The sequence below is a fragment of the Peromyscus californicus genome, unplaced genomic scaffold (assembly GCF_007827085.1).
Source record: "Peromyscus californicus insignis strain IS unplaced genomic scaffold, ASM782708v3 Scaffold_15__1_contigs__length_86483966, whole genome shotgun sequence".
NCBI lineage: Eukaryota > Metazoa > Chordata > Mammalia > Rodentia > Cricetidae > Peromyscus > Peromyscus californicus.
In genome coordinates this window covers 75,224,555-75,350,614 of record NW_026294447.1, presented here as the reverse complement: position 1 = coordinate 75,350,614, position 126,060 = coordinate 75,224,555, and the positions used below count along the sequence as shown (strand labels likewise).

The window sequence follows — 126,060 nt, the reverse complement described above, 5'->3', positions numbered from 1 at the left end:
GATAATACTGATAAGTGTAAAGATAAAGTGAGTGTAAAATGCTTAAGTCTTAGGCCAACATGAAGTAAGCACTTCACAGATGTTAGTCACTTGTCTCCTGCTAATGTGCCTAGCTGCTTCTGCGTTCACTCTGTGGTATGGCTATAACTAGTCACTCACAATTCTCACAAAGCTGAGTTACAGTTGTCGGAAGGAGGTAGAATGGCTGGGCTTGCTGTAATTTTATATTATGCCACTAGAGGACAGCATCTACCTATCTCTTATTTATTTGCTAGCTTATTTATTTCTTTGTATTTTTAGACAGGGTTTCGCTATGTAGTCCTGGCTGACCCGGAATTCACTAGGTAGTTCAGGCTGGCCTTGAACTTAAAAGAGATCCACCTCCCTCTGTCTTCCCAGTGCTAGAATTAAAGCGGTGCACCACCACGCCCAGTTCTCTTTCTCTTTTCCAAAAACACTTCTAAAACAGCATCCTTTCCCAGTTGTGCGGAAGGTGAAGGGAAGCTGGCTGGAACACACCAGACATGGGTTTCTTGCTTTCACTTACATGCACGCTCCCCTAAGAAATCTTCTGTGAGTAGCTGTAACTTCAGATAAATTATAGTCAGTACAATTTTATACACAGCTTACTAAAATGCAGTCTACATAACATCCTATACATACTTTGCTTAAAAACCCAGTTTCCCCACTGTCTTGAATTATAAAGTAACACTTTTGTTCCTAAGCCTAGGGTCTCCCACAAGTATCTGGTGACAGTTTTCTGGTCCCTGCAATGCCACATAACTTCACACCAAGACACACACACACACACACACACACACACACACACACACACACACACACACACACATCCCTGCTTACTCCCTTGGCACACTGCCATTTTCCACCCTTCCAGCTGGGATATACATGGAGAAACATAGAGGCACCTGAGGGGAGATGGTAGCTCCTTCTAGACTGTACGTGTCCCAACTCAATGTGGCTCTTTCCCGGCCCGTGGAACTAACTGTTCTAGCACTTGGAAGGACTGGATTCCCTCTCCTGGGCTAGATAGCGGTTCCCAATGATAGTCACTCTCCAAGTAGGACCCTGAGAACATTCAGTGTATTCATCTGGGCTACCCACATGGCATCCACCACATCACATCTATGTGGCAGACGTGGAAAGAGACAGAAGAATGGAAAAGGAGCCAGCAAGAGGGAGCCATGAACTTTCCCACCACAGTAGACAGCTGGACTGGACTGTGAATGGGGACAAGGTGTGAAACCAATTGGTCTCCTATGTAGGAACACTGAGGCATTCATAGCTCCATCCCTGAAGGAGCCTGCTGGTCCTCCGACTGGTCTTCTGTGGTCCAGGGAGAAGCCCCTGGGGCAGAGTTTGTGTATGGCAGGTGGAATTTTGCTGGAGCAAACCAATGTGAAAGGTAGAGGCCAGGTGGTAACAGTGGCAGCTGGAGACTACCTAGCTAACTGTCCACCCGGTTCCAGCTCCCCTTTATCTCCAGCAACAACCTCTGACCCAGGGCAGGAGTCCCTTCATCCCCCATCCTCGTGGGTGTCTGTGGTGCTTATTGGCCAGCATCCATATCTGGAGAAGCCCAGTGCTTAGGTGAGCATCAGGGAGACAGATGGTTTCAGTTGCTTGCAGAGTACTGAATCCACGTGGCTGGGGTGGGGCTTCCACTGTAGGATAAGCACAGGGCCGAGTCTACAAGAAGCCTTTGCTCTGTTTGAGGGTGCCATATTACATACCCACAGTGGACGCCACTCTTTCTCAAATGCGTCTTTTTGTTAGCCACGGAAAGTTGGGGAAGCTGGTAGGCCGCCATCTTGCCACCTTAGAGGGAGAGGCATTTGAGAATGGGGTCACACCAGAGAGACTCTAGATCCTGCTGTGTTGCTTGACTCCTTCCTGAGCATTATGGGAAACTGGCATTACCCCTGAGCACGTCAGTTATTTGAGCCAGTGAATGATCCTGGCTTTGCCAGCTTTGGCTGCATCTTATGTCTCCTACACTAAGATGGGTCCTAACCAATAGTTACAGAGACACAACTGACCCTGGGTTGGGCCATTAATGATCTATTTTATCATCTCATACGGATCATATAAGCATCCAAAGACTCTTGCTGGCACCCTTCTACCCTCTCATCCGCTTTGGCTTCAAACTTTGCCATTGTCTAGCACACTCCAGGTTCTCACTCATCAACAGGAAGACCCAGGCTATGCTCTCAGGCCTTCCCACACAGTGACATCCTTCCCCTTTATGTTCGTATTTGGCCAGTCACCAAGGCCTAAGGAAGCCTCTAACCCTGAGATTCTCAACATGTGGGTCCTGTCACATGACCCTTTTACAGGGAATCATCTAAGACCATCGGAAAACACTGAGATTTATATTATGATTCGTAACAGAAGCAAAATTACAGTTATGAAGTAGCAATGAAAATAATTTTATGGGGAACTGTATTAAAGGGATGCAGCCTGAGGAAGGTTGAGAACCACTGTTCTAACCCCTCCTCCTGTATTCCTACCACATTCTTTCTGTAGCCATGGCTGCCCCAGCTCCTCTCCCTTGACCAAGTGTAAACTTGGCTTCAGTAGCACCTGGCAGGTGTTCTAGACCACCTAGAATATTCTGGATGGGCAATGTGAGACCTCCATTCTAATTCCCAAAAGAGGTTCCAAACTAACCACAAGCCCTGGTTTTTGTGTGGTTGGATGTGTCCCACTTCTTTCTCCCAGCTCCTGTGGCATCGGGTGGGCCTTTGGGGTAGGAGTATTTGAAATCACATAAGCTAGCTTGAGTTAGGAGGGAGCTTGTGCAGACATGGTGGGGTGCAGAAATGGTGACACCAGGAACTTCTAAGTTCCAGGCCAGGCCCATTGAAGCTGCTTCAACACACTGTGGACTCATCAAATTTAGAAACGTGTTGGACAGTTCTCCACGTGGTCCTTCCACATCTCACTTTGAAGGGCTGATTTTGGCTTTCCCATTGTTTTACCAAGTTCCAGGGCTTAACATTTATCCCTCTGAAATATGATATTTCTGCCATCACTACTGCCCAAGAGCTTTTTAGACTCTAATTCTCTCATTTGCCATACTGGCTTTATCACGACTGTGTGTTTCATGAGTCCAAATCACCAGGGAGTGTGCTGACCAAGACAGGACCACCCAGATACGTTGTGATCAGCTGAGCACGCTCACTTAGTCACTTAGGTCTCTAGAGGGATGAGCCATTGACTGCTCTGTCCCCCTGTTCCCTCTGGGATTTGAGATGCAGATTGAATTTTGGCAAGAGCTGAGACATCTTTGCACTGTTCCTTCCATAGAAGTTGGTATCCAGGGGTTGGAGAGATGGCTCGGAGGTTAAGAGCACTGACTGCTCTTCCAGAGGACCAGGGTTCAATCCCCAGCAACCACATGGCAGCTCACAACTGTCTCTAAGTCCGGGATCCAACACCCTCACACAGACGTACATACAAGTAAAACACCAATAAAAATAAAAATGAATAAATAAGAGGTTGGCGTCCAACCCTTTCCTCTCAGGTAAAAACCAGTGATGCAGCAGCCTTTTCACAGAGCTAAGCTGAGCCTGGGGGCTCCTTTATGCCACCTGTTTCCTGAGTTGGGGCTCTGCCAGTGTCTTTTGTCGTGTCTTGAACTCATGACCCTCCCATCTCAGCCTGAGTAACGGGGACTACTGGTATGTGCAACCTTATTGGCTTCCTACATAAGTCATATATATTCCATAATATATTCCTATGTATATGTATATGTATATTCCTACATAAGTCATATCCATTCCATTTATAAGTCTTCCAAGCCTTTGGGGAGTGGGTTAGGAATTGGACTTTTGAAATGATCTCTTGCTATATAGCCCAGGCTGGCCTCGAACTGGCAATCCTCCTGCTTCTGCCTCCTGAGTAGTGGAACTACAAGTGTGTACTACCACATCTATCACAAATCATCTTTTAAAATTACTTTCAGAAGTCAGCCCCCCCACTTATTAGCTTGAAAACCTCTCATGTTGTTGGGAAAGTAGAACTCAAGGGGACTTCTAATCAGGACGGCATGATTGGACATGAAAGTTGCCAGAAAGGGATGAGAAAATGTATATTAAGGCTGGTGTGGTAGCATATGCTGTAACCCTGGTGGTAGGAATCTTAGAGGGTTTTATTAATAAAATCAAACCTGTGGCCAGTTATTGGGGTGAATGCTGGAAGGTCAGAGAAGCAGAACAAGCCACAGCTACCTCACCTTGCCAGTTCCTCAGTTGACCCTGTTTCCTCAGACTGGAAGCCTCTCTGAGTCCTCATCCAGAATGAATCTCAGCTGAACGGCTGCTAGAAGCCTGAAACCTTAACCAGCTAAAAGCTTCTAGTTTCTGGTCCTCACGCCTTATATACCTTTCTGCTTTCTACCACCACTCCCTGGGATTAAAGGCTTCCTTTCTGGTGAGTCACCATGCTTGGCTGTATCCTTGAACAGATGGATTTCTGCCTCTGGAATGCTAGGATTAAAGGCGTGTGCTACCACTGCCTATCCTCTGTGTTTAATATTGTGGCTGTTCTGTCTCTGACTCCAGATAAATTTATTAGGGTGCACAATATTTCGGGGAACGCAATACCACCACAAACCTTAGCATTTGGGAAACAGAGGCAGGAGGATCAGGAGATCAAGGCCATCCTCAGAGCAAATTTGAGGATAGCCTGTGCTGGAGACTCTCTCAAAAAAAGCAAAGTGTTTAATAAATTGTTGAAAGTAATTTGTGGTTAAAAAAAAAATGCTCTAGGGGCTGGAGAAATGCCTCAGCAGTTAAGGACATTTGCTGCTCTTGCAGAAGAGCTGGGGCACTTCTTGGCACCCACATGGTAGCTCCTGAGTACCTGCAACTCCAGGTCCAGGGAGTTACAACACCCTCTTCTGACTTACACACACACACACACACACACACACACACACACACACACACACACACACACAAAACACTCACACATAAAAGGAAATAAATTTCTTAAAAAAGAATGTTCTATGACGGTGGTTCTCAACCCATAGGTCACAACTCCTTTGGGGCTGAATGACCCTTTCACAGGGGTCGCATATATCAGATACTTATATTACAATTCATAACAGTAGCAAAATTACAGCACTGGGAAGGTTGAGACCCACTGTTCTATACCGCCATTGTGGATATCTTGTTAATTTGTTGTTGTTTTTAAATACAGGATCTCAGTATGCAGCTCTGGCTGGCCTGGAACTAGCTGTGTAGACCAGGCTGGTCTTGAAGACCAGGCTGCCTCTGCCTCCTAAGTGCTGGAATTATAGATCTTTCTTAAAATTAGTATTAGTTTTTTTATTCTTTTTTTAAATTTCATTTTTTATTTATGAGGGAAATCTCCTGTAGAGGTCAGGAGCAACTCCCCCAAGCTGTTAGCAAATTCAAGGCCAGGTAGTCTGGGTCATATGAGACCCTGTCTCAGGAGACAAAAAAATAAAGTGTAGTCAGCTAAACTGCAACACAATACTTTCATATTTAGTTTTATTCATGTATTCACCTATGTATACATGATGCTCATCAGCAGGCCTCATTTTGACCTTCGTCAGTATTTTTATAAGCTAAATGTATTACCCTCTCATCAAGCTCAGAGCCCAACCTCGTCAGTCTTGAAGCGCTTGTGGCTCACACACCTTCTTCTCAAGAGCGGCTGTGTGTGACTGTCACCAGGCTCTCTGGGACCCTATTCTTTCTGGAGGGCCCCTGCTGCAAGCTTTGGCTGTGCTGCATGGACTTACCGAAGGCATTTGGTGAGACTCCATTTCAGGGCTGCCAATTGGGAAACTGATGAACTGAAATAGCTCTGACAAGGTCCCCTTAGAGGGTGGCCGAGAGGTTGACACTCCACCTCACCCATGAGCAACAGTCCCCAGCTTCCTTACTGATGGGCATTTCGCATCAACTAGAACAGGCCAAGCATGTTCTGGGAATCTGGGATTGGCCACCAGCTGCTGTGTACACCCTGGACACTGTGGAGTGGGCCTCTGCCCCCCCAGTCACAAACACAGAAACTGGGGCCACAAGGAGAGGAGGGACACCCACAAGATGGGATGGGCCAAGATATGCCAGAGAAACCAGGACCTCAGTTGCCATGGGCTTTCCAGATCCTGTGACTGGTCCCCCCTGGAGTCTACCTTCTAGCTCCTGCATTCTCTGACATCCTGAAACCTACCATGTATCTTTGAGCTGGCTAGCTATAGCGTCCATGTTATGGACAAAGGGTCCCCGTGTGTTGACACAGTTGTGTTGATATGAGTCTTTTTAGACAGCAGCCTTCTCACCTGTGGGTGCAACAAAAGGCGGAACTGGCCACACCCCCAATGCCTTTTGACCTCCGAAGTGCTGCCACTCTCCATCCTAGTGCTGTGGTTTAGACCAGAAATGTCCCCCAAAGGCCGTGGATTACTGACAGCCCTGTTATAGCCTGGGGCACTGTGAGGAATTATGGGACTCTTAGGAGGAGGGGTTTTGTAGAAGGAAGTCTCTGTTGCCTGGCTGCAGCAAGCAGACATCCTTCAGCATGTGCTCCCCACCATCATGTGGTGCTTAGCTACAGGCCCAGAGGCAACAGGACCGAGTACGGAATGAAAGCCAATGAGAGTCAAATCTCTCTCTTCTAAAGCGGTTACTCTGTGTGTGTCTCACCCCAATGACAGAAAGCTGGCTAACACACTTGGTACTTACTAGCCAAGTGACTGCATTCTTCGGGCGCCGAGTTGGTGTGCACAGGAAAGCTTAGAGACAGTCTAGCGACAGACACAGCACTGAGTCGGGCTGGGTGCTCAGAACGGTCATCAGGGTTTGCTAAGATGTGGGGAGTCAGAGAGGTGCTATTTTCACAGACTGGCCTCATGGGGGGCTGTCAACGGTCTCCAGAGAGGTGGGGTCTAAGATGGCTAAAGATGTAAAGTTAAAATGTGCCATCCACAGAGGCAGGAAAGAGATGCTAAAGAGAACTAGCTGTCAGCCGGGTGACGGTAGGGAATTCCGTCCACCTGGCATTTAGAGTAAGCTGGCATAGTGACCCCAAATGGGCAAGGATAAAATCCAAAAGATGCCCATGGGCAAATGATACAGGTCAGGTGAAAGGCCAGGGCTGGACTACCTGGTGCCAGAGCAGACAGCATCTATTAAGAGACGGAGTTCACCTTGAATGACCTTGAGTGTCAGCTTACAAAGCCCAAAGTCATGTGACATAGAACAAACTCAAAATCAGAAACAAGTGTCCAGGACTTTGAATCTTAAAAAAAAGGGGGTGGGGGAGTGGGTGGGTAAGCAGGTGCAGCAGCTGAAGCTTCGGTGGTGTTTCATTTGTCCCAACCACAACAAACTGCGTTCAAGTTCATGAACAAGTCAAAGGGGCTGCCATGCATGCATCATGTGGTTTTCTGTCTGAAATATGGAACCAAGTGAGGCATGTGACTTTAATTTTGGAAGTATAAGGGATTCAGTTAGTAAAACAACACTAGACTGCTCCCGGGACTTGATTCATTACATTTATAACAATTTCAGTTGTTTTGTGCGGAGCCAGGGTGCCACCGCTTAATGTGAATACACCAGAGTCTGAAGTTTAGGATCTCAGGGAGGGAGAACCAATGAGACATTTAAGTATGGTTTAAAACGTTCAAAGAAGTTTAATGAAGTTCGCCAATGGGGTTGTTACAGGAGAGGGAAGAAATCTGCTAAAACGAACAAATGGTTTAAATAGCACAAGATGTCTATAAGGGACCCTAAAAACCTGTTTTAAGGGCTGGAGAAATTAACTCAGTGGTGGAGTGCTAACCTGACCCACATAAGGACCTGGGACACATGCTCAGCATTGAAAGAAAACCTAGGTTTAAAATTTGTATCCTCAACAGACTCAAAATTAATTTATGGTGTAATCTGGAGGGCACACTTTTGTTCAAACGACTTACATGACTATTAACACTAAGCACTTATGAGGGGCTTGCCACCAAGCTTGGTAATCTGAGTTTGATCCCTGGAACCCACACGATGGAAGGAAAGAAGTCAACTCTGTCATCCTGTGACCTTCTCATACTCACTGTGGTACATGTAAGACAAATGCTCAAAAGGTCTGCTAAGGACACAGATTAAGCACACCTTTGGAAACTGAGCATCAAAATTTTGTTTCCTGGGTCTGAAAAACTTTCAGTTGGAATGATTTCTTCCTCTGAACACCTCAATTTATCTTTAGCTAATTTGCATATAAATAGCTAAGAACCAGTAAGTCTGTCCTCTCAAGATCTCAAAACCAGGACCAGCTACTTCTATGGCTTTCTCTACATAGATACACTCATTGAGTATACCATTCAATGGCAAACCCAGGCTGAGTGCACAAGAATGCCTCTGAATCACTCCCTACAATAGACTTCTCTAGCTCAGCCCAGGAAATTTTGATTTGGCTTTAGTCCCCTTAACTGAGGGGACACACCATGTTAAGGATTGTCTGGTTTAAAACAAAACAAAGTTTACATTTATTTACTTAGCACATGCAAGTACATGTACCCACATCCATGTGTCAGAGGACAACTATGAGAGTTGATTTTCTCCATCATGTGGGTCCAGGGATCCAACTCAGGCTTGGCAGCAGGGGCCTTTACTCACTGTGCCCACTGGCTTATTTTTAAGTGATTCTTCCAACTCAATGGACTCCTTAAAGCGAAAATTAGATCGACCACAGCCAACATGCATACATACTAGTTTTCTCCACTCTCTATCTACCACATTTATAACAGCACCACTTAATAGATGAGGGATGGCAGATCGCCGGTTCACTATTTTTAGGAGGCACAGCAATGCATTTTAAAACTGACTCCAGGCCCAACTCCTAAACACATCTACATAGCTTTACTTACTAAATTATCTTTTTTTTTAAGATTTACTTATTTATTATATATATAGAAGAAGGTGCCAGATCTCATTACAGATGGTTGTGAGCCACCACGTGGGTGCTGGGAATTGAACTCAGGACCTCCGGAAGAGCAGTCGGTGCTCTTAACCTCTGAGCCATCTCTCCAGCCCCTTACTAAATTATCTTAAACATGATCATTTTTTCACCACTCTGTACTTTGAGTAGAAGCCTCAAAGACATGGGTAAGGAGAAAGAGGGTAGGGCTTCTGGCAACTATATAGATTTCCCCCATCTAAACTTAGATGATAAGTTGGAGCTTATCATATCGTCTTAGATACGTGTGTGTGTGTGTGTGTGTGTGTGTGTGTGTGTGTGTGTGTGTAAATGAGCTCCCTGTGAGGCTCAACAGTTGTTATCTGTGGTACATTTTGGGGTTCTAGGGACTAGCATATGCTCATCACATACCGTGCCACCAAGTTACAGCCCCAGTCCTCTATGTGACATTTGGAGTATGAAACGGGGAATACAACCCTGTCACAATTCAAACTGTCCTCTGTAGCAAAAACAAAATGGCTGGGGGACATGCAGAAGCTACAGATGCTACAGAGAACCAAGAACAGTGGAGCTTGCCATCAGGGGGATCCCCTTATGCATTCATGACCTTTCAACTTCCAGTACACTGAGGAAACCATCTTTCCCTTTCCAAAGTAAATAAGATTCACATACCAGATTCACGATCTAGAGGTGGGTGGGTACAGGTATCCCACACCGTTCTTGACACACCCCCACCCTCACTTCTGGAAGTCGGTAAAAGGAGCAAAACGAAGTGGTGTCACGGGAGTGTTGTTTTAATACAGTCTGTGCCAAGCAACATCATAATCTCCAAGTCTGGCCTATCTTGAATAGGCAACATTCAAAATTTTTTTTTTTAAGTCTGCATTCATAAAACAGGCCAGCCACACTTTTGAGGAGACTTAAAAATGAGAAGCCAATGAATTATCTTCTTTGAAAAGCAGCCATTTCAAAAGATTTTCTTTAATATCATAAAATATTCTCATGGACAAGTGAGCTAGCAAACACACATGCACCGCTGTGCCTTTGACAAGAGTACCCACCTACCCCCACTCCCCAGGCGGACATGAGATTAGAGAAATGAATACAGCAGACAGAACAGTAGAAGGGAAAAAAAGTCAGTAAAAAGAATGGCATGTAGCTTTGTGCTTGGTTATTTTCCTATGTCACAACAAAAACATTTCGGTGCAAATAGTTAATTTTTCCTCTTTTCCATTTAAGACTGGTGGAGAAAAAAATACTTTTTTTTTTCTATAATAAAATATGTAGTTTTTTGGTTTTTTTAACTTTTTTTTTTAATGTAACCTTTTTTTTTTTTTTTCCTTTTTTGCAGAAAATAATTTTGTAAACTGTCACTTCGCGGGCAGGGAGGCTTGGTGCCGCCCCGGGTTGCAGCTAGTCCCCTGGTGGCTGAGCTGAAAGCAAACCCGGACAGCCGGACTGGGCGGAGGAGGAGGAGGAGCCGGACTGGGCGGAGGAGGAGGAGCGGGCGGGGCGCACGCGCAGAGGGCCGAGGGGGGCGGGGGGGGCGGGGGCCGGTTAGAGGTCACTCTCGCCGTACAGCGCGGTGGAGAAGGACATGTAGTCTAGAGCACCGGGCACAGAGTCGGGGCCCGCGTAGGGGGCCATTCTCGCGATGCAGTACTCGGCCTGGTCAGGTGGCAGCTCGCGGCGCAGCTCGTCCACCGTGATGTAATTCTGCGGAGAAAGCATGGTCAGGGTCGCAAAGCTTGGCAGCGGCCGGAAAGCAACGCGGCAGTGCCGCAATTCCTACGTCGCAAACTTGCCAACAATGTTAGGTACCTGTTTTCTCCCTCCTAGGTCTCCTTGATCCGTACAATACATGCATGCGTACATATAACACTGACATCTGTGTGTATGTACATATATATTTAAGTGCATATGATGTATTTATATATTACATATCATATGTATATATAATTTTTTAAAACTTCATGTTTTCCATTTTAGTATCCACTTCAACTTCTTTTTTTTTTAAAAAAAGATTTTTTATTATGTAGACAGCATGTATGACTGCAGGCCAGAAGAGGGCACCAGATCTCATTACAGATGGTTGTGAACTACCATGTGGTTGCTGGGAATTGAACTCAGGACCTCTGGAAGAGCAGCCAGTGCTCTTAACCTCTGAGCCGTCTCTCCAGCCCCCCACTTCAAATTCTTTCCAAACTAATTCCGCCCAGATTCTTCTCATTCATCCTACTGGTTTATAGTAACCATGTGCTGGCTCGGTTTCAAAGGTTCTCCGGCAGAACATAACTTCCTAGGAGCCCTCCACAGCCACTCAACTGGCTCTTTAAAGACCTCCGCCAGTATCAAAACTTAAGGAGTGTCCCACAGAGTAGAATGAATATCCAGTTTAGGAATCACAGCTACAGACAGCTCTCTTCACCAGTCTGCAAGTGTGGGCCTTGCCACACACCTCAGCCAGCTCCCAGCCTGGGCCTCTGAATTTCCTTTCCTTCCCCACCCAATAAATCAACTTGGACACTGCTGTTTATAGGAGTTGAAGGGGGGACTGGAGAGATGGCTTAGTGGTTAGGAGCACTGGCTGTTCTTCCGGAGGACACGAGTTCACTTCCCAGCACCCACATGGCAGCTCACAGCTGTCTGTAACTCCAGTTCCACTGGATCTGATACCTTCATGCATACATAGGAGTTAAAGGGTCTAGGATGGCAGCTCTCAACCAGTGTGATCTCAACCCATGTGTTGTGAACCCTGTGGGGCTGAATGACCCTTTCACAGAGGTCGCATACTAGATATCCTGCATATCAGGTATTTACATTGCAATATATTAACAGTAGCAAAATTTCAGTTATGAAGTAGCAACGAAAATAATTTTATGGTTGGGGGGTCATCACAACATGGAGAACTGTATTAAAGGGCTGCAGCAGCATTAGGAAGGTTGAGAACCACTGCCCTAGGACTTACCAAAGACTTTTCAGCTTCAAGTGCTACAACTGTGAGCCCCTTGGGCCCCAGTGTGAGGAAGCGTGGGGCTGCCCTCTGTTCACTCCAAAAGTCAGGAGACCACTTCCCCTTTCTGGACTGTTTTCTTCCTCTACAAAATTAGTCATTTCGACTAGACAGCTTCTGGGTCCTACAAGGTGGTTTGACTCCTCCAACTACACACTCCGAAGCACCTGCCTCCTCCATTCAACACAGTGGTTTTTGGTGACTTGCAGGGTTCCTTGTGATGGCCCTCCTAAACCAATACCATGTCCCAACAACTTAGCTGAGCCCAAGGCATTACAGATTGGGTGGAGAGGCATTGCAATGAGGCCCCATGGGACCCTAGGAGGAATGACCGAGGTGCTCATATCCTAGCCATGTGTCCAACAGACCAGAGTGGATACAGTGACCTGAGCCACGAGAGACCCACCTTATCTCCAGCCAGGATCTTGAAGGAAGCCATGACCTGATCTGCTGTGTCTGTATCAGCTGTCTCTCGGGACATGAAGTCGATGAAGGCCTGGAACGTCACTACCCCCAAGCGGTTGGGGTCTACAATGCTCATGATGCGGGCAAATTCTGCCTCTCCCTGGAGGAAACAGCCAACCCACACCTGTCAGCTAATGGCCTACTGGAGTGTCTCAGGTAGACCTCGAGCCCTGAGTAGCTTATGGAGGGCAGGACAGCCCTCTGATCTGGCTTGGGTTGCCCCAAGGGTGTGACAGTGACTTAATAGTTGGAGACTCAGGACTTCCCACCCACTACAGATCCCTGAGTTCCCGTTACAGAAAATAATGGTGGTATTGATTATAATGACAATAACATTAGCAAGGATAACACCTATATAGCATGTACTACATGCCAGTTACTATTCGTTCTAAATGTTTTATATGTTATAATTCATTTTATCATCACCGCAACTAAATAAAATCATATTATTTCCACTGTATGGAAGTCCGAGGCCAAGACAGGCCTTGCCGAAGGTCACACAACTAATAAGTAGGAAGCTAATTAAAACTCAGGCAGACTGGCTCAAGAATTTGCTGTTTCCTGCCAGGTGGTGGTGGCGCATGCCTTTAATCCCAGCACTCCAGAGGCAGAGGTGAGTTCGAGGCCAGCCTGGTCTACAAATCGAGTTCCAGGAAAGGCGCAAAACTACACAGAGAAACCCTGTCTCAAAAAAACAAAAACAAACAAACAAACAAAAAGAATTTGCTGTTTCCCTATCCCTCCATATTTCCTAAGCGCCAGTCAAGTGCACAGTACTCATGATCACTTTATTTAACTCTTACAACTACTATGTGGGACTTCCTTCACTTCAGATGAGACCACAAGCTGTTGATGGCCAAGTGGGACTTACTGAGCACACATCTGGCCAAGCCCTTAACCTTGCTGGACATCACATGGGTTTCGTATTTGGCTCAATAGGCAGGAACCACCTGTCTATCCAGCTAAGTGTCCTGTCCTGCTCAGAAAGCTGGATGAAGTGGGGACACACTAGAGAGAGGCCTGGGCCAACCGCTGAGTGGTGGCTGGCCTGGATGGGGGCTGTTATCAGGGCAGAAATATATACCTCCCTGTCTCACGTAAGACAAAGCAGAGCTGTCATTCCTATATGCCTTGGGGTTGGCCGCCCACAGTTGGTGTCCACCATGGGAATGAAAAGCCCTTTCTCCACAGTAAGTACCATAAGACGAGCTAGTGCAGAGACCAAGATAAGAAGGCCAAGCCTCTCAGCCACACCCTGGCCCCATGCGTCGTCTGGTTTTCAGGTGCCATCTTCCCCAAGGATGGGGGCCAAGGGGCTCCCCAGGAGAGGGCAGTGCTAACCTAAGGGCCTCAGGTCCACCATTACTAAGACTTAGCTTCTCCGGTTAGGTGGCTGCCTCCCGGCCAGGGCAACAGAAAGCCTGGCAGGTAGAGGATGGGGTTTACGTTACCATGTTGTAACCCATGGAGATAAGGCAGGCGCGGAAATCATCTGTGTCCATCATGCCCGTCTTCTTCTGTGGGGCAGTGGCACCAAGACACAGGACGGGACAGACAGGTGGGAGGAGGAAGGGCCAGCCAGAGGCCAGGAAGACAGCAGAAAGGAAGGGCGGAGTTTATGGTGAAGATTCGGAAGAGCCGAAGAATGGAGGAGGGACATGTCGAAGGAGGTCAGGGCAAAGAAATGCAGCAGTCCAGTCCACAGATGAGACGTGATGAGGGAGGAGAGGCGGATACCCAGGCAGGTTCCCAGGAAAGGTAACCGCGGGCAGAGGACAGAAGTCAGAGGAACCCGACAGGGGACAGGCAGGGATAGCCGAAGAGGACGAGCCCCATGGCCCACAGGAAGGGGGACAGGGAGAGTCAGACAGAGAGAGAAGAGAAAAAAGGAGAAATGCGTTATTTCTCGCCCCAGAGGCCACCCTTGAGCGTGCTCCATGCAGGAGGCAAGTACCTGGGGGTCGTTGCCAATATCATAACCCAAGCTGATGAGGCAGGCTTTGAACTCTTCAGGACCCAGCGTGCCGGAGTGATCCTGGGGCCGTGGTGCGCCAGGCAGCGAGCCATGCGGTGCCAGGGAAGAGGAGGAGGCCGTGAGGGGGTACGGGTGGGGGGTGGGGGTGGGCCATGCCCCAGGGTGGGAGGTGGTGTGTGTGGGGAGACACAGGGACAAAGGCATGCGGGTGGAGAGGGTGGAGGGTAAGGGGTGGGGGAGAGGGGAAATAAAAGTGCACACAGTTAGACACACGGACAAGGTTCCAGAGGGGGCCCTGTCCCTGGCACACATAGTCCTGCTTGGGAAAGCAGGGCCGGAGGGGGAACATGATGAGCCACAAGGGTGAGAAGCTCCCAGGAGTGCCCCGGGTTACCTGATGTCTCCCGGAACCCTACCCCGCCCCCCACCTCGCCAGGTACCTGGAGGGCAGTGAAGCAGGCAGGGTGGTGGACCGACAGCACCTGACCTCAGGCCCCGCCTCCCTTGTGGCTGTCCCCAGGCTCAGGGCACCAGGAACGTGCAGCCCACTGACATTGCAGCCTGTCCTGAAGCTGGCGTGAGGAGCCATGACGGTGGACTCTAATGTCCCCAGTAGCAGGTCCCAAAGGCAGCCTCAGTATGGGCAGTCCCTTTTTGCTCCTTTGTCCCAAGGCAGAGGTAAGGACAGTCCCCACAGCCAATAGGCACAGGGCTTTACTTGTGGCTCTGACAGCCTCATTCCCAAAGACTGGTTTCTCACAGGAGAGGAACAAGGATGAAAGATTCTCTCTCACCCACAGTAGCATTGTCTTTCGGAATGCCGTGAAAGCTTACAGGGCAGGGCAGGCTTTCCAAGGCCAGCTCAGAAAGCCTGGCTCTATGGGGTATACTGAGTCAGGGCAGGCTGTTATCAGTTCCTCCCTCTCTCTCCTCCTCACCTACCCAAGGACCAGGCTCATGCCCTGGGCAGTGCCCTCCAGGGCTCTGGGTGGTCGGGGGTTGGGGGCCACTCTAGGGGAGCAAGGAGTAGGGTTCTCACCCGGTCGAAGTGATTGAAGGAGGCCCGGAACTCATTCATCTGCTCCTGGCTGATGCCTTTGGCATCCCGGGTCAAGATCTGGTTCTCCACTTCATTGATGGTCCTGGCAATGGTGGTGAGCAGCTGCTCCCAGCCCACACGGATGTGCTAGGAGCAAGTGACGAGCTTGTCAGAAAGGGACACCAGGCCCGGGCTCCAGGCTGTCTTACTGTTCCTCCTTCCAACTCAAAAATGGCCCAAAGTAGGGGTTAGAGAGATGGCTCAGTGGTTAAGAACAATTTGTTGTTCTTCTCGAGGACCCAGGTTTGATTGCCAGCCCCCATACGGTGGCTCACAACCATCTATAACTCTAGTTCCAGAGAATATATCATCTCTGGCCTCCTTGGGCACCAGGCACACACATGGTACACAGACACACACTCAGGCAAAATGCCCATATCCATAAGATAAAATAAATATATATTATTTTTAAAGGCCAAAACAGTTAGCTTGGTCATCTATCTGGAGTCACAGTATGACCAGCTGGAGGGTAATACAGAACACACGCTACCAGGACAGAGGGCCTAAAAGGGGCAGGAAGAGCAACAAGAACCAGATTTGCCAATGAACTTTGTCAGTGAAGGAAGGTAGATTTTTGTGGCGGGAAAAACTGAAGAACAAAAAACAGAGCGATCCCCTCCCAGCAGGTCCTACCCCACAAAAACCAAGATGGCTGGCACCACATAATGGCCTTCTGGTCAAAGACAAGCCAAAAATACATCATGGTGGTCTCAGTGATCACACAGTAAGTAACACTCCAGCCAGTGGAAGCACACTCTATGATATCTGAACAACGAGGAAACAGCTTAACAAGGCAAACCTCAGGACACATCCTACCATGAGGGGATGAACAGCTAACATCATTGAGAGAGCAGGTACCTAAGCCAGTCTTGAGCCCACCAGCAGCAAAATCACTGGGAAGGGCTTGCTAAAAATTGAGATTCAAAGTTCCACCCTAGAACAAATGAATTGAATTCTGGAACTAGGGACCAGATATGTACACCTGCAACAAGTTCTCTGGGGCATCCAGAAGGTGCTGTGCATTGAAGGTAAAGAGTCTGGGGGTAGAGAGAGTGAGCATTCCTCCTCCTACAACCAGATTCCTTGGGAGATGATACTCCACGTGGAGGACATGAAGGGCCCTCAGCTTCCTCTCAGAGAAGCAGGACCCAGCCTATTTACCTCCATGGTGTAGTTGGTGTGCTTATTGTCGAAGATAAGCGCCTCCTGGATGAGCTGATGGTCACACTCCAGCAGGTCAATCTTTGGCTTATAGTTGACAATGCTCTTTTCATACTGCCGCAGGTGACTGAGCTGGTCCTCCAGGGTGCCGTGCATCTCAATGGAGATCCTCCCAATCTCCTGCGCATCAGGAAGGAGATAACGTCAGACCAGCCCACTCTGCACTTAGGTGGCAGGGACCAGTCCCCCATGGTCACCTCTGCTAGCATCCCAGCCCTAGCGAAGCTAGAACTGGCAACACTGAACATAAAAAGTTATTTAGCATGGGCATTCCTTGGTAAGGAAGCTGCATCCTGTAGTTCGATATTAAGCCTTGGCACTGGGTGATATATCGTCCACCTTCGCCTGAGGAAGGGGTTGGAAGGCAGGGTCAACGGCTGACCCGAATGCTCATTCCTTTGTTTGCTGTTTAAACGCCTTCCAGAGCCTTGCTCGCAGCCGTCTCCCAACTATGTCACGTTGAGCAGAACCCCCTCATATCTCTCAGTTCACCTGGCGTGCCTCTTCTACAGCTGTTTTTGTTCCTGCTCTCTCGCCTCTAGGATGGCTGGCCAAGCCCTGCGGAGCCACCCCAACTCCATGAGCCAGGCCTGGTATACACTTGCGCCAGACGCTGACTCATGTAAGTGGTTCTCAGTAAAAGCAGCTTGTGCTCATTCAGTTCGGTCCTGTTAATATTTACCGAGTATTTACAAGTAGAGTCTTGGGGGTGCGTGTACATAAGTGCGCGCGCGCGCGTGTGCACATAAACTTGACATGGACTCTCCACTCAAGATGCTCAGTGATCACTCATCACACACATCCCACAAAATTATTCTGTACTTGTTATAAGAGGCTCGGCTCTCTTTCTAAAAAGATCAGGCCCACTGCCTGGGGGAGCGGCAATGGAGACAAGGCAACCCAGAGGGACTGAGCTGACCCAGGCCTTCAGTTGCTCTTCCTGTGGAACTTCCGTAGGTAATTCTTCAGTAGTGTCCTACTTTGCCCCAGTGAGACATAGGGAACAAACCATTGGCATACCCTGCCACTGAACAATCATGAGCTCAGACCTCAGTCCTCTCCACGGTTCTTCCTAGTAACCAGGTGACTTGGCTGGCTGGAACGGTGCCGGGAAGAGGTAAGACATTGCCAGCCTGCTTCCCATGACAAGACTCACCTCCATCTTGGTCTGGATCCAGGGCCCAATGACATTGGCTTGGGCCCCAAACTGCTTGCGTAGCCTCTCGTTGTGCTGCTGGCGGGCATGCTCCTCCGTGAGTGCCTGGTCCCTCCGGGGCACCAGTTGCCGTACCTGGGGTGAGAATAACCATGGGACTCTGTAGGCAGGCCAGCCACACATCTCCATACTCCCAGGTGAGGAAATGGGGGCCCCCCGTGAGGGGAAGGGCAAGTCAGAATGCAGTAAGAGTGAAGGTGTCAGCTTGGACCAGAAATTCACTCACTAATAAATGAAAACCAGTGAGATACAGATAAAAATCCTGCCCTTAAGAAATGTATAATAGCTGGGCGGCGGTGGCACTCGCCTTTAATCCCAGCACTCGGGAGGCAGTCAGGCAGATCTCTGTGAGTTCGAGGCCAGCCTGGTCTACAGAGCGAGATCCAGGACAGGCACCAAAAACTACACGGAGAAACCTTGTCTTGAAAAACCAAAAAAAAAAAAAAAAAAAGTATAATGGCTCGGCCTATGCCCATTAGCCCTTCAACTCACATGGTCCCATTTGCCATTGATCTCCTGAGGCGTGATGGTTGTATAGGGGTTGGTGCCTGCCATGTTGACATGATAGGTCTGGACAATCTTGGACACTTCATTGTGGATGCCCAGGATGGCCAGGCGCTCCTTGTCGGCATCCGGGAGGGTGGCCTTGAACTGCTCATGGGCTGTGGTCAGTCCCTGGATAGACAATGGCAGGATTAGTCAGTGCTCTCCTCAGACAAGATAAGCAAAGGGAGCCCCAGAGGTCCCAAATAAAAGGTGGAAGGGCCCTGAAGGCCAAGTCCTACACCTATTGAAGACGTGGAGACACCAAACCAAGTTCTGATGGCAGAGAACCGGCGAGGCAGGGTGGCCAGAGGAAGGCAAAGCGACAGCTGTGTCCTGAGGGCTGGTACAGTCAGCAGCCACCATTCTGGGGTGTTCAACGCCCTACCACCAGATCAGGGATCTGGGTGGGGCCATCCCCGCTCCCCAAGTATTCTCTTTCAATACTAGCTCCTTCAGCTTCCTGCAAAACCCTTTTTTTCTTCCTCTACCTTGGGAGTGCTGTGGTTAAAGACATGCATCCAACATACTCATTTTATGCAGAGGTGGGAACTGAACTGAGGGCTTCAAGGGTGCTAGACAAGCACACTATCACCTGGGCTGTATGCCTAGCCCCTGCAAACTCTCTAAGATGGGAGCCAATGGGAGCCCCACGATTAATGTTAAAGTCAAGATTTGGGATCTGGTATATAATAAAGTCCACATTTTTGTGTGTACAAAGAACACATAAATAAATACAGGTCTGCCGCGTAGTGGTAGCACACGCCTTTAATCCCAGCACTCGGGAGACAGAGGCAGGCGGATCTCTGAGTTCAAGGCCAGTGTGGTCTACAGAGCAAGTTTTAGGACAGCCAGGGCTACACAGAGAAACCCTGTCTTGAAAACACACACACACACACACACACACAACACCAACCACCCCACACACATTTGTTTACATATACAAAGATCATACTGATGATACTACTTACCTCTAAAAAAGGGAGCAGGGGGCTAGAAAGGGCTATGGGAGGGAACCTTGTCACAGCACCCCTTTATCTTTAGAATGTTATTCTATGTACATATATTATCTTGTTACGATAATTCAAGTGTTAGGCTGGGAGTGGTGGCTCACTCCTTTAATCCCAGCACTTAGGAGGCAGAGGCAGGCGGCTCTCTGGGAGTTTGAGGACAGCCTAGTCTACAGAGTGAGTTCCAGACTAGCCAGAAGTACATAGTGAGATCCTATCTTTAAAAGGGGGTAGGAGGCTAGGGAGATGACTTCGAAGTTAAAAGCACTTGCTGCTCTTGCAGAGGACTGGGGTTCCATTCCCAGCATACATAGGACTACCAACAACCATCTGTCACTCCAGTTCCAGGGGCATCTGGGCACTGTATCTAAGTGGTACATATACATACATGCAGAAAAAACACCCATATAAACAACATAAATAATCTTTAACACACACACACACACACACACACACACACACACACACACACACACACACACACAACCTTATATGCTAACACTTTCAATCTATGGAACCCTTGGGATATTGGTCTTCAGTTTATCCTAAAGAGGACCAGCCTCTCTGGGATGCCCACCTGGATCTCCTCAATGGTATGTACAATGAAGGTGTCTTGAAGGTCCTCCATGGCTCCCTCCATCCAGTTGTTGAAGGGTGCAGCCCGCTTAGCATACTCCAAGTAGAGCTGGTCAATGGTCTCCAGCAGCTTCTCTGTTCTCTGGGAGTATCAAGAGGGGTGGAATGTTTAGCAGAGTCACCCTCAAAGGCCAGCCCCCACCCCCAGGCATCTTGGTCTAGAATCATTGGACCAGATGAGGCAGGAAGAACCAGTTCCTGAGTGGTTCTGGGTCTTGGTTGTCAACTGACAGATCACCTCACACTGGAATCACTTGCCCTGGTCCCAAGAGGGTCTGGTTTACAGAACAGGACAACCTTCCAAAGGCGCTGGACTAACAAGTTCACTGGGACAGGAGCAGGATCTCCATCAAGGCCAAGTTCACACATTCTCGGCCAAAGGGAGTCTTCCCATTAGGCCAGAGATGGGGACTGTAGTGGGTAGCCATTCCAGCTTGGATCTGGAAGTTCCAACCCCCATTGAGGCTTCGGGCAACTGTCACGGCTACAAGGCGGGGCCAAGGGAGGAGCCTGGAGACCCGAGATCTGGATGGGGCGGCGCTCGCTCTGTTCCGGGACCCTGGACGGTGGAGGTTGACTGAGCAGAGCTCCAGAGAACACCACTGGACTGCGATACACCTTCCCCAGACCCTGCAACCTACCTATCCCTTCATTTGTAAATTACCCACTAAATAAATCTTCCTTTTAACTACGTGGAGTGGCCTTAATAAATTCACCAACAGGGGATGGTCCAGGGAGTCATGGAAACTTAAAAAGCAGAGAACTGAGGAGGAGGAGGAAGAGACACATGGCACCACAGGGTCCTCACCTCTAATGCTTCTCTCCGCTTCTGAGTGAGGGCTCCAAGATTGTCCCATTGGTCACAGATCTTTTGGCAGCGAGCGTTGACACTGGGTGAGTCATAATAGTCCAGCTCACTGTAGAGTGGGAAGAGACAGGGGTCAAGCAATGAACGACACAGATTGAGGGGGGTGGGTAGGGAGCCTGTCATTCTTGTTCCTGGGGATGTGAGGAGCACTAGCGGTGTTGGGGGAGCCGGGGGTGCTCCCTTCGGCACACCTTCCAGCATCCTTCCCATTCCTGCCTCTTTGGCTTTCAGGAAACTGGGGGCAGGAGACCAAAGGGGGCTGCTCCTCTCCAACAGTCCCTGCCACAAACCAAGTTGGTGGTGACTCTAACGACCAATGACAGGAAGCAGCTGGGGCCCAAGGAAAAAGCTCAGAGTCAGGGACTAAGGCTTGGCAGCTGGGCATGGTGGCTCATGCCTCTAATCTGAGCATTCTCCTGGGAGGCTGAGACAGACGGACTGCCGCAAGTTTGAGGTTAACCTGAGGCACACACTGAGTTCTAGGCCAGTCTGGGCTACAATTTGAATCCCGTCTCAAGAGAAAACAAAAATAAAATAAAATAAAATCTGGGCTGGCAACATGGGCCAGTGGGTGAAGGCACTTGTACAAGTCTGAGGACCTGAGTTCAATTCCTGGAGCTCACAGTAAAAGCAGAGGAAGAACCATCTCCTTTAATTTGGTCCCCTGATCACCACGTACACGCCCATGGCATGCATATGCCTGTTTGCACGCACATTCTCTCTCTCTCTCTCTCTCTCTCTCTCTCTCTCTCTCTCTCTCTCATACACAATTTAGAAAACAAAACAAAACAGTACAAAAATGTTGTAACAAACCCCATTACTTTTAAGTTAATTTAAAAAAATAATTTTTTAAAAGGTAAATGAAAGGTAAAGTCAAATAAAACAGGGCTTGAGCACCCCTTGCTCCGATCCTGGTAACAGGTGATGACCAAATGTTTGCACGAGAATGGAATGGATCAGGCTCTCTCCCACCAGGAAGAGTCCTTGCCTTCTGTACTGCCTCCTTGACCACATGGGCACAACTCTTTCCCCCCATCAATCTATCCCCTTACTTCCCACCGTCACCTAGAACAGCTGAGAAAGCAGACCTCAGCCTCACACTGGGGCACCGAAGGGAAGGAGATCGAAGGGGGCCTACTTGAGCTCCTGGGCGATGGCAGCGATCTGCTCCACGCGGTCCTGGTGGGCAGCCAGGTCACTCTCAAAGGCCTCGTGTTTCTTGAGCAGAGCCTTGATCTCTGACAAGGTGGCTGTCTCATAATCCTTCTGCCGCAGCATAGCTTCTTTGCCTGGGGTTGGGGTGAGGGAGGCGGAAGATGGGGATGGGACACAGCTGAGCAAGAGCCAGGCAAGTGTGTTTGGTCTGGGTATTTCCCATGGAAGTGCTCACTGTACACCAATCTACAGTGTAAGAGAGTGGACGTGCAGCAAGAATATCCAAGTATGGGAAGAGGCTGGGAAGACCACTGCCCTCCAGGGAGCATTTCCAGAGCATTTAGACTAGCTGTCTATGAAGGTTATGCAGGAATATGTAGAAATGCATGAGGCCAGACATCCACTTTCTAACAGTAGGAAACACAGCCATATATGCTCTATGGAATACCGGGGGAGCCGGGGGAGTACCTCAGAGGTACTTTTGAATCTTAGAATCTCTCTAGTTACTATGGCTACGTCCTGAAAGCCCTATAGGGCTTCCCAGATAGTCTCAGCACAGTCAGTGAACCTGTGGCCTCTGCTGCTCACATCCACTGGTGACTAGAGCCTTCTCAGCCCATCAGTAATGTCCTCAGCCCAGGGCAAGGGCAGCGCTTGCATTTTTGGCCCTGCTCTTAAAGGAGGAAGACAAGGATGAGGAATGACCTCCCTAAAAAGCTTCCAAGTTGCCTGAAGAAGGACCCTCTCAGGATGGGCAAACTTAGCCTCGTGTACACGAACATTCTCTGCCTACGCCATCACAGGACGGCATACCTTCTTGGTCCATAAAGGCTAGGCTGTGAGGCTAAGAGCTATGTCCAGTAGTAAAGCATTTCTTTCTCTCTTCTGGTATTGGGTTGGTCCTTTTGTTTTGTTTTTTTCCCTTTAAAATCATAACACAGTAAGTTTAGATTGAATTTACAAATAAATGTGTTTATCTATTCCTATATAAATGTTTTCTGCTTTAAATTTTTTTTTTTTTTTTTTTTGGTTTTTCGAGACAGGGTCTCTCTATGTAGTTTTGGCGCCTATCCTGGAACTCCCTCTGTAGACCAGGCTGGCCTTGAACTCACAGAGATCCGCCTGCCTCTGCCTCCCAAGTACTGGGATTAAAGGCATGCGCCACCACCACCTGGCTTGCTTTAAAAATATTTAGCAGCACACACTATGAGAATTTCTACTTGGACCTCAGGGTCTTCCTGGGTACAGTGGTCCTTCAAGATCTGCAGGAGATTCATTTCAGGACCCCCTTAGAATACCTAAATCCCAAGACGCTCAGATCCCTTATATAAGATGACACAGTGTGTGTGTGTGTGTGTGTGTGTGTATGTGTGTGTGTGTGTGTGTGTGTGTGTGTGTGTGTGTGTATTCGCATATATTCTCCTATAAAGTATATAGGTCTCCTATATACTTTAAAACACTCAGGTTGCTTACAGTATAAATGCTATCTATGTAGACAGCTGTTCATCCATAGTCTTCAGGGAATTATGACAAGAAAACAGTCTGTAGTATGAGCTCAGCATAGACATAATTCCTTTTTGTTCTTAACATTTTGCTTCAAAGTTGGTTGAATCCAGAGACATGGATATGGATAATTTCTTGGTCAGATTTCTCCAATAGAGCTTCTCATTGCTCTGTGGGGCCGGGGATCCCACCCCACCCCAGCCTGTACTGTGCCAGATTTCCCACAGATAGCCCTGTGCACACAGTGTCTTCCATGTTTAGGGTTAATTCCTTAATCTTAAGAAATGGAATTCTAGTTGGGTGTGGTGGCGCACGCCTTTAATCCCAGCACTAGGGAGGCAGAGGCAGGTGGATCTCTTAGTTCCAGGCCAGCCTGGTCTACACTGTGAGTTCTAGGTCAGCCAAGGCTACACGATGAACTCCTATTTCAAAACAAAACAAAAATAAAATAAAAAAATACCAGTGGGCGGTCAGAGCCATCTCCACCAATCCCCTTCACTCGGTAACTCCACATGTACTTAGATGGAAACCTAAACCCACTCGTTTCGCTGGGTGTTTTCCTACCAAGCCAGGCCACTCCCAGATGGCTACAGAATACGGTCCTCCCTATTCACTTCCAACCCGAGGCCAGAGGAACATGAACCAGGGCTGGGTAAGGAGATCTTAGGTACCAGTGCCAGTGGCTCTGCCTCAGGAGCTCTAGCCACTGTGGCCAGCAGAGTGCAAGAAAATGGGCAGGAGCTGGTCCTCACTCTAATCCAAGTCAGTTTCTGGGGGGAAAAGACCATCTCACAGACGACTGTTAGCCTTGCGGTCAACAAGCAGAGGTCAGCCACCAGCCTAGGAAATGACACAGTGGGACCTCAACATCCACATTTCAGAAATCTGGAAACAGACAAACAGACACCACTTCTCAGGGACAATGCCAGGACTGACAGCCACACACTGAAGGACTTGGAAAGAACAAATGGCAATGCAGAACAACGAAGAAGTAGCACTTTCCCCAAACTGCCGTCCATAATTCTCCGCGGCACACCTGTGCCCTCGGCCACTTAGTTCTCACACACCGAGGAGTTGGTACTACGGTTCCTACTTGGCAAACAGGGAAACCGAAGCAACCCAGGGGTGAATGAACCTGCCCGATGCCAGAGAACTATTCAGCGACAAACAAGAAGACACCAACGAGGGCAAAAGAGAAGAGCTGTAGCCGGCGGCTGGGTGGGAGTCGGAAAGCAGAAATGGGGCGGGGAGGCGGGAGCTGGCTCTGGCTCACCATCGGTCCAGGCCTCGTGGATGGAGGCCTTCTGCCGGAACTTCTCCGCCAGGTGATCCAACCTCTCCAGCCTCCGGATCTCATTCAGCAGCCACTCTTCGTACCCCTTCTCTGCCTGCTCCAGGCAGCCCCAGGCATTGTTGATATCCTGCAGAGATGGGAGGCTCGGGCTCAGAGAACCTGGAGGGGCTGCAGCCTTCCAGGCAGAGACGCTTCGGATCTTTGGCCGCCACCCACATTGCAGCCAAACATCCCGTCTCACTCTTCCAGGGCCTATTCGGACTACCCTGCCTCTTGGAGAGGGAGTGGAGCTTGCGTCCACCTCCACCGATGGCGCCCTCCCCTTCATGGACGAGCTTCCAAACAAACCCTAGCCAGTCTCACAGGTCCAAGATCAAGCCAGGGGGCCAAACCAATTAAGAATAAAGCAAGCTGACAGTACGGCCTCCAAGATACACACTTCTAATAGGCCAAGACTCCCAGATGCTGGCCTTTGGGCTCTGGAGAGTAGCTTGGGAGAGGGAATCAGCCACGATCATGAGCAGAAAAGAAGTACACACAGCCTTTGTACAAGGCACCCTACAGTTAGCATAGGCACCCAGTTGGAAGAACTAGAGTAGAACCAGTCTGAGGGCCATCCTCCTGGCCATGTGCTGGCCATGCGCCCCACATCAGAGGCGCTTCCTTCAGCTCTCAGGAATATCTGTTAGCTAACAGTGACTCTGACAACCCAAGAGCATCTGATTAAGCCCCGAACTTTAAAGTACTGGTGCTCCAAACTGCCTGCATGACACCACAGACCTGCTTTCTCCCTTCAAGATCACCTTGTTCCTGCCTCCCCCCACCTGGCCTGGCCCTCTCTGGTCCTGCCCAATATGTCTGTTTGTTTTTGTTGTGTTACGCTTTGTTTGAAAGGATAAAAGGTTCTGCCTTGATGAATTTGTCCTGCATTCTCCTGGCCCATAAAGTCCTGGAGACAGGATAAAGGAGAATGAAGGACAAAATGATAAAGGGGGACACAATGGAAGGGCACCCATGACACAGAAAATTGGTTGCAATATTAGGGTTTTGTCTCTATTTTCTAGATAAGGCCTAGCTATATTTGCTGTGATCCTCCTGCCTCAGTCTCCCAAGAGCTGGGATTATAGACTTGATTCACACCCAACTTGTTATAGGTTTTATATAATAAGATTCTTTCTGTTTGAAAGAATTTTATTATATAAAACATGCTTTAAGAGTCACTTAAAATTATATTTATATAAAAAGATTAAAACTGGACTTGGCAGCACAGGCCTGTAATCCTAGCTACTTAGAACATCAAGGCAGAATCTCAAGTTCAAGGCCTTCATGGTTGAGTCCTAGGCCAGCCTGGATGAGTCGACATCCAGGATGAGTTATCTCACAGAAAAATAATAAAAAGGGTGCTGAGAATGTGGTCCTACATCAGAGCACTTGCCTAACATGCATGAGGACATAGATTCAAGGCCTAGAGTCACAAAAAAATAAATAAAAGAATAAAAGGATCTTTTCAATTTAAAACAAAATCGATGGTAGGTAGTAAGATTATAAATAACTTCTACTTTTTAATATTTTATGTATTTGTATATTAGAAATACTCTACAAAAATTAGTTATTTAAGATAACCAAAGTTTTGCTTTGTTTTTGTGGTTGTTATTTTATTTTGAAAGTACTTAAGATTATAAAAAAATTAAAAATTAACATTATTGCTTGGTTCAGTACGACCAGACATCCTGTTTAAAACATTATCTTTTTAAGGGGCAGGGGAAATTTGGAACGCTCAGGGGTTGAGAAGAGCAAGCCTGACCCAGAGCAGTCAGGGGAGAAGGTGGCTATCCCTCTTGCACCTGAACTCAAGCCTGAGTGACAAAGTGAAAGAAACGTGGAACATGGCAGGTAGGTAGAAGGAAACCCACCTCCAAGCAGCTGGGGGACGGAGGTGGCCAGGCAGGCCCCAGACTTGCCCCTGGCACTCACCGAGACCATCCTGCCCTCGGAAGGCATGAAGGCGGGCCGGTTGCTGAGGCGCAGCTTGGTCTGCAGCGTGTTGAAGTTGATCTCCAGCTGGCACTTCTCCTGCACCTTAGGCGGCTTGTGCAGGCGCCGGTAGTCTCGGAAGTCCTCCAGCTTCTGCTGCATGGCATGCATGGTGTTCTCGGGCACCCGGTTCTCCAGCCAGGGGATGGTGCGGCGGATCCACTCCAAGAGCTGAGGCGAAAGGGCAGAGACAAGGCATGGATTGAGGATGCCGGAGGAAGGTGTGTGCAAAGGCCAGCTTGTCCTTTTTCTGTAGGCCCTTCCCTTGCAGGAAGAGGGCTGGCAAAAAGTCTCTCCTGATGGCACACTCCCTTCCCAACGACCCACTAGGGCCTCACCATGCCACGTAGGAAGGCTTCCGGGTGCTCCCTCCAAGGTGACCAGGATATGGTCAACTCAGAGCCCACGCCTCATCTTCTCTGCCCTGATAGGGACAAACCAAAGAACCACAACCTGCTTTGCAAGGAGACCTGAGGCCTCAGTTTCTTAATCTATACCAAGCAGGGATGTAACAGAACAGGGATCTCCGGCCTCAAGAAGAAGAGACTAGAATCCGGGACAGCCTAGATTTCTATCCTGGAGCCATGGTGAGGGTCATGAAGATGTAGGACTGCAAAGATGGATGACAGGAAGCCTACGGAACACCTGCATATTGCCAGGCATGACCCACGGGGGTGACTCACAGAAATAATCATAGAAATACCTCATGGTCAAGTGCTATCAGCACCCCCACGTTATGGAGGAGGCACCCAAGGCTCTGCTCTGCCAGGTCACGCAGTTTGCTGCGGTGACTGGCTGAAACGATGAAGCAGGGATTAAAGCCTGGGCTTCTGGCTCTCACTAAACTGGAAGGCAGAGCCACCAAAAGGCCAGGGGAGCAGTCCAAAAGGAGCAGCACCTTAACCCACATGACAGCGGGGCAACCGGCTAACTTCTCGCCATCCTGTCCCCTGCTGGCCTGACTACTGAGCCAGCCTGAGCCAGGACTGAGTCCTCCCAGGCACGTGGCTTCTCGGAACCTGACGTAGCCCTGTACTATCAAGTTTAGACAAAAACTTACAGAGCGGCAGTAGACCAGGCTGCAAAGGCCTCTGAGATCTCAGGGTTCAACTCCCACTCAGTAAGTGAAAAAAAAAAAGCAAGAGCCAGAGAGGTGGAGGCATTCTCCCAGGCTCACTGTAAGCCAGACACCTCCTCCTCCTCCTCTTCCTCTGTCTTCACTTCTGCTCCCCCAGAGGCCCAGAACCAGGCTGCCCTAGGTTAACCGTGCTTGGCTCATGCACCGCACCAGCCTGGGACTGTGCCCACAGAATGACTGTGCAGGCACCAATCCTAAGAGCTTCCTTCTCTCAGGGTGTAATGCAGGGCCTGGCAGGGAGGCCAGCCTGGAAGAACACAGGGGTACCCACATCACTGGCCAGCTTCTCGTAGTCTTCCATAAGCTGTTCATTCTCTTGATTGACGGCTAAGACTTTGCAGATGCGGTTGGCCGCTGTCTCCGCCTGGCGACAAGATAGAAAAGTCATAACCAGCCTGCCCCAGCAACGGGGAACCCCCCCACACACACACCTGTGTCAACAAGCCCCTCCCCCACTACTCCATGTGGTTGGAAAGGAGCCCCTGAGACCGTGTCACACTCCCCTGTCTCCTGCATCATTCTCTCGGCCAGCCCCGGACAAGGGTTGATTCCCGTCATGCATGCTGGGAAGAAATAAACCAAGTAACTGAGGCGTTCAAAAATCTCAGGCCAGGTGGAGAAAGGAAGAGATTCAAGCCCATCCTGGGATTCCAGGGATCACAAGACTTGGGACCTCGGGCTGGATCTGACAGGATTTTGAAGATGGGAGAACTTCAAGTCTGAGAGCGTGAGAAGGTGCTGGTTGACAGCGAGGCCTCACAGGTTCCCTGAAGAATCTCCGAAGGCTCCTGGTTCAAAGCCCTTTAGGGAAAAGCTAAAGGCACAGCAGTGCACGGAGGAGGAGATGTAAGGCGCAACCCAGCACAGGTGTTGACGGCTCGGCTAAGATCACACCACGCACCAAGCACTGGACCAGGAGAGACCAGAGACAGTCCTCAACAGGGAGAAGAATGGAGAGATGGAATGGTAACCAGCCACAAGGCCTAGCACCCCATGGAGACCCAGCCTCTGGTGACTGCTAAGGGTCCTGTGTACCCAACAGCAGCAGGGACCTTGTGTTCCCAAACCCACTTCACTTTAGTGATGTTGTTGTTAGGATCTCACTAGGTAGGCCTGGCTATCCTGAAACTCACTCCTGTAGACCAGGCTGGCCTCGAACTCACTCACAGAGAGCTGGCCACCTCTGCCTCCCAAGTGCTGGGTGTAAAGATCTTCACTATCACACCTGGTCCACTTGAGTGGTTCTGAATTGAGTTGTGGCCTCGTACCTATACCAACCCTAGGCCAAGGAGAAGTATGAACGTGGAGCTCTTTGGAGACCACAGGGCAGAAAGGAGACACTTGAAGGTAGAGAAGACAGTGCCTATGAGAAGATACAGATGAACCCTGGGACCCTGGAGACAGGTGACCTATAGATGATAAAGGATACCTGGTTTGAGAAAGAGGAAGGCAAAACCCAAATCTGGTTGATGAACAAAAAGAGTTTCTGTTACCACAAAACGAGACTGAGTGTAAAGAATTCCTTGAGAACTGGAAGAAATGACTATGATACATATGTTTTGTTTTTTTTTTTTTTCCCAAGAAGAATTGTTCAAAGAGGAAATGCCAACCAAATCACATGCCTTGTGGGTGAGTGTGGTGGATTCAGGGGATGGGACAGAACAAAACTGTCCTAAAGGTCTCTCAAGTGAACAGTCCAGAGACTGTATCCTACAGTGTGGGTACCAAACAGCTGGGACTCCCAGGAGAGAATGCAGGAATGGCCAGATAGGGACTCTGGGTCCCCAGCTCAGTCATCAGCCCTGCCCTCAAACTCAACCCTGTCCTGGAGATGGCAGGGCCCCTTCTCATACAGATGTCCTGCTCGACTGCCATCTTCTTGAGAACCACTGAGTAACTGTGGCGAATTCCCTGAGGCGCTGAAGAAATGAGTCGCTTTCCAGGAGCCTATCCCTAAGGGGCAGGATCCAGAAAGAATGCAGACTTTTGAGCACCAGGTCAGTACGCTTCATGAAACTGGCTGGGGTGATGATCCTGCCTGGTGTTACCAAAACTACTTCCATCAAAGTGAAGGCAGAGGACCACAGACAACCAGGAGGTGGCTGCAGACACTGCCACAAACAAGTCATGGGTAGCTCCTCATTGTAGATAAACAACAGCTGCAGGCTGGCCAGAAACCTCACAAATCTCCTGCCTCAGACCCCAGAGTACTGGGATTACAGGCGTGCACCACCATGCTAGCTTGCTGCTATCATTGCCAATGTAAATAAATCCCAACTTAAACTTGCTGTCCTCCAGATGCATCCTGAATCCTGCGCTCAGCAGCCATAAACTTATTTGCCAAGTTGGTAGGCTGGGTGGGGAATGAGTCCGTACAATTTTAAGAGCTGTGCTCTTAAAGCCTTGCCACAGCCTGTAGATAGTTCCACAGCCAAAGAAGAGTCCTTTGGATGAAACCTGGGGAAGACTTCTACATGGGACTCCTGAGGATGTTTTCCAAGGATCTAATGCCTGACCTTTTCAGGCTAGCCTCAGCAGAAGAGAGCTGGAGGACTCTACCAGCATCCCCAAAGGACCCATAGAGTACAAGAAGAGTGCTTTCTTTAAAAAGGTCCCACCTGTAAACACTGTGGGTCACCTTGAGGAACCTCTGAGAAGCAGGTTCTTGAAAGACAGAGGCTAAAGTCCTCAGAATACTGTCTCCCCGCCTCTCCCCACTTCCTTCCACAGGCTGCAACCCTGAATAAGCCCGCCAGGGGCATAGGGGACACATGCTTTCAAGTGGCCCCCTTATGAAGACCGACCAGGCACTACCAACCTCAGCCAGAGGGGAGACAAGGCAGCTTGGCTGGCCTTGCAGACCTCCCCCACGGAGTGAAGGGAATCAGGCTGCAGATGGTGGCAGCAGTCCCATGACAGCTATCCTAAGCATCTGGCTTCTCGGCTTCCCCTCCCCAGAGCTACAAGAAGCCCAGGGCAGGGTGGGAGCCGAGGGGAAAATTAACAGCAGCACAGTGTGTAAGCAATGCTTGCCAGGCTGCTGGAGTTCAGGAACACCAGGGAGGGACTTGGACCAGGAGAGGAAAAAAAGGGCCCTGGTAGAAAGAGACGAAGCCATCCAGAAGAAAACCCAGGTTGGGGTCGGGCTTTGGGTTTTCTATGACAGGACGGGCTGTTCCAAAACACACGCTAGCGAAGCAGGCTGCCCAAGTCTTTCTGGACGACAGACTGCATGAGATAATGCAAGGAAGCATAGACGCCAACGGGCCGAGAATACACTCCAGAGAAAGAGGCCAGATGCACATTCCCACGTTCTCCGTGACCACCTTCAACTGTTACTACTGTTAGTACAACTTAACATGCAACAATTTTCTTTTTGTTTTGTTTTTACACAGGGTTTCTCGATGTAGCCCTAGCTGTCCTGAAACTTGCTATGGAGACCAGGTTGCCCTTAAACTCAGAGAGCCACCTACCTCTCTGCCTCCTAAGTGCTGGGATTAAAGGCATGTGTCACCACACCCAGTCACACAACATTCAATTATATATATATATAAATATCCACGAGCTATTATTCTTAGAGATTTAGCTATTGCTTGCCCTGATAATCAGAGTGCCAAGTCACCTGAGACAGATCCATCTATAGAGAGGCTGTCATCAATTAGAGTGTCGTCATCAAATACCCAAACCAGGCAAAGTGACACACCAGGGCTCCACCACCCACAACCCACTGTTTATATGAATGCTACAAAGATCTCATTGGTCATGTTTTTAGTAAAAATCTAGCTAAAATTGCCTTCCCTCCTGCCCAGTGACTGCCATCTTGTCTACCCCCACCCCCAAGCCAGGCTTGCTAAGCCCAACAGATCATGGCTTCTAGCCCCAGAATGGCGCTTCCTCAAGACAAGCAGGCTGGGGTGGGTTTGGGGACACATGTCTGTCCCGCCACCTGTGCCTCGATTTCCCTAGAACTCCCCGTTCTATGGTGACTCAGCAATGCTGCTTTCTTTCCTCCCCTCTCACACCTTAAAGCCTCCGCCTTATCCATGACGACCTTCTTTGTCCCCGCTGTTAGTAGTGAGTGACTCCTTAGTGATGGTCTCTTTGCCCTTCCCTAGTGGTACCTGAGCCTTTCCTGGGGGAATGTTATCCCACCCCACACCTCCAAGCTCCAAGCTGCTGCTCAAAGAAGGCACCCTGCAGCCCCCCAGCTGTCTCCTCTGGACAGAGCCGCAGCACAGAAGCCCTGCTGAGGCCACCTCCTTGTCATCATGTCTTTCCAGACAGGTACAGCGTCTGTGGATGGGAATACATTTTTCTCCCTTAGAAGGTTTACACTCCTGGACCGAGTGATTGATGGACAGGTGGATGGATACAGACAGCTCCACCTGTCCCTAGACATCCAGAAACATGCACAGCAGATCAAGTTTGCCCCTTCGGGGGCCAGCTCCTAGAAATAGCTCCCAAGAGACCTCCGAAGCACCAGCTGCATAAACAAAACCCTGATGCTCTCTCCACCCATTCTAAACCCGGGAAGCAGAGAATCAGAATCCAAACCAGCCTGCCAAACAGAAGCTGGTCCTTGCCCAATGAGGACAGTCCCTCAACAGCTGTGTCCATCACATGCTTGTGTGGAAACGTACAGAGGCACTCGCCCACGTCTATTAACTGGGACCTTTCCACTTCTATTATCCATGACTGGCCAGAGAGAGGTGAGGAGAAGAGGGTGGGCCGTGGATATGGCCTGGCTCTGGAAGATGTCTGTCATGGGTACCAGCCGCAGAGGCAGTCAAGACAAGAGTGCCAGATGCAGACAGATTCCTTCATCTCCTTGCCCCCCAAACCAGAGGGACACATCCTTCTGGGGCTGATCACTCTAGGCAGATGCTGTAGAAGTGGCTGGGGACAGCTCTGGATCCAGCGAGACACCCCACACCCCGCCACACTGTCTATGCTCCTATCTATCCCGGGATGTGGACAAAAGCATGAAATGGTTGCAACAGGGATGAGAAAACGGGAAGAGGGCACAGGGGAGGGAGGGTTTCGGAGGGGGAGCCACACAAATCCCACACTCCCTACTGCACCCAGGATACATACACCATACCACATCTCTTCCATGCCACGCATGTGTGCATGCACACACGCTTGCGTATACACACACACACACACACACACACACACACACACACACACACACACACACACGCACATGCACACACACACACACACCCTTCCTGAGCATTATCATCAGCCAGGACACAGAAAAGGAATCAGAGACAGGCAAGGCCAGTGTCGGCAGGCATGAAGCCCAGGGCAGAATCCCTAAAGGCAAAGGGCATGAAAAAGAGGAACAGGATAGTCAGACAGAGGGGACAGGCCACCTCAGTCAGCCTGGCCAGGACACTTTGTGTGGTTAGTAGGCTGAGCACAAATGCCCAACCAAGGCAAGCAGAGAAGCTGCCCATACCCTGGCTAAGAGGTCAGGGACAGGGTTCAGGAGAGGTTGTCAGGAGAGCAGCAAAGGTGAGGGGCAGAGGATGAGAAGGAGTCAGGAGGCCAGCAGGAGGGCTGGGAAGCTGGAGGCTGGCCACCACTGAGAAAGGCAGGTCTGGGCACCCATCCAGTGGGTACCAGGGTTGCTACCAGCCCATCTGGTTGTCTTTGGGCAATTTTTAAAAAAAGTGCCCTTTATTTAAAAAAAAAAAAGACTGATTTGGTTAGAAGACATTTTACCGCTGGACATGAAGCTTGGCAGTAAAATGCTTACCCAGGAAGCACAAGGCCCTGGGTTCAAACCCCAGCACCACTACAAAAACAAAGAGAGAGAGAGTGAAAAGAAAAAGACATCTTTGCTGCTATCTGCAGAGTAATTTTAGTAGCTAATGTTTAAATCTCCACAGTCTGTGGCACACAGGTGGCACTCTTATGTAATTTACAACTATCCACGAGAGGCCTGGCTGGCAAACGGCATGCAGGACTCTGGCCTGGACGTCAGAAGACATCTCCCAGCCCTGGCTCCGGCCTAGATTTGAGAAGATGGCCTTGCTCAGGCAGGAAGAAGGGAGGGTCAGAGGGGAAAGGGATTCTGGGTATTTAAGGGAAGGGCTTAGGATCCAGGCTCGGATAGCTTGGCCGCCTTCCCCTCTGTGGAGTCCACCCGGAGGCTGGACTTCTCCGGCATCTGCACGTGGGCATGAACTAACCCTCTCTCAGTCAGGGGGACTGCTGCTGGTGTCCAGTGAGGAGGACAAGATGGGCCAAGGGGCGGCGGCGGGGAGAGTGGGCGAGGCCAAGGGCGAGCTCACCTTCTGCGCCCCGAGAAGGCGTGGCAGTGACATGAAACATTAGGTCACATGGCCTTCCCCTCCGGCCTTAGCGTGCCTACACATCTGCACAGAGAAGGAGAAGAGGTTGAGGGAAGAAAGCAGAACAGCGTGGAGCAAACCCGAACAGCAGCAGTGGACAGAGAGCACGAGACAGAAGGGGGACGGACGGACGGACGGACGGGCGGGAGGAGAGGAGAGGGCCAGAGGGACGTGAGCAGAGAGGGAAATGAGCAAGGGACGGAGGGGTAGGAGCGGAGCTTCCACTATGCACTTCAGATAGGCCACTCAGAGGCCAAGAGGACAGACCCACTGATCTCCCACACCCAGCCCTCCGGCCTGGGCCACGCAGCTGGTTCCAGAGGACTAGCGCTTGCTAAACGTTCTTGGTCCTAAAACATGGTGAGAGACCGCAGAGTAGTGTGAGAGAGGAGGCGAACAAGACCTCTTCATAAATACAGCTGGCTAGCCCCAAGACCAGAACCAGGCCTTCCAGACACCTGCACCGGGACATGGAGGGATGGACGGAGGGAAGGGTAGGAGGGCATGGCTGGGATCTGGCATGAGGTGTGCTGGGCAGAGAAGGAGCAGGGGGTCCCAGGTACCTTCTGGGCTCCAGAGAAGGCATGGTAGAAACTAGACACATAAGTCATAATGGCTTTCTCATCCGGCCGGGCAGTTCCGACGATGTCTGGAGAGAGAGAGAGAGAAAGAGAGAGCCGCAGTTAAAGCTGCCTACTGAACGTACCGCGCATCTCACAAGGGGATGATGGATGCAGAAGCCTGCAAACTGGGAAGCAACCTTGCCAAAAGGCCCATCCTGAATCTAGCCAGCCTCCAGAGTCAACTTCCACTAACAGGAACATGGACACAGAGGAATGGGGAAGGTGATACCCCAGGAGGCAAGCAAAGAAGCCCACAGGGAATACCCTACTGGTGGCTCTCCTCAACCACAAGGTCAGTGGCATCAATAAAAGGGGTTGAAGGAAGCGGGGATGGGCTGAAGATGGAAATGACATATAGAACTCACCAACCAAACACATGCATGAATACAGCCAACCCATGGACTAAAGCCAGCCCACTCTCAATGGCAAGTTTCAACAGGGGACCCTGGCTATGAGGATGACAGGTGATGTATCGGGAATTACTGTCACGTTTGCTAGATGTGAAACAGATTTTTTGTGTTTTTGAGAGTCTCACTTAGGTAGCCCAGGTTGGCCTCAAATTCATGATCCTCCTGTCTCAGCCTCCCCAGTGCTGAGATGACAGGCACGTGTCACACATCTGGTCTGTGGACAGTATTTTGATTACATGCAAGATACCCATCTTTCTCCCCTCCCTCCCCAACTTGGTCTTTCAAGATAAAGTTTCTCTGTGTAGCCTTGGCTGTCCTGGAACTCAGAGATGCGCCTGCCTCTGCCTCCCGAGCGCTGGGATTGAAGGTGTGTGCCACCACCACCCAGCTAATACCCATATCTTTAAGGCACGTACTTGGAAGTAGGTAGCGGTGACTGAGATTGGATTTAATACAGTCCAACAAAGACAGCAAAAGGACAAAGAAGAAAAATAAGGTGTGATGGACTATCAATAATCCTTCTGGCACGGTGGGCAATACACCATCTCATACTTCTGTGCATGTCTGGAATGTTCCTGAATGCCGCTGGTGGGGTTGCCAGAAACACAGGGCTGGGGACAATCTTGGACACCCTCCCCACCCAATCCCTGCGCATACCCTAGACTCCCTTCAGCTCCTCAACATGGAGCTGCGACACTGTAAAATGGTATCAGTGTTGAAGGGAGCCCAAGGGACAGTGGCCATGGTTCCCGCTTCTTCCAAGGACAAGGGGCAGAGGAGGAAGGCCTCCTCTTCCCTCTCCAAGAAGCTCGCTCTATGCAGTCTGCGTGCTACCAGTCAGTGCCTCTTCCTCCGAACCACACAGAATCCCTGGCAGGCAAGTGACCCCCCAGCTCTTCAAGCTGAGGTCCCAGCAAACAGCCCCTCCCGCTTCCTGCCTCAGCTGCCGGGGAGCAATGGGGGAATGCCCTCACCTTCGGCATCCAGCATCTTCGGGATGTCCAGGAACTTCTCTGCCACGTCAAAGGCCGTGTTCAGGTTTGTGAGCGGATCGTCCTAAAGGAGAAAAGGGCAAAGTGATCGATCATACAGAGAGTCACACGTCACAGCCTATCCCAGCTGGGAGGGGATGGGGGCGGGGGTGACGGCGCGCCACCAGCTCTTCCCAGGTTCTGGGTAAGGAAGGCTGGCCTCAGGGCCAGGGGCCACTAGCTGGAGGCTTCAAACATTCTCCTTCCCATCTCCAGCTTCAGTATATTAGGGAAAAGGGGTGAAAAACTTGGGCCTGGTGCTAGAGTTGGGGTAGGAAAGAGGCGTTAAGAAATGACGCTGGGAGAGGGGAACCATCAGTCCTCGCGGGACGCGTGGGTAAGGAACACAGACGTAGTTTCCCCCTCCAAACTCAATAGCTGGGCTGTGTGCTCCTAATGCTGAAAGGTTAGTTAGAAGCTGAACCCCCCCACCCCATCCCCACTCCACCCCATCCTCCCCACCCCGCCGCCGTTTTCCCACATGTTGGGGTCTTCTAAGTAGCCATGGCTTTCTGATAATTCCCACTTCTGCTATCCTCTCCAGAGAGCTAAATGGGGAGAGGGGTGCACAAGGCTGTGGGGGATCTTGGGTCCCTGCACCCTGGAATGTACTTCAAACAGGGAGTTAAGGTAAAATGGCACAGCCGAATGCCTCCCCAGTCCAGCCGGCAGCCCGTCAGTCTCACAGAACGGTGCAGCTGCTGGGGAGGAGGGCCTGGAGGGTCCTCGAAAAACGAAACCCCTGCACCTAAGGCCCGGGGATCGCTGTGAGAGAGGGGGCAAGAAGGTGGTAAGAGCTAGAGAGTTTGCTGGGGTCTTGTCTCCTACAAATGCCAGAAACTATCCCCAAGAAGTCTCACCAACATGGCTGCCTAAATGTGACCTGAACAAAGATGACATGGACAGACTCGCTAAGGGGGAAAGGGGAAAGCGTCAACCTACAGGAAGAACCACAGGCAACTGAGGAGAGCTGAGAGCTGGAGAAACGGTCTTCTCCACGCCAAGTGGTCGTCACATGGTCAGCCCTGAAGACATACGCATACAGGTAACGTTACATGGACTGAACGGTTCATATGTATGTACTTAGGAACACACACACACACACACACACACACACACACACACACACACACACACACAAAACCACTAACAACAATAATAAAGACAACAACAATAAGAGGAAAGAAGAGACCACAATTTGGAAGAACAACGGGGTGGGGGATGGTTCGTGGGAGGGTCTGGAGGGAGGAAGAGGAAAATGATGTAATTTATTTCTCAAAAAAAAAAAAACTTAAAAAAAAATTAAACATGGAATTCTCATTCAATCTAGTGGTTCACAGGATTCCGAGAGACACCAAAGAACTGAAAATATGGTCTCAGACAGAGATGTGTCTGCTGGTGTTTACGGCAGGCAGCCTTGTTCACAAGTCAGAAAGCAGAAGTCGGCGCTCACCAATGGGCACATGAAATACGGACTTTCCCTTCAAAAACAGCTGAGCTGGTAGGCTGGGACTCCTCTCCCTTAGAGGTTACCCTGAGAACGGGGGCCCAAGCCCTGGACCCAGGACCAGGCCTCAGGCTCCTCTCCGTTAGCAGACGGGCCCTTGCCGGTGAGCAGGGGGGTGGGAATCTGTCTCTTCATCCTAGCAAATCTTGGAGGGGGGGGTTGGTTTTGTTTTGGGCAGCTTGCTCATCTACCTACACCCTAAAAAAAGCTGCCAGGGCAAGAACATCTTGGTGAGCAAGACGCTCTGGGGCACAGGTGTGTCTGCGGAGGGTGGGAGGCTAGACTGAACACTGTCCTCAGGTATCCCGGGGGAAGGGGAGACACAGGCTTGTATTCCTAAAAAGATCCTTTGCTAAGCGGCCTACACACTGGTGGGTTCCATTTCCATTCCATTCCAGGTCAGTGGGTGGGTGGGGGAGCTCGTGACACCGGCTTCATGGCAGGTAAGAACGGTTCAGGTCAGGCCTCAACCAAGGTCTAGGCCAGTGTCCTTTGAACAGCGTGGACACCTACAACCACCACGAGCTTACAAAGGCCCACCTCCTCTCCCCCTCAACATACACTTCTCACTCAAGAAAATCACCACTGATACCCAAATATAAATGAAGGTGACATAACGGTACACAACTTCAAGTCTCAGTCTGAGGCAGGAGGATCACTTGAGTCCAGGAGTTGGAGACCAGACTGAGCAATATAGTGAAACCCACCACCACCTCAAAAGCATAATTAAAACCGAGTGACAACACAGGACACCAAACCTACAACTAGACAGGGACACTGGGACAAAATGTCTCTCAGGATACGTGATGTTTTACATCAGCCATGAGTACTGTCACCTTATGAAACCAGAAATAATGTAAAGGAGAACTGTCACTCAGCATCCCATCACTCAAACACTGTGGCCTCAGTGCTGGTAGCTTTCTTGGCGGGCTGTGTATGTACACAGGGATCTGTGACATGCACACTGGGTAATGAACAGAGAAAGCGATTTTTCTGCTCGCTTCCCAAGCTGGCCCAGAAGGCCAACACCTTTCTGGGCATTGGGCTCTGAGCAGTGGTCCTGTCCTGTCCCGTCCTCCCTCCTGACAGGAGAAGACGGCGTGAGATCAGGTGAGCACACGTACCTTCCGCAGCTTGCCATAGTCAATCAACTCGGGCCGGTGGCGGTGGATCAAGGCACAGAAACCAAGGCCATCCTTCCAACTGTCCAGGGAGAGAGAGAGTGGGCCAAGGTGATGACTTCTGCCATTCATTATGAAATCCTCTGGAGCAGGATTTAAAAGGCAGGAGAGAAAGGGAGACTTCTGCCTGCCACATTCCCAGGTATCGGGGTCAAGCTTTCTTGAGTGGTTACAAGTCGAGATGAACCTGCCACGTCCACCCTCCCCTTGCTAAGGCCCACACACCTCCAACAGAGCTCTGGAACCCTGGGCCAGGCTTCCTGACATGATCTTTGGGGGGGGGGTCTTACCAGTATCATAAACATGAGCAAAGCTGTACCAGGCAGCAGTCAGGCCCAAGATGCTTTGGGGAGGGATGGCGGATTCAAAGAGACAACACCCTTCCCCAGAAGGTTTTTTTTTCTGACTCTTCCAACCAAGGGATGAGGGGAGATCCCCAGGAGGCCAGCCGGCCTCTGTGGGAGTCTCTGGCTCCAGCACTCACCTGATGTGGAAGTTCTGGATGTTGACATTTTTATATGGGGCGGTCTTCCTCTGACACCACAGAAGCAACCCTTCTTTAGCCGATGTCTCTGTGAAGAAGGGGGAAGGGGAGCGGGGTCAGTGGGCTGACCTGGGAAGTGAGGATACTGCTACTAAGAGGCCCTATGGGGGCCTCAAGACCCCAACTCTGTTGTTATAAGGAAGAAAGAAGTCCAGGCCATCCTGTCTATTTGTTTGGCAAAGCTGGAAAAAGTTACTTAAGAAACAGGAAAGCGGAACTGGAGAGATGGCTTGGCGGCGGTTAAGAGCACTGGCTGCTCCTCCAGAGGTCCTGAGTTCAATTCCCAGCAACCACATGGTGGCTCACAACCATCTATAATGGGATCTGATGCCCTCTTCTGGCCTGCAGTCATACATGCAGAGCACCCATACATTATAAAAATAAATAAATAAATAAATAAATAGGGGGACTGGAGAGATGGCTCAGAGGTTAAGAGCACTGACTGTTCTTCCAGAGGACCTGAGTTCAATTCCCAGCACCCACATGGTGGCTTACAACCATCTATAATGAGATCTGATGCCTTCTTCTGGCCTGCAGACATACATGCAGGCAGACCACTGTATACGTAATGAATAAATAAATCTAAAAAAAAAAAAATAGAAAAGCAAGCCACTTGTACCATAGACTAAAATGTCCAGACAGCTGCAGCTTGCCAGGGTATCTGCCCAGCTCCCTTTTATTCAAGAAGTGATAGTGATAGGCAGTAACTCAACAGCTGTTTTCCACTTCAAGGACAACTGGAAGAGCCTATGAAATTCACATGATCAGAAGCCCTTGGACAGGGGGATCACGCAACCTGTGGGGCGAACATGGAGGAACAGGAAGAAAGGATTCCTTCCTGTCCAGGTTCATCCGAAGTCAGGCTTCCTCCTATTTACTGTACTGATTTGGCTCTGGTGCCCTGTCCCTCTCTGAGGGGATGGGGGGGTGGGGGACTCCCAACTCCAAGGTTACAGAATGCACTGCCTCCGTGTGTTCAGACCTGTGAACTGCAGGTGGCAGCATTTAGTAAAAAGAACCTGATTGACCTCACGTATTTTTAACTAATAAAATGGACTTTAAAATAATGCTGAAGGATCTACAGCTCTAAAGATTATAATTTTTCAAGCACAATCAATTGGTACGGGGAGCCAGGTGCAGTGGTGAATTCCTTTAATCCCAGCACTCTGGAGGCTGAGGCAGGTTGATCTCTGGGGGTTCAAAGCCAGCCTGGTCTACATAACAGGTTCCAGGACAGCCAGAGGTACATGGTGAAATCCTGTTTCAAAGTAAACTAATTAAATAAATAATCTATGTATAAATTGGCATGGGGCTGGAGAGGGCTCAGCAGTTGAGACCACTTAGTGCTCTCCTAGAGGTTTTGGTTTGGTTCCTCGTGCCCATGCTAGAGTAGCTTACAATCATCTGTAACACCAGCTCCAGGAGCCAATGTCTCTGGCATCTGAGGGCACCTGCACCCACCTGTACATAACCACATATGGACACACATGCAAATACACAACTAAAAAAAATAAAATAAATCTTCATGGGACTGGAGAGATGGCTCCGTGGTTAAAAGTACTTGTTGCTCTCCCAGAGGACTCAAGTTCAGTTCTCAGCACTCACACTGGGAAGCTCACAACTGTAATTCAAGTCTCAGGAGAGCCAGTGCCCTTTTCTGGACTCTGGGACACGAGGCACACACACAGTACACAGATATACAGGCAGGTAAAAAACACCCATACACATAAAAGAAAAAATTTAAATGTGCATATTTAAAAGCATTTTAATCTCAATCTCATCATTTAAGGAGGTGGTTTTTATACGCATATATCATGCACATAGCAAACCACAAACAGTAAGTGATAAGAGCACCGTATCAGACACAAAGCTCAAAAATGGCTGGAGTAAGCAATCAAAGAATTACTGTCTCATACCAGGGCAACCTGTGCCGACCTGGAAAGTGGCCACCAGGGGGTGCTATGGGAGCAGTGGTGGACACGGGCCCGCTCACTTTCCTATGATTAATCCTTTTCCGCTAAGGGCCCAGTGAGGCTTTAAGACTCAACCACAGTGGCCTTGGTCTTCTGGAAATGAGGACTGCTGGTAGGCCAACATACTTGGGGGCAGTTATTTGAAGTCATGGTCATTGTTGCCCCAGGTGAGGGAGTTCTAGATGAGCCTAGAGAAGAGGACTAGGTAAAGGGAAGGCCAGTGGGGAGGTGAAAGTTCAAGAGGGAACAGAATACAGCAGAAACCCACCTTCCACAGAGATGTCCTGGATGGCAAAGCGAAGGATGATGGTCCAGATCATGCCCAGGGTCATCTTCACATTCCCATCCACAATTTCTATAGAAACAGTGGCCAGACATGTTAGGTGGATCATAACAAGACAGACACACATTCCCAGCATTCCCATGTCACTTCCTGTACCCCTTAGAAGTCAAACATCACAAATCCCCCACTTCCAGAAGGGGGGAAAAATATGTATGTATGTATGTATGTATGTATGTATGTATGTATGTATGTATTTATGCATGCGTGCTGGAGATTGAACCTACGCACCTCAAACAGAGTTCCCCTTGTCTAAGGCACACCCAGCTCATAAGAAGTCTGTGAAAGGTAGTGGATCGACCAGGATGGATACCAAGAGAGAAACCCATCTGAGCAAGATTCTCTTGGAAGAATGGGTCCATCAGAAAGGACGCTCTACCTGAACCACAGTCACCCAGTCTGACAGACAGGAGGGGACAGATTTCTAAGCTCTCACAGAGGTTCTAAGGAGGGGTGATGAATGACCTAGGGGGTCTGTGGCCAATCACAGCTCTTAAAATAGCCACTCATGCAGAGAGCCAGGATGAACAACAGCAAGTCACACACGTCCATTTTAAGAGCTGCAATCCTAACCAACCCTCTGATTGGTCAACCTCAAAATGCCCTAAGCATTAAAATAGATTTTTGTTTTTAAAACCCATTCAAGACCACAGCTCAGACAACCTGCTATATTTGGTCCTCACATTTTTCAGACCTTATATGCTACAATTCTATTACATTTCCCTTCCTTCTCTCTCTCTCTCTCTCTCTCTCTCTATATATATATATATATATATATATATAAAATATATATATATACATACACACACACATACATATATATGTATATATCCTAGAAACAGAGAAGTAAAAATATAAATCAGGGCTAGAGAGATGACTCAGGAGTTAGAGCAGTGGTTGCTCTTGTAGAGGACCAGGTTCGATTCCCAGCACCTACATGGCAGCTCACAACCATGTGTAATTCCAGTTCCAGTGGATCCAACACCCTCTTCTGGCCTCCACAGGCACCAGGCGAGCACGTGACACACAGACATACATGCAGGCGAGCGCATGCAAAATAAAAGCAAGTAAAAGTCCATTCCTCTTCAGAGGGCGCTGATGAGTTGGTTATTAATTCATTATTGGGGAGGGCAGAAAAAGAGCAACTTCCCTTGAGGACTCATATCCCCAAGGAGTAGATACAATACACATGTAAACAAGTAAATAGACATACTACACATCAGCCTAAGCCACGGAGTTCTCTTGGTCTCGCGTGGGCTGAAAGGTGAGATTCAGCTGCAGCTCCAGACAGTAAGCTGGTCCACGGCGAGGTGCTCAGTGAAGAGCCAGGTACCCAAGGGATATCTCATTTACTCCCCTCTGCACTGGTGTGCTGGGCAAAGGAACACCAGTGTTCACTTGAGACACGAGATGCATTGCTGAGAGAGCCACAGACAGCGATGGGCCACGGGTCCACGTTAAGAGTCCCCGAGAGCCTTGGCAGCAGACAACCATTTCCCTGATCAGCACGCTCAGCCAGAGCTTTGCAGGAAACGCTGCAGGGGAGGCGTCTGAATCAGTATGGAGAGCTGGGATGAGGGAGGGTCATGTCCTCAGGCTGACCTGTGGGTCCTCCTGCTCCGCCTCCCAAATGCTGGCATTACAGGTGCGCTGTTACCAAGCCCCACCTCAGCAGAATGACTTACTTTTTCTAAAGATGTGCTTTTCATCTACAACCTCCAGTTCATCAACATCCGTAACACTGAAAACGTTTAAATTGATAGGCACAGACGCTAAGCTCTCACAGGTAAACAGGTGAAGAGACATGAGGGAACGCAGAACATGAAAACAGGTCTCATTTTCCCAGACGTTAAATTAGTAAACTTGAAAAACAAATTTAAACGCATACACATTATTATGACACTGTTAACTAGGGGCATAATCTGACTTTAAAAAGAAAAAAAAATCTCGCTGAAAAGCTGGCAGCGGGGAGCAAGCATCTCAGAGCTGTTCAATTCTGGCAGTGAAATTCTATCTCTGTCCCTGGCCAAAGACCCGCGGTGCGGAGTGAGGTTCCTGTCTAAATGCCCTTGTTGTTCAGTTATTTACCATGGAAACTCTGTTCAAAGGACAAAGAGTGACCGAAGTCCCCAGAGCCCCATCGTCCTTCTGCTGCTCAAAGTCATGCCTTTCCACCCCACCCAGAGTCCAGTGGCCAGCGAGGCCCTCTTGGACTGGTTGAGCATCCTGGACCCCTCCTTCCATCCTCGCTGGCATCCTCCTTGTTCCCTCTCCAGGAACATCCACGTGGCCTGTCCCTCCCCTCCCACAGGCCATCCCACAGCCGCCTTCCTCGACCACCCATCTGTTCTCCACCTGACATCTGCAGGTTCTTCCCGTTGTCTTCCGGATGGACAAGGGTCAGGACTTTACTTGTCCCGCATCACCGCTCAGAGCCCAGTACAGGCCTAGCACTGAGGAAGGCCTCCAGGAATGAATGAATGAGTGAATGAATGAATGAATGAACGAACGAGGCATGAATGACAGTGAGCACACAGGCTTGTCATTGGCCCTGGAGGACTTAGCAGAGCTTAGCCACTCCCAAGGCAGGCCCAGGTAACAGCTCAGCTGTGCTCAAACAGATATTAACAGAACCATTCAACATTGCATTCCTGAGGTTTTAATGACTCAGAGAAAAAAAATCCTTACAATGAAATTTTACCGGCAGCATTTTGACTCTGAGGGGGAATTTTTTTTTAAAAAAAGCCTATAAAAAGATGGACACTGAAGTTCAGCCTTCCTGGAATGGAGGCTCCCCTCCCCTCTGCCCGACTCCACGAGAGCCAAACACTATGACCCACTGGGGACCTTTCGAGCACTAGCAGGACAGTTCTTTTGGGGTCCTCTGGCCCTTCCCCAGAACTTAGTGAATTCTAAGTCACAGTGAAGAGGCAACATTAAAACTAGAGAAAAGGGCCGGGCGGTGGTGGCGCACGCCTTTAATCCCAGCACTCGGGAGGCAGAGCCAGGCGGATCTCTGTGAGTTCGAGGCCAGCCTGGGCTACCAAGTGAGTTCCAGGAAAGGCGCAAAGCTACACAGGGAAACCCTGTCTCGAAAAACCAAAACCAAAACAAAACTAGAGAAAAGGAGAGACAGTGGGGTGTGCTTAGCTAAAGAGTCCCTCGCTGCCTCGGCCTTGGACCCCAGGGGACACAGTGGAGCCCGTCAGGATAGATGAGGGTTAGACCTCAGCCCTGGAGCCTGACCTGGGCTCTGCTATGGAGGCGCAGTCCGGTTTAGAGAAACCTGCCATTCTACCTCTCTGGAGATTTTCCTGAGCCTCGGCCCCCCTCACCCTAAAAGACGGTCTGTCAAACCCAATTCACCACTGTCCTGAGGAGGCACCCAGGGATGCCTCCTGCTGGGTCAGGTTCAGGCTAGCCCAGGACACTGACGCACCTTCTACCTCTCTCCCTCCCTCTTCGGTTATCCTTTGCACAATTTTCCTTTCTAAAATTCTGCTTTTTCTGACTTCATTTTTTTAAAAAAAAAACCTGCCATAGTGACCCTGCCTTCCCACTCAGCAACAGTTGATGGGATCTATGTAAGCCCATCCTTTTTGGAAGGAAAAGCTTTTTCCAATTCACTGCAGTCCCCACCCATCCCTCTTGTTCACCCAAGCCCATTTCCCACACTCTCTCCTTTCCTACCCTAGTGGGGACCTGAACTGGTGCCAGACCATTGAGTGGCATTTTTCTTGGCTCTCCCTGCCTGGGAAAACGCTGCCAGGCTTCACCCCTCCCTAGTAGAACAAGATGTTCTTTTCTTTTTAGTAAGAAGCAAAGAATGCTTTTCCAGCCACAAAGTAAGTACCTGCCACACACTCGTGCTTCGAACACACACCCAGTATCAGTAGCTAGAGGCTGGGGCCACAGGCTGAAGAGACTGCAGCCTCTGCCCTTGAGATGCTCAGAGTCACAGGGGTGCCAGGGTCCAGAGGTATGGCTGCCACCTTGAGCACCAACCCTAATAGTTAAGAGAAGGGTCAGCCAATTTTCTCAATACAGGGCCTGCCAGGAAATAGTTTTGGCTTCACTGGCCACATGGTCTCCGCAGCAATGACTGAACTTCACTGTCCACACCCAAAGCAGTACCAGATGACGGGCACACAGATATGGTTTTGTGCTCGGCTGTTCACCAAAACCTTTGTCAACCAGACTCAACCTGACACACTGCAGTTTGTTGCCCCTATTAAAGCTGATGAATGGGCATAAAACCCTTCCGTGTCTAGAGAAAAAAAAAAAAAAAAAAAAAGGACTTTTCTCGTTACCCACAAGGAGATCGGCTCTCACAGATTTAGGGGGAACAATATCACCCTCACCCTGGTGCATTTCTCTGGTATCATACAGAACTGGACTTGTGCCATGGAACAATATTTGTACACTGTGAATATGTATTACTCTCATTGGCTAATAAAGAAGCTGACTGGCCAATAGCTGAACAGGATAAGGTTAGGGGGGAGAGCCAGACTGAGAATGCTGGGAGGAAGAAGGGCAGAGTCAGAGGAGTCGCCACCCAGACACAGAGGCAGCAGGACATGTATGAAATGAGGTATCTGGGTTCATTTGTGAGAGCTAGTTAGTAATAAGTCTGCACGATCAGCTGAGCATTTACAATTAATATTGAGTCTCCATATCGGTTATTTGGGAACTGGTGGGCAGGGAAAGAAAAGTCTGCCTACACACTTGGGTTCTAGCTTGTCCACTTACAGATGATGGGACCAGAGCAAGCATCATGGTCATCTATAAGCATATTTGTCTATAGTGAGGGTAAGCATTAGATGCTCCGCCCTGTGGGGTCACAGGTTAAAGCATTTCAGCTTGGCTTTCCTCACGACAAATGAGCCCTCATCTACATAACCATGGCCATGTCTTGGCCAAGTGAGTCAGATGGCGTCTTTCAATCCCTTGGCATCCCGCAGCAAGTGCCCAGTGAACACGTGCTGTGTTCATAGATAATGCCATCAGAGGGACCAGCTAGAATAGTCTAGCTGCTCTTCAAGCTGGCACAAGATACACCAGAAGCCCTGCCACATTCTAACTGTGAAGAGCACGCCACAACAATGGCTTCAACAGCTTTTTGTATTAAAAAAAAAAAAAGTCTTGATGTGATGGGCAAAGAACCAGGGAGAAGCTACTAAGAATGCTGCTTTGTGAACAGCAGGGTCTCCCCAGGGCACTGTCAGCCACAGAGCACTCCTGCAGGACACGGAGGGCAGGGAGGTACTGGGTGAGGTGCTCAGCATTCGGGGTGCAGCTGCACATCATAAGGACTACAGTGAAAGACTGGGGAAGGGGCGAGTCCTGGTGTCATTACAGGAGTCAGAGCAGAAAGGACCGAGGAAACACCGACCACACGGCATCGTTCTCACCTTCGGCCCCGATGGACACCAGCTTGACTCCTTTGCTGGCTATGAAATCCAGGGCCTTGTTGACGTTGGAGATCTTGTGCACGCGCATCTTGCCCCTCTCTGGCTTGGCCAAGCGTTCGCCTGATCAAGAAGGAAGAACATGAAGGTGAGGTAGGATTGTCCAGGAACCAGGGCCACCCTCACCCCCCTCGTCTGAAGCGCTTCTTAAATGGGCACATGCATGATTCGTCTCTCGGATGTTCAGAGTTAACACTCGGGAATCAAAGAGAAGTTGATTCTATCTCGCTTCTCCCTCTTCTACTTCTCAGAGACAAACCTGCGTGCCTTCGCTCAAAATTTATAGCTTTATTTTAAGAATACTTTTTAAAATTTGTGTGTGTGTGTCTGTGTGTGTGTCTGTGTGTGTATGCATGCCATGTATGTGCAGGTACTTGAGGAGACCAGAAGAGGGCACTAGATGCCCTTGAGCTAGAGTTACAGGCAATTATGAGTCACAAGCTGTGGATATTTGATACCAAACCCAGGTCCTCTGGATGAGCAGCAAGCCTCAGTCTCTCTGGCCTCAACATTTATTTATTATGTTCCTAATAGACGCCAGAGATTGAGGTGCTGGGTATATGAGAGCCAATAGGTTTCTTGCCTTTCATGTAATTGTAGTCCAGTAGGAAAGGACAGGTCTTAAAAGGCAGACAAATTAACATATACAGTGAGCAACTACCACAGCCTTCCCACTACGATGTACTTGCACCCCCGAATGACATTTGAAACAAGTGTATGGAAACCTGTGTATGGAAGAATCAGTAGATGCGGACTAGAGGAGCCCAAGAATGCTATAAACGAAGCTTAATGAGCGCATCTGGTGGGGTTTCAGCAACCAGAATAACAACAGAAACAAAGTCAGTCAAGTCTGCACTCAGAAGGCTTCAGACAGGAGCAGGCACATGAATGGACTAAAGGCATTCACGTAACATTTTGGCAAAGAATTGGCCAATATGTTGTTGGTGTCCTGGAACTCTGTGGGAAGCTGGGTTTAAAGCTAACAGTTGGGTAAAGAAATCTCAAGACAGCCTCACACTCAAGCTGTGGCACAGTTACCATTCTTAGCAAGGTTCACAACAAGAATCAAGGGCAAAGTGCAAAATGGAAAGACCTGGAAAAAGCCTGAAGCCTCGCCCCCAAAAGAACCAACTCAAAGTTGTGGACAGACAGGGTGTGACTGCTGGAGATCAGCAACATTAAAAAGAAGCCAAGACGGCATTGATAGGATCCAGCAGTTTCTTCCTTAATGGTCTTCCCAGTTCTTCCTCTCTCCTCTGTGTCGGAGCTAACAACCTGTGGCTAACAGAAATGTTCTGGATTCTATTGACTTAGCACACCACTAGCTTCCATCACCCCAAAGGCTTAGAATGTCATCAGATAGCATCCTGGGCCTACGGAAAAGGCCTCCCTCCATCTTGCTGTAACTGTCTCTCTGATGTACCCACTACTGTATTTTAAACTTGCCCTGACTTACAATTCCCTTTGTTCTGTAAAACTTTAAAAACTTCACGAAACTGCTTCCACACTAGAACATGGAATTCAGGGTAACTTAAATCTGTGTTGTGGTGGTATTTTACTTGTACTGAAATGTGATTTTAATTGTATGTTAATAAATAAAGTTGCCTGGGGGTCAGAGCTATTAGAGCCATAGCAAGGGCGTGGCGGCGGTGGCACACACCTTTAAGGACCTGGAGGGTGGTATATACAGGCAGTGACGAGGCAGTCACGTGTTTGGGTTTACAACCAATGAGAAGGCAGAACAGCTAGACTATATAAAGACATACACACAGGAAGTAGGTCCCTTTCGGAGAACTCTCTTGACTGAAGAGGATCGCTGAAGCAGGAAGGGTGAGGCTCTTAGCTCTGACCTCTTGGCTTTCTTCTCTGAATCGGCTCTGTGTTTCTTATTTAATAAGACGGTTGGTTACATCTACACTGTGTTTCTGGGCCATGGTCACTCAAAACAGCTCCAGAACAAACTATCTCTTATTCTCTTTTTTAAAAACAAAAAAACCAAAACAAAAGCCAAGCACTTTACAGTGGGTCAAGAGGAAAAATGCCTTAATAAGAAGGATGCCTCTGACACCTCAGGAACTGGCCATCCACCGCAGGCTCCATAATATAAAACTATAAAATCTTTTGAAAGTGTTCCCCTTCAGGGGAGGGTAGCGAGGAAGGATGAATTAGAACAAAGTGTTAGGGCATGTACATATACAATAAAACCTATTACTCTGTATGGTAATTTTAATAATACAAAAGTAAGTCACCAGTAAAAAAACATTTTCCTTTCAGAAGAGACCTGCTAGGACTTCCTAGGTTCAGCTTCTCAGGCACCCCAGAGGCCACTACAATGTGGGATAGGGAAGGACAGGCAGAAGTCTTGGCTTCATCCATATGAAGCTGATTTTGCAAGCATGCAGAATTCAGGAGTTACAGCGCTCTGGTGGCTTCTACCCAGAGTTCAAAGGAAGGCCTGGGAGGCCAGGAAATGTATAACACGGTTGAATTACCTACCAAGAGCTCTGTGGGGGTGAAGTCTAAGCTGCAATGGAAACCCCTTGAAGATGCCGGGAATGTGGAATGTCTGCTGATAAAAGACCCGGGCAGTGGATGCAGCAAGACAAGAGAAAAGCCACGTGGAAGGAAGGGGTACCCAAGCCCGCTGAGGTTCGATCACACCATCAAGCCTCCTCAGGATCGGACACGGCTGTCCAGGCTGTAATCTTCTGAGTTCTGGTCTGATTTTGGTACTGTTCTCCCTCTCCATGCCCTGAGTCCTCCCATTTGTACCACTGTATGTTAGAGGCACGCAAATTTGATTTACGTATTTATTTATTACCAGGGTTCAGAACTAATAGACTGCCTTGTATTTCAGTAGGGACTCTGGATTTAACCTTCAGGACAATGCTGGAATTATCAAGATCACACGGACTCATGGAGAGAGATCGAATGTAGTCTCTTGGGGTTCAGGGGGGGAATGTTAGGGTTTGACATGACGTGTTTGGGTATCAAGTTGACAAGCGGTAGATCTCGACGCTCAGTCTTAAGTGTTGACTTGAATGGATTAAGAGATGCCGAGATTAGTCAAGGGCAGGTCTGGGTGTTCTCAGAGATCATTAGGTCATTAGGGATCTGATCTAATCGACAGATTAATGCCCTGTCAGGTTCATAATACGATGGCATTATTAAAAGGTGGTGAGAAGTGGAAGGCGGGGCTTTGGGAGGAAGCCCATCATTGGAAAATGTTCTGGTCTCTTTGTCTACTCCCTTTTTTTGGCCTCCTGCTGCCATGATGTCCACTGATCTGCTGAGCTCCACATCCTCCCTGCCACAGTGGGCTGACATTTGTGAAACCAAGAGCCAAAATGAGTAATTCCTCACCAAAAAAAAAAAAGCTAAAACGGTTCTATTTCCCATTGTCTATGTTTTGCCCTATCCAGGTCTTGCTCTAAAGGATATGTGAAAAGCTGTTTTTAAGGAGGCGAGCCTGTCGGAAGTCATGCAAAGCACGGGGAATGGGACATGTCATCTGGGGAGACGGGAGAGCTTCCCAGGGTGGCAGAGGGAGGGCCTGAGCTCTGCTGCCTTTTTGGGAATAGTTAGTTGGAAACAAAGCAGGTGCCAGCTCCCAAATGATCCTGAGGGCTCTGCAAAGGAATGTGGACTCAGGCTGGAAGCCCTGGGGAGGCACAAAAGCCTTTGGAGCAGGGAACAGCGTGACCATATTTGGGCTGTCAGAGTGCCGGGCCGGCAGCTCAGAGCCAGAGCCGGGCTGCAGAGAGGAGGGGAAGGGGCGGAGACTGGACCTAAGGTCTTAATGGTTTCCTCTAGGTGGGAGTCACCTAGAGGAATGTAAAAGGTTAAAAGGGGGGTTGTGAAAGAAGGGAACAGAACAGAATGTAAATTTCTAGTTGGAAAGAAGGGCAGAGGCAGAGCAGAATGTGGTCCTGGGTTTAGGTTTAGGATGACCAGATAAAGTCTGCAGCAGCAAGAAGAGAGGGCCAGCTACTGCTTTGGAGCACCCAAGTGGACATGCATAACGCTATGGTTTGTCCCCTAGTGGTTCAGGCCCTGGAGGCTTGGCTCCAGCATGGTGATATTCCAAGTGGTAAGACTTTTAAAAGACAGGGCCTAATAAGGTCATCGGAGTAATCCCTCCACGGAAATAGAGTAAGTGATGTGACATCTTGATTGACCCTTTTTTTTGTTTATATGTATATATGTGTGTGTGTGTTTTGAATTATATACATACATATATATATGAGTGTTTTGTATTATATACATACACATATATATATGAGTGTTTTGCCTGCATGTATGTAAATACACCATGTGCTTGCTTGGTGCCCACAGAGGCCAACTATGAATATGGACAGAATGCAACCAAGTGTTAGGACAGAGCCCAGAGGGGACCACCATGTCCTGGGCCAGGGCCGGCTCACCCGAGATAACCTCCAGGAGCAGCATGAGCTTCAGGCCATCTCGGAAGTCCTCCTCAATGTTCTCGATCTGCGTCCCTGCCTTCCGCAGGTGGGAGTTGCACCAGGCCGTGAACGTCTGATACGAAGGGAAGAGAAGCAGGTGGTCAGTCTCCTCATGGGCCGTGCGGTCTCTGAGGCCCTCACCGTAGGCCTCGATGGCTTCCAGGACCCCCACCCCATGTCCTCGTTCCAGCTGTTCTGTGGAAGGCCCTCAGCAGACTCATGGCATCCTCGCTTTATAAGCCACGGGTAGGGAAGAGGGAGGATGGCCACCCACTCAGCAGAATCCACAGAAACTCTCAGCATGGCTGTTCCACACAGTCATGGCAACCAATCAGGGGGCTCTTCACAGAAATGCAAGTGAGGCATCCTTTGGGACCTATGGGGGGGTGGGGTCGGAATGAAGCAGCACCTCCCCTTTTCCCCAGCCCTCCTCAAAAGCATCATTTCTACCCACACCCAGAAGTGCCACAATCTCATTCTTGGCAATCTCCCTTTACAGTTTTAAGAAAGAGTAAAAAGCCAGAAGTTACTTGAGAAACCCACATGCACCTCTGGCTAAGTTATCTTATAAAATCCTTTCCCGCCTGGTAGCCAATCAGGGGAAAGGATTCCTTTGGGTTGGGGATGGAGTTCGGAGGCATGGTGTCGGCATGGAGAGAATCCAAAGTCCCCCAGCATGCATATGTGGGTGTCTGGGTTAGGATAAGCATGGAGAAGAATTTCAGGATGGATGGAAGGAAGCTGATGTAAAGACCATCAACTTTGTAGCTACTTCTCTGTGAGATGGGGAGGGAGACGATCAGGCCACCAACCGTAGGCAGGCCACCAACCAAGGGCTTACCTCCTGGTGGTACAGACATAGAATGGGCTGACTCTGCAAACAACAGGGAACAGATGTATGTATTTCAGTTTCTCGTGTCCATTCAGAACTTGGCCAAATCCCAACCCATGACATCACGGACGACACGAGACTCAAGAGTCTGGTCCTGCTCACCTCACGGTAGGGTCTTTCAGCTCTTCCCACCCACCTGCAAATCCCATGGATGAGCAGCGTGCCTGGAATGTCCTCATTTAGGGGAGGTCACTCGTGCCCCACCCTCCCCTTGCCTTGGGAACCTCCAAAGTGAAGAGGCAACAGGTGGGCAGAGAGAGAACATCAAACTCCCTGTTATCAGGGGAAACAAAACCTGGCTTGTCTGGATTTACGAACAAAGTTTAAGAGCCCGTGATAGCAAGCAGGGGGATGGAGAGATGGGAGAGGTCGGACGGGACAGCGCTGGAAGAGCTTCAGGATTCAGTTCTCAGACCTCACCAGTAATTTACCAAGCCAGGGCCCCCTCTCCCCTGCACACACCCACCACCATGACAGGGAGAAGGGGTACGGGCCATATCAAATCTTCAAGAAAACCACATCAGGTCAGGGTGGGCAGAGGAAAAATAAACCATTCCTCAGTCTGTTCTGTCCTTTGTACCTTGCTTGGCTAACACATCTGCCTTTTAGGACTGGGTCCAGATGTCACTTCCTCCAGGAAAAGGTATGCCTGGGTTGGGCACAGAGCCTGCAACGACATGTTCTACTGTTGCTTGGACCCAGCAACATGACCACTGTTTGGCCACCGGTCAGACCGACACCCCAGACTGGCAGCTCCTGAAGGCCAGGCCTCAACGCTCACCTGTGTTATCTTAGGGTGCCAATGGGCAGAATCAGAACCGCAGCACCGAAAAAATACAGTAGAAGCCCGGGCCCTGGAGAAGCCGGGCACTCGACAGAACCTGATGCAAACCTCAGGGAGTCCCAAAGAGCCAACAGAGCCTATGGGTGATAGATACTAAGTGGTCAGGGCAGGGAGTGGGTGGGTGGCCATTCTCCCTGGTGCTTAGAGACCCTCTGGCCTCAGAGAACAGCTCAGGAGAAAGGACTGACAGAGGGTAGTATGCACTGGATACCCTGGCAGGGGATGGTGTGCTTTTTAGTTTTATTTTCATTTTGTTATAGCTTCTTTCGTTGTCATAAAAAAAAAAATTGCAACCAAAGTACTCTTGTGTTGGCATAAAAATACTGCAAAGCATGTTTAAATCTTAGAGTAAGCACAATTACTCTGGTTCTATCATAATCTCTCCCAACATACTTTGGCCCAGAGCCACCACGCGGCACATTCACTGGGGCCAGGCATGGGAGGGTCTTATTCCATGATCAGCATCTCCTAACTCCCAACAGTGTGTCCTTAAACCTCTTCCCAACCCACCCTCCAACTTTCAGTCCCTTCAACCCTCAGCCAAAGGCTTCCTAAGGCCTTGAGGGAAACCGGCTAGTGCCAGCCACTGGAAGCTAAGGTTCCGGGTGGGAGTTACCCAGCAGAGGGCTGTGAGTTCTCCCTGTCTATTAACCTGGTCTTGAAGGCAGGCGGGGAGGAGCCAAGGGAGGAAGAGGCTGTTGTAAGAGGACGGAGCTTGTGAAAGAGGCTAAGAGAGGTAGAAAGCAGCTGGCCCCATTTCCTGGGGAAGCTGCAGGAGCCAAAACAACACCTGTGTTTGTTCAGGCCTCCAGGACAAAGCCCTGGGGCTAAGCCTGCCAGAAGAGTCAATAAAAGCCCTGGTCCCCAGGGCCCCACGGCTTAGGGCCCTGAACCCCTCCATAAAGTACCCTACCAGCAGTGGCCACAAAGCTCAGGCATGGGGGACGTGGAGTAATTCAGTGTTAAGAACACACTTCTTCCTGCGGACTGTTCTGAATCCACTGTTCTCTGGCCTTTCCAAAACTCCAGTTCCCTTAGCAGTAAAATGGGGATCTCACGGCACTTCCAAGTCCACAGGATTTAAAAAACAATTTACAAAATGCCTACCGTTAACAAACCCCAAACATGCTGGTGGCTGGGCCTGGAAAGGCTGGCTCTCTCCACAACCCCTCCCTGCCTCCAGCCACCAAACTCTCAAGGTCCCACCTTCCAGGTGCTGCTCTGAGGAACCTTTGGGACCCGAGCTACAGTTCCTGAAAGAACTGATAAAGCAGAGGGTGCAGTAAGGTGATTTTAACAGCAGCCCGCTGCATCCCAGCAGAGAAGCCACAGCCACCATGTTCTCTTCAGGCTACAAGGTCCCCGCAGAATGACCATCTCCTCAGCAACTGCCCTGGGATTCAGGGAGGAAAAGCTAGCAGCCAAGGGATGCCCACCCAATTCAGACACCCCCGGCCCCACACAACACCCAGGAGGATGGGCAGTGCTACACTCAGAGAAGCCTAATGGTCCAACTTTATTCTAATAAAGGGGCAAGGGACCACACGCCTGCCTGCATCCCAGGGGGCCCTGCTTTCTGTAACTTGCACCTCACCCCCAAAGTCTTCACTCCCCTCCTGGAGCCTGCTCATGCCACAGTCTAATGAGGAGACAGATGACAGGCTTCCCTTCACACATGTACTGCGCTCTAGAAATGTGCTCAGGTTGGAGTGTACCACAAGGTCTCGGGAGCCATGCTTAGGCAAGGACCACACTGGGACCTACTCCTAGAGCTGTGGCCGGGTAAGCACCCCTCTCTGCCTCTGCTTACCTCTCCAAACCTGTCCATCTCCCCCCATGCACCTGTATACACATACACACATGCACCTGTGCGCATGTGCGTCCATCTGCCAGCCTCTGCAGATCTTGGGCAGGGAGGGGAAAATGGGAGGAACCAGGGTCCCTTCACCCCTCCATGACCTTGGTACCTAATGGTGGCTTGAGGAGGTAAAGAATGTATCGATGTATCAGGGTTATCTTAGGGTCACAAAGGGTGAGGGTCACAAAGGCCAGTGAGAGACAGGCACCTTGCCCCCTGGGTCTTGCTTCCTTGGTTTCTACCACGTTCTCATTTTGCCAATAACAACCACCATGGCAACATGTCTCCTTTAATATACCTTGAGAATGCCCCTGGCATTTGAAAACGCATCCTTCCTGGCTCAAAGATGTCTATAACCACAACTTTTGAGTACGGTTATACCACACCCAAGGTTATATATACCCTTCTCCATATACCTCAGTTTTCAGAACTGTACAATGGGGACAACAGTTGTCTACCAGGCATGCCTGAGGCAAGGCTCAAATGAAATAATACTAACAAAGTAGTAGTATTTGTATTAATAATGGCCCCATCATACTAATGTGTCTGAAACACAGCAGGCCTGATGCGGCCACTGCTGTTATCACTCACGACAGCCTCTATCGTAGTTTCTACTAAGATTTCTGAATAGTCACACCCTACAGAGACTGGGGTACAGAAGGTTATTCCCATGGCATGAGCCAGGGGCTGAGTTTTTAATGTGTCAGTCTCGGTCTTGACCTTAGTGGAAGGAGGGAAGCAAGAACAGGAAGGCCCACATCCTCCACAGAGCAGGAATCTGCAGGACAGCACAGACAAGGTGGCCATAGAGATGCCCACACAGACCCCACGTCTATCACTGTGGGTGAGTGACCTGTCGCAGCTCCAACGGCAACATCGGGGTAGCAATGGACACTGTGAACTGTCAACAGAAGATCTGACGAGAGTCCCCTTAAAACCAAAGGGAGGCAGGCATGGTGGCACACAGCTTTAACCCCTGGATCTCCGTGAGTTCAAGACCAGCCTGGTCTACATTTAAGTTAAGTTCCAGGACAGCTAGGGCTACAAAGCGAGAGCCTATCTCAAAATGAAAACAACAAAAACAAAATATGAAGGGGGAACCTGGGCTGGAGCGGGGGTGGCTACTCAGTAGCTTCTAAGCACCACTGTCGCCATGGCCAGAGAAAGCCACCGTCATTATAGTACATGCTGTGAGCACACACCATTGATGACCTCAGGTAGCATCCAACATCCTCACTGTACAATCGAGGGCACATGAATCAAGCCACCAACTCTAACCCCCCTCACAACTTCTGCTGCCCAGAATGACACGGATTTCTGGCTTGGGTAAGGGTGGGATGCTGCAAGAGGTGCAGAACCAAGACTGGCGTTTTAAGTGGTCAAACCAGTGAGCTCAAATTTCATGGCATCCACTGAGAACCTGTCACTGGAAAGTGACAGCACAAGCCAGACGGGGTCAGGAGACCTCACCACGTCAGCAGCACTGGCACGAGAAAGGCGGCCTCTCTGGTCAGCATGGCAGAGAGCCACCCGTGAGAGCGGTAGCACCTGTGGAACGGCTGCCAGGTGACTGTCGAGAGAGAGATGGGAGGCCACCCAGAAGGGAAGGAGACCGGAAACACATGGGCAGGAGGAACAGGACTCAGGAACTGGGTATCTATCTGACCAGCAGGAGAGAAGATGTGTTTGAGGAAGTCACCTCACTTCTACAAAGAAGCCGGCCTTGGTGCAGGCCCAGGCAGAACAGGCAACAGATGAGAGACGTGGATCCTGCAGCTGGATAAGGAGACAGCTGTACCCAAATGATCCTGTGCAGGTGACTTCACTTCTTCTTCCACAGCCATATCTGGAAGATCATTGTGACACAGATCCTAGCCAGCTGCTTTCATGAAGACAAAAGCTCAGAGCTCAATGGACTGAGGGGACTCAAACCAGACATGCCATATGTCACAGGAGGGCACTGTGTAAACACTGTCGAAGGGGTTCACAGAGCTCCCAGGCTGAGCTGAGGAAGGCCCTTTATAACTGTGATTCTACAAAAACCCAGGCAGCCCCTGAAAGTGTTATTAAGATCAGTGTGAAGGGTTCAGTCACACCAAGAGCCACGTGCATCAGCATATAAGCAGGATGGGGATATATATATATAGTTTTTTGATACAGAGTTTCTCTATATAGTTCTGGCTGTCCTGGAACTTGCTCTGTAGATCAGGCTGGCCTCAAAGTCACAGAGATCTGCCTGCCTCTGTCTCCCAAGTGCTGGGATTAAAGGCGTGCGCCATCACTGCCTGGCATATAAGTGGGGTATCTTGACCTTGATACTTTGGGAATCTGGGGTCAGAATATTCCCCGTTGGAAGAGTAGTGTGGTCTTAGACACCATCAGACCATCATGGATCCTACCCACTAGATGTCAATCACAGTCTATCCCGAGCCAGGCAGTGGTGGCGCATGCCTTTAATCCCAGCACTTGGGAGGCAGAGGCAGGCGGATCTCTGTGAGTTGGAGGCCAACCTGGTCTACAGAACAAATTCCAGGACAGCCAGAATTACACAGAGAAACCCTGTCTCGGAAAACAACAACAGAAAGTCTGTTTCAAACTGAGACACCCCAAAATCATGCCCTGTGGAAAATCTGGTCTAACAGAGGACCCTCTTCTGAGTGTCTTACCTCATTTAACTCATCGGATCATCACAGTAACACTCAACAAAAAAAGAAGAGGAGACTTCTAAAGGGAACCCCTCAATATTTAAATGCTGCTACAATTGAAAACAGAATACATGCTACAGGGACCCTGTCTGCCTCAAAAAAAAAAAGAGTCAACAGCCAAGTCTAAATTAAGTCTCCCTGGGTATCTTTCTGCTCCCACGGTGGAAAACCATGGAACCTTTTTAAGTCTGCTCACAAAATAAATTATACACACACAACGTGCAGTGCACTCAATCAGCACATAGCCAATACCCGTGCCTGTCACGGGTAACACTCCTAAAGACCACTGATGACATTAGCCATCTTGACAATCTGGTAGCAAGAACCGAGGGCATTTCTGTCAAAAGTAGAGGGGACATCCTGTGAGGAAGAGAGACAACTCCACAGGTGGAACCGATCAACAGCCCATGTGTTTCAGGAAGGACTTTAGATGACTACACACATTTTGCCATGCCTCGTGAATTAAAACAAAGGGTAAACCCATCGGTCAACTTGACCCAAGCTAGGGTCATCTGAGGAACTGCCTCCGTCAGATTAACCTGTAGGTACATCTATGGGGGGCATGTTATTAACTATTGACTGATGGCGTGGGAGGGCGGTGCCATCCCCAGGAAGGCGATCCTGGGAAGGCTAAAAAGGTAGTTGACTGTGAGCAGCTATCTTCCAGAATTCCTGCTCCCACTCATGCTGGAGTTCCCGCCCTGATTTCCTTCACTGTCAGAGTATGATTAGGACATGGAAACAAAAAGAAATCCTTTCCTCCCCATTACTCGTGGTCACGATGCTTATCTCAGCAACAGAAAGCAAACCAGGACAGCCATCCATTATAGTTGCAAAATGAATACCTGCTAATTCCTGTTGGCAGAGTGTGCAAGGCAATGCCCCATACAGCTGTGTGCAGGCTGATTCTTACAACTCCAACGGAAAGCAGCTTGCCAACGTGAACCAGAACAGGCCTGAACTATACCCCAGTTTGGAGACTCTATCCCGGGTATAAAATGCCAAATAAAGAAAAGGCTGTAGGGGGCTGGAGCGATGGCTCAGCAGTTAAGAGCACTTGCTGTTCCTGCAGAGGACCAAGATCCACTTTCCAGCACACACATCTCTAACTCCAGTGAAGGGGATCCAACGCCCTCTTCTGGCCTCCATGGGCAGCAGGCATGCATGTGGTGCAGACACACACAAGCAGGCAAAACACCCACACACATGAAATAAAAAATGTTTTTAAAAGGAAAGGCTTTAAGCATGAAAAGGTGTTCCCTAGCCTTAATGAAGTGAAGAAAACCAGAAACACCCCGAATTATATTAACAAGGTATAGAGTTGAGTAAGTCACTATGTGTTCTCTTAGAATAGAAGATGACGAGCATGATGGGTTTTGAAACTACATTATCACAAGAAAATGCTATATATAATTAACGAAGTCTGAAACAAGCTTGTACGTACTGCCGTTTATAAACACAGGTCTAAAACTGTGTACAGCCACACAAACACGGCACAGTGTCTAAGACCAAGTGTGTCCAAATTCGAGCACACTTGTGCGCCAGGAACTGAAGTTCCCAGGATCCTTAGCTGCTCTCCCGGCCAAACCGCCTATAAATACAGTTGGTTTGTTACACTCTCTGCCTTCTCCCTGGCTAGCCTCTTCTTTTGGATATTTATTCCTTAAAGCAAAATCCAGGCTGCCCATGCTCAAGTGACCGACCAGAGAGGCCTCTGGTGATACCAGTACAGAGTAAACAATGCCCTGCAGCCAGTTGAGATGGGCTAGGCAGGGGCAGGACAGCAGCCTACCACAGGCCCAGGCTTCACCTGCAGGCCACACCTCTCCCGGATACATCCTCCTCTTAGAATCAAGGTTACCAGCCCTGGCTCACTTCAGGGAAGTTATTGTTCAAAGGACAGGAGTCAGTCAGGAAGCCTGGGCCTGCCCTGGTTCAGCGAGGCATGTGACCTCAGATAAGTTAACCCCTCAGCTCTGAAATCCCATCATCTGGGGCCTCAACAACACAGCTAAATAGGACACTTGGTAACAACCTTTTGTTCCTCCTCGGTTTCTTCCCAATAAATTCCACAGGGACGGGTGGTTTAACCTCAGGGGACTCAAAACCAGACCAGTGTTTCAGTCTCCAGATTGCAGCTCCTGACCCTCCCAGCCTAACAGATAGCTGTTACTAGTCTACTGGATAGGCTAAAGCTTGGTAGCAGGCTGCACTGGTGGTGCATGCCTTCAGTCCCAGCACTCACCAGGGAAGGAGAATCATCAGTCTGACGTTAACTTGGACTTCAATGAAAATAAAAAAATAAAAGCTTGCTGGCAGAATCTCCCTGGCCGATTCGGGAGAACCTGGGAACAGTGGCTGGCTCCAGGGGAGAGGAAGAGCAGCCTGGAACAGGGCAGGGAAGAGGACATTTGCTTTTCATAAAATATCCTTTTGTTTTCTTTCGAATTTTATACCACATGTTGTCATTATCTATTTAAAAAGTCATGCAAATGTAAAGAAAGTCTGCCTGAAGTGTGTCAATTTCACCATTATCATCAGGCCCCTGGGATGGGACAGAATAGACTTCCTCTTTCTCTGGGATCAGCTGATACAAGAGAGTGTTGATGTTGTTACTGTATTATTGACTGTTTCAATAATAAAAAAGCGGGGGAAAGTACCCCTTACATTTAAAAGAGTGAAGGCTGGGGGTAATGACTCATGCTCATAAACCCAGTACTTAAAAGCTGGAGGCAGGAGGATCAGCTCGAGGTCATTCTCAACCACATAGTAAATTGGAGACCAGCCTGGACTACATGTGATCCTGCTTCATAAATCTATACATGCATACATACACAGAGTAAGACTATGACAGCACTTGGGAGGCAGAGGCAGGCAGATCTCTGCTACGTTCAAGGCCAGCCTGGTCTGTTATGGAATATTACTTTAACTATGTAAAGGTGTGTTACATTTGTTGTGCTGCATTTGTTTAAGGATGTAAAGAGGTGTTGCTTTGCCTGCCTAAGGCACCTGATTGGTCTAATAAAAAGCTGAATGGCCAACAGCTAGGCAGTAGAGGGATAGGTGGGGCTGGTGGACAGAGAGAATATACAGGAGAAGGAATCTAGGCTCAAGAGAGAGGAGAGAACAAGGAAGAAAGAGGGGGGAGACGCCCACCCCGGCCAGCTAGCCGCCGGACAGACACAGAGCAGACACACAGAATGAAAGAAAGGTAAAAAGCCCCAAGGTAAAACACAGATGAAGAGAAACAGGTTAGTTTAAGTCATAAGAGCTAGTGGGACAAGCATAAGCTAAGGCCGAGCATTTACAACTAATAATAAGTCTCCGGGTCATGATTTGGGAACTGGTGGTTCAAGATAAGCCTGCTACAGGTCTCCAGAGAGTTCCTGGACAGCCAGGACTATGCAGAGAAACCTTGTCTCAAAAGAAAAGGGGGTGGGGGGGCTGGAGAGATGTTTCAGTGGTTAAGAGCACTGACTGCTCTTTCAGAGGTCCCGAGTTCAATTCCCAGCAACCACATGGTGGCTCACAACCATCTGTAGTTGTGTCCAATGCCCTCTTTAGGCATGCAGGTGTACATGCAGACAGAACACTCACACATAAAAATACATAAATAAACTTAAAAAAAAAAAGAGTATGAGGGAGACAGAGGGCTCTGAGAAAATCCCCTGGTAAAATCCTACAAGAAAAGGCGTAACTAGAAACAGGGACAGAGGACAATTCCACATCTGGAACACAATTCCTCCATAGCTAAGTCTATAATGGTGAATTGTCGGGAGAGTCAAAGTATAGCCCCTTGGCCACATGGTCCCAGAACCTCCAAAGGAGCGGCTAAGCTTCTTGAAGGTGGCATGGGACTTTCTACACAAGCTGGAAAGTCTAGGGGGAAAAAAAAAAAATCATTGGATCCTACAGTCTTTCAACCGCCAGCAAGCACCATGCTGGTTGAGATGCCGCGGGTACTGGTCAGAGCCAGACCCCAGCTGTATTGTGAAAGCATCAGAGTCCCTGGTGTGCTTGGGTCTAAGTCCCCTACTCCACCTGCCAATTGACAAAGGGAGGGGAGGGTCACTCCCCAGGGCTACCCTAGAGTCCCTCAGAGTCCCCACACATGCCAGTTTGGCCAGGGCATGGGCTGTAGGTAGTCTGTCTAAGCAAAGACCTACCCAGAAGAGATCTCAAACGCCTGCGTGCTGGTGATGTAAACAGGAGTGTCTGGTTAACTTACCAAGGGCACTCTGCCAGCCTTTCAAAGTCAGCGTCAGCTGCTTCATCCGCAGATAAAAGGCAGAGCTCCACGGAACATCTCCACCCAGATCTGTTTACTTTCCACCCACCTGGGAGCTGCTGTGAAGGAGACCTCAAGCACTGGTTGCTCTCTAAGTCACCCCTCACCCCCCCCCCCAAGCCCTCTCCCACCCCTGAACAGAAGGATGCTGGGGTCAAGGAAACCCAGAATGCAGGTGGCCAAAAAGGCTAAGCTTTGGGGGCTGACAGGCTGGGCTTTAGCCCTGGCCTATCCTCTCACTAGCCCTGACTCCTTGGGCAAGGTTCTCAGCCTGAAGATCCTCATAGGTAAAATGGGGCTAACTAGACCTATAGGTCCACAAAGGACAGATCCCTAAAAATGCCAACCCAGCTGGTCCAAGTGACCTTACTTAATCTACTTGGGTCTACGTGCCTGGCCTGACAGAGGGGATAAACAATGTCCCTACTTCGAGGGCTGTTAGGATCAAGACAAGGCATGCTAACCAGTGAGCAGACGCCCTGGTCACAGCAGGAGCCCAATAAATGTCCGTTGTCGCTTCCTCTTCCCTTGTCTGTTTAATCAGAGTTAATCATTCACAGAGTACCAAGTATTAGCAAGAAAGGAGCCCTGTTATTTTTCTCCCACTCCTGAGGAGACCCAAATCAGCCTGTAGCTGAAGGGGAGCTGTGCTTTTTTGGTTTGTGTCCATCTAGGGCCCATTTCAGGAGAGGCAGTGCCGGAGACCAGGAGGGTCACCCAGGTCAAAGTGGCCATTGAACCTAAGGGGCATTCCCTGCTTGTAACGGGCCCACCACGAGGACCTGGCATGGTCTTCCCTGGCCTGTGCAGATTGAACCTGTGCACCCTGGGAGCATTCAGGGCGCTGGGACAGAGAATCCCAGTGAAGAAAGTCTGTCCTCTGAATCCCTAGGTACTGAGAGTCAACTGCACATCCCTATGTGCCACCGCCATACCCGCCCCCCACTGTCCTTGCTCCTAGAGACTGAAGAGTCCCCAGCAAATGCCCCAGCTGCTGCAAGCTCTGTCCATCACCAGCTTTATAGTCCCAGGCCTGCTTGGTCTCTCTTTCCAGCACTAGTAAAGGGCAAAAAACAACCTCAGTTCCACAGGGCTGTTGTGAGCTAGTACAATGGGCTCGGTCCAGTGCTAGTTCTACTGTGTGTGTGTGTGTGTGTGTGTGTGTGTGTGTGTGTGTGTGTGTGTGTGTGTTCATTCCATCCCCTTCACAGGGACAGGAAGTAGATTAGCAAAGCTAGGCAAAGGGCTCAGGCTGTAATCCCAGCACTTGGGAGTCTGAGGCAGGAGGATTATGAGGAGGATTATGAGGTGGAAGCCAACCTCTGGGCTGTGGAGCAAGACCCTATATCTCAGAAATAAATAAATATGGCTGGGAGGTGGTGGCGCACGCCTTTAATAATCCCAGCACTGAGGAGGCAGAGGCAGGCAGATTTCTGTGGGCTTGAGGCCAGCTTGGTCTACTTAGTGTGTTGTTATTAAAATTAAACAGTGTTTGCTTCTGCTAGGGGCAGAAGAGTAGCCAAAGGGTATGAAATTTATTTTCCTATGTTCTCAAATTGGTTGCATTTACCTATAAAATACAGTGAAAAGCATTAAATTATAAAATTCTACACCCCCTCCATAAAATGGCTATTTAAATTTTTCCTAACCCAACAAGTTAAATATTCTAGAATCCCACTAAATCTTCTTTGTCTCTGTCCACTTGGCCCTTTGGAATAGAGTGGTCTCAATAGCAGGCCCCGGATCCTTTACTGCTAGAGAAAGGGACTGGGTTCCCTCTACTGCTGCCCCTAGGCCTTCAAGCAAGCTGGGATGAGGGTTTGGAGGTTGGAGGGGCAGGCCTTCTCTCAGCAGAGTGGCACCCCATTCCAGGAAGCCAGTGGGGCGGGAGGAAGCTATTGTCCCCCCGGACTCACATCCAGAGGGAGTGACTCTGCCCCTTGCTGATCTGACAGCGCACAGACAGCAGCAAGCTAGGACCCACAGGACTGGCCTGCACATTCCTTCCCCATAGAAGGAAAGGCCACCTACAAGTGAGCTCATTTGGTGTTTCTTTCTGGCACAGATCCTGAGACCTACAGGTCACCCAGTTCCACAGAGAACTCCCACAGATGACAAGCCCTCTGGTCTTCAACGTGGGCCTCTGTGGTCTGGCAGGGTCCAGCCCCTAACACATCTCTTCCATCGTGTTGAAATATGGCATTGACGCACTAATGGTCACACCTGTGCGTGAGAGGATCCATCTACCCCTTCTGGGCTGATGGGAAAACCCTTGATTCATGGTGGGGGCTCAGGAAACAGATTCGGGTTAGCAACCATCTCTTCCTGGGTCATTTCTGTGGAATGCACTGTGCTGGCCGGGAGTGAAGAGCTGAACAAGATTCCAGGCCCCTCTATGGAATCTGCTCTCAGGGGTCAAGGCACAGATCACAATGTGTTTGGATTTGTTCTGAGACAGTCTCATGAAACCCAGGCTTGGCCTAAAACTCAGAGGCTGACCTTGAACTCCTGATGCTCCTACAGATAGGGGACAGATCCGTTTATGTGATGCATTTTTACCAACTTACCACATCCTCAGCCCAAATTCCAAGGACAAAGTACCGCTCGGGTGAAGAAACTGTCCGTGTCTCCCCTCTGTCACTCTGGACTTTCTGCTCGGCCCTATACCGCAGGCCACATCCAAGCTCATCTAGACCCTTTGGCACAGTGCCCAGGAACTCCAATCTCCATGCAATGGCTGGAGACAGCTGGAATCCTGTCCTGTCAACAGGTTTCGGGGATTGGGGGAAGGGGGGTTCCTGGATGTCTCGGGCTCCACAGAGATGTATCTGTCTGTAACACACACCAAGCACCCTGAAGAGCAGCCTGGGCCCAAAGTCTGAGTTCACACAGACTAACCTGTCGTGGAATAATCTTTTTGTACACTATGAAGATACATCATTCTGGTTGGTTTAATAAAAAGCTGAATGTCTAATAGCTAGGCAGGATTTTCAGACAACAAGGACACTGGGAAGATGGGGGGAGTCACCAGCCAGATGAAGAGGAGGCAGCATGGGCAGTACAGAGTAAAGGTAATAAAGCCACGAGACAAAAAGTAATTGACAATAACGGGTTGATTTAAGTTGTAAGAGCTAGTTAACAACAAGCCTAAGCTATTGGCCGAGCTTTCATAATTGTTAAGAGGTCTCTGTGTGGTGATTTGGGAGCTGGTAGGTGGGACAGAAAAACTTGCCACCACTAACCCAATGATGGAAGGGTAGGAGGAGGGATGGGAAGACAGAAGGATGGGGGAGCCAGCTCAGTGGAATGGGCCTCCAACTAGCACTCACAGCAGGGCCACTGGAGCATTTGTTAGATTACAGACGGACAGCCGGACCGTGCTCCCCCCACCACTACCACCAGAGCTCCTGCTTCCAATGCTCTGGGAAGGTGAGACATTCTCTTTCTCCAGGTGCTGCTGCTCTGAGAACCCCACTGTCTAAAGACCTCAGACTTGGTGGTTAGGATGTAAGTTGACACACTCTTGGCCTGCTGCTTTACTGACCTTGGGATCTAAATTAATTCCTGACCCATGTGAGCCCCAGTTTCCAGGATACTTTCTTGCTGAGTGTCACAGAGGGCTTTCAAGGAGCTTGTCCATGCAAAACACCTAGCACGCCACAAAGAAATCGGAAGTAGAAGAAAGGAAAGGGTAAGGATGGCCAGGCAAAGAAATGAGATGGTGGGAACCATTCTGGGGCAGTCGTGGAGGACGCTGGGTGACAAGTGGGCTCTACAGCACTTCTAGAGAGTGGCCCTGCACCTCATGAGGGACTTCGATGTGTACTCACTGTACAACCCAGCAACCCCCATCCAGGGCATTCTCCCATGGCTGAATACTGGGGCTGTACTGTTGGCAGGCGAAGAGTGGAGGGGGTCTGAGAGGGTCTGTTGTGGAGGAAATGTGACAGTCACACAGTCAGTCATCTTGCATGGACCCACAATGACAGTGGGCCATGAACAAAGAACCTAATTACCTCAATTCCCTTAACGTGAGGTCCAATCACGTTTCTTTTCCTCGAGTACACACAGCACAGATCAGCACCTTAAAAAGTAGTCCAGAGTTGGGCACTGGTGGTACATGTGTTTAATCCTCGGCACTCAGGAGGCAGAGGCAGGCGGATCTATGAGTTTGAAGGCAGGCTAGTCTACAGAGCAAGTTCCAGGACAGCCAGTGCTCCACAGGGAGACCCTGTCTCAACCCTCCCCTCAACCACAAAAAAAAAAAAAAAAAAAGTAGTCCAGAGGATTGGGGCTATAGTTCAGGGTTGGAACACTGACTAGTATGTACAAGGCCTTGGATTCAGTTCCCAGAACTACATACGTGCATGTGTGTGCACGCACAGAAAACAGCATAGACACTCCAAACCCCCTTCAGTAAAGAGAAGCAGGGAACCCTCACCCATGGCTAGCCGATGGAGTCTGCTACCATCACTGCGCTCCCAGCCTGTCCCTGCTGCCCTGGCAGCTGACCAACCCCTTGGCATGACCAGCTGGGCTCCAGGGACAGGGGCAGACAGATCTGCAGCAGGCCACTGAGGCACAGGTGCGGTTCTGTGGCAGTGTGGAAACGAAGATCTGGCAGACCATTTCTGACTCTGCTGGGATGCTCAGAGACCTCCAGCTAGCGCTCGACTGGAGGCCTTATCTGTGCTTCCTCTGAGATCAAAGAGACTCCACCACTCATTATTAGTCCCCTAGGAGGGCTCCTGGGCTTCAGAGACAGTCCTGGGCCTGCTATCATCAGTCCAGCCTCCTCCAAACCTTAGAGAAAAACACAGTGTCACAGTCCCACTTAAAGGATGGACACTGAATGCCAAGAGAGCAGCTTGGGGCCCCAGGGGAGAGGAAGCAATCAATCAAGCCCTGTAGCTATTCAATGACTTGGGCTATTAGAAACTCCCTTAGTATGTCTCTCCAACTCAGTCACCAATGAGGCATGCATCATCTCAGCTGATCTGCTCCACGATCCTCCAGGAAAGGAGGAGACGGGGTGGGTGGGAGGCAGCGGCAGCCTCCACAGCGGCGGCCGATGGCAGAACTGAGATCTGCGCTCTGGTTCATGGGATAGCTAAGGCTCCTCTAGGGAAGCCACCCAGTCATGAAGACTCCGTTTGACTACCCAGCTCTGCCTGCCACCCTGCAGGAAATCTAGATCAGGATACAGAGCCACGTGGAGACTTTTTCAGCTGTCCCCAGACAGTCTGGGACCGAGGAGGGCAGCTAAGGGGCAGGCCAGGACACAGCCCGGAGACTCACCTCCAATGCTTAGACTGAGCCAGGAGAGGGGCCCTGGCCCTGGGGCTCCCTGGGGATGCAGAATGGGTTGGGTCGGGCACGAGTCTCTGCTAAGTCTCAGTTTTGGGGAGGGTAGAAAGGGGGTTTGAATTCTTGTCTCTTGGCTTCTGAACACAAAGCCCATTGAAAAAGACAATGAATAATTGAAGAGGCAGCCAAGCTGGTGGTGCGGATGCCAGGGTGTGAGCAACCAGCTTGTTTGGGCTTGGGCTGGCCCCCTCACAGCAGCCTCCCTCACAGCAGGCCAGTGCAGATCCTCCCTGACCTGCCCATGCTCTCTCCACCTCCCTCAGGGAGTTGGAGCTGACTCACTCATTCATTCACTTGTTCATTCATTCATTCTCACTGAGTCCTGATACCGTAAGTAAATAAAACCAGTTCCTAGGTCACGGAACCTAGGGTTTCAGAGGGGAGATCAATGACGAGCGATGGGCATACAGGAAATGTCAGAGAAGCATGAGGTTATGAGTGGTGGGTGGGTTCTGGCCTGACTCCTGCTCCAAAGAGCGCTACTTAGGGGGAAGGTTTGCAAGTGTGAGGCTCTGATAATAAAAGCTATCCATATTACATCACCAACGAGAACTGAGCCGCACGCACATGCTGGGGTAAGGGGAGTTGCCATCCAAGCCGAGGAGAGAAAACAACCAAGGCTGCAGGTAGGGCAGAAGCCTACTCACAAGAAAAAAACAAAAAAACTCAAAAAGCCATAGCCCCTGTGGCTAGCACCAGAGGTGAGCACGGTACCAGACTCCCAGGAATCTGGGTGCCCACAGAATGTGAAGATTCTTTCCACCGAGAACAATGGGAGCCACTGAAGATCTCTGGTCTGATTTCAGCCAAAATAAATGGAGGGGTGACAAGGTGGGCTTGAGATATGGGTGGAGGTTAACACACAATGATGCCTGCATCCTGGAAGGAGCCTTCAGACTGCGGCAAGCCGGGGTGGACGAAGGGGCAACCTGAGACAAGAGCATCTCAGCCGCAGGTGGTGAAGGCAGAGAAGTAGGTGGAGAACAGAGACACTCTGGGAGAGCGGGAAGCGAGAGTTCAGAGACCATTCCACCCTTACCCCACCAGTGCAGACCTGGGCTGAGTCCACAAGGGAGTGAAGCGGAAGGTACCAGAACTGGGCCCCAACCATCCTCCTCAACTGCCTCAGCAGTGGCTCCTGCTGCTCACCCACACTCAGCCAAACCGCCCTGGAGTGGAGGGAGCCTCCCGCGTCCACCAGTAGAGCAGGGGTGGAGAGAAGCTAAGGAGCATCTTCTCCAAGGCACCGGGCCAGCAAGCCGGCCTGGCTAGCTGCCACAGCTATACACGGTCCCACCTGAAGTGGGGAGCCAGCTTTGCCCATGCTTCTGCAAGGCTCTCCAGGCCAACCAGGATTGTCCAGGGAGACACTATCTCCTCATGTGACATCCCCAGCAGCCTCGGCATGCACCGCAGCCCTGCCCACCCAGCCTGTGCCCCCTAAAACATGCCTTTCCAATCTTTTTACATTCCGACACCTGTTGATGCTCAATGGCTCTGGGAAGAAGCCCAAGGCCCACCAGACTCACCTGGATCCCCACCTCGCCATCTGTCCCTCCGTTAGTCTTTATAGGCCCCTAAGACAGCCCGAGTGAGTCACACCCCCTTCCCGTCATCCTCTTTCCATCCCCCACTTCTCCATGCTTTAAAGGAACATTTGCAAGAAAACAGACACACAGCATCAGAAGACCTGAGTTCTAATTCTGGGTCCACTGCTGGAGACAAGCTTCCCATCTACAGTGCCCCCCACTTCCCAAGGAGTCATACCTGCCTCCTATCAATGGGCTACATCTGGTGGAGATCAATTCTACAGGGAGAGTGAGCTAAAGGGAAAAAAATAATCACGTTTCTTAATTGGCCCCATTATATCAAATGCTGTCAGAAATCCCACCCTGACAAACGCCACTCCAGTTCAGGAGTCCTAGGGTGGGGCCCGCAAATTGGTATTGTAATAGGCATCCCAGGTGAATCCTGTAATTGGGCAAGCTTGGGCAACTGTGGGCTAAAGAAATGCACAAGAAGTCGAAGCCCCTGGCCTTTGCAGAGAAGGATTTGCCGCTAAAAGCAGAGTTCGGTTCACCCCGCTTCGTTCACACCTCTCTACACAAGCTCACCAGGTTATAAGGCACCAGCCCAGGTGGTCCACGTCCACCATCTTGTTTAGTTCTATCGGCGCCCGCACAGGGCACACAACCCTCTCTCCACTGATGAAGACATTGGGGGCCAGGAAGAGCGTCTAGTGGGTGACGTGCTGCCTGCACAAAGTTACCCAGAGCCCCTGTAAAAGCCTGGTGTGGTGACACATGGCAGTCACCACAGTACTAAGGAAGCAGAGACCAGCAGTACCTTCAAGCTCCCTGGCCAGACAGTCCAGCTGAATTAGTGAGCTCCAAGCTCAGTTTGAGCAACTAAAGAAGACGCCCGACATCAAGCCCACATGCACACGTGCAACCACATGAACACATACATCAAAAAAGAAACGGGGGGCAGGGGGGGAAACTGAGGCTCAAGGACACAGCTACTAAGATGCCTACTCTCTCCCAAACACCCTGCCACTGCTGCAGATCCTCTCTCCTGCAGGAGGAAAGCAGCGAAGGTGCCTCCCAGCAGAACTCGGGTCACCTACCCACTCCCCAGAGCCTGAACAAGGTCCCACACAGGAGTGGACAGTCATCCTGCAGGAGGAAGGGACACCTGGCTGCATGCAGATAGAGAACAGAGGCCCTGGAGCTTGCCATCTAGAAAAAAAAGTACAGCCCGCCTATGAAACAGTTACACAGTAACCAGAGCAGCTGGGATTCTCCGTCCAAATGCCTGGAGTAGGGGTGAAGGAAGGACCTACGTGCAAGATGAGGGAGCACACTGCACCAGAATGAAACCCAAAGTGCCCTGGACCCCTTCTCACCCTCACACATAATCCCAGTCTAGAGCACACAGCCAACACCATGCCAAAGTTTAGTAACTCCTCTCAGCCCAGGGAGGAAGCAATTTCCTTCGGCAGGAGAATGCCCACCACCTGGCGCTCCCTTCTTCTCAGGCAGCCACTCCAAGGAGCCTGACCTAGAACAGACCAAGGAGAAGCAGAGGAAAAGCACAGGGGGCCCTCCCCACCCCGAAGTTCCCCCCTCCCGCAGAGTTCCCCCAGCTAGTGGAGGGACCCACCCACGGACAGCTGGCCCTTATTTACTTGGCACTTTATACCAAGGGTCACACTTACTCTTCACAGTTTATTAAGAGGCAGGTTGCTTTGATCCACATTTGAGAGATGGAAACACCAACATTCGGGAGGGTTAGGTAGCAAAGAGAGATCGCCCCGGGGCGAAGAGATGGCTGTTAGTAAGGTGCTTACTGCCGGACATGCTAGAGTTCCATCCCTGAGACCCACGTAGTGGAAGGAAACAAGTTGTCCTCTGACCTCCTCATGAGCATGTGCTCACACCCACACACATACACATACGTGCTAAAAAAAAAAAGAGCTGGCCCCCAAGCCCCAAACCAGAGTTCCCTAACACCAGATCCCTCATTTCCTCTGCCTTCTTGCTGTCTCTGGGTGTCCTCAGCACAGAGGCTCCTGCCTTCCTATGACTGGACTTAATAGTTTGTCCATTTTCTGGTGCTTCTGAGGATGGATTCAGCAGAAACCATATTGGGATTCTGAACTTTGATCATCCCCCAGGCTAGTGATTTTCAGAATAATCTTCCTGCGATCCTGAGCAGTGGCAGTGACCGCCGCCGCCGCCGCCGCCGCTCCTGGATAGCAGTGCATTCACAATGGGTCGGGGGAGAACTGGGCTGGAGAGATGGCTCAGAAGCAAAGAGCTCTTAATTCTCGACTAGGAGCCAAGCTCAGTTTCTAGCATCCATGTTGGACAGCTCACAACTACCTGCAACTCCACCTCCAGGAGATCCAAGACCCTCCTCTGGCATCCTTGGCCACCTGCACTCCCATGCATCTATATATACCCACACACAAGCAAACACTTAAATCTTAGGCCATCAGAGAGATGGCTCAGCAGTTAAGAGTGTATAATGTTCTTGCAGAGGACCCGAGTTCGATTCCCAGTGCACATATCAGAGAGCTCACAACTGCCTGGAACCCCAGCTCGAGAAGATCCAACCCTCCTTGGGCACGTACACAGGCACACGTACGAACACATAAATAATATTAAGTAAGTAAAATAAACTTTAAGTGGTGGGGGAGAGAACAAGTGTACCATTGGCTAAGCTACAGTGCTGAGCAAGTTAGCTGTGTTACCTGCATCTTGAGAGGCTATTTCCAGCTTCCCAAAGTTTTATTGGGAACGTGGCCTCATTACAAGAAGCATCTGCACAGGGTACTGGACCCATCACTACTCGGCCCCGAGAAAGAATAAAAAAAATGGCCCTACTCTCAGGGAGCTCCAATTAAGCGGCAGGCCCACTATCAAGGAGGCACATGCTTCATAAGTAGCATAGAGCCCCCCGGAGGGGACCCACATGCAGATCTCTGCAGGGAGTGGGTCAGGAATGAACACAGGCAGCTTGGAGTGGAGCCCGCACAAGCAGCAGGCAGAGGCCGGTGTGCCCCGACGTGACTGAAAGGGCTTGTATCTGAGGCTGAAATGCGGGGGGCCAACCACCCGCTGGCTACAGCAGCCATTGGGAGCGGGAATCAGGACAGAGGATCCCGCTGTTAAAAACAGATGGTGCTCAGCTCCAGGGGAAGCGAGGAAGCTTTGCATTAGTGTCTCCGCAGCAACTCACTGGCCAAAAATGTGTCATAGACTAACCCTTGAGAGAGGAAAGGCTGGGGGTAAAAAGTGAATGGAAGGAGGTGAGGACAGCCGCAAACTGGGGGGGGGGGGGGGGGGCACTAATCCCTGGGGTGCCTAGGAGGGTGTAATCTCCTTCCCCATGTCTGAGGCTAGAGGAGGCAGAGAGGGTGGAGACCTGGCCCCCAATATCTTCTCAGCAGAAGATATTGAAACTTCATATTAGCCCTATATATGGTTCCAGACTTCCCCAGAGCTGTGTGGCAGCCAGGGCTAGACATGGTGTGTCCTTGGGGACCCAGCTGGCCAGCCTACTGGCCTTTACAGACAGCTACTGTGGCATGCCCAGTCAGGGGGAGAAGAGAATGGAGTCTAAGGCCTTCTGCTGAGCTGCCAACCCCACCTGGGGGGGCTCCAAGTGCCTCACAAGCACACACACAGAGATGTCAAAACTCAACGATCCACCAAATTTCATAGCAATGGTTTGGGGGATTTTTTGGTGGGGGGGGGTGGGTGGGGGGTTCAAGACAGGGTTTCTCTGTGTAACAGCCCTGGCTGTCCTGGAACTCACTCTGTAGATCAGGCTGGTCTCGAACTCAGAGATCAACCTGCCTCTGCCTCCCAAGTGCTGAGATTAAAGGCGTGTACCACCACCGCCCAGCTTCATAGCAATATTATTCACTATAGTCAAGATGTGACAGTAACCCAAATGTCTGTTGACCCATAAACAGAGAAATAAAATGTGCTAATACAATAATGGAATATTATTCAGCCTTAAAAAGGAAATTCTGACATCAGATACTACTGAACAAACCCGATGTGAAACAAACCAATCACAAAAGGGCACACAAGATAGGACCACTTCTATGAGGGACCTAGAGTAAGAGTGGTCACTTTCACAGGAAATCTGAATGGCAACCAGAGGCTGGGGCAGAGGGTACAGAGTTCCAGTTTTACAGGGTGAAAATGTTCTGGAAATGATGGTAATCATGGCTGCACAACAATGTAAATGTCTAATGTCACTCAATTATAAATTTAATATGGCTAAAAGTGATAAATATATACATACACACATATGCTTACTACAATAAATATATGTACATATAATATAGTAAACATATATACATATACACACATATGCTTACTACAGTAAATGTATCTATACATATAATATAGTAAATATATAATGCATACATATGCTTACTACAGTAAATATATGTACATATAAATATATTCATATACACATATGCTTACTACAGTAAATGTATATATACATATAATTACAGTAATTATATGTACATATAAATATAGTAAACATATACATATACATACACACATATGCTTACTACAGTAACTATATGTATATATAATATAGTAAATATATATACATATACACATATGCTGACTACAGTAACTATATGTATATATAATATATATACATACACAGGTATGCTGACTACAGTAAATGTATATATACACATAACATAGTAAATATATGTGCACACACACATGCTTACTAAATGTATATATACATATATAGTAAATATATATACACACATGCTTCCTACAGTAAATGTATATACATATAAATATAGTAAACATATATATACATACACACACATGCTTACTACAGTATAAAGTTTAATTTCATGCATAGAGTTAAACATTAAATTTTGTATGTGTTATAAAAAAATTAGTGTTGAGGCTGAAAAGAAAGCTCAATGGTTAAAAGCCCTGGCTGCTCTTGCAGTGGACTGGTTCCCAGCACCCACATGGTGGCTCACAACTGTCTGTAACTCCAGTCCCAGGGGATCTGACCCCTCTGCTGACCTTCTCAGATACCATATGCACATGATGCACAGAAATACAGGGAGAAAACAAAACAAAACAAAAAAACACTCATACACATAAAATAAAAATAAATCAATCTTGCTGGGCACGGTGGTTCACGCCTTTAATCCCAGCATCCATGTTGGACATGGAGGCAGAGAGAAGCGAACTCTGAGTCTGAAGCCAATCTGGTCTACATATCAAATTCTAGGACAGCCAGGGCAATATAGAAATCCTGTCTCAAAAAGCAAATGAACAAACAAACAAACAAACAAACAAACAAAAACAGACATGGAAGGTTTATATACCAAAATCATTTCAAATGAGTATACTGGGGGCTGGGCAGTGGTGGTGGTGCACGCCTTTAATCCCAGCACTGAGGAGGCAGAGGCAGGCAGATCTCTATGAGTTCGAGGACAGTCAGGGCTACAGAGCGAGTTCCAGGACAGCCAAAGCTACACAGAGAAACCGTCTCAAAACAAGACAAACAAACACACAAACCGGAGTATATTGAAGAACTGTGAGTTAGACTGTCACCTGACTCCTCCCCTTTCGACCAGCTCCAAAAAAAGGACTACCGCCTCCCAAGACAATGAAGGCAGACTTGAGGTAGAGAAGGGCCTGACCCCGCCTCAGACCCTTCCCTGCCCTCTGCCCTGGCACACAGGCAGGAGGGAAGTGCCTCTCCCACAGCCAGGGGAGAAGCAAACAGGGGGGCCCCTCCCCAGGTCCTGACTTCAGGCTGAGTCAGGCTTCAGTTTCTCCAGAAGGAAGTGAGCCACGCAAGTCTGCCCTTTTCCCCTCTAGGAAGAAGACACAAGGGAATGATTCAACCCAATCCTAGGGGCCCAGATTCCACCTGCACTGGTGATGCACACAACCATCATCTTCCATGACAGGAAGTCACAAAGGACAGGACCCGGTCTTCATCTCTATACCCAGTTCCCAGCACCCTACACCCCGCTCCCAACTGAAGTAAGTTCACTGACTGGGAGAGGGGTAAGCAAGGCCTGAGCCCAGCCCACTCCACTCTGCTTTCCGTGTTCTGGTGGCCTGTTTCCTCGTCAGTAACGTAAAGAAAGGGGTGGGACAGAGGAAGCTCTGAGCGTCTAGGCTTCTGGAAGAGCTGGGCTGAGAAAAGACAAGAGAAGCCAGGATGAGGCCTTGGAACCGGGCAAGCTTTAAGAATACACACTCATGCCTGGCACCCCTCCAGAAGCACCGGTTCCAACTGGAATACCTGCGTCACCCCTTCCCCAGAGCCAAGCAATCCCATCACTCAGTGTTTTCTGAGCTCCCACAGGCTACTACTGTTAGCGAACTCAGCCTCGGAGCCGTGCACAGCCTAGTGAACGTCTCTATGGATCTTTAAGACCTGTCTGTTGTCCACCACCCCTCAGTCTCTTGTCCTCAGGGCCTGTGCTTGGGGGCAGGCAGGGTTGAGGGCATGGGTGGGTAATATGAACAACTATGGCGAAGGGGAGCCATATGGAACCCCAAGGGACACAAAGGAAATGAAGAGTCCGGCGTCTGGTTTGAATCCTACGTCTGCCACCAGCTTGCTGTGTAACTTTGGAAGAGCTTGGTCAGTCATATGGGCCTCTGTTTTTCTATTGGCAGAGGGGACAGACTTTGGGGGCCTTCTGATAGTCCACACAGGGATCACAGGAGGAAAGCTTGCTGGAGCCACCCCTCAGCCTGCCGCTTCCTGTGGCCCCGCTGGGACCCAGGAGTGGCTGGACCCACCCGGGGCCTGCAGACAGCAGACCAACGAGCAGCCAGCTCTGGAGAGCGCCGAGGCACCAGGAACACAGCTTCAGCCTGGCAAAGCCCAGCTGCTGGAGGCTGTCTGAAGGCAAACATCCGGCTTTAATGGCAGAGATGAAACGGGTATGGCCATTTTCACAAGAGTTGGAAACCAGCTGGCTGAGACGGGGTTAGGGGACAAGACGGTGGCGACGTGCACTGTCTTTGTGCCGCAAGGCCTGGTGCTGGGAAACGGTATCCCTCTCCCCCTCAGCTCTGCCGGATTTTAACCATAAACATAGCCTTTTTTTTTTTTCTAAAGGAAGGGCTTAACACGAACCAGATGCTTGGGGACTTTTCCCCAGCCCCCTCCCTGGCCCTAAAATTAAACGCTCAGTATGGCCTCTGCCAAAATTCACTAGAAGGTCCAGCCTTAAAGAGCCAGAGCCTCCGGTTCTCACCCTTGCACACTCTCAATAACATCCCCACCTAAACAAAACGTCAAAGTGCCCCGGTGTTGAGCACGGTGGCCCCCTGAGAGCCTGACACCCATGCAGATGGGGACAAACCTGAAAAGAAAGAAGTACTGATCCCCCATCCCAGGCTGCCACTGGCACAAAGAGACACAAACAGGGCAACCCTGGTCATGGGAAGGCTGTCCTAGCTAGCAGGGGATTTGCAAAGCCTAGGCAGAGGGAGCCAGCCTGCACACCAGCTCTGTTCAAAGGGCTCTGTAGATGACAAAGAAGAGTTCGTCTCCTGGACGTAGCTCCCAGGGTCTAGAAAACAGGACGAAGGATGGACATCTCACTTAACCCCAAGCTCACAAAGCTGGGACAGTCTGAACGGGTCTAGTTCATGCCAACTGGGATCTGTTACCCTTTTGAGGTTTTCTGGATGATGGGCTCACTGCACGGAGTCAGCTAGTCTCTCCCACAAAAGTATCCATCTCCCACCTTCCACAGCACTCACACCTAATGTTCAGGATAAATGGTCAGAGTTTACTCAAGGCCACCAGCTCCAGAGTCAAAGCCAGAAGCAGAAGACTAGCTGGAGAGGTAGTGATTCCTCAGGTAGGAACTCCCTGACTTGCTGTAAAATTTAAACACTACCTTTTAAATCCTAAATCTTAAACACAACCATTTTCAACTTTGCATATTGTCTTTCTTATTTGCTCTTGAAACCAACCTGAATGTACATATTATTCGGCAATCCCCACTTTCAACCACCCTTTGATAGATATTTTTTTTCCCCTGTATAATCGTCCTGCTTAACATCTTTAAAGACTGCAAAAATAGCCGGGCGGTGTTGGCGCACGCCTTTAATCCCAGCACTAGGGAGGCAGAGGCAGGCGGATCTCTGTGAGTTCAAGGCCAGCCTGGGCTACAGAGTGAGTTCCAGGAAAGGCATAAAGCTACACAGAGAAACGCTGTCTCGAAAAACAAACAAACAAAAAGACTGCAAAAATATCCCACCACCACAACAGATCGGGACGGTTAGACACACACAGAAGCCTTTTCCCCAGTTTCGCTCTTATCCACACATAGCACACAGGGACGATGTCTAAACACTCCTTCCTTTCAGTTGGTCATACCGCTCAGACCCAGTCTAGGGGGAAGAATGACGGGGCTAACGATCATGCACACTTTGACTGAATTCCCTCTCCCGTTGCCAACACCGAAGAATGCTGCATCCTGTACCACCTTAAAAAGGAGTATGCCCAGCTAATCTGTTGTTACCTTGACCTCTTACAGTTTCACTTTTAAATATTTTTGTTACATAGATTTATTTATTGGTGGGGGAAGAGCGTGCCCTGGTGTGTAGCTGGAGGTCAGAGGACAACATTCCAGTACGGGTTTTCCCCGTCCATCAAGTAAGTCCCAGGGATTGAACTGGGGCTGTCATGCTTGGCAGTGAGCACCAGTGAGTTATCCTAACAACCCAGGTTCTCCCTTTTAAAACGGATTCTTAGTTAGGCTGTCTTGACTGAAGATTGCGCCTCCTCTAGACCACTAAATGAAGTGCTCTAGGGTCTCATAATCTAAGCCCTTCCCAATGTCCCAGTCCACAACGATGCTGATGGATCTACCAGGCTGCCTGATATCCCCAGCCCTCAGCCACCCTATTCAATCTCTAAGTTTCCAGACTCCTTTTCTGTGCTGTGGCCCTCATCTCTCCTGAGAAGTTCTCTGGTCACAGAAGCAGCCAGGGGGGTTCTTCTCATAACTCCCCAGCATGCACCCTGGTCCCTCACAGGGCAGCATCAGGGGGTTTCCTGGTGGACTGTACCCTACAAGTTTCCTGGGCTTCTCTCACCAGGGTTCATCTACAAAGACAGTTTGAGTCTGTGCCAGCAAACACAGCTGCCGACTGACCCCCCAGGTGAAATGACCCAGTCTTAGGACAGCGAGGGAGCTAGAAGTTCAGTGCTAACAAAAACCCCTGCTGTCACACTGCCCTATGGAAGCCAGGACCAAGGCGCAAACGTCTCCGACAGAATTCGGCTTACTGGGGACTAGAGGAACACAAATCACTGGAGTGGTTCGGGGAAACCAAGCAAGGTGGGATGCAGAGTCAAGAAGCCCTCACTCCACAGGAAGCCAAGCAACAGACCTGGGCAGGTCAGTGAAGGATATTTGTACACTATGTGAAGATGTGTTTGTTGTGACTGGTGTAATAAAAAGCTGAATGGCCGATAGCTAGGCAGGAAGCACAGGTGGGATTTCCAGGGGCAGAGAGGACTCTGGGAAGAAGAAGGCGGAGTCGCCAGCTAGAGGCTGAGGAAGTGGCCTGGGAAATCCAGAGATGAGGTTACAAGCCATGTGACAGAATGTAAATTAAAATAAACAGGTTAACAGTTATAAGAGCTAGTAATTAATAAGAAGTCTCTGTGTCGTTATTTGGGAGCTGGCCGTACAGAGAAAGGCTTACTACGGAAGGATATAGCTCAGTGGCCGAGGAGGGACAGCACAGGCTGGAAGGGATCCATGGGCAGTGTGAGTTATCTGTGTGCCAGATAAACAAGCCCAAGAATCCCCAGGATGAACAAAATCCATCAAGTCAAACTCCACTGGAGTCAATGCAATAGTGCTTTAAATACCCTTGCAGACTGTCTACCAGCCCGCCAGCTCCAGACCCAACACAACAGACCATACAGAAGGCAGAGACATTTTCTCTCCTTTCTTTCATTCTTAGTCATAGGAGGTGGGGCTTGGGGTCCAGAGGGAATACGTCATTCCCATTTGAGGGCAGCTAGAATTCAGGATCTCAGTCACAAGGAGAGAAGGCTCCAACGCAATGTCCCGGAGGCAAAGGAAGTTAAGAATGAAGGAGTTGGACGTGTTAAGCTTAACTGCTCCTCCCACAGTCAGACTGAAGTAGTAATAGTCCTCTGCCAAATTCTGTAGCTTCATCTAAAAGAAATTGCCTAAGATAATTGTTAGAGGCGCACACCTGGGCTCTGACTGGGGCATGCGGTTCTTAGACCTGGATGGTGCCCAGGAGACCCACAGATCATCCCTTAAAAGGAATAGAGTCCTGAAATGAAAGTCCTCTCGTGGGTGACAAGAGGATGGCTACAATGTGAGCAGCAGCACACCTACAGAGAAACTGTGGTCGCTGAGAATGGGTGACTGTGTAGTAAGGACAAGACGGGACGGGGGATGGACTACGACAGAGGAACTTCTGCACTGGCCACCTCAAAAAAGCCACTGCCTCCTCAAGAGGCCAGCTCTACTTCATGACCATCAGGATCCTCAGTGGACCCTCCCCTGTCTGAGTGCAGAGACGAAAGGAAGGCCCCGGGCCTACCAAGCAAGACGGAGCAAATCAACTCCCATGGCCCACAGGGCCACAACCCGTAGGCAGGACAAGGCCTCAAGGGGGATTACTTTACAAAGACACTACCAGCGGTGATGGCGACAACGCAGTGGCATCCTCATCACTAATCCTAAGAAATAGCCCCCGGAACGGGAATCTCTCTGGTGCACCCCATGATTCTGATCATCCACAGCCCCTAGAAACTGGAAATCAGGTTCAGAATGTATGTCCCGTGGCTAGCATAGGATACAGGCTATCAAGCATCTTCTACATCCATCTCTGAGAAAGCTGTACATGTGGTACAGGGGAATGGACAACGGTAAGATACCATCATCCATGTGTTTCCCTCTTCCTCCTTCAAGGGACCCCTGGAGACCTTGTGACAGTCCTGGTTCAGAAGCCATGCTACTCTATGCAACAGCCAGAGCTGCAGATGACAGGGACCTTCTGGGTGTCAGTGCCTACGCTTTGAGCAGGCCTCAGCCACCCAGGTGAGTCACTGTGTGTGACACACCAAGTCCATTTTGGCATTTGATACCACCTAAGGGGATTTTAACATTTACTTGTATTATTTTTAAAATTTTCATGTATATGCTTGTGTCTAGTGTGTATGACCATCTGAGTGTAGGTATCCACGCAGGCCAAAGGAGAGCATGAGATTTCCCTAGAGCTGGAAATGGTGAGCCACCCAATGTGGGTGCTGGGAACCAAACCCAGGTCCTCTGTAAGAGCTCTATGTGCTCTTAACTCCTAAGCCATCTCTCCTGCCCCCTGTTCTGCCAGTTCTCAGAGCAAATCAAGAAAAGGCTTCATTCCCTGTTTGAGGACAAACAATTCCTCCAGCAGCCCTCTCCTTCTTGTCTTCATCTCCAGCTCCTGGGGAATTCAGAAGACAATGGCTTGAGTAACAGCAGACTGACCAGAACTCATGCTCTGGGTTAGGAGATCAAGAGCTCAGCTGGCCGGCCAGCCAGACCAGAAGAGGTCCCCAGCCCAGAAGCTTCCTCTTGATGATGGGGGAGGAAAGGGTAGCGTGCACCTGAGTCATGGTATGTTAGCTCAGAGAAGTGAGGAGAGGAAGTAAGAAAGCAGGCTCAGGTTCCCTTCCACTTCCCTTCAATTTTACCCAACACCCTGCCTGTTCAGACGAGCCTCTGAGACAGGCAGGAACTTAGGGGATGTGGTCAGTGGCCAGAACCCAAGCTTGAACACTTCTCCCACCAAACCTCGTCAGCCCTTGCCCACCACCGAGGTCTCAAAGTATGGAGAGGTCTCACCGAGGTCCTACCCTGCTGTGCCTGCTACTGGAGAAGTTACCGAGGGGTAACAGGTAGCAGTGACTTCACCTCTCAACACTGACAGTTTCCTAAACCACACTCCATGTAGCACCAAACAATTGCCACTGTGGCCTTCAGAACCTTCCGATGTAAGCCCAAAGTCCGTGGATGAGATACTCTGGGATGGAGGAGCACCCCATTACCCACCAGAAATGGGGTTGTCCCAAGTTCAAAAGGCAAGAGGTTTACTGCAGCAGTGTGCCACCCTTGCCCAGGCTCTTGGGATGGTAGAACCTATGATATCCCTATTTTCTTGTTTCCAGACTATGGTGGCTAACTTTGGTGTCAACTTGACATTCCTGGGAAGAGGGAACCTCAATTGAGGAACTGTTTCCATTCCATCAGACCAGTTTGTGGAAATGCCTGTGGGGGATTTCTTGATTACTAATGGATGTGGGAGGGCCCAGCCCACTGAGGGTGATCCCATCCCTTGGGAAGGTGGGCCTGGGTGGTTAAAAGAAATGCAGCCTAGATGTGAGCTTGGAAGCAAGCCAGTAAACAGTGTTCCTCCATGTTCTCTGCTTCATTTCCTGCCTCCAGGTTCTTACCAGCACTCAGGAGGCTGAAACAGGAGGATTGAAATTCAAGACCAGTATTGACTATATAATGAGATTCACAGGCGCGCGCGCGCGCACACACACACACACACACACACACACACACACACACACACACACACACACAGAGTATGTGATCATTGCCTTACATCAATTTACATAGTTCTGAGAATGCCAAGAAAGGAATAGTCATTATCTACAATAATCAAAAGCTGGAAAGAAAAAAAATGCCATCATGGGGACATCATTGGACATGTTTGCCAGCTGAGACCCGAGACAGCAGGAAAGGTGACATGCCCAGGCCCAACTGACCATATGGTTCCTTTCCTGAAACACCTCCGCCCTGGTGTGTGAAGAGGCTGAAGCCAGCAGCACCTGTGGGCAAAAGCAGATGCAAAATGGCCTGCAAGAGACAGCTCCGGCCTCCTCAGAATGCTGCAAGGTGAGGTGGCCAGATTCTCGTGTTCAGAACAAAATAGAAGCTCTGGTACCCAGCATGCAAAGCAAACAGTGCTTCTCTTAGTAAAGGCCTTAGAAAAACCTGTGGACGACTCTGAGTGGGGACCCCACACAGACTGTCCCCACCTGAGTCTCCAGGAAAGGCTGTGGAGTATTTCCAAGGACCTGTGTTCTCACGGTTAGGCCTCAAGAAACAGCATCTCTGGATTTCATGACCTCCACTTCCCACAGCAAAGCCTTCAGACAAGTGCAATTTAACACCATGCCTGGGCTTCTACTGTGAGTTCATCTGGAAACCAAGAATACAGAAGAGGTTTCTGAGTGTTCCATGAACTGCTGACCGCACGTCCAGCGCACCTCTCTCCTGGCAGCTCGTGTCCTCTGCGGCTAGGTGCTCGTAAACAAACGAGCCAATAGACTTCCTCATACTTGGAAACAAACAGTTCATTCCTGTTTCCCCTCCTGTTTTGGAGGCTAGAAGGCTCCGAACGAAGGCGGTGCTGACTTATAGAATCAACCGCTTTTTAGTATTAGGCTAAGCGAAACAAGCCACACAGAAGGGCAATGCCTGCTTGATCACATGTGAGGAGTCTAAAGGGGAACTCAGAAATAAGAGCAAAGACTGGGGCAGGACTAAGCCAGGCTGGACTATAGAGACCATGCCTTAAAGAAAAAGACAGACACACACACACACACACACACACACACACACACACACACACACACACACGAGAGAGAGAGAGAGAGAGAGAGAGAGAGAGAGAGAGAGAGAGAGAGAGGATGCACCAAAGACACACACAAAAAAAATTTAAATTAATGTTTGGGAACTAGGCATAACGACACGTGCCTTCAATCTCAGCGCTCGAGAGGCAGAGGCAGGTGGATCTCTGTCATGAGGTCAGCCAGGGCTATATAGTGAGACGCTATCTCAAAATAAAAATTAATTCTGGGCTGCTGAGATGGCTCGGAAGAGTTCAATCCCTGGAACTAACAAAAGGAGGAAGGAGAGAACCAACTCCACAAAGTTGACCTCTGACCTCCACACATGCCCTGTGGCACACACAACCCACACCCCGTATTATTTATTTACATTATTTTCTCTCCTCAGCTGTTTTTCTTGAGATATAATTGACAAGCGAAAATTATGTTCGTGAGCCAGGCGGTGGTGTCCCACGCCTTTAATCCCAGCACTGGGAAGGCAGAGGCAGGAGGATCTCTCGAGTCCCAGGCCAACCTGGTCTACAGAGTGAGTTCCAGAACAGCCAGGGCTACACAGAGAAACTCTGTCTTAAAAAAATAATAATAATAATAAAAAATAAATTATGTCTCCGTGTTTTGGTTTGGTTTTGCTTTAATTTACTTATTTCTGTGTATTCGCGCCCACACACACCCATGTGCAAAGGCCAGAGGACACTAGGTGCCCTGTTCTCTTATTCTGCCTCATTCTCTTTATGACAGTCTCCCCCTGAGCCTGCAGTCAGGTTGGCAGGATCTTCCTGTCTCCATGGGCTTATCGTTGTGCTGGTGTTACAGGCATGCATATGACCATGCCCAGATTTTTATGTGGGTTCTGGGGACTTGAACTCAGGGTCCTCATGACTGCGCAGCAAGCACCCTTACCCACCGAGCCATCTCTCCAACCCTCTTCCCCTTTGGGGATTTAAAAACAATTTTTTTAGATTTATTTATTTTATGTGTGTGAGTGTTTTGCCCACATATAGGGGTGTGCACCATGTGTGTGCCCGTTGCCCAAGGAGGTCAGAAGATGCTACCAAATTCTCTAGAACCAGAGTTCCAGATGGTTCTGAGCCACTCTGTAGGTGCTGGGAATTGAACTCAGGTCCTCTTAACTGCTGAGCCATCGCTGCAAGCCCAGTGTGGGGTTTGTGTTAAACAGCGTTCTATTTATTTTGTTTGCATGTTTATGTATGTGTGTGGATACATATGCGTCGTCATGGCATGTGATGGAGGTTAGAAGACAACTTGTGGGACGTGGGAATGAGTTCTCTCCTTCCATCATTTGAGCCCTGGGGATTGAACTCAGGACCTCAGGCTCAGTAGCAGACCGAGTCTTAGCCCACTGACTCATCTCTACCAACCCCTCTACCCTTTTGAAAAGGTTTGAGACAGCGCTCATTTTGTAGCCCACATTGGTCTGGAACGCACCTCTGGCCTCGACCTCTTAGTGTTCTGAAACTACAAGTAAATCAACCTCTTAATTTTTGTTTAACTAGTGCATGCAGTGTAGGGCGCACAGATACATACAAGTGCAGATGGCCACAGAGACCAGCACGGTCAGATTCTCCCTGGAGCTGGGGCTACAGGTAGCTGGAAGCTGCCTGTGGTGGGTACTGGAAATAAAACTTGGATTTTCTCAAAAAGGAGTAGCACATGCTTGTGACTGCTGAGCCATCTCTCCGGCCTCCTAAACTTCTTTTAGCACTGATTTCTCAATGGCCTCACCCTGCCCTACCAATACTCTGGGTCTTATGACTCTATGGCCTGGCTATGCAGAGGCTTGCTCATAAGCCTACCTCGAATGCTTTGGGGGAAAGAGGCAGGAAATGCATAAATAAATATACGTCTATAAAAACAACCTCTAGCCTTGCTTGGATCTCACTTTCTCTGGGGAAGAAACAGAGGTTGCAAAGATCTGTAAGAAAAATATGTTTCTGGTAAAACGCCAAATAGGAAAATACAAAAGCCAAGCTAAATGTCATATACACTATGATTACTGCTATCCAAATAATATGGGGAAGATTAAGTCACCAAAGGCTTTCTGAAAACATAAGCGGTTTTGTTTAGGTGACATGGCTAGACGGTCCCTTTCCTGCTGAAGTCATTTATCTTCTCAAATGGGGGCGAGGGGGGAGACAGACGGGTGAAGCCACTGAATCAAGAGCCAGGAAAGCACAGCTTTCCCGTGTCATCTCACAGGCTGCCACACGAAGGGAGGAACAGCCTCCCTCCCCCCCACCTCCAATGGCAATGGTACAAGTGTCTGGTTCCCTCAAATCATGATCTTTCAGATGCTCACAGTCCATTCCCAGACAATGATTGACAGGTTCTCATCACTTTCTCATGACTGGGCACATTTCAGATGGGCTATCCGTGAAGGAGCCATGATCCAGGACCCTGGGTATCTAAAACGTTGTCAGCAAACCTTAACTTTCTTCCATCAGATTAGCGCTACCCCCATTGCGGTAGGTAGTGACGCTCTCCTCACTCACCCCCCAAAACCACCCAGTACCTGCCAACAGATCCTCACACAGGACTGGAGAGTTGGCTCAGTGGTTAGGAGCACTCGTTCTTGCAAAGGACCTGGGTTCGGTTCTCAGCACCCACATGGAGTCCCACCGTCTCTTCAAGCACCAGATCCTCACAGAACCTCCACTTCTTAAAAAGTTGAGCCCCGTACCACAGCCCCCACTCTCTGCAGTTGTCCAGCCCCTGACTGTGAACCCTGGGTGTGGCTGGTGCCCAGTCTACTGCAGCTAAGGGACTAGCAGAGGATGTCCGCTATGCAGAGGCCCAAAGTGAAAGGAGACTTCCTAGACTCAGAATTTTCGGATTGCCAGAATGAATGGCTGGCAGCCAGTTTCACTGTCTGGTGACCAAAGCGCACATCCGGTAGGGCATCAGGGCGGACCATAGAGCAGGCAGAGGCAGGAGTCTGCAGGCCATGTTCCCGCCTGGACTTAAAGAGGCAGTAGGGTAGGCAGGGCTGACTCATCACCTTACAGGTAGGATGAGCTCACTCCCTTCTAGGGCATCCTTGCACATGGAAACACGCAGCAGCAGAGAGTTCCCATGGCAACAGGCCAGAGCCTCCTCCACAGCCTTCACTGGAGTGCCTAAGCCCACAGCCACCCTCTCCAGCCTAAATTCTTAGAACAGAAAGTAATGATCCTTGAGAGCGCAGAGCCCTCTCCCTGCACACGCCCCACCCCAGCTTCAGCACAGAGTCCATCTAAGCACATGCAGGACCACATCACTCCCACTCCATCCATCCCGTGCCTCTGGCTAGAGCACTATCAGAAACCAGACTGAGAGCTAGCCTGCACCCCTGCACGGCTCCCACAGAGACCTATTTCTGCTCAGGCCCACCCCAACGCAGCCCCCCTCATTTAACTGACAGCCTGCGGCCTTCTCTAACCAGCTCAGCTTCCACCAAAATATCCCCGTAACGCAGTCCCCACCCTGCCCCGTGTGTGTGAGCGTCTGTACATGAAATTAGACCCATCGATGGCACTTTCAAAAGGGACAAGTTGGGCAGCCATGTACTTCAAAGGTCTCAGAATGAGCCTGGCGACTGCTACTTAATCCCTGAAGATGGTCTTATCCCTCTACTGACTCAGGCAGGGCCCGGAACTACCCAATCCCCACCCCAGTGCCCCCCTAAAACACACACACACACACACACACACACACACACACACACACACACCCTGCTACCCAGTCCACTCCTTCACACTCACACGCAGCCTTCTCTGTCCCCAGAACTTAATGCTTCTTTTTTCCTGCCCTCGGTCACACTCTGCCAGGCCCAACTCCATACACCCTCTACCACTCCAACACATCCGCCTGACCCACATCCCTCTTCCTTCTCTTCCTGTCTTCTTTTTTCTTGGGATGGGGGAGGACTGACTGATACTCTGTAGCCCTGGCTGTTGCAAAACTCTGTATAATCAAGGCTGGACTCAAACATGCAGTGATCCTCCTGCCTCAACCTCCCAGGACTAAGATAACAGGTGTGCAGCACCATGACCAGCTTCGCTTTGGGTTTTGTTTTGTTTTCTTTTTTTTTTCATCCCATGGGGACTTACAATGCAGCCCAGGTTGGTCTCAAACGGTTCTTGCCTCGGCCTCCCTAGTATTGGGATAATTATATGTGTCCCACTCACTCTGAAACCTTACATACTTGTTTTGTTGTTTCCCCTAATACTGGGAACCCAGAGCCTCAGGCATGTTCAGCCAATGCTCTCCCACTGAGCTCTGTCACCTGGAGTCCTGTAGGTTGGATTTCGACTCCAAGCATCACTGTTTCCTTACCTGTTGGATTTTAGCTCAGTGCCACCTTACCTGTCCCCTGCAGGTGGGGCACGGCTTACCTCTGGGCTCCCTTCACCGCCTGATGTAGTGGGTAGCTGTTCCAGCTTTGACCTGGAAGTCCTACCCTTAGTGAGGCTTCTGGTAACTGCTGCATCCACCAATGACCTGCCCCTGGGGCGGGGCCAAGACAGGAGCCCTTAAGACCTGAGATCCGGATGTGCCGGCCCTCTTGGTTCCTTGTGGTCCTGGATGCTGGATGGTAGACCGAGCAGAGTTCTCCAGAGAACACCACTGGACTGCACCTCACCTCTCCTGAATCCTGTAACCAACCCCTTTACTAGCTGTAAGTTACCCCAAAATAGACTTCCTTTTTTAACTACGTGGAGTTGCCTTAATAAATCCCCCAACAGCCTATGGCTCCTTAGAACACGCCAGCATGTGACTCTCACTCATTTGTCGCCTCAGTGGCAGAGATCACACATCTGGCTGCTACCTGGACGGAACAAGGTCTTAACAGAGGTTGGTACCTCAGAGCCACACATGGAACTATGGGGTCCCTATGGGCCCATGGTCCTGGAAGATTCTAACAGAGCAGAAAATTCCTGTTGCTTAGTAGTCATGTTGTAAGCAGCATGGGTTACAGATGTATACTTATATTGTTCTTTTTTGGGTTTTAAGTTTTTCAAGACAGGGTCTCTCTGTGTAGCCTGGGCTGTCCTGGAACTTGCTCTGTAGACCAGACTGGCCTTGAACTCAGAGAGATCCGCCTGCCTCTGCCTCCCAAGTGGTGGGATTAAAGGCGTGTGACACCAGCACCCACTCTCTACTGTTCAGCAATGACAGGATCACCTAAAGACTCAGATCTCAAAATGTGTTCCCGTCATGAACGGACTTCTGTTAAATATGGGTGCGAAGCATGTGACCTCTTGTTAAATGATTCTCTGTACTTTATCACGTTTGGAATGCCATTTTAAAAATGAGAATAATAAGGTGGGCTGAGGAAATAAATGGCTTAGCAAGTAAGGAAAGCTGTCTGCTACCAATCCTGAAGACCAGAGTTCGATCCCCAGGACCCACAGTGGAAGGCGAGAAGCAGCTCCGACAAGTTGTCCTCTGACCACACCCGCACCTTGGCACAAACAAAAGAAAATTTAAATTTAAAAAACAATCCACAGCAAATGTGGGCTGAGCAGAGGAACCAGGCCCAGCTGGCTGGAGTGCTTTCATTCCCAACATAATGAGTGAGAATCACATGCACCTACTAGCCACCCCCTTTACCCCCTTCAGACACTGTCATGTCTGAGCCAGCCAATGATGTACACTGTGAGTGCAAACCCTTAGGTAACTTTCTGCATGAGGCAAGGGTGAACGCTCATTTGCACTATGATAGCATCTCCTCTCCCCTTAGCCTTCCCACCCCAGCCACTCCCAGTCACCAATCTCCATGCACTACAACCATGGGGACAGTGAACTATTTCAGGCATGTTCTGATGATAATTCACATTCCTCCTTCTGTGTCTACATGCAAATTTCCTGTAAGTTTTAAAGAAAATCCATGCAGGCAACACACAGGCATCATGGATTAAAGGCAGGCAGGGGTAGGAATCAGCCTCCCAGGAGATGACACCTTCTTTAAAGTCTAAATTACTTGTTATCTTCACTCAGTGCAGAAATGAACTAGCTGGTGGCATTTGTGACAGAGGGTCACGCTGCCGTCCCAAAAGCAATGAAAAGGGAAGCAGAGGCTTCTGCAAAGCCGGAGCAGAAGCCTTCTGAACCCCACCTACTTACTACACCTAAACTTGAATTCATCCCCCACCCCAAACAGTGACTACAGGAAGCCAGGGGAGGAACTCTGAGGAGCCTCACATCCCCAGTGGGTACCAGGGCAGGATTCCCTCCAACTGAGAGGCCACTTTTCTTCAAGGCTCAGGGCTCCAAACCCTCCATTCTATTCTTACAGCAAGAGTTCACTAGATACCAGGTGCTGCGCCAGCTTTGGGGATACAGCCAAAGACTACCCAGAGGCCTCGGCCAAAGAACCACGGTCTTAGCCAGAGAGGGTGGCTCACACCTGTCATCCCAGTTGCCAAGGCAGAATGCTGTTAAGTTTTTTTTTTTTTTTTTTTTTTTTTTTGGTTTTTCGAGACAGGGTTTCTCTGTGTAGCTTTGCGCCTTTCCTGGAACTCACGTGGTAGCCCAGGCTGGCCTCGAACTCACAGAGATCCGCCTGGCTCTGCCTCCCGAGTGCTGGGATTAAAGGCGTGTGCCACCACCGCCCGGCTGGCTGTTAAGTTTTGAAGTCTGGTGTATACAGTAAGATACAGGCCAGCCTGGGCTATACAGGATGGGAACCTCTCTCAGAGGAAAACAAAAAAAAAGAAGAAGGAAGAATCATAGCCCTTAAGATTCAAATCCTAGCTCTGCCATTTACTATACCTCTGGACCTCAGTTTCCCCAGCTGTAAAATGGAGGAAACAAGACCTTGGGTCGGTTCCTATGTGGAAAGTACTTGCTGGGGTGCTTTTCTGTAAAAAAAAGAACAGAGCACAGCCTCATCCTCACATTGTTAGAAGGGTTTGCACCCACACCACCCAACATTACTAGTAAAATTACCATTCTCGCCATGCATCACTCGGTAACGAGGACATCTCTGGGCCCTGCCTACACGGTCAGGAGGGTTTTGTCATTGTGTAAACATGACTGTGCACTCACACAGAGCTAAGCGGTGTGGCCTCCTGTCACCCAGATTCGATGCTGTGGCCTATTGTTCTTAGGCAAGCGTAACACAATGGCACTATAGAGGTGCAGTAGGAACCCTAAGCAGGGGCTGACACACCGTAGCTCAGTTGGTAGTGTACACACTTAGCATGCACCAAGCCTTCGGTTTGATCCCCAGCACAGCTTAAATAAGGTGTGATACCCGAGCCCAGCCCTTGACGGAGGCTGGAGAATCAGAAGCCCAAAGTCATCCTCAGCCACACAGTGCACTTGAGGCCGGCGTGGGCTACCGAAGAGGAAGAGAAAGAGAGGGGGAAGCTGGGAAGAGGAGGCAGAGGCGGCAATGGCAGCAAGATGGTCGTCGTCATCCTCATCATCATTGTCCACAGCAGCAGCAAGAATTTCTCAACTTTATCATACTCTTACGGGAGAACCAGGTCCCCAGGGTCACAATGATACATGCAACCCACCAGGTTCCCATGGCCCCCGTCAACAGATCCAGGTGATAGTGGGTACCTAAAATTTTACTTGAAAAGGAATCACAGGGCCAAGGCCGTTGGAAGGACAGCCTCGGACTGGCTTCTGGTTATCTTTACATCGTGTGTTCACCTGCCTGGGTTGTCTGCAGTGAATGGCCCAGCTCCAAGCCAGCCACACCACAACAAAGGGAGATGTTCCCAGGAGCCTGGTGACCGCTTCTCATTCAGACTCTCACAGGCCCGGGATGCTGTGGGCCAGGCTGGAGAGCGTGTTTGGGGATCTGGGGACGAGCCACCTACCACTTTCTGTTGACTCTGGTGTTGGGGAGTGGGGGGCCTTTAGCCTTACAGACCTTTTGTGGCTGTCAGTCTGCTCTAACAGCCTCAGAGAGTTCTCAAAGTTTGGATTGGGGCGCCTGTGTCCCCTACATTGTTAGGGGGACAAATCAAGACAGTGTTTGGGAAGCAGTCAGCAGGGGCTCTGCAAGGGAGGGACATGACCACAGCAGCTCCGGATAGAGTGGAGGCCTGGAATACCTACAGAGCAGTCTCTACCCAGCCAACCGCCACACCAGGGAGGTGATTCGTCAGGGCAGCCTACAGTGGCAGGGCCAGCACCAGGTTCCTAGGAGCTAGAAGAGCTGCCTTGACAGAAAATGTCGCCGCCAAGACCATCCTTGGTACTGGGCTGTGGCTACAACAACAGAGCAGAAAAGAGGGAGGAAGGGAGGCAGGGAGGGAGGGAGGGAGGAAGGAAAGGTCTAGAAAAGAAGTATGGTGGGATGAAAAGCCTCCACATGGCCCCAGGCTACCCCCATTTCCACTACTTGACACACGTGGACTTCAGCTTCCGTAACCAGACAAGGTCACCTCCTTGCTCCTTAAGAAGGTGCTGGTCAGGGCTAGAGAGATGGCTCAGTGATGGTTAAGAGCACTGACTGTTCTTCCAGAGGACCTGGGTTCAATTCCCAGCACCCACATGGCAACTCACAACTGTGGATAACTCCAGTTCCAGGGGACCTGACATCTAGGGCAAAATACCCACGTACATAAAACAGAAATAAATCAATAAAAGAATGTTCTGGTCAAGAGAGAAGTTCCTGGGACCTGAGGAAGTAGAGATTCAGCTCCATCTCTGGGGGGCTTCCCTGTGGCAGACAGGACTGGAGCAGGTGCCCCTTCCCAGCAGCAAGTATTTCATGTGCTCTGAGCAAGACAATCCTCGGAGCCATGTTTAGTCTCCTACAAAGAGTTGTGTAAGTTGGGACAAGTGACTTAACCAAAGCCTAGGATGTTTTTGTCAATATCGGACGGAGTACCATTTCTCTAGAAAGTGGTTACAATGACTCACTGATAGTGCAGGAACTGGGACTCAGTACAGGACTGAGTGTGTGGTAATGAGTATGAGCTGTGATCCCCAGGACTGACGCCACCATGGCCACCACCTCCACACGGCTGTGTCCCTGCTCACATGCAAAATTAAGGGGCCATGCCAGGAAGACTGGAGCAGAGAAGCTTGCCTGTCCATCACCACCTCTAACTTGCAGGATTCACTTGAAACGGGCCACCCCCATACTGGCCAGAAGCCCAGTAGCTTTATCTGCCTCAAGAATACGGTGTGTCAGAGCTGGGTGCGTCCACTCCGAGGTTCTTGAGCCCGCTTGCAGGGATGGGAGAAGATGGTTCCCATGTACTCTGAATCCTTCACGAAGCCAGCCTTACAGGGAATGAAATCGGGGCAGTGTGACCCTGGCCAAATCAGACCGCCACAATGGACTTCACTCTCTTCATCCACATAACCTTCAAGGACCCTTGACTTGGCATTCTATGATTTGCTTTCTTCAGACTGCTGCGGGGTAAGAAGGGCAAGAGCAGGCTTTAAGAGCAGACAAGTGAGGAACAAGGCCACCTATCACACGCACGCACACACACACACACACACACACACACACACGCGCGCGCGCACGCACGCACGCACACGCACGCACGCACGCACGCACAGTTCTCCTTAGATTCCACACAAAACGTCTTGCTCTGGGGGCTGGCCAGGCTCTTAGACCCACTGAGCCCACCGGGCAAGCAGCCTCCCTCACACAGGCAATGGCAGCCAAGGCAACACAGGGGCTGATTATGATATCCCTGCCTAGCGAAGAGTCGAGATAGTCCCCATTCTTCCTGGACCCTAGATCATGCCTGCCTAAGGGCACCCAGGTTAAGGGACAAAGCTAAGGCACCACTCCTAGCCCCCAACACAAGGCCTCACTCCGATGTCCTGGGGCAACTGGCTTCCCACTCCAGGCCACACCCTAGCCAGGCATTTCCATGGTCAGAGAAGGCTGGGCCTATGTAGTGGAGCCCTGACTTCTGGGTCTGCCTAGCAGGGAAGGACATTCACCTGGCTCCACCCACCTGGCCCTGCTCACCCTCCAGGTGGGGTGAAACTCTTGCAAACTGAATACAGAAGGTTACACAGGTAAGACTGCATAATGGTTAGCGTCAGAGACGGGCTGGGAAGTCCAGAGGCCGATTTCAAGGTCACCTGAAGAATCTGCTTCATAGCCCACAGGGCGTTGGGGGGGTGGGGGTGGGATGGCTCAGTGGTTAAGAGCGCGTACTTCTCAGTTCAATTCTCAGCACCAACGTTAGGCGGCTCGGAACCACCTCTCACTCAAGCTCCAGGAGATCGGATACTCTCTTCTGGCACAAGTGTACAGACACTCACACAGCAGACACATGAATAAAAACAAACCAACGAACCAAGAACCATGGCACACACCTTTAATTCCAGCCCTTGGGAGGCAGAGGCAAGAGGCGGGCGGAACTCTCTGAGATCCAGCGGGCAGTCACCTAGAGAGTTCCAGGCAGCCAGAGCTACACAGTAAGACCCTGTCTCAACAGCAAACAAACAAACAGAAAAAAGGGGACAGAGACAGCACACTGGCACGGCCCAGGCCTTGGAGATAATTCTCACGCGGTGATCGAGTCAAGGCCCTGAGAACCAACAACCAACATCGAGCACCGACCACCATTCTGTGATGCAGGCTCCTGGGTTATATAGCGATGCTCAGATATGACTGGTCCAGCATGACAAGGGACATTCGCAGCACCAACAAAAGCCCCAAGGCCTCCCGAGGCCCTGGCACTCCGCAGCACCAAAGTTCCTGTGCTGAGGGAACGGGACAGGACTCTGCCAAGCAGCTCTTGGAGCTAATAGTTCAAAGAAGACAGTGTCACAAATGCCACTCTCCAAAGTCCCAATAGGGGGAAGGTGGTAAGAGAACCAGGCCTTACTGGACACCATGTCCTGGCCAACTGGAGGCCCCATGGTTCTATCTAGTTCCACACCCCAAGGGTAAGGTTACTAAAGACAGCAGACTAAGGTCCGCCCCTCAGGAAGAACACACATTACGCCATCCATGGAAGGAGAAGAAAAACCAAGACCATACATTGACTTCCTGTGGGGCCCCCAGGCTCACACAAGGGGACCAGAAACTCCCTAAGATTTTCTGAAGCAGGGATCCCAGCCAAATGCAATCATCCCAGCCTCCAGGGAGAAAGGGCAGGGTACTGTGGGAGGGGCCGGCATGGCGAGTTCCTCAGGAGAGGAATCTGGAGTGTGCAGATGGTCAGGAGGAAAAACGGCAGCTGGACTATCTCCAAGAGAGCCGGGAGGTCATCGACAGCACCCTACCACCCTGTGACTGAACACAACAGGAGTGTAACGAGAGGCGTGGCAGGGTCTAAACTCGTCCAAGGCTCTGACCCAGTCCAGTGATGAGGATGGCCCCCAGGTACATCTGAATCTGGGGAGCAAAGCAGACCTCTGTCCTGAACCCAGGAAGCAACCTCATGGCTGGAGTGGCACTGGTCACTCGGACCATGACACCCAAGAGTTTCCTGCTAGACCACGGCCACCCAGACACCTGGCCAGAGGCACCTGGTGAGTTAGGGAACCACTACTACACACAAGCTTTTGTGTGCCTTGTCTTCAGGGAGCTGGGCGCCACCAGTCAGGAAGGCTTCTGAGGACTCACACTTGCTAGGGGACTCGGGAAACATATACTTTCTACTGTCCCAGGCACCTCAGATCATTGATCCTCCAAATGTCCTCAGAGCCACGAATTTCACAGTGACTCTCTCAGACCGTTTAGCAAGGCTGCCAACAGCCTGCCAACACATCTGTCTCTTCCAGATTTCTCGCCAGCCCATGCTGGAGCCCAGGGGCCAACTGGGCAAGGCAACAGCTAGTGGCCGACAGTCAGGAGAGAAGACCGGGGAGCAGAGAAACCAGGCAGGGACAGAGGTGACATGCCTGTCATCCCGCTAGCTGTCCTCAGGGCCTGAGAATGGGACTGACCAAGAGTGGCCTACCATAGCTCCCCACCTGTGCCATGACCCAAAACTCTTCTATTCGTCCAAGCCCCGCCCCATCGGGAGAGTCTGTCTTACAGGGTACAATTAGATTCCAAATACTGCAAGTCACCACGGTGAGGCATAAACTATGAATTCACTTGTAAGTTTGTAGTTACAGATTTGCTTCACCAAGAAGTAATAAATACAGCTAGGGATGTAGCCCAGCAGCAGGTAGAAAGCCAGGGATTCAATCCTCAGTAAGGGCAAGCAGTGAGTATCTGGGGGGGGGGGGGGGGGTGGATACTCAGAACCCCAGAGCTCAGAAACGTGATACAGGAGGATCAAGCTCCATTTCGTAGTAAGACTCTTCTCAAAAAAAAAAAGGGGGAGGGAGGGGGGTGCGGGATGTGGCTCAGTTGGTAGCATACCAATGCACAAACCCTGCTTTCAATCCCCATCGCTGCAGAAAAACAGGCTTGGAGGAACATACCTATAATTCCAGGGCTTGGAGATAGAAGGAAAAGGATCAGCAGTTCAAGGTCTACTTTGGCTACATAATAAACCTAAGATACATGAAACCCTATCTCAAGCAAACAAAACAGTAAGTAAATAAATAAGGCGAGCAAGCTACTCTTCTGAAAAGACAATAACAAGGTGGGGTGTGGGTCCTCAAGGCCCTGACCTCAAAGCCCCAAGATGGCAGGCAGGACATGAGAGCAGGTAACCATAAGGCACAGAAGCCAGATGCCAAAAACATGCCTAGGAAGGAAAGAGCACGTTGAGACTGACTTCTGTCCTCCCACCAGAGGCAGGAAGCTAGGTTTACCTGTCACCTGCAAGGAGCCACGAGACGTGGGCAAAGCCTCCAGGCCTCAGTTGGAAATGGGATGCAGCACTCCAGCACAGATGTGCGCAAACAGAGCAACACACATCGGGCTGGGGGGCTACGAGCTTGTCTCCAGTTTTAAAACAGGCACAGGTACACGCCAGCTACCTGGGCAGGGTTAATACGATCATATGCTTTATTAATAAAAACATCGAACTCAGGATACAGGTTCATGCCAACAGGGGAGCCAATGAGATTCCAGAGAATTCTGGGGCCTCAACTCCAATGTGCCATTTCCTTAAAATAGAACTCTAAAGCCGGCATGCTCTTTGTGAACTAGCTTCAGAAACAGAAACTCTAGAAATACCTGCTGTCTCACCTGAACCTTTCGGGTCTTTCCAGAAACCCTTCACCTTCTGCCAGCCATCTCATCACAGAAAGCCTAAATGGAAGCCTGGGAAACACTGAGGAGGTGCCCAGGCCAACCCACGGTACTATGGGTAGCTCTTGTGCTTTCGTGGGACTGGGACACATCCCCAGTCACAGTCACTGGTCCAGTATGGTTAGACCTTACGTTAGACCTGCTCCTCAACCAGGGGCTTCTATGGAGAGAGGCCTGGGAGGTTTCCCAGTCTGCCACCCTGGGTGCCTGAGTGACCTTACCGCTCATGCCAAGCAGCCTCAATTTTAGGGCAGTGGTAGACAGACTCTGATGCAAACACCAAAGTAGCATTTCTTAATCTTTTTTCTTTCTTTTTTTTTTTTTTTTTTTGAGATAGGGTGTCTCTGTGTAGCTTTGGTGCCTGTCCTGGAACTCACTCTGTAGCCCAGGCTGGCCTCGAACTCACAGAGATCCGCCTGGCTCTGCCTCCCGAGTGCTGGGATTAAAGGCGTGCGCCACCACCGCCCAGTACATTTCTTAATCTTAAAAATAAATGTATAAAGCCAGGAGTAGTGGTGCACATCTTTAATCCCAGCACTCAGGAAGCAGAGGCCAGTGGGCCTCTGAGTTCGAGGCCAGGCTGTCTACAGAGTCCCAGGACAGCCAGGGATACACAGACAAACCCTGTCTCAAAAATCCAAACACTGAATGAATGAATGAATAAATAAATCGGTGTATGTCTTGATGTGTGTGTGTGCATACATATTTATTTGCACACAAACATATACAAGATAAAGCTAAATACATACTTAACTACTCAGGCTATAAATTTCGTTTATAAATGCTTAACTTTTTAAACATTTATCCCGTTTATCCCTGAACTTATTATGTGCACCTGTGCAGACGGCCTCCAGGAACGGGTTCTTTTCTTCCACTCTGTGAGTTCCAGGGACCGAACCGGAACTCCAGGGCTGTCAGGAGTGGGGCGCAAGTCCGTTTACCTGCTGACAACCACCTCACCAGCCCCATGTTGCTCAACTTAAATTTTTTTTTTTTTTTTTTTTTTGTTTTGTTTTGTTTTTCGAGACAGGGTTTCTCTGTGTAGCTTTGTGCCTTTCCTGGAACTCGCTTTGGAGACCAAGCTGGCCTCGAACTCACAGAGATCCGCCTGGCTCTGCCTCCCGAGTGCTGGGATTAAAGGCGTGCGCCACCACCGCCCAGCTAACTTAAATTTTTTTTAAAAAAGGAGAGTGATGATATCACCCTGGCCTACTATGCACAAGGTCCTAGATCCCAATCCCAGAACCACGGCACTGAACAATTAAAGGGGGGAAGGTGTCACAGAGTGAAGGGGGTGGGTGAGCAAGCTCAGGGCCTCCTGTGTACAAAGACACCTCTAGTCCTGGCCATAGTAACCCAAAGGGCAGGAAACAGGGATCCGAGCCCAGTTCCCGCCTCCAGGAAAACACATTCATGTGCCTCCTCCTCAGCCCAGCTCCCAGAGCTGAGTCTGGAAAAGCACTTTGGGTTCCTGGAAAGAAAGGCCCTTCGGAAATATCGGGAACTCGGCTGGAAGGTGCCGTTATTTATTATCTGGAGGATGTCTGTGGTGTTTGAAGGGAACCACTCCACCTTCAAAGCCAAGGCTACAGCCAAAAATAACAGAGGGGCTGCTGGGAGCCAGAGAGACACACAGGGGCCTGTGCTCGGACAACTTTCTCTCTATCCCCAAACCACAATCTGTACGGTCGGTCTCTCCATGGGATACGAGACAGGACCTGGTCCTCACAGCCCTCCACATGCTAGACAGGAGGTTTCTTGTCCAACATGGAAAGACAAGATACATCCAGACATCTGCCTGAGGGAGGCCACTCACCTCCAGGTTCCTTCCCCTGTGACATTTCACTTACAGAGGACTGGGGGGGGAAAAAAATGGAATCCAGCACCAATCCATCTTTCTCCCATCATATCCACTTCTGCAGATGACTTTCAAAGAAATTCTTAGGAGGGCAACTTTCCCTGGAGGAGCCCCTAGCCACATTTGATCATGCCCTGCCTCTTTCTGAGATTTCACTTTGAGAAACCCACACCGCCCCTGCTCTCGGGTGCCTCTTACTTTCTTCTGAGCACCTTTCTTTCTCTGAATCCTCATGTTTCAACCTATACTAAAATATCTTCAGAAGCTGGGCATGGTAGCTCACACCTATAACGTGCCTATAATTCCAGCACTCAGGAGACTGAGGCAGGAGAATTGTTGCACATTTGTGGCCAGAGTGGGCTACACAGTGAGTTCCAGGTCAGTCTGGGCTACAGAGCAAAAAACCTGTCTCAAACAACTAAAAGAAATAAATCTACAAGCCCTGGCCCGGCAACACAATCCTATGGCCTGCAACCCTACTCCAGACAGCCCCACAGGCCCCAACCACCAAGCAGGAGTCACAAGGTAACCAAAGAGGCACTCTCCCCGACTGACTGCCTTTCCACCCAGAAGAGACTTGGGGCCTCTGGCTTAAGGCCCTTCGAGGCCCTATGATGTTCAATGCTGGGGTTCAAAATGACACTGTCCTCTGGCAGGTGATGTTGTTATCAGTCTGGCCCAGAAAAGTCCAGTCCTGTCACGCTAAAAGCCAGCCTAAGCCCCCACACCTTTGTGCACAGTACTCTCAAGGCTTAAAGTATGGACTCCTATACTCAAAATAACCTTAATGAGCCCTGCTGCCTGGAGCAAAGCCTTCCTGGTCCCCCAGGTGAACCCAAACAAAGGGCAGAGCAGGTGAGAGCGGGAAGCAGCGGGGATGGGCTGCTGAACCCCAAAGCAGGAGAGGCTACTCCCTAAAAGCTGGAGTCAGGGCTAGGAGCAGTTTGGGGGTGCACAAGGTGGCCACTGGCACCCCCACTACCTTTCCAACTAAGAACAGTCACTTCAGAAGTGTCTGTGTCAGCCAGGCTCCGTCAGTCCAAGATTTTCATCAAAATTCACCCTAAACATTCAAGTTGTGTCCAAGACCTAGGTAAAGTCACCTGACCTTTCTGAGCCTTGATTTCTCTACCCTAAAATGGAGATTCATCCTCACAAGTTTGCTCATCGCCATTAATGGCAATAAATCACATCATGATTAATACAAAAGTATAAATGTGAAAAATCATGAATCATAAAATAAGCACTTGATTACACACCACCTCGAGTTATTATTCACTCACATTTAAGACTAAAGCCTCAGTTAAAACACAAGCCCCCCGGGCGGTGGTGGCGCATGCCTTTAATCCCAGCACTCGGGAGGCAGAGCCAGGTGGATCTCTGTGAGTTCGAGGCCAGCCTGGACTACCAAGTGAGTTCCAGGAAAGGCGCAAAGCTACACAGAGAAACCCTGTCTCGAAAAACCAAAAAAAAAAAAAAAAAAAAAAAAAAACACAAGCCCCTTCACAGCCGAGGGTGTGTCTGCACATATGGTTAAAATCAGAATTCTGAAGTTGACCTGCCTAACTTTGTTCATAACCCAGTATACTGACCGGTCAGTCAGCTCCTGGGCAGGTTACTTCTCTGGGTCTCAATTGCCCCATCTAGCAAAATATACCAACATTGCCTTCCTCGAAAACTTGTGCAGACCAAGGTCATCTAAATCATTTAGCCTTTAATCATCATGAACCATTGGTCCTTTTACTTACTTGGAGAACCAAAATACTATTAATAAATACTAGTTGGCTGAGTGATGAAAAACAGACCGTTCTCCTAGCCAATCCGCCTTCAAGAATCTTCTCTTTCCTCCCCCAGGAGATGGACAGTGTTTACATTTTCCTCTCGGTATCTTGGCCTTCTGAAACGCTTCAAACCAAAATGAACACCTGGGTCTGCATGTCCAGCCCTTTCTCTGTGTGCTTGGGAGCAGGTCATTCTGTATCTCTAAGTTCAGGTCATTCTAGGAAGAATGACCTTCCCACATCCCTGCTCCCTGCTGCTGGGAGTGCTAATGGAGGCCACTGATGGAACATGGCTGACTTATGGTCTGGCATGCAAGGATTCCTCCATGTCCTCCACCCTGGACCTTTTGGGACACAGGCATGGAGAGGCCTCTGATCCCTCTCAGTGGAGAGCAAATCACAGCCCCATGAGAGGCCCATGGTAGCCAAGGACCAAGCAGGCAGTTTCCAGGGGAACAGCATCCCTGGAAACGCATCTACGCCCAGTTCCCATCCTCACTGCCTCTTATTCTCCTCCCACCTCTGTAGTGGGCTAAGTCACCTACCCACTATTGCTAGGCAACTTCCCAGGGAAGTACGGCTGCCTCTCCAGCCCATGCCTGCCTCGGACCCTGAGGAAAGCTGCCCTTGCTGCTGACCCTGGGGATGACAGAAGGCAAGAAGTGAGAAGTGACCACAGTCCAACAGGGTTTCATATTTGAACATCCCCAGGACTCTCTCACAAGTCAGGCAGGGACTTGGGAAGATAAGAAAAGCCACCTTTCTGCCCCAGCCCTGTTCTCTTGTGCTTATGTGTCCTATATTCTCAAGACAGTTTCCAAGAGCGGGGCCCATCACACTCTACAGAAATGCTTCTCATCGGGCAGCAGTGGCTCATGCCTTTGATCCCAGCACTCGGGAGGCAGAGCCAGGGGGATCTCTGTGAGTTCGAGGCCAGTCTGGTCTACAGAGCAAGATCCAGGACAGGCACCAAAACTACACAGAGAAATCCTGTCGTGGGGGGGTGGGGGGGGGGGGGGTGGGGGGTGGGGGGGGTGGGGGGTGGTAATGAAAGAAAGAAATGCTTCTTTTCCTGATGACTCTTCAGCTCTTCTACCATGGTTCATGGCTCCAAATCCCAGCTTAGGAGCAGATAGCAAGCAAGGAGAAAGGGGCGGGGTGGGGGGGGGTGGGGAGGGGGAGTTGCACAAGTAAGGATAAGTTATGAGGATGGCAGATGCCATCCTAACTCCCGTGACAGCATTCACATTTGGGAGGGTAGGATGACAGGCATCTGTCAGCGTCTTCCTTACACTAGTCTTTTCTTGGATTTTTCAAAATTGGGACCTAATTCCCATCACATCAGTGTCACCATTTTTGCTCTGCACAATCCAGTAATTCTGGATCCATCACCACTGTCTAATTCCAGAACATGTCCACCCCTGGGGTTTTATTTGTATACGTCCATCTTTGCTTCATGTTCCTACGCACACAGACTATTTTATAAGTGGCGCAGCAAAGCAAACACCAGAGCGGGGTGGAACCACCAGCTTCGGATCCTCAAGCCACCGTCGCCCTGACCTTGAGATCCTGAAAAGGTCAGAGAGTTCTCCACCTGTGAAATGTCACAGCAGCAGGGCCCAACTCACAGGAACACATATGCACACAGGCCCTCAGGAAAGCCACTGTAGGCTGGACTCCTAAAAGTCCTGTGAAATACCCGCCACCCCCAGTCAGTAGAAGGCCATGAGAGAAGGCCCGAGGAACTCTCTGTCCCCTCAATCTTCATGTGCAGGGAAGAAAGGATGGGAACAGGTGGCAAATCTTGGTGGTACAATGGGGCTGGGCCTGCTGTCCTGGGTCATCTGGGTCCCTGTCCCCTCAAGGTTCCTTGCCTGGGTCAGGGCCAGGTTTGAGTGAGCAGAAACCTGACCTGAAGAGTAAGTAGGACTCCACTGACCCACATGAACAGCACTGGTATATGGGCTGCAAGGCTTCCTCTGCCTGGGGCCTCTGGGCCACGACCTCTCTGAGGAGCCGCAGACTATAACTGTTAAAAACCACCTCCAGTGGAAAGGCTGTAGAACCTGCCAAGATTTCATTTTGGCAGGGTCTCACTCTGCAGCCTTTGGATGGCCTGGAACTCACCACAGAGACCAGGCTGACAGACGTACCTGCCTCTGTCTCCTAAGTTAAGTGCTGCGATCAAAGGCATGCGCCCCACACCTGGCCCTGCCAGTATTCTTGCTGAATAAATGAGCCCAGCTCACAGGGACTGCTCCTGCAGAGAGATGTGAGGCCGCTGGCCATCTCAAGAGGAGAAAATGCAGAGACAGGAAGGAGGGCAGGTGATCCCTGGCTGCATGTCAGACTGCGGATCACCAAGGCTGGCTGGCTGGGATGACCCTAACTGTACCAGAAGAGGTGTAGGCCTTTTAAGAGTCTGACCAGTGACCTGCTTGGACAGCCTGGCCTAACCATCGAAAGTGAAGGGCCGGGGGCTGGGTAGGTAGCCAAGTTGGTAGAATGCTTGCCCACTATGCATGCAACTCTTCTGAGTTCAATTCCCAGCACCACGGTGTATGCTGTTACACATCTATACTCCCCGCACTTAGATCGCAGAGGCAGGTCATTCCCAGCTACACAGAAAATTCCAGGCCAGCCTGAGCTACATGAGACCCTGTCCCCTCCCGCTCCTGGGGGGGGGGGGGCAAGAGGGAGAAAGGAAAGAGAGAAGTAGGGTGAGCCCAAGGCCAAATGAAGATCAATGCTCAGAGAGAAAGAACATCGAGAGGGTGTCCCCAGTACCTGACTCTCGGTGGCTTGCTCTGCCCCTCCCAAGCCTCTCATCTCACCCTTTCTGAATCCTGCAGCATGCTCGGTTTCCCAGCAGAAACCTCTTTCTTTATACCCTTTTACTCAAACTACACATGCAGGACACCGTCTCCACCCCGGGCTGTGTGCAGCCTCCGTCCCTACCACAGCCTCAAGGCCCATCAGCCACTCACTCCAGCAGCTAGAACTGACACAGCCTAGCAGTATGACTGCGGGTCTTTCTGGTCCCCTCTCCACCTCAGCTGTGGTTGTCAGGACCCACCACCAGCGGAACTGGTTCCGGTAGTCATCAACAGTCCGACTGCATCAAGGACTGGACTCTCTCCAGGAGCCACACATTAGTACATCTGTGACCAGGTCATAGCGCAGGCTGGGGCTATCCCACTCCAGCTCTAGACCCACAGAAAGTCCCACATCTCGTGTGACAAGCCCTCGAGCCCAATTTCCGGTCTGTGGCCAGGTGGCCAGGTGCCCAGCGCCAAGCCTTTTTAGAGAGGGTGTGGAGGTAGCAGCCTTGAAGCACCTCTCAAAGCTAGCCTCAAGGAAGAGATTCCTCTGGAAGACATTGACCATGTACCCTTCAGGAGCCTGCCAGCCTCTTCTTCCTACAAGCCCACCTCTAGTGTCTCATTGTTGGACACTCTGGTTTTCGGGCCACAAGCCAGGCCTTCTCACACCTGCCTGGTCTTGGGCCAGCTGGCACCTGGGGCCTGATGGCCCAACCCTTCCCTCCCCCACTTCTCCTTCAGGTTTTATCCATTGCTTAATCAATGGGGCACCTGTTCCCAGCCTACCCATGTGGAGCAGGGTTTGGAGAGAAAAGAGCCATATCCAGTGAGCTTGGGGAAGGTGCTGGAAGGTGTGAGGGCAGGGCAAATTCCTGGGCTAAATGGCTCTTAAAGGACATTCGCTCTCTGTGTGTCCTTCTTGTACTGTAACACAATGACACAAGTTTTGAGTATTTTTTCCTGGTGTGTTTGTTTTTTTGGTTTTTTGGTTTTTTTTTTTGCAGGGGGCGGGAGAAAGAGGGCTTTGAGACGGTCTCATTATGTAGACCAAGCTGGCCTAGAATTCACTAAGTAGTTCCAAGATGGCACAGCTAGTCAGTGAAGGAACCAACACTTCACACACACACACACACACACACACACACACACACACACACACACACACAGTGCACCTTTATCTGCAGAAGCTGGAGCCAGGATGCAGGTCTAGGATTGGGTCTTTATTTAGAAACAGAGCATCCACATCCTCAAGCAGCAGCCTCAACCGAGCCCTATCCCTGTGCTCAGCACCAGGAAAGCAGCAAAGACCAGGACAGCCTGGGTTCTTGCCCCTCCCCCCCCCCACCTGTCACAGGTACTAGGCAGCAGTCAAGAGGACCAAAAAGGATGGCTCCCAGGGTGGCCCTGATTTGGGATGTTTAGTCCCTCCTTCAAGCCCTTTCACTCCCTTCGGAAATCCTGGGTAAGCTCCCATGAGATGGCCCAGCTACCCAGAAAACAGTGTGCATGAGGTGGCCTGTCTCCCTGAGACCCAGCCTACCACTGGTGCAGCATTGGGATCTGGGTCTTATCCACGGCCGTTTTCATTCACCTGCCAACGCCGCTCTGTTTCAACAGCTACTCACTCAACAAGTACTGATGACATGCCTTATTGTGAAAAGCCCCAGGGCTGACACCTGTGGGACTACACGGTCACCCAGAACCTCCAAGGCTTCAGAGAGGAGAATATAGTTGAACAGCAAGACCACCTCCTCACATCTCAAGTTAAAACGGCATCAGCTAGTTTTTACAACTATGGAGGCCAAAGCTGAAAGGAGCTGGCCCAAGGTCACAGTGAGAGGATAGGTCCAGGACCTAACACCAAGTCAATATTCTCTTTATCCCGCTTGACTTCTGTGCACGTACATTTTAGGGTGTGGTGAGATCTCCATGAGGGAACACAGAGAGGTCTTTGGTCATCATGAAAAGAACTGTCTCGGGAGAGAAAGATGACTTCAGACCTCAGCCTGGAAGTCAGGAAGGCGACTAGAGCTGCATCTCCTCCCAGTCCACAGGTTCTGTGCCACGGCGGCATTTGGAAGTATGCGGACCAGCCAAGAACTCTGCCCCAAAGCATTCTTTGGAGAAGGGTTATAAGCACAGCCATCCCACCCCCTTTGGCTCCTTGAGTCATACCTCCTGCCTGCTCAGGCTTCTACCTGCATCCACCTCCACCAAGGAAGCAGTTCCTACCACATCATTTCATAGGAACGGGTAAGAGTTGGAAGGAGGGGGAGTCTCGGTAGGGCAGAAACGCATCAGGTTCTATCTTACTCGGTTCTTATCTTCCACTACCAACACCTAGAACTCAACCAAGCTCACAGTCACTGCTCAACCAAGCTCACAGTCACTGCTCACAAGCATTTGTGGAACTATATCTAGAAAAAGCCAGGAGCTGGGGAGATGGTTCAGTCACTAAGGGGCTTTCTGCCCAAGCATTAAGTACCTAATCCAATCTCTAGCACCCACATAAAAAGCTGGGTACGCTGGGCGGTGGTGGCCCACGCCTTTAATCCCAGCACTCGGGAGGCAGAGGCAGGCGGATCTCTGTGAGTTCGAGGCCAGCCTGGGCTACCAAGTGAGTTCCAGGAGAGGCGCAATGCTACACAGAGAAACCCTGTCTCGAAAAACCAAAAAAAAAAAAAAAAAGCTGGGTACAGTGGCATATGCCTGTAACCTCAGCAGTTGCAAGGGGCAGAGAGACATCCCTGGAGTTTGCTGACCCTCCAGACTGGCTGAATCAAGAGCTCCAGGTTCAGTGACAGAAACTCTGTTTTCAAAAATAAAGGAGAGTTGGCAACATGTGGAGGCAAACGCATGTAGTATCTCTGTGAGTTCGAGGCCAGCCTGTTCTACATTGCAGAGTTCCAGGTTAGCCAGGGCAGGACATAGAGAGAAACCCTATCTCAATAAATAAAGTGGAGAGTGACTCAGGAAGACACCAGACACCAGCCTCTAGCCACCACACAGGCAAACCCACACATAAACCACACAGAGAGAGCCGACAGAAGGAAATGACTTGCCCACAGTCTCACCAACAGCCACGCTGCACCAGGGCTAAGCTAAAAGCAGGCTCCCCTCTGCCTTCTGTGATGTAACCTTTGACTCCAACTGAACATGCCCCCGCCCACTCCCCCGCAATTCTCCCCTGCCTCCTTCAGCCCTGTCCCCTTGTGGGCAATGGTCCCATTTAACACCCTCTCCATTCCCAGTCTGTAGAAAGAAAAGCAAAATCTACAAGATGCTGCTCTGCCTTAAGAAATGCCCCCTCTGTGTATCCTAAGAACTAGGCAGGGCCAAAATTCTGCAGACAGGGAACCTGACGTTCACAAAAGGTTACACAGAGAATGAATGGCACCGGCCACAACCTTGGACCAGGTTTTCCAAGTCAAAAGCAGAGTGCCTTCTGGGAGGCCCCCACTATCAACCCAAGCAGATACACATTCCCAGACACCAAAACCCTCTGGCTTGGAATGACAGACCTAGCTCCCTTCCCATCCTTCCTCCAGCTACCTCCCGGTCCACCACACACCAGCCCCCAGCCCCGGCTACTTCTCTCTTATCCTGGATAACTCATCCTTACATGTGCCTGGCTCACAGAGCTGCTGGGATCTACAAGATAGAACAGGTACCATGCTGGCACACATTAGCCAGCATCAGCCTACCTGTGTTACATATGCCCAGAGATGACCAAATTCCCTAGATAGTCTGATCCTCCCAGGTCAGAGTTCTGGAAATCTACCATTTTCTCTCCAACCTCACTGAATACGATCTTTCAGCCATTCATTCTTTAATACTGAGTGAACACATAGACCCAAGACTCAGTGTCTGGATGCCAGGAACGGAGTCCTACAGCCCTCACTGGGTCTGGCTCTCCAACAGCTCCATCACTTCTGTCTCTTCCAGCACGAAGGTGAACCCCTGAAAGGGACTTCTGTTCTTCATGGAAGATCCCAAGATTTCCACCATTGCGATCCCACCCCTCCTGACCATCTTGAGAAAGTTTTTGGGTTTTTTGTTTTGCTTTCTGTTTCTTTTTTTGAAAGAGAACCGAGCAGAGGAGGGAGATCCCTTGTCGGCCGTGGGAGTCTCGGATCAGCTCACCCCGTTTTTTCTCCTCCAACAGCCGTTCCAGGAAATAAAACTACTCAGTGAGTAAAACAGGGAGAAAGACCCTCAGCCCTCAGCTCCAGAAGAGGGGGAGGGGGCGGACAGGAAGAGGGCGGCGTCTTTAAGCTACCAATACATTACAAAGAACTCAGTTCAAAGCCAAGGGACTCTCTTAAGTCGATGTTGCTGTAGGAGACAGGGGCAGGGCCCCAGGTCGCCTGCTTAAGGAAGCCCATTGTGGTGTGTTTTAAATTACCTCTGCTTGTCTGATGGAGTGAGTAAAAGGGCACCGTTTCAGGGCTTAGGATTCCTGAGTGAGCTAATACAGGATGCCTTTAGTTGAAGGAAAAAAAAAAACTTCAGTCGGCTCTCTAAACTCCCCCCCCCCCTTTTAAGTTTAAAAAAGGGAATGAATGTTACCATTTTTGGACATGAGCATTCTCCCTCAAGCCCAGCCCTAACCGCACTATCCAGAGGGACGCGCCATCCTGTCCCCCCCCCCCCATACCCAGATCACGAAGGGGGGGGAGGTATGAAATGGGGAGGAACTGGACGGGAATGGGAGGGGGGTTCAGGGTACGTGGCTGTCTAGGGAAAGGGCTCTCTGCGCAGGCAGGAAGCCGCAGCAGGGTTAATACCCTCCCCACCCCCCATCCCCCCTGCCAAAAGTGGTTTCTGACCCCTTCCTACCACTAGCCATTACACTCGGGACCCATCGCCAATTCGCCAGCCCAGACCGGGCAGCAGATCCAGGACCTCGCTTGATGGCGTCTAGGACACAGCTCGTGGCTGAGCAGGGATCCTCAGAGAAGGACCTCAAATATCTTCTGAGACTGTCCCTCACCCCGGACGGAGCCCCTCAACTAGAGCCAAGCTACCCAAACTCGCGTTTCACCAGGAAAAGAGCGAGTCGGTGGGGCAGAATGCAGACGCAAGGCTTGCAGCCACCAGGTCACCGAGTTAAGCAATAAAACGGTTCACCGTCCTGACCCCGCCCCCACAGGGCCCTGGGGAGCCCGCGAACGCCCCCCGATTTTCCTCGGCCCCAGCCGCACTCCAGCACGTCCACTTCCAGGTAGATGTCGAGGCGGCCGCCAAAGCCTCCGGCACCCGCTCGGCTGACTGTCTGCCGACCCGGCTAGGGGCGCAGAGTCCGGGGCAGCTCGCCCCTACGGTACAGAGCCCCAGGGGCGGCCCAGGAAGCGCGCTGCCACCGCACGCCATATGGAGGCGCCAGGAAGAAGGGGAGGAAGGGGAAAATCGATCCCGAGTAAGCAGCTATGGAGCCGAAGTCTCAGCCCCAGCCTCTGGAGCACCGCCCCCACGCCCTGCCCACGCCGGCACGGTTTCGGCAGCAGCGGGGTGGCCTAGACCACCCGCCCCGAGGCGACCTGCCCGCCGGCGGGGCCACCTCCCCGAGCTGCGGCTCGCCGTTCGCGGGCTACAGGGCAGGGGTGCTCCCCTCTTCCGCCCGGTGCCTGTAACCCAATACCCCACCTCACAGTGGCCGCGCTGTCCCCGCCTCCGCTCTTGCGCGCCGGGAACTGGTTTCCAGCCGGGAGCCCAGGAGTGCGGCGGGCAGAGGGGATCGGGACTCGGGGATGCGGCGGGTGGGGGTAGCTGCTAACCTTCCTCTGCTGCTTCTCCCAGGCCGGATCCAGGAGCAGGTCCCGATCCCAGTCCTCTTCGGGCTGCATGTAGTCGTTGGTCTGCTGGGAATCATAATGGTCCATGATGGTGCGCGCGTGCTAGGGGCTGGGATTTTTTTTTTTTTTCCTCCACCTTCTCTCCAGGCGACGGCAGCTGCTGCCCGGGCGTGGGGAGGGAGTCGGCAGGGCTGGGCTGGGCTGGGCTGGCGGGGCCGGGCTCGCTCCCCTGAGCCCGCTTCCGCCGCGGCTCTGCTAGCGGAGGCTGCTGCGGCGGCGGCTGCTGACGGCGGCGGCTGGAGCTCGCGGACTGCCTTCCTGGGGCGCGCGCTCCGACCTAATCTCCACGCACACTGCGCTCGGTGAACACTCGCGCTGCCGGAGCCGAGGCGGGCGGGGGCGGGGAGAAGGGGCAGAGCCCTCCCGAGGTTCTCCATTGGCCAGGCCGAGTTGCCCAAACTTCCCCCCAGCGCCTCTCATTGGGAATTCCTGGCATCCGTCAGGCGGGTCTCTGTGCATATAGGTGGACTGGGCGGCCCCCTCCGGGCGTGCACGCCACCGCCCACTCCCTGGGTTCCCACTCCCCCGCAGCTCATGTGACACCACCTTAAGCTGAACCGGAGTGGAGCCGGGGGACGCCTCCCGGAGCTCGGGGACCAAACAGCACTGAGCTCAGGAGTCGCGGGAGCCGCCGAGGATTGGCCCGGTTCCCTGCCGGCGGGAAGGCCTGGAACTTGGGCGCACCGGTGTTCCTGCGGTCCCACGAGAGCTCCGAACCCCAGATCTGCGAGGGGAAACCCGAGGCGTATTTCGTTTTCTTTTTCTCAGGGAACCTGGGTCGGGACAAGTCAGTACCCTGGAAAGGGGTGGCGAGGGCCTACAGTAAAAAGGAATTTCCTGATTCCACCACCGCTCCGGTCCCGCCCCTTGGGACCAGGCTGATCCCTGCCCTGCCAGAGCCAGGTTTGTGACCAGCCAACGGTTCTCAGGCCACTGAGCGTCCCTACCTCGCCAAGGGTCCTTTGGATACTTCTCTAGGGCCGGGGGGCACTGGGCAGCTGCGGGCTTCATGGGTGGCAGCTGTGCTGCCCGGCTTCCTAGGCTCCCGGGCGGGCAGGTATGCCCGGGTGGACTGACACACTGAAGCTACCTTCTGGAGTCCTCTTTCCCATCCACTTCTCCAGCTTCCTTACATCTTCCTGAAAACTAGGAAGGGCCCTGAAATCATCTACCTATACCATGATCCTTCCAAATACATATACCTGACAGATGTGGACACAGACTCAAAGAGCTGAGCTGTGCGAGAGACTTAGCAGACATGGACTCTACAAGTCCATACTTTGTCTAACCTTGTGCCTGACAGAATCTTACTGTCCTCAGAGGAGGAAGAAACAGCGCGAGAAACAACTAAATTGCTTGGTGCCTGGCGCTACTCTCTGGGCTCAGTAAAGGAGGGTGGAAATTTGTTGGTACAGTAGCGTTGCATCCTGGGAAGAGGCTGCCGACTTCCTAGTGGTCTCTTGAAGGATGCTGAGTATGAAAAGCAGTAGCAAGTAAGCCTGCAGTTTGGTTATGCACTCTGATGTGGACAACAGTACTGATATGCATCAGTAGGGCTTAATTTATACAGCCATCCCTTAATATTCAGGGAAGCTGATTCCAGGACCTCTGCAGATACCAAAATCTGCAAATGCTTAAATCTCACAGATATATCACGGCACCAGATTGATGTGTAACCTACATACATCCACTGTACACTTTAAATCATTCCCAGATAGAAATGCCATGTGACTACTTACACTGTTGAGGAAATCCTGACAGGATAAAGAAGTCAACACGGTCAGCTATCCCCCCACCCTTGGGATACTTTTAATCGGTGGTCAGTTAAATCCAAGTTTCTAACTTGTGAAAATGGAGGTCAAGTTGCATTTGTAGGAAGGTTAGGTTAATCTAGAGGCTAGTGTTGTCTAACGAGTCACACGGAGATGTTTGCTGACAGGGAGAGTTCTAAATTAGAGTACTTGAAAGCCCACAATGGTCAGAGCGGGAGGAAAAACAGCGTGCCTCTGGTTGGCAAGAGGACACAGAGATGCTGGTGTAAGCAGATGTCAGCCGTACACATGTTCATGCCAGTGTTACCACCAGCGCTGGCTCCTCTCTAAGCCCCTGGCCAAGGAAACAACTGTTTCTGAGCTGAAGACAGCAGATTTATGATCTATTTCATAAGCACTTCTAGACTGTCGCTCTAAAACCTAACATAGAGGGTGATGATGGTGCTGTCTGTATCTGTTCATTCACTCCATAAATTTTTTTTCTGAATACCTTCTGTGTGTCGGGAAACATGCTAGACATCATGTATATAATAAAGATGGAAAAAAATCCACAATCTCTTCCCCACACAGCCCATCAGAGACAGACTTGGAAGGAAAGATGTGACGGAATGAGACAGAAGCAGTGGAGAGGTCTGATGTGGTTCTGCAGAACCTCGGGGAGCACAGAACCCCGGAGAGCACAGAACCCCATGGGGAAGAAGGCTCCAGGTAGAAACTGAGTAAGCTTTAAGGAATAAGAGTCGGATGAGTGTGGGAGATTATTCCAAGGAGAGGGACCAGGGAAGCCAGCACAAAGGGGCAGGAAATGCCATGGCATACAGCTGGATGTCTACCATTTCAAGGCACCTAGACGAGCTATAAGGGGAGTCGGGGCTGGAGAGGAACCCCCAGTGTGCCCTGTGTAGAAGTCAAAGGGAAACGGCCGACTGCACACTGCAAGACCAGTTGCGGAAATCCAGGACGTAATAGGAAAGATGTGGATAGATGCAATACTTGGAACTGCAAAACTGGAAGGCACAGGAGTTTGGATATAAAGAGGAGAGAGAGGTTTTTCAGGATAATCGAACAGACCATGACCTGTGACAAATATTTAAATTCCATCTAACAGAAAATAAATCAAAGCCCAGAGAGAGGTAGAACCTTGTCCAAGTCACATATGATACCTAGATGCATGCCTTTTATCTAGTGACTTTCACCCCTAGTTTTTTTGTTTTGGTTTGGTTTTTTGTTTTCTTTTGTTTTTTTGAGACAGGGTTTCTCTGTGCAGCTCTGGCTGTCCTGGAACTCACTTTGTAGACCAGGCTAGCCTCAAACTCATAGAGATCCACCTCCCTCTGCCTCCCGAGGACACCACCACAACCTGGCTGTCACAACCCATTCCTAAGCTGGTGTCCCTTGGACCCCCATGTTTCTGTCCCAAGAAGTTCCTGCCACCCCTCAGTCTTCCTCTCCCTTATGTTTTCAGTCCTCTCCTCCAAATTGGATCCATCCTTCAGACTACGAGTAACTCAAGTTTCTATTTTGAAGAAATCTTCCTTCGTCTGCAGCCTCCCCCGTCCATCGCCACTGCTTCTTTCTTCTGTGCTCATGATCTTCGTTCATTCACCACTCAGTGGCTCTTAAGCTCACAGCTATGGCCGCTCCCCTGAAAGCCCAGACAAATGAATTTTCAGCTGTGAGATCCAGAGAACGTTGTTTTAGGCCTTGTGCCCAGGCTTTTCTGGTATCTGATGTGACCCATTTCCTTCACCTTGAAAACCTATGCCCCCCCACACCCCCATACTTCCATGGTATGGGGAAGCTCCGAGCTCTCTGCTTCCCCTCTGCCTGGCTGTTGGTAACCTCCCCCTTTTAAATCAGAGCATAACTCTTTATAAAGTACATTAATCAAGTGTATCGATCCCTGTGTCTATATCCCTGTCAGCCAAGTGAAGATCCAAGGCGTTCCCAGAACCCAGTCCAGCTCAAATCCCCAAGCCATTCTTACCATTGTCTCACTATATAGCCCTGGCTGGCCTAGCACTCACTATGTAGACCAGGCTGGCCCAGCACTCACTATGTAGACCAGGTTGGCCCTGAACTCAAAGGGATCAGCATGCTTCTGTCTCCAAGAGCTGAAAATAAAGGCATTCACTACCATGCCTGGCTTAGCTGTTATCGTCTCATTTTAAGATACTGTCTCCTGTAGCCCAGGCTGGTCTCTAATTTCCTATGTAGCTGAGGATGACCCTGAACTTCTTTCTACCATGCCTGATATATGCACTACTGGGAACTGAACCCAGGGCCTTATGAATGCTAGGCTACATTCTACCAAACGAGGCACCTCCTCAGCCCTGTGTCGTGAGTGTGTGTGTGTGATGAACGCATGCATGCATTCATTTCTCTTGAATGTATACCTCCAAGTGTAACTGCCTGGTCACAGGGTTGGCATATGTGTCCCTTTAGTAAGTATTGCCAAACAGTTTTTCAAATTGGCCCTAACAACTTGCTCCCTAGCAGCAGGAGATGAGGATTTCAGTTGCTGCACATCCTCTGACCAACTGGCATTTTTTTTTTTAAAGCCATTCTGGTGGGTAAACAGTGGGTTCTTTTGGGGTAAGTCTTTTCGTGTGCTATTGATCATCTGAATGAAAAGTAACTCCTATCCCTGCTACCACGGATTCTAGTAGTAATTCATGCTCTATTTGCCATTTGCTTGCATATTTCACCAATTCCCCAAGTTTCTTTCATTCATTCATTCATTCATTCATCCACTCACCAGGTATTTATCTATGTCTGGCACTGTGCTGGAGGTAGAGAGTGAAGAGAGGGGGTGGGTGTAGCAGGCTTTCTTTTGGGCCACCAGCCAGCTCCCACATCATGACATGGGGACTTAATATTAGTTATAATACTCGGCCTTAGCTTATGTTTGTCCCACTAGCTCTTTAACTTAATTTAACCTGTTTCTTTTCATCTGCTTTTTGCCTCGGGGCCTTTTACCTTTCTTTCTGTATGTCCTTCTTTCCTGCTTCCTCTGTGGCTGGCTGGTGTCTCTCTCTTCCCCCCATTCTCCATTCTCTCTTGAGCCTGATTCCTCCTCCTACTTACTCTCTCTGCCTAGCTATTGGCCACTCAGCTTTTTATTAGACCAATCAGGTGCCTTAGACACGCAAAGCAACACCTCTTTACATCGTTAAGCAAACGTGGTTTAAACTAACACACCTTTACATAGTTAAAGTCATAGTCCACAACAGCTGGTGAGATGTTGCATCAATAAAGTGCTGTGTAAGCAGGAGGACTTGGTCCTCAGCACCTGCATAAAAGCTGGGCACAGTAGCACATGCCTGTAATCCCGGCACTGGGAAGACAGAGACAGGAGGATTCCAGGTACTCTCGGGCCAGCCAGTCTAACTGAATTGGCAGGCTTCAGATCAGGAAATGACCTTGTCTCAAAAAGTATGGTGTAGAGTGAGGAAAATGTCTGACGTCAACCTTTGGCCTATAAACACACACACACACACACACACACACACACACACACACACACACACACACAAGTGAAGAAGCTGAGTGTGATGACACAAATCTATAATCCCAGCACTTGGGAAACACAGACAAGATCTTGGGTTCAAGGCTTGACTTAGCAACACAGCAACTGCTGTCTCAAATATAAAAATAAGGTGCAAAGCCCGCTGTGGTGGAGCACACCTTCAGTCTCAGCACTTGGGAAGCAGAGGCTGGCCGATCTCTGTGAGTTGGAGGCCAGCCTAGTCTACATGGTGAGTTCTAGAATGGCTAGGCCTATTACACAGAGAAACCCTGTCTCAAAAAATAAATAAATAAATAGATAGATAGATAGATAGATAGATAGATAGATAGATAAATAAATGGCAATGAAGCAAAAATGAGAGCCATGGAGCAGGCCAGTAAGATAGATGTGACCCCATCTCTCTTAAAATACAGGTTATATTTAGTGACAATTCAGCAGATGATTATTCACAGGGGACTGTTTGGCTTGAGTAGAATTGAGAAGCTGAATAAAGTCTATTTTATATGACATTTCAATTGACTTTGGTTTTATTTCTTGTTTTTTTTGGGGGGGGTTGTTTTGATTTGTTTTTGAGACAAGATTTCAATATAGAACCCTAGCCAGCCTAGAACTTGCTATATACACCAGGCTAACCTTGAACTCACAGAAAGCTGTGTGGCCTGTGCCTCCTGAGTGCTGGGATTAAAGTGCCTTCATGCCTCAGCTGACATTTCAAATGAAAGTTTAAAAGAAAAAGTTAATACGTATACACACACACACACACACACACACACACACACACACACACACACCCCTAACTGGACACAGTGGCACATACCTATAGTCTAACTATAGTAGAGATGGAGACCAGAGAATCTGTGATGCAAAGCTAAATAAACGAGACAGAACAGAATCCTGGGCTGGAGGTGTAGTTCAGTGGTGGAGGCATGCTTAGCATGTTTGGAGCCCTGGGTTCAAGCCCCATCACTCCCTGGAGTTCTGTGTGCAGAGGAAATGGAGTGAGGCGAGATGGTGAATGCAAGCCAGAGGGGAAGAGTAACCTGAGGGACCACGCCGACTCCTCCCAGAAGCTCAGCTGTTTCGGTCCCTTTGCATCCTTTGGATTACTCGGGTTGTAAAAACAAAGGAACCGGGGGTGTGGGAAGAGTCTTCGCCATACACGCTGGTGGGTGGGGACTGAAACTGGAGAAATTTGCTCAGGTGGTGGACAGGAAGAGAACACTGAAGTTGCTTCTCCACTAGGTGAGCCTTTTCACCGTGGAGCTGCTCAAGAAGGATGCCTCCACCTCCCACTTGGCCGCAGCCTCCTCCCTCGCCCACGCTCAGGAGAGAGCTGCTTCAGTGAGTCACTGGGAGCCACAGGGACCCCGTTGTCCACGGAGCCTTGCTCTAGGTAGAGGAGCAAACCTCCCTGGGAAAGCAGGGGCCGTGGAGATGCCTGAGAATTCTGGGAATGTACAGCACACACCCAGTCCATGCCAGTCACACAGCAGCTAGTTACAGACAGGCACAGGCTGAGAGACATGGAAACGGACTCGTATTTGTCAAAGCAACCTCAAGTTGGTGTTTTCTTTTTCTTTTCTGGCAGGGCTGAAGATCGAACCTAAGCCTTCATGAATGTTAGGCAAGCACTCTTCCCCTGAGCTACAGCCCTGGCCCTTGGACAGACATATGAAGACACAAAGACAGACTGCCAGCCCAGGGCCTGGTAGACAGCAGGCCTCTACAACGTCGTTCACTCTCCTTGCCCTACTAGGAGGGAGGTGTTAGCCCTGCAGAGCCCTGTACGGAAACACAGACAAGGAGGTTCTATAAGATACTGGAAACTGCCAGGCGATGGTGACCCACACCTTTAATCCCAGCAGAGGCAGGTGGATCTCTGAGTTCAAGGCCAGCCTGATCTATGCAGTAAGTTCCAGGACAGCCAAGGCTACATCGAGAAACTATCTGGGACCTCCCTCCTCAGAAAAAAAAAAAAAAAAAAAAAAACCATACTGGAAACTTTTTCACTGTGAGATCCCTAGTCCAGCAGTCTAGAGATTTCCTCCTTTGTATCCTGGCTCTCTCCCTTTACAGGGTGAGAGTAATGGATTCCTTATGGACCCTTCCTAAGGGCACAGAGGCACAGTAGTCATTTGAACACAGAATTGAGTACATATCCTTAATCTGAACCTCCAAACTTTGCTTGCTTGGTTATTTTTATTCACTTTTTTTTTTTTTTTTTTTTTTTTGGTTTTTCGAGACAGGGTTTCTCTGTGTAGCTTTGGTGCCTGTCCTGGAACTCACTCTGTAGTCCAGGCTGGCCTCGAACTCACAGAGATCCGCCTGCCTCTGCCTCCTGAGTGCTGGGATTAAAGGCGTGCGCCGCCGCCGCCACCACCGCCCAGCTTGTTTTGTTATTTTTTTAAGAGCCCAGGCTAGTCTTGGACTCTACATTGCTAAAGATGACCTGAAGTCTGGTCCTCTTTCCTTCTCCTCCCAAGTGCCAGAAAACATTTCTAAAATTTTTTATTTATTGACGTTACGTGTATTGGTGTTTTGTCTGCATGTAATTCTGTGCACCACATGTGCACCTGGTGTCCGAGGAGGCAGAAAAAGGCAATGGATCCCTCCTGGGACTGGAGTTACAGATGGCTATGAGCCACCATGTGGGTGCTGGTAATTGAATCCAGGTCCTCTAGAAGAGCAGTCAGTGCTCTTAGCCGCCGAGCCATCTCTCCAGCCCCCCAGGTGCTGGGATTCCAGGCATGCATCACCATGCCCAGTGAAATTCAAAATGTGAAATGTTCCCTGAATCAAAACTTTTAGAGTGCCAATATAACACCACAGTGGAAAATTCCACACCTCCCCTCACGTGCTAGGTTGCAGCCAGCATGCAGATGTACTAAAAATATTGTGTAAAATTACCTTTAGGCTGCATACTTGCCACAGAAATTAATTTTGCATGAAGACTTTCTACTCCATTCCTGAGATACCACATTATGTATATGCAAATACTCCCAAATCAGGGGTGGCGGCCCTGAAATGTGAAACACGTCTAGGCCTAAACACTTTGAATAGAGGAAATTCTACTTTAAGCCATAGAAGGCTAGAAGGAGCCAGGAAAAACTTGCCATGCCTCCTAGTTAGCCTCAGCTGTCAACTTGACACAACCCAGAGTTATCTGAAGAGTCTCAATGTGGGGACCACGTCAATCAGGCTGGTTTGTGGGCATCTCTGTGGGGCATTTTCTTAATTGCTAATTGATGTAAGAGGGCCCAGCCCTTTGTGGGGGGTATCATCCCTAGCCAGGGAGGGTGGGCTACATGTATAAGAAAGCCAGCTGAACAGAAGCTAGGGAGAGCAAGCCAGTAAGCAGTATTCTTCGGTGGTCTCTGCTTCAGTGCCTGCCTCCAGGTTCCTGCCCTGACTTCCTTTCCTGATAAACTGTTACCTGGAGGTGGAAGATTAAATAAACCCTTTCTTCTTCCCAAACTTGTTTTTTAATCATGGTGTTTATCATGGTAACAAACGGCGAAAGACAACACTGTGGATTCTTGGGTTTCTAGGTCAGAAAGGCGGAAACTTTGTCCTCAGACCCAATAACAAACGCTCACAGCACACCTCTTATAGCTGACATCATTCTCTGCTTTATGTGTCCACATTTTCCTGTGTTCCTATAAGGCATTTGCTGTAGGAAATATGGCTTTAGTAAAATTCCGTGTCTCTGCCTCAATTTCCCTATCAAACCTGAGACAGGCCCTGGGAAGCCAATCCTTTGTCGTGGTTCACACAAGCAGTTCCTAAGTCCTTGAGCCTTCTGGGAAGGTGATGCTGGAGACACTGAGTGGGCTGTGTCCCTGGAGTGCCCCAGTCAACAGCTCTGAGGCCTCCTCTTCTGCTTAGCTGGACTGTTTCCTGAGAACCATTCCTTCCTCCCACCACAGACTGCAGGGTGTGGGGGACAGTGGGCACATTGCCCTTACAGGATCTCTAAGAAAAGACCTGGCCTGGCACAGGCAAAAGAGTTTCTTTGCTTTCCACGCTGCCCAGCTCCCTGGTCTTGGGACAGAACAGCTAGCTTTCTGGTACCCTGTTTTCCTCAGTGAGCACGCTTCCATCTCTCTCCCAACTTCCTGGGCTTAAAAGCTATCTCTAGCTCCAGCAGCAACTCTGAGGTCAGCTCTGAGAACAAAGATAGCCATGCTTGACAGCTGCCCTGCCTAGGCCTGCTAAGAAAAGCTGGCAAGACCTCCCAGATATCTCTAGTTCCCAGCAAATACCAGCAGGCAAACGCCCAAAGTACAGCTGGGAATTCCTGGTGAGTAATCCCCCCCCCACCCCAACCTGGGTGCTGGCGGGCAGATTCCTGGGGCTGGGGGAGGCAGAGGCAGGAGTGGTTTGCTCTCAGCCCCAGAGGCAGACCAGGTCACTTCCTGGCTTGCGGGGGAGGGGTCGGTTCTTCCTAGGTGGGAGGGAGGAAAGGTCAGGACTAGAGCCCTGGGATCAGCTGCATAAACCCAGGCTTCACTCAGAGCTGGCCAGCAGGACTGGCCAGGTGATCTTTAAGCTTCTGACCCTTTGCTTGGTATCTTTTCAGACTCCTCCCTCGAGTGTCAAGGATAAAGAAAGATTATACTCTTTCCAAAGTGTTCCGCCACCTTGGGTAGTAAGTAAGTTTCTTTATAAAGATACAAGTGTTCACAAACCCATTAGTTTTGTTTGAATGTTTGAATCAGTTACTTTTGTTAGCATACAAAGTGACGGGTTAACACTGTAACACTGTAACATCGCATATATCGCCACACTTCGTTATTTTTCTCACTCCCCTCTTGCGGTCCGCTTCTGTTTCTTCTTTTTCTTTTCCCTTTTCTTTTTCTCTCTCCTTCCTTTTCCCTTCCTCTCTCTTCTCTTTTCATCCTTCCCTTTCCTCTTCCTTTCCTTTTTTTTGAAACCAAGTCTCATTCTGTAGCCTAAGCTAGACTGTGGATCAGACTAGCCTCAAACACACAGCAATCCTCCTGCTTCAGTTTTCTCAGATCAGGGGGTTACAAGCTGCCATGCTCAGTTTTTAAAATATGTTTCCGGCATGCACAAACATAAAACAGGGTACAAACTCTTTAGGTTTTTCCCTTTAGCAGTAACAATAAAATCCAAACAGATTTTGTTTAAAAAAAGATATAAAGCCAGTGTGGTTCAAATGAGCCACGTTCATTTAAATGTGACATTTGCTATTTGCTGAAACTAAATAACTACGGGCTCCGCTTGATTCAGGTCTAGCTAGGCTGGAGCAGGTGCGTCCTTAGCGCCTGGGATGTCTGTGTTACCAACAGCCAGGAGATGATGACTCAAGGCTCCTGCTACTTTCTCAGTCTGAATTGCTGCCATCAGGGTGTCTTCCAACCTTCCCTTGGTGGGAACACACTATAATGCATGAAGTTCCCCTCTGCTGTTTTCTCATTAACACTCAGCAATTAGCATTTAAAACAACAACTTGAGCAGATCCTTAATTTTCTGGGCCTCGTCTGTAACCGCAGGAGCCTGGCCTTCATCTCAGCTACCTCACCGGGTAGTTGTACACACCCATTCCTTCATTTAGCCATTGTTTACAAAGTACCCACTATGTGTTGGACACTGTCCTAGGTAGAAAGATAAAGCAGAGACCAGAATGGACAGAAATCTCTGTCCTGTGGAGCTTACATTTAAGTGGGAGAGGCTGATAAAATAAGAACTTGTCTCAAGGGGAAAAAAAAAAAAAGCCAGAAGGGAATCTAGAAGAAAGGATAGGAGAAAACTCACTAACTTCTTAAAGGTGAGGTTCCAATCAGAGAGATGGCTCAGTGTTTAAGAGCACTTGCTGCACAGACATGAGGTCTGAGTTCAAATCTCCAAGTAAAAAAGCCTATGGCTTGGGGGCTGGAGAGATGGTTCAGCAGTTAGGAGCATTGACCGTTCTTCCAGAGGACCCAGGTTCAATTCCAACACCCCCATGGCAGCTCACAACTACCTGTGACTCCAAGATCTGACACCCTCACACAGACATACATGCAGGCAAAACACCAATGCAAATGAATAAGTACCATCCTCCTGCTTCAGTTCCCTCAGTTGCGGGAGCTGCCGTACCCAATTTTTAAAATATTCTTTCGATATGCACAAACATAAAACTAGGTATAAATGCTTTAGGTTTTTCCCTTTAGTATTATTTTTCCCTTTAGCACCCATGGCAGTGTGTGAGCCTGTAACCCCATCAATGAGGGGCGAGGAAGAGGATCATTGGAGCGTGCTGTTTGCTGGACCTAGCTCCAGGTTCAGGGAGAGACCGTCTCAAAGGAATAAGGCACGGGGCAATCTAGCAGGATATCCACATCCTCCTGTGGCATCAGTGCATGCATGTGTGTACATGCCACACACAAACACACCCATGCTCACACACCACATACACAGACACATTCACGTCCAAATGGCAAACTTAAAGAGTGTTGAAGGGAAGTCTTGTTGAAAGGTGGCATTCAAGACCTAAATGAGAGGAAGAAACAAGAGCATTCTACAAACAGCCAGGAAGCCAAGTGGCTTGAGAGGGACAGCGCTGAGACCCACAGAAGCACACAGTAAAAATGCAGGGACAATAAGTCTCTGTTGTTCGGCTGCTTGGCAACCACTTCCTGCTCCCGGCAACTATGCCTCTATATTCCTCTGGGAAAGCACCGCCCCTGTGCTACAGGTAGAGTTGACCCCACCCCTTACAAGCCTAACCAATCAGGCATAATAGTTGATTTAGGAATGATCATGACACCCAACCAGAATGAAGGACAAGCAAGAATCTGCTTCCCCTGAGATCCCAGCAGTAAGGATCGGCCTAGAGCAGTGAGCTGGGGGGGGGGGGGGGGGGGGGGGGGGGGGGGGGCGCGGACACCTAAGAAAAGAAAAATAAAAAAAATAAAGTTCCAGGCATCAGAACTCCTGGAACTGGACTTAAGGATGGTTGTGAGCCACCATGGTGGGTGCTGAGAACTGAACCAGAGTCCTTAGCAGCAGGTGCTCTGTTAGCATGGGGACCCACCCAGCATCCTGACCTCATCTTACGTAAGTCTCCTTTAAGAGAAAACCCCTCCCCCTTCTCTCTCTCTCTCTCTCTCTCTCTCTCTCTCTCTCTCTCTCTCTCTCTCTGGTCCTCTTTTCCTCTCTCTCCTTCCATGAAGGCTGCACGCACCTCCACTTCTTCTCTTTCTTTCTCTCTCTTTCCCTCTCCCTCCCTCCCCCCTCTCTTTCTCTCTCTTCCCTCTCCCCTCCTTCTTTAATAATAAAACTTTCCACGGGGATGCCTTGTCTACATGGTGTAACTTTCCGCAGTGCCATGCCGCCCCTGCGTGTGCATGGAGTGGCTGTCCTTCCACGTTGGCTCAAATCGGCCAAGGCCACCGCGTGCCATTTTACAACACTTAACCTTAGCCATCTCTCCAGCCCACCATCTCTATTGTTAAAAATTTTGTTGGGACATGATGTCACACAACCCAGGCAGGCCTCAAGCGCTCTATGTATCTGAGGATGATCTTGACTGTCTGATCCTCCAGTCTCCACCTCCAAGGGCTGGGATTCTAGATGTGTGCAACCACACCTGGTTTATCCTGCTATCTCGAGCCCTTGAATTCAAGTTTTACCTACTTGTAGATATCTCACTTGCATGCAGCAAAGCAGCCGCTCCCTGCGTAAGCCGATAGCTCGTGGTCCTTGCTGCCTGATAAAGTACTGCAAAAGCCGGCAGCCTCAAAGGAGAAGCAGGCCGCCGCAGCTGCTGAGGAGCAGAGCTGGGGAGCCCTAAGCTGTGGCTCAGGGTCTCTTTGGTGACTTCAGACTGAAGCCTGAGGGGTGTGCTGTCACAATGGTACCCCAACGCGGCTTGCTCCTTGCCACCCTGGCTGTCTGTAAGTTGAATGTTCTTGTGACAATGGTACTGAGGGATCCAAGAGAGAGCAAGTTCATTACAGTTTTTTACCTCATCTCTGAAGTGTCACATGGCTGCCCACTTGTTTCTGCTCACCTCCAGTCATGAGTCCATGGCCCAACATTTCTGTGCTCCTCAGAATTGTCCCATTTTTACAAACAAGAAAGTTCCAGATTCTCTGGAGATGGCAGAGATGCCTGTGGTCATGCAGATGCTGAGGTGCAGAACGTTAGCTCTTCCTTCCTCTGCTCCTGGGCCATTGTTCAGTGCTGTGTGTTGAGAGGCTGTGACCTTCTTGAGGGCCTGGCTCCCTTCATGGATGGCCGTCTTTCACAGAGCACTCACTGCATGTGGGAAGTGCAATGATTAATTTTCTTTTTTGTTTCCTTTTTTCTTTTGGTTTTTTGAGACAGGGTTTCTCCGTGTAGTTTTGATGCCTGTCCTGGATCTTGCTCTGTAGCCCAGGCTGGCCTCAAGCTCACAGAGATCTGCTTGGCTCTGCCTCCTGAGTGCTGGGATTAAAGATGTGTGCCACCACCACCTGGCTTGTTTCCTTCTAAAAAAAAAAATAATAATTATTTAACTTTCTTTTATGTGCATTGGTGTGAAGGTGTCAGATCTCCTGGAACTGGACCTACAGACAGTTGTGAGCTGCCATGTGGGTGCTGAGAATTGAACCCAGGTCCTCTGGAAGAGCAGCCAGTGCTCCTAACCCCTGAGTCATCTCTCCAGCCCCTAATGTCCATTTTCTGAAGAAGAAGCAAGACCACAGAAAGATGTGACCAAAGTCTACCTCCAAACCTCACATCCTAGCCCCCTGCCTGACAGTACAGGATGATGGAGCACACGTTCTGAAAGCATATGCTAGAATACATGACTTGTGCATCTCCAGCTTCTGGGTGAACTTGGGCAGCTTTTCTACATCTAAGGATGGAGCAGTGCTAGGTGGGATTATGAGATGACTCCAGAAGGAGAAAGGCATCCCTGGCCTGCCTGGCTCAGCCACACAGGAATCAGAACCCTGCCCTTCCCCACTAGTACACTGCTTGCCCTGGTAGGGAGGACCTCTGCCTAGAACTAAGAGCCACTTCCTGTGACTGGCCCTCATATATTGACTGGGGTATCACCCTGAGCCCTACCTCTCATAAAAGGATGTTAAAATTAGGTAGGGTGACATGCTTTATTATACCAGCACTCAAGAGTCTGAGGCAGAAGGATTGTGAGTTTCAAGGCCAGCCTAGTCTACTTATGAGTTGCAGGACAGAATGGGCAACATAGAGAGACCCTGTCAGGGAGGGAGGGAGAGGGAAGATGATCAGCACCTCAAGCCTTTCCTTGCCTGTATTCAAGCTAGATTTGAGCTGCCACCCTTGCTGGGGCCCAGAGGCCATTAACTCTGCCTTAACCCATCTGGGCTTTCTTGCAGACCTCAGCCAGCTGAAACATGTTTGGATCAAAGACAAACTTCATCAGCTCACGTCCGCCTCCAGCCTTCACTATGCACATTAGACTGCAGCAGCCGCAGGTTGGCCTCTGTGGGTACCATTGTCACAGCTGTTGTTACAGACACAAGTACTAGGCGGGATAATAACTCGGGAATAAACGGTCCTTTAACCAGAGGCCCCGAGAACTCTGGGAACATTACCTCATGCCCACCTGACACACTCCCACATACCTTTTTTCCAAGTCCCTCTTACGTGTTGGAAAGGCCTCCACCATCCCAGTAACTCGATCTTGGCACAGCTTCCGACCCTGTTTATGGGCTTTTGAAGGGCTGCTTTGAGGAGAGACCTTGAGGAGGCCCTCCTAGCCCTACCACACCCACCCTCCTGAGCTGCTCCTCCACAGCTGCCTTCCTATGCTTAAACAGAGAAAGGATTGCTGACAGTGTGTGTTGAAGTGTTTTCAAATGCCAAGAATGGAAACCAGTGGATACGGGTCATTTTGTAACTGGCATGTGGCATGCTGAAATTGTTGGTACCCTCATAGTCGGTGTGCCAAATTTATAGGTTACCTGCAAATACAAGCTGTTCTTACAACATTTTATTATCTAGACCTGGTTGCTGAGTACTGCTGCCCATTCCTTTCAGGCTTTCTCTCTTCCTTCTTCTTTCTTTTCTTTCTGCCATATAAAAATCAAGATGCTGGCCCAGCAGAACCCAGTTCCTGCTGAGACACAAATAACTCATTCCTCCTCCAATGAGCTTCTGGGAACCATAGCTGATCAAAATGTGTGGGCCCTCGAAGCACTGATCCTCTCTTGTTTTGGAAATAAACCTGCGGGCAGGCATGGATTATGCAGAATGCAAAAGAGAGTACAAAGAGGTTCGTTGAGAGAGCAGAGCCTTCTGTCCAAAGTGATTGACAGCAAAGTGAAATAATGCAGGATCCAAGATATTTGCAACTGCACAAGGAAGAAGTGACAGCGGAACCAGGGACACAGTCAGTGTCTGTCTCAGTCACTGTGAACATCTGTTGGCCAGTTCCCTGGAAAAAGGCATTATCATAAACTGGGTTGACTGCGGATGAAGGCTGGTGAGGGCGTGTCTGGCTGCACAGGTGAGTTGAACAGACTCAGACATGGGGAGGAAGGAGAGAGAGAATCAGGGGAGAGAGCCTGCTGTTGGAGGGCAGGGTAGAGGATGCCTGAGTGGATGCCCATGGTCCATGTCAGGAGAGCAAGTTCTGATCCAGAGCCAAGTGGGGAAGTTCTTGAACATGGAAAAAAAAAATCCAGTGTTCTCTGGTTCCTCAGGGACATAGGCTGACCCTAAGCTTAGGAGTAGCCCCCTACCAGGCTCAGGCTCTCTAGGAGGACCCCATGGTTGAGGAAGGATCATCGGTAGGGGCCCCAGTGTGAAACTGCAGAACTTAATTAAGCTTGCTTCAAGTCCTTGCTCCAGCAGTAACACTGACCATGATACATGATGGACCATCTTCCAGGGTAGCTCCATGGTACAGTCACTGATAGCTCTGACTCAGAAACATGCTTTCATCTATAAATAGGGAACGTTGCAAGAGGGGTGTGTGTGTGTGTGTGTGTGTGTGTGTGTGTGTGTGTGTGTGTGTGTGTGTTAGGAAGAAACCTCTCTACTGTGGGGAGAGTGAAGCTTTCTGTTCTATTCCAGGCTTCAGCAACTGGACAAGGTCCATTCACAATGGGGAGCACAGTCGGTTTTACTCACTCTAAAAGTTCAAATGTGGTCTAGTCCAATAAAATGCCCTCACTGACAAGCAAGAATAATGTTTGGCCAAATTGCTGGCCACCTCTATAACCCTGTACAGCTGACAGGTAAAATTAACCATGACACAAGGTTACTTCAAGCATAAACTAAATGCAATCCCGAGCATGGGGTAAACTGCACACATGAAAGCCAGGTAGGGAAATCACAGTGGAGTTTGTTGTTGACCTGAAATTCCCACCTGCTCTGAAAAAGGGAATGTTCCTGAGCTGAGGAAGGGGCAGCCATGGAGGAAAAGGGAAAGGGAGGGACCGCTGATTCAAAGGCCTGAGATCACAGCCAGGACCAGAGCATCCATCCATGTAGCTTTGTGCTTGAGAGACTGCCAGAGAGGCCAAAATGGACTCTCACACACTCGGTCTCTCTGTTTCTCTGTTTCTGTCTGTCTCTCTTTTGTTTGTTTGTTTGTTTTGTGAGACAGGGTTTCTCTGTGTAACAGCCCTGGCTGTCCTGGCACTTGCTCTGTAGACCAGGCTGGCCTCGAACTCATAGAGATCCATCTGCCCCTGCCTCCCAAGTGCTGGGACTAAAGGTATACACCACCAGCAGCCAGCTTTCTCTCTCTCGTTTTAGAATAAATTAGATGAGAATTTAGAATCTTTTGGTTTTTCGAGACAGGGTTTCTCTGTGTAGCTTTGGAGCCTGTCCTGGAACTCGCTCTGTAGACCAGGCTGGCCTCAAACTTGCAGAGATCCACCTGCTTCTGCCTCCCAAGTGCTAGGTTTAAAGGCATGCAGCATCACCACCCAGCAAGGATTCAGAATCTTATTGGGGCTGGAGATGCAGCCCAACGATGGAGCATTTGCCTAGCACATGAAGGATTGTTTCCCCAGACCACTTTCACTGGCCTAGGACTCACTGATTAGTCCTGGCCAGCAATGCCTAGGTATCTGCCGGTCTTCACTTCCCTGTATGAGG

General features: G+C 50.0%; 1 protein-coding gene across 3 annotated transcripts; it reads right to left on the bottom strand.

The window, feature by feature from the left end:
* Nucleotides 1-9,734: 9,734 nt before the first annotated feature.
* On the bottom strand, nucleotides 9,735-108,937 carry Actn1 (actinin alpha 1). 3 transcript variants are annotated; one of them, XM_052739448.1, is made up of 22 exons: nucleotides 108,601-108,936; nucleotides 51,995-52,109; nucleotides 47,514-47,633; nucleotides 42,031-42,117; nucleotides 39,730-39,817; nucleotides 39,189-39,267; nucleotides 36,501-36,582; nucleotides 35,057-35,142; nucleotides 28,403-28,495; nucleotides 26,934-27,164; nucleotides 24,939-25,086; nucleotides 22,146-22,296; nucleotides 20,948-21,056; nucleotides 20,081-20,221; nucleotides 18,443-18,625; nucleotides 17,891-18,025; nucleotides 16,675-16,854; nucleotides 15,454-15,600; nucleotides 14,394-14,474; nucleotides 13,891-13,956; nucleotides 12,381-12,539; nucleotides 9,735-10,677 (listed from the first exon to the last, which is right to left on the bottom strand). In XM_052739448.1, exons 1-22 carry the CDS (start codon nucleotides 108,703-108,705, stop codon nucleotides 10,519-10,521), a joined length of 2,745 nt encoding a protein of 914 aa, XP_052595408.1. In that variant the 5' UTR covers nucleotides 108,706-108,936; the 3' UTR covers nucleotides 9,735-10,518. The 3 variants fall into 3 exon arrangements, with proteins under 3 accessions (XP_052595408.1, XP_052595409.1, XP_052595410.1); XM_052739449.1 differs by lacking the exon at nucleotides 13,891-13,956 and having other exon boundaries at nucleotides 108,601-108,937; XM_052739450.1 differs by lacking the exon at nucleotides 14,394-14,474 and having other exon boundaries at nucleotides 108,601-108,937.
* Between the last annotated feature and the right edge of the window lie 17,123 nt (nucleotides 108,938-126,060).

Coding starts and splice junctions, on each gene's coding strand:
- Actn1 (XM_052739448.1), bottom strand. CDS start 108,705: ATGGACCATTATGATTCCCAGCAGACCAACGACTACATGCAGCCCGAA. Junction 27,165..28,402: donor ACGAGAAGCTGGCCAGTGAT/GTGGGTACCCCT, acceptor CTTTCGCCTCAG/CTCTTGGAGTGGATCCGCCG. Junction 13,957..14,393: donor ATATTGGCAACGACCCCCAG/GTACTTGCCTCC, acceptor ACTGCCCCACAG/AAGAAGACGGGCATGATGGA.